Source organism: Quercus robur, chromosome 3 (genome assembly GCF_932294415.1).
Source record: "Quercus robur chromosome 3, dhQueRobu3.1, whole genome shotgun sequence".
Taxonomy (NCBI): domain Eukaryota; kingdom Viridiplantae; phylum Streptophyta; class Magnoliopsida; order Fagales; family Fagaceae; genus Quercus; species Quercus robur.
In genome coordinates, this window is record NC_065536.1 from 3757443 (window position 1) to 3901621 (window position 144179).

At 35.0% G+C, this 144179-nt stretch overlaps 9 protein-coding genes, 1 long non-coding RNA gene and 1 pseudogene across 27 annotated transcripts in view; 2 read left to right on the plus strand and 9 right to left on the minus strand.

Moving 5' to 3' along the window:
* Positions 1–21657: 21657 nt before the first annotated feature.
* On the minus strand, positions 21658–23997 carry LOC126716742 (cytochrome P450 705A12-like). The gene is made up of 2 exons (XM_050417711.1): positions 23057–23997; positions 21658–22502 (listed from the first exon to the last, which is right to left on the minus strand). The coding sequence occupies exons 1-2, from the start codon at positions 23957–23959 to the stop codon at positions 21849–21851; spliced, it is 1557 nt and encodes a 518-aa protein (XP_050273668.1). The 5' UTR covers positions 23960–23997; the 3' UTR covers positions 21658–21848.
* Positions 23998–50411: 26414 nt separating this feature from the next.
* LOC126716553 (uncharacterized) lies at positions 50412–51059 on the plus strand. The gene has a single exon (XM_050417362.1). The coding sequence runs from the start codon at positions 50412–50414 to the stop codon at positions 51057–51059; it is 648 nt and encodes a 215-aa protein (XP_050273319.1).
* A 4835-nt stretch (positions 51060–55894) lies between these two features.
* On the minus strand, positions 55895–103367 carry LOC126716744 (uncharacterized). 4 transcript variants are annotated; one of them, XR_007652254.1, is made up of 13 exons: positions 103196–103358; positions 102768–102866; positions 101682–101834; positions 101453–101577; positions 101075–101196; positions 100884–100966; positions 99758–99913; positions 98895–99038; positions 97975–98157; positions 97453–97547; positions 97257–97354; positions 96000–96195; positions 55895–56145 (listed from the first exon to the last, which is right to left on the minus strand). XR_007652254.1 is itself a non-coding variant. In XM_050417716.1 (12 exons), exons 1-12 carry the CDS (start codon positions 103235–103237, stop codon positions 96092–96094), a joined length of 1374 nt encoding a protein of 457 aa, XP_050273673.1. In that variant the 5' UTR covers positions 103238–103367; the 3' UTR covers positions 95775–96091. The 4 variants fall into 4 exon arrangements, 3 of the variants coding, with proteins under 3 accessions (XP_050273673.1, XP_050273671.1, XP_050273672.1); XM_050417716.1 differs by lacking the exon at positions 55895–56145 and having other exon boundaries at positions 95775–96195; positions 102768–102836; positions 103196–103367; XM_050417714.1 differs by lacking the exon at positions 55895–56145 and having other exon boundaries at positions 95775–96195.
* On the minus strand, positions 56056–89842 carry LOC126716746 (uncharacterized). Of its 2 annotated transcripts, XM_050417717.1 has the most exons (7): positions 81537–81980; positions 81106–81217; positions 58681–58930; positions 58126–58297; positions 57603–57697; positions 57407–57504; positions 56056–56342 (listed from the first exon to the last, which is right to left on the minus strand). In XM_050417717.1, the coding sequence occupies exons 3-7, from the start codon at positions 58779–58781 to the stop codon at positions 56239–56241; spliced, it is 570 nt and encodes a 189-aa protein (XP_050273674.1). In that variant the 5' UTR covers positions 58782–58930; positions 81106–81217; positions 81537–81980; the 3' UTR covers positions 56056–56238. The 2 variants fall into 2 exon arrangements, 1 of the variants encoding a protein (XP_050273674.1); XR_007652255.1 differs by lacking the exons at positions 56056–56342; positions 57407–57504; positions 57603–57697; ... (1 more) ...; positions 58681–58930; positions 81537–81980 and adding exons at positions 80199–80942; positions 87779–87894; positions 88425–89842.
* On the minus strand, positions 58608–67616 carry LOC126716743 (disease resistance protein RUN1-like). Of its 8 annotated transcripts, none has more exons than XR_007652248.1 (9): positions 66884–67615; positions 65373–66465; positions 64994–65209; positions 63039–64888; positions 62381–62497; positions 61854–62180; positions 59417–59676; positions 59091–59202; positions 58727–58943 (listed from the first exon to the last, which is right to left on the minus strand). XR_007652248.1 is itself a non-coding variant. In XM_050417712.1 (5 exons), exons 1-4 carry the CDS (start codon positions 67402–67404, stop codon positions 63050–63052), a joined length of 3669 nt encoding a protein of 1222 aa, XP_050273669.1. In that variant the 5' UTR covers positions 67405–67616; the 3' UTR covers positions 62590–62946; positions 63039–63049. The 8 variants fall into 8 exon arrangements, 2 of the variants coding, with proteins under 2 accessions (XP_050273669.1, XP_050273670.1); XR_007652249.1 differs by having other exon boundaries at positions 61854–62201; XR_007652250.1 differs by lacking the exon at positions 61854–62180.
* On the plus strand, positions 73734–76524 carry LOC126716747 (uncharacterized; annotated as a pseudogene).
* A 10574-nt stretch (positions 103368–113941) lies between the features above and the next one.
* On the minus strand, positions 113942–114696 carry LOC126716554 (protein BPS1, chloroplastic-like). The gene has a single exon (XM_050417363.1). The coding sequence runs from the start codon at positions 114548–114550 to the stop codon at positions 113942–113944; it is 609 nt and encodes a 202-aa protein (XP_050273320.1). The 5' UTR covers positions 114551–114696.
* An 8136-nt stretch (positions 114697–122832) lies between these two features.
* LOC126716748 (polyubiquitin-like) lies at positions 122833–126469 on the minus strand. Of its 2 annotated transcripts, XM_050417720.1 has the most exons (3): positions 126312–126469; positions 123482–124669; positions 122833–123253 (listed from the first exon to the last, which is right to left on the minus strand). In XM_050417720.1, the coding sequence occupies exons 2-3, from the start codon at positions 124667–124669 to the stop codon at positions 123065–123067; spliced, it is 1377 nt and encodes a 458-aa protein (XP_050273677.1). In that variant the 5' UTR covers positions 126312–126469; the 3' UTR covers positions 122833–123064. The 2 variants fall into 2 exon arrangements, with proteins under 2 accessions (XP_050273677.1, XP_050273676.1); XM_050417719.1 differs by having other exon boundaries at positions 122833–124669.
* Positions 126470–131150: 4681 nt separating this feature from the next.
* Positions 131151–135876, minus strand: LOC126716754 (anaphase-promoting complex subunit 11). Of its 6 annotated transcripts, none has more exons than XM_050417729.1 (5): positions 135728–135876; positions 133045–133072; positions 132878–132896; positions 132498–132616; positions 131151–131661 (listed from the first exon to the last, which is right to left on the minus strand). In XM_050417729.1, the coding sequence occupies exons 2-5, from the start codon at positions 133061–133063 to the stop codon at positions 131546–131548; spliced, it is 273 nt and encodes a 90-aa protein (XP_050273686.1). In that variant the 5' UTR covers positions 133064–133072; positions 135728–135876; the 3' UTR covers positions 131151–131545. The 6 variants fall into 6 exon arrangements, with proteins under 6 accessions (XP_050273686.1, XP_050273684.1, XP_050273688.1 ...); XM_050417727.1 differs by having other exon boundaries at positions 132878–132914; XM_050417731.1 differs by lacking the exon at positions 132878–132896 and adding an exon at positions 132898–132909 and having other exon boundaries at positions 133044–133072.
* On the minus strand, positions 133220–135861 carry LOC126716749 (pentatricopeptide repeat-containing protein At3g24000, mitochondrial). Its single transcript, XM_050417721.1, has 2 exons — positions 135728–135861; positions 133220–135430 (listed from the first exon to the last, which is right to left on the minus strand). Exon 2 carries the CDS (start codon positions 135425–135427, stop codon positions 133403–133405), a length of 2025 nt encoding a protein of 674 aa, XP_050273678.1. The 5' UTR covers positions 135428–135430; positions 135728–135861; the 3' UTR covers positions 133220–133402.
* A 5406-nt stretch (positions 135877–141282) lies between the features above and the next one.
* LOC126716755 (uncharacterized) overlaps positions 141283–144179 on the minus strand; it is a 4742-nt gene continuing 1845 nt past the window's right edge. The window contains exon 2 of the long non-coding RNA XR_007652257.1: positions 141283–144179. This exon is cut by the window's right edge and continues 110 nt beyond it. This is a non-coding gene — a long non-coding RNA (uncharacterized LOC126716755).

Here is a 144179-nt window from a genome sequence, read left to right on the forward strand (position 1 = left end):
TTTTATTTACTTATTTTTTTTGGTGGCTGATTGGGCAAATAAATAGTTCCTTGTTTTGCAAATTAAGTAAGATAAAGAAAACTATTTGTCATTATTATAATCTACTTCATTATGATAAATAAAACTATTTGTCACTCATTATGATAAAGAAAGCTATTTGTTATTATTATAATCTACTTCATTATCATGTTACAAATTAAGGGTTCAGTAAAATTACAAATTAAGGGTTCAGTCTAAGAGGGCATTATGATAAAGAAAGCTATTTGTTATTTTTTTACTAAAATTACTATAGATAAAGGTAAAATTTAGCTGAAATAGTACAGTAAAACTCTTGAATAATACCAAAATATGTAGTAAGACCTAAGAATAATACCAAAAATAAATTGAATAATAAAATAAGTTGACAAAAAATAATTTTTGCCAAACGTACATTAAGTGAATTTTTTATCAATAGTCATGTAGCTCAACATGCATTTTTTGGTGTTTTCAATGAAGATATTAAATGGTCAAGTTCAACCCCTAATTATCAAATTATCAATTAAAAAAAAGTGAAATTTTTAGTTCTCACCGTACAATCAACCTAAAGAAATCAATGGAAAATAAAACATTTTGTGTGTTAAATAAAACCCAACCATAAGAACGTTTTGCATTCGGAAAATGCATCAACCTTCTTGTAATATATGAATTCTACACAATTGTAGGACTAATAATAATAATATATATATGGGATGATTTTCTAAATGTTTTTTTAAGATGTCATTGGGTAATAATTACCTCACGAGTCATGAGCAATGTTACATATACAAAATTTTAAACATTTTTCATAATAATTGAGTTGACAAATTTTTACTATTTCTTAACATGAGCCACTACTAACATCACCTTCTTTTCTTTTCTTTTCTTTTTGTTAATAACACTTGGTTATTTGACCAATTTAGCAATTGTGAGTGAATGAGTATGACATCCAACTAATCTTATATATTAATTAGTACAACTTTTCTTTTTGATTCACGGTGGTAATAACTAGAGCCAAACTTAGACATCACAACCAGGACCATGTCCATGAGAGATACAGGCGAGTGAGAATGACATGATCTCCTTCTTTATCCTTTTGTAATAAAGTATTGAGAACCAGATCTAGGCAAATGCCCATGTTATGAAATCTGAGACCAATGTTTAGAAGTATCTTAATGTTATTGGAATCACCAACAAATGACAAACACAAACGTCCAAGTAGTTCACAACCCATTGGTTACTTTCACAAGGCATTGTTTGGACATTGGAGAAGGTGTTGGACAGCTTATCAAAACAAAAACAAAGTAAATAATTAGAAGAAAGTGGATATAAATCACAAAATAGTTAGAAGTTGGTGGTTGCTTCTCTATGAACAGTACCTAAATGGAACTACTATTATAAATGTCTAGTGGGGTATAGTATTGTGATCTAATGATTAATTGCTCGAGGACACTATATAGGTCATTTTCATAATTCTGTTTACATATACGTACAAATTCTTTATATTTCTTTTTTCTTTATTAAGAATTTATTTCTTTGTCTATAATAAGTCAATATCAATTGTTTTTTTTAACTAAAAGTTTTAAGAACCTTTTGTTTTAATTTAAAATCACAACTTATTTTTATCACCGACTTATAAAGGCTTGTTTATTATATTAATTAAATATAGTTGTATTTGTATATAATTTATCTTTCAAATAAAATAAACTCATTCAAATACACTTTTTTCGCAAATAATTAGCAGCACAATCACAATTTAATATTTCAATTAATGTGGGGTATGTTGTTGTGACCTATGATTAATTGCTCAAGGACATGTATAGGTCTTTTTCATAAAACTTACAAATTCTTTATATTTATTTTTTCTTTGATAATCAATAATCAGTTTCATTTCTATAATAAGTCATGTGGGGCCCGGCCCAAAATGATGGGCTAGTTAAATACAGGCCCGTCCGAGAAGCGTCGCGTCCGAGGAGAAGTCCTAGCCAGAACATTATTCAAGCCCAACTGCGGTAAAAGAAACCTGTCCGAGGAGTAACGTCTCCTCGGACACTACGAAGTCCAGACCAAAAGCTCGCCCAAACCACTGCAACTCATCCTCCAAGCATATAAAAAATAATAAAACCCAAAATATCTCATGAAAAGCTGCTATCGCCACATTAAATGTGTCACAACCACCCTCTTGGCCGCATTAATGAGGAAAAGACCCCTGAACAGTACTATCTTGGCCACTGCAACTCACAAGGGAGTGATAAAGGTGTCTGATAAAACAGGTGCTCAAGTAGGGGCTTAGATGATCAACAAGTGTAAGGTTCAGATAAAAATGAGAGAGCTATATAATGTAAGGGAGTCCCTCAAAGAGAGGGAGGGAAAAAACTGTATTCATCACTAAGGAAATAGAATCTTCTGTGGAGTACCCATTCTGGTGTTTTTATATCTGCAACAAACATTCTCCATACCTCAGTCCGACTAGGCTCACTGAAGCTAAGTTCTTTGACCCATCCTCTACAAGTATTTATTGTGTGTTGCGCCTTGGGCTAGAGCCTGATCAAAAGGGTTTGGGCCAAGAAAATCGTGCAACTACAATTGGCGCTGTCTGTGGGAAGAACTAGAGTATCAGCTAGCACAACGGTTGAGTATGGCAGAACTAGACCCACACCAGGAGAATTCTCACTAGGCAAACTCCCAACAGACACAACCCGCCGAGTCCCAGAGGCAAAATAACCCCACCAACCCAGGCGGCAGGGGGAATCATGAGGGAAGTGTGCATACTATCCGGACGAGCCAGAGTCGCACTCAGACAGGTAGTCACGTGTCCCAGAGGCGAAATAGTCATCAGGCCATGCAGCGGGAGATAGATGACCTGAAAAGGGAGTTACGACGTGTGCGGCAAAAACGATCCCCCTCTGACTCAGATGAGTCTTCTAACGCGGAGGATGCGAGTTACCGACGGAGGTCAAGGACCCCCCCAAGTGAAACATTTTCCTACGAAAGGGAACTACGCCCTGTACGGAAATATGAGAACCCATCCAGCAAGGGTTCAGGGAATGATGTTATGAAGAAGGCGCTGGACCAGGTTTCAAGATCACCCTTCACGTATAGAATTGAAGGGGCTAAGCTGCCACGACGCTTCAACCAACCGGCGTTCGCCATCTATAACGGCCGAGCAGACCCGGTAGAGCATGTGAGCCAGTTTAACCAGAAAATGGCAATCTACTCGTAAAATGAAGCCCTGATGTGCAAAATCTTCCCATCCAGCTTGGGATCAATGGCGATGAGGTGGTTTAACAGCTTGAAAACAAATTCCATAGGCTCCTACAAGCAGCTCACTCAAGCTTTCTGCTCCCGTTTTATCACTAACACCAGAGTCCCTCGACCCCTTAGTTCATTATTGTCCTTATCCATGCACGAAGGAAAAACCCTAAAAGCATACTCAGATAGATATTGGGAGGTGTATAACGACTTAGATGACAACCATGACGACGTTGCTATCAGCACGTTTAAAAGCAGCCTCCCCACCGAGCATGGCTTAAGGAAATCCCTCACTGGTAAACCAGTTGCCAACGTTCATCAGTTGATGGATAGGATCGACAAGTACAAAAGGGTAGAGGAAGATCAGCTGCAAGGAAGGGGAAAGGAGAAGGTCATTCCCCCCAAAGCGAATGACTTTAGGTCGGAACGGTATAACCCTAGCCAGCCGAGGAGAGATTTCTCGCGGCAGGCTGGACAGAGCAACCCACAAACAGTGAATGCCGTGTTCAGGGAGCCAGTACAACAGGTGCTGGAGAAAGTAAGGAACGAGCCCTATTTTAGATGGCCAGGAAAGATGGCCGGAGACCCTTCCAAGCGTAACCAGGGCCTATACTGTCACTACCATCAGGACCATGGGCATACCACCAAGGATTGCAGGAATTTATGGAATCACTTAGATCAGTTGGTCCGAGAAGGGAAGCTACGTCACCTTCTGCACCCATCGAGCGGCCATCCCGGTCAAGCAATACCAGAGTCTCGAAAGGATGTGTCCTTAAGACCCCCTACTGGAACGATACATGTCATCCTCGCTGCGCCAGGAAGAACTAGGCCACCCATCCCCAGGGTACTGGCTATTGATCGGCTCCACTCCGAGGACGGGCATAGGGAACCCAAAAGGTCGAAAAAGCGAAGCTCTTTGATACTGGGATTCTCGGACGAGGATAAGAGGGGAACTATTCAACCTCACGACGATGCCTTGGTGGTTACGTTAAGAATTGGAGGCTTCGATGTGAGAAGGGTGTTAGTAGACTCAGGAAGTGCGATAGAGATAATGTACCCTGATCTATACAAGGGGCTGAACCTGAAGCCGGAAGATTTGGCAGCTTATGATTCCCCCCTTCTCAGCTTCGAAGGAATGATGATTACACCGAAAGGGCAGATCCGGCTACCCGTGCAGACTGGGTCGGAGGTGGTGGAGGTAAATTTTATAGTGGTCGACGCTTACTCCCCCTACACCACAATAGTTGCCAGGCCATGGATCCACGCCCTAGAAGCGGTATCCTCCACACTCCACCAAAAAGTAAAGTACCCATCCAGAGGACAAGTAGAAGAGATCCGAGGAGATCAAGCCGTAGCCAGGAAGTGTATGGTTGCCGCCATCTTACATAAACCCGTTGCCAAGTCCTTGGCCCCACAGAGCTCATAGCAACCAGCCTCCTCGGCCAGGCAAGGGGACGGGCTAGCTGAGGAGATAAGGTGTGAAAGTTTAGATAAGATCGCTGTCGACAACGACCCGGACAAGTTTTTTCAGGTCGGCTCTGAGTTGCCTTCTCAAGAAAAAGAGGAACTGGTCAGATTTCTCAGAGGAAATGTCGACGTGTTTGCATGGGACGCCTACGACGCCCCGGGAGTTGATCCTAGCCTTATTTGTCATCACCTAAACGTTAACCCCTCTTCCACTCTGAAGAAGCAGCCACCCCGACGCCCTTCAAAGGAACATGCTAGTGCCGTAAGAGACGAGGTGGCGAAACTGAAAAAAGCAGGGGCTATTAAAGAAGTCTTTTACCCCGAATGGTTGGCAAACACGGTGGTGGTAAGGAAGAAGACAGGGAAGTGGAGGGTCTGCGTGGATTTCACGGACCTGAACAAGGCGTGCCCAAAGGACCCATTCCCCCTACCCCGAATCGACAGGTTGGTGGATGCAACCGTGGGTCACCCTCGGATGAGCTTCCTGGACGCCTTCCAGGGCTATCATCAGATCCCCCTTGCGCCAGAAGACCAGGAGAAGACGGCTTTCATGACACCCATCGGAAATTATTACTATAAGGTGATGCCGTTTGGGCTGAAGAACGCAGGCTCAACCTACCAAAGGATGATGACCCGGATGTTCGAACCACAACTGGGCAAGATCATTGAGGTTTACATAGAAGATATGGTTGTAAAAAGTAAAAGGGTGTCCGAGCACGTGAAAGACCTCGAAAAAATCTTCGCTATCTTAAGGGAACACCGGTTGCGGTTGAATGCTTCCAAATGTTCATTCGGGGTCGGATCGGGGAGATTTTTAGGGTACATGGTAACCCACAGGGGAATAGAAGTAAGCCCCGATCAAATCAAAGCAATAAACAGCCTACAGGCTCCTCGAAATCCGAAGGAAGTGCAAAAGCTCACTGGCATGATTGCAGCATTAAACCGGTTCATATCGCGGTCAGCGGATCGATGTCGACCCTTTTACCTCCTGATAAATAAGTGGAAAGGGTTTGAATGGTCGGAGGATTGCGTTCGGGCCTTCCAGCAGCTTAAGGAATATCTGTCACGACCCCCCATCATGTCCAGCCCTGAGGCAGACGAGGTGTTGTTTGCGTACATCGCTGTAGCTCCCCATGCTGTAAGCCTGGTACTGATACGGGATGATAATGGGGTGCAGCGACCGGTGTACTACGTGAGCAAATCATTACATAAGGCCGAGGTGCGATACCTACCTCTAGAAAAGGCAATTCTGGCGGTAGTACATGCCACCCGGAAGCTCCCTCACTACTTTCAGGCGCACACAGTCATCGTTCTAACACAGCTTCCCCTCCGAGCAGTACTTCGAAGCGCTGACTACACCGGAAGGATCGCCATGTAGAGTGCGCTTTTGGGAGCTTTTGATATTAAATATATGCCCAGATCCTCCATCAAAGGTCAAGTCCTCGCAGACCTGGTAGCGGAGTTTGCTGAACCCTCTATAGAAACAGTAACCGTGAAGAAAGACATGGATGGAAAATCGGTTAGCGTAATTTCAGCAGGGGGAACCTTGCATTGGAAGGTCTTCATGGATGGCGTGGCCAATCAGAGAGGATCTGGAGTTGGGATAGTTTTAATATCACCAGACGGTGCCGCCATTGAAAAATCACTGAGGCTCGGATTTTCGGCTACGAACAATGAAGCCGAATACAAGGCCTTACTTCAAGGGATGACTATGGTTCAAAGATTGGGCGGAAGAGTAATAGAAGCATTCTCGGACTCCAGGTTGGTCGTCGGACAAGTGATGGGTGAGCTGGAAGCCAGAGATGCTAGGATGCAAGAGTATCTAGGACAAGTCAAACGCCTGCAGGCGAGTTTTGAGTCATTCAATCTGACGCATGTTCCCAGAAGTGTAAACACTCATGCAGACTTGCTGGCCACTCTTGCCACGTCCTCGGCGCATAATCTGCCACGAATGATCCTTGTAGAAGATCTAGTCAGGGCGAGTCCCACCAGCAGAAACCCGGCCCAAGTCCATCAGATCAGACAGAGTCCCAGCTGGATGGACCCCATAAAGAATTTCCTCCAGGACGATATCTTACCAGAAGAAAAACTAGAGGCCGAGAAGATACGTAGAAACGCTCCTCGGTTCTGGCTATCAGAAGACCACAAACTATATCAGCGCTCCTACTCTGGACCGTACCTACTCTGCGTACATCCAGAAGAGTCCGAGTCTCTACTTGAAGAGTTACATGAGGGAACTTGTGGAAGTCACACCGGAGGAAGGTCGCTGGCGCACAGGGCACTCACCCAAGGATACTGGTGGCCAAACATGCAAAGAGAGGCCCAAGAATATGCTAAGTAGTGCGATCAGTGCCAAAGATTTGCCCCGAATATCCACCAACCTGGAGGGGTTCTCAACCCACTCTCTAGCCCATGGCCGTTCGCACAATGGGGTCTTGACATTGTAGGACCTTTCCCCAAAGCTGCGGGGAACAAGCGATACATAATAGTCGGAACCGATTACTTCACTAAATGGGTGGAAGCTGAACCTTTGGCCAACATCAGGGATGTGGATGCCCAGAAATTCATCTGGAAAAACATTATCACCCGCTTCGGAACTCCACGTACACTCATTTCCGACAATGGTCTCCAATTCGATAGTAAGAGCTTCAGGGAGTATTGCCGCGAGTTTGGGATCATTAATCGATATTCCACCCCCGCATACCCCCAAGGAAATGGGCAAGTCGAGGCCGTGAACAAGGTCATAGTGAACGGACTGAAGAAAAGACTGGATGAGGCAAAGGGGAGATGGGTAGAAGAGCTCCCGCACGTCTTATGGACCTATCGGACAACGCCGCGACGTTCAACCAATGAGACCCCCTTTTCGATGACTTATGGGGCGGAGGCCGTGCTCCCAATCGAGAACAACTTCCCCACATTGAGGTTTAACTCGTTTACCCCAAACAGTAACGACGAGTTATTGGGAAAAAGTCTAGACCTAGCCGAGGAAAGAAGGGAAAAAGCCACGATTCATATGGCCTATTATCACCAGAAGCTGAGGCAAGGGTATGATGCCAATGTTAAGCTGCGACCTCTAGGTCCAGGTGATCTCATGATGAGAAAGATTCTCGGCAGTGCAAAAAACCCTTCTTGGGGCAAGTTGGGGCCTAACTGGGAATGACCATACCGTGTCACATCTGTGGCCGGGATAGGCGCTTACTACCTAGAAGATCTGGATGAAAAAACCGTACCTCGACCATGGAATGTAAATAACCTCAGAAGATATTGTTATTAATGAAAATGGCTTCGCCCATGTTTTGTTTCATGATTATCCTCTGCCTGCTGATCTATCTACAACTATTCATAGTTTTAAACAGAACCTAAGTCCTGCATGGCTCCTCGGACCACAGACTTAGGGGAAATTATTACTCATGACAATTATTACAAGTTTTAAACAGAACCTAAGTCCTGCATGGCTTCCCGGACCACAGACTTAGGGGAAATTATTACTTATGGCAACTATTCATAGTTTTAAACAGAACCTAAGTCCTGCATGGCTCCTCGGACCACAGACTTAGGGGAAATTATTACTCATGACAATTATTACAAGTTTTAAACAGAACCTAAGTCCTGCATGGCTCCCCGAACCACAGACTTAGGGGAAATTATTACTTATGGCAACTATTCATAGTTTTAAACAGAACCTAAGTCCTGCATGGCTCCTCGGACCACAGACTTAGGGGAAATTATTACTCATGACAATTATTACAAGTTTTAAACAGAACTTAAGTCATGCATGGCTCCCCGGACCACAGACTTAGGGGAAATTATTACTTATGGCAACTATTCATAGTTTTAAACAGAACCTAAGTCCTGCATGGCTCCTCGGACCACAGACTTAGGGGAAATTATTACTCATGACAATTATTACAAGTTTTAAACAGAACTTAAGTCCTGCATGGCTCCCCGGACCACAAACTTAGGGGAAATTATTACTTATGGCAACTATTCATAGTTTTAAACAAAACCTAAGTCCTGCATGGCTCCTCGAACCACAGACTTAGGGGAAATTATTACTCATGACAATTTATTCATAGTTTTAAACAGAACCTAAGTCCTGCATGGCTCCTCGGACCACAGACTTAGGGGAAATTATTACTCATGACAATTTATACAAGTTTTAAACAGAACCTAAGTCCTGCATGGCTCCCCGGACCACAAACTTAGGGGAAATTATTACTTATAACCATTTGGAAAGCTATTATCTAAGGGAAATCATATCAAGGCGTGCGCGCAGTCTAGCACCATTATAACCCTCATTCAAATTCGTTACATGGCATCCTCTTCACCCTGATCCTTTATATCATTACTAGCGTTAAATAAAGGGATGATACCAGCATAAATCCATAAAAACGAAGGAAACATCCTATATTAATATTCCGAGATCAATACAAAAAGAGAGGTCCTTACAAGAGAGTGCAAAAACAGGACGACTCTCATTCAAAAAAAAAATAATAGTAATAAAAAGAGGAAGGAAATATATATATAAAAAAAAAAAAGAGCCTAAAAGCTAAGCCTTGGCAGGAGGATCTTCTTTCTGCTCTGGCTGAGGAGGAGGAACCTCGACGGTGGGGTCTGTAGCAGGATCCTTCGATGTGTCAGGCACGGGGACGGCGTCAGGCACCGCCAAATCCGGCTCAGAGGCTGCTTGGATGCCGTCAGGATTCTCTCGAATCTCCTGAGGGTAGAAAACGTTCTCAGACAACCTTAGCGCCGAATCCGCGGGAACTCCGGCAGCATCAAGGGCCTGAGCCCACGAGATGCTGCAGTAGTCCCTGCACACCTCGGGGATCTCCTCGGATAGCCTGACCTCCGTTTCTTGGACCCCGAGCTGGCGAGCTGCATTCTTTTCAGCCTCTGTGGCCTCTCGGATCAGCTGAGCCTCCTCTTTGACCCGTCGCAACTCATCCTCGACTTTTTGCAGAGCAGCCTTGAGATCCAGCACTGCCTGCTTCTCGATGGCGAGGTTGATCTGGGTCAAGTATAGCTCTTTGCGCTGGTCCTCCGCCTGGGTCTCGGCACTCTTCAGACCAGCCTCAGCACTTTTGCGCCGTTTCTTCGACTCCTTGAACTTCTCAGTGAGTTCAAGGTGATCGTGCTTGAGGGACCCCAAGGTTTTCTCCATCTCCGTCCGAGATTGAGCCTCAGCCTCAGCCCGACTTCGATTATCACGACAAAATTCCTCAGCCACAAATACCTGCTGAGTAATCTGCAAACGAAACAAAATCGGTTCAGAATTTAACAGGGTTAAATGAATTAATAAAACAGCAAAAGGATTACTTACCATCGCAAGATCCCTTTTAAGGGATAGGAAAAGCTCGGGCTGAGAGAATCGCCTATAGGCCTCCATATCCCGAGGAAGCAGTAGGGGTTGCTCTAAGGCATCAGCCACGTACCCTACTCGGCCCCGGTTGTACTCTCGGATCGACGAGTTATAGGGGATAGCAACCCCATCCAACTCCAACTTAGGACTCCACGTACGCGGGGTAGCGCGCACCTCAGCACGGTTCTCCTCGTCCCTGCTCTCAGAGGAGTTTGCCCTCTTACTCCTCTGTCCCTTTGTAGCCTTTTGCTGCTTAGCAGGTCGGGTAACCAGCTCACCCTCCTCAGGAATGTCAGCCTGCCTCTTCTTTTTTAGGTCAGGGATAGTCTTGAGGCCAGGATCAGTAGGGACCGGAGGGGCGATCGGAGGTGGGTCCTGGGTTTGTGCCTTGGCAGGCGCCTTCGAGGACTGACCCTTGCCTCGGTTGGACATCAACTCTCGCAGAGACTTTCCCATATCACCTCCTTCTTCGTCCGAGGAGTCGTCCGAGCAGGTTATTATGATTGGACCACCAGCCACGGAGTTGCGGTCCTGCTCTCCTTCAGGATCAGAAAGCTCAACCACGGGGTCTTGCTGAACTTCTTCCTCAAAATAAAACTCGTCTATTTCTTCCTCAAAGGAAAGACGAGACGATTCGGTTTGCCCCTCAACTGGAACAGCAACACCAGGCTCTTCTGGCGGAGGTAGTTGCTCTGCTATGTAGGGATGCCGAACGCCGGGTAGTACGACTGGTGGAAGATCACGTTGAGCTAGGAACCCGGTCTTGGACACGTCAATCCTAGCCAACCTCGGACTGCCAGCCCTTATGGCGTGACCAATAGCTTGGAAAGAACGGCTTAGAGGTTGATAGCCCAGAACCAGATGAGCCGCACGTAGCTGTTCGTCCTCAGCAACGTAAATTTCCGAACTCAGAAGGTAGTTCAGCGCCGGCACATTCACGAAGTTTAGCCGAGGAGCGACGTGAACTTTATCTGCAAACATCAAAAAAAAAAAAAATGGGATTAGTTCTTGAAATTCTCCAAGTGTAAGGCAAGCAAGAAAAATAACCCCCCAATGCTAAACCCTTTTCCCAAAAGGATTGGCCCTAAAGACGCCGCACCTGGGATTCCTGCTCGAGTCGGACAATGAATACCATCGAACCACTCCCCCGAAGCAATAAGAAAATCATTCTTCACGGTCTTATTGGATACTGGAAGACAAGAGATCAATCTAACAACCTCGGATCGGGATTTAAGATAATACCCTCCACTCTCGAGGCGGTGACACTCATACAGATAAGCCACGTCGTGCCATGTAAGGCCTAGATTCATCCGCTCGTCTAAGACATCTACACAGCCTAGTATCTTGAACATATTTGGGGCACACTGATGCGGCGTCAACCTATGGTTGAACAGATACTCTCTTGTAATCCTACGCATAGGAAGTGTCATCCCTCCCTCTATGAAAGCAATCATGGGGATAACAACTTCTCCCTCGCCTCTATCTGTCAATACTCCTTCAAGAGGACAGTACTGCAGCCCCACCCCCGGGGGAATGTGGTATTTTGCCCTAAAGGCCTCCATAGCGGCCGGAGTATTTACTAATTTTTCGAATCTACCCATCTGAGCTGTACTGGAAGAATGAAAATAAAGACCAAGGGAAAAACAAAGTCCGAGGAGGAAGTCGAAGCGACAAAGCGAACGGAACTTACAGGTATCTTCTCAAATGGCCAATGAGGAAATCGGAAAGCTCTTCTATGGAGGGTGCTTCGCAGAAATGACTATGAGGATCTGAAGGAAGGATGTGCTCAAGGATTTCTGGGCGCTGAAGTTCTCTGGAGGTCTCTATTCTGATGTGCGGATAAAAAAAGAGAGAAAGGGAGCCTGTCTGACGTCTTATATAGCTGGGAGGAGAGAGAAAAGATCGACCTCGCCTAAAAAGTCGAGAAATAATGATGGCCGTTCGATCCCCGCCTCACCGTTGGATGAAGGGGACAAGAAGCCTCCGGAAGTAAATGGCCGCGCCTCGTAAATTGTAGCGCGTCCAAAGTAACTGCCCGCACGCGCGCCCCAATCCCTCCTTACTTCCATCCTCTCACTGACACCAAAACCCCGCTTTTCTCCTCGGAAGGAGATAAAAACCAGAGTTTTGAGGGGCTAATGTGGAGCCCGGCCCAAAATGATGGGTTAGTTAAATACAGGCCCGTCCGAGAAGCGTCGCGTCCGAGGAGAAGTCCTAGCCAGAACATTATTCAAGCCCAACTGCGGTAAAAGAAACCTGTCAAAGGAGTAACGTCTCCTCGGACACTACGAAGTCCAGACCAAAAGCTCGCCCAAACCACTGCAACTCATCCTCCAAGCATATAAAAAAGAATAAAACCCAAAATATCTCATGGAAAGCTACTACCGCCACATTAAATGTGTCACAACCACCCTCTTGGCAACATTAATGAGGAAAAAACTCCTGAACAGTACTATCTTGGCCACTGCAACTCACAAGGGAGTGATAAAGGTGTCTGATAAGACAGGTGCTCAAGTGGGGGCTTAGATGATCAACAAGTGTAAGGTTCAGATAAGAATGAGAGAGTTATATAATGTAAGGGAGTCCCTCAAAGAGAGGGAGGGAAAAAACTGTATTCATCACTAAGGAAATAGAATCTTCTGTGGAGTACCCATTCTGGTGTTTTTATATCTGCAACAAACATTCTCCATACCTCAGTCCGACTAGGCTCACTGAAGCTAAGTTCTTTGACCCATCCTCTACAAGTATTTATTGTGTGTTGCGTCTTGGGCTAGAGCCTGATCAAAAGGGTTTGTGCCAAGAAAATCGTGCAACTACAAGTCAATATCAATTGGTTATCGTTTTAAGGTCTTTTTTTATTTGTTTATTTATCGTTATCCAAAGAGAGGGTCTTTTTTATTTTATTTTTTTAACTAAACGGTTTAAGAACCTTTTATTAGTTTAAAATCACAACTTATTTTTGTCACCGACTTAAAAACAATTTTTAAAGGCTCGTTTGTTATTGTTATTTTATTCTAAATATAGTTTTATTTGCATACAATTTTTCTTCCAAACAAAATAAACCCATCCAAAAAATTATTTTATCACAATGATTAGCAATCTCTATGTAATGTTGCCAATAATAAGTTGATATAAAAATAATTGTATCAATCACAATTTAATATTTCAATTAATTTTAAAAAAAATGATTTTTTTTTATATATCTAATATTGCATTTTCCCCCCCAATCCTCTAAAAATTTTAATAAGTAACTGTGGTGGGCAAAAAGTAAGTCAGGTTTATGTCAGGCACAAACTTGCTACTTTTACTCACATAATTAATTTTTTAAGAGATGGGATGCTCAATCAACCTTAAATACCCTTAACAAGTTGAAAAGATTTAAATGGATGTGTTTGAATTAATTCTAAGTGTAAGCTAGTTGGCATAGATAGAAACACAACCTTGAAAGGCTTATATTGAGTTCCTCGGGTTTAGTTCGAAATAGAGATTACAAATGATTTTCAAGTCTCAAAAAGTCCATCCCTTCCTCCAGGGGCTTCTTCACTTTATATACTCAACCAAGATGTATCTGAGCCCTTCATTTGGAAGTTTAGGGTTAGACTTCTCTGATACTTGTTTCATCAAGACCTTACTACACAGCCTTGAAAGGCTTATATTGAGTTCCTCGGGTTTAGTCTGAAATAGAGATTACAAATGATTTTCAAGTCTTAAAAAGTCCATCCCTTCCTCCAGGGGCTTCTTAGCTTTATATAATCAACCAAGATGTATCTGAACCCTACATTTGGAAGGTCAATGTTAGATTTCTCTGATACTTGTCCTATCAAGACCTTACTAGAAGGCTTTCACACTGGGGTATAAGATGGGTTGAAACCGTTCATAGGTCATTTTCTCATTCATGCGGCCATCAAAGTGGGTGTAGATCATTGAATGTGGAGGTGATGGGTGTTTTATCCATCCTCTTTCCTTTCTTCCCAGCTTTGTGACAAATCTTCCTCCTTGCCCTCAGTTTGCACAAGAAGACCCTTATCCTTGGTTCTCAATTTCCCGAGGGCATGTTGGCATCCTCGGAGTCCTTGGGAGTTGCAGTCTCTCTGCACTTACATAAGGTCGCTTGTATTTTTTCGAGGACATTCTACTGGTACTTTCCGAGGTTTGTACTCCTGGCATTGTCCTTAATCTATATCTATCTATATTCTCGGATCCTCGTCCCTCCACAGTAACTAACTTGGTTCCGTAATTGATTTTTTCCTAAGTAATTAAGGATAATGAGGAAGTAAAATAAAGCCTTATTGGTATTAGGTATTAGGTATCAGCCCCAAGCCAATTGTGGTTCCCCAATTGAATCCAATCACATGATTTTATCTTTCAATAAAAAAAAAAAAAATGTTACATTTTTTTAGGATAATTAAATTAAATTTTTTTTTCTTTTCTAAAATCATGTTGTTCAATAGTCAATGTAGTTACGTAATTGAATTTAAAGCCTATTTGTTACCCCTCTTTAAAAACAAAAATTAATTGATCAAAACTATTTGGCAACATGAACAAAACCGTTTTCAAAAAAAATGCTCTCAAAATTACTTTGCAAAGTTTTTTTTATTTTTTTTATTTGCTATTGTTCACATTATAATAAAGGGCAATAATTTGCTACAAACTAAGTTGCAACAACTCCGGCAAAATGTACACGTGTCAATGCCTCAAATAAACCCTATTTAGTGAAAAATTCAATCTTGACATAGAAAAATATAAGCCTAGACAGGTTTCTATTTGAGGCATTGATACATATACATTTTTTAGAAATTGCTACAACTTAATTTACGGCAAATCATTGCCTTATAATAATAGGGTTTTGCTCTTTGCAACAGGTTTGGGTTATTAGATTGGATTTGGCTATTCAATTGACAGGGGGCTAGGCAGCCTAGGTTGCAGTGAGCTTGTGGGCTTTTTGTTTGGGTTCGGTTTTTGGATTGGGTCGGGGTGTTCAACTAGCAAGGCTAGGCTTAATATTTTTTTGAAGATAGTATAAAAATAGAAAACATATGTCAAAATAGATTTTCAGAGTAAGAAAGTCAGAAAACACTTAAAAACTGTTTTTGAAACAATTTCTCCAAACAAGAAAAAAAAAAGTGTTGAAATCACATGATTGGAAACACAACCTAAATCCGCATTAGTTTGTACAAAAAAATTTGTTTATTTTATCATAAAATTCTTTTTTTTTTCTACTTTACGCATTCACTTTTAAAAAACACTCATATAATATTATTTATTATATATTCTATTTTATTTAAATAATCATCTTCCATTCTTTTTTATTATTATTATCTTCAAGAGAGAGAATCTGATGAGACATGAGAGCAAGAGGAGAAATAAAATAAAATAAAATATTGAAATCCAATATGAATAATGCTCAAGTATATATCCATGGTTAACCATGTAAATTTACATGATACTATTCATTTTTTATTTAATTATTTATTATTTCTTTGCGTATCTTAATAATGAAGGAAGATATGATGTATAATAATGGTTGTGTATGAGAAAATAGAAATAATTAAAAAAAATTGATATTTTAATGAAATAAAAGTTTAGAATAGATAACATGATGTAAGTATTTTTGAAAACTGGCTATGTAAAATAGAAAAGGTAAAATTTTATGCTAAAATAAACATGAATTTGTGCATGAGTTGATATGAATGCTAATCATGTATTTTTACATAACTTTGCATGGTCTGATATGCGTGCATTTTGAGCTTGGCTGGTTAAAATGTGATCCTTATTCTATTTTAAAAAAACACTAATGTGAATGCTTAGTATAGCAACAATGTAAAATAACATACTTTTAGACTGATTGATGTGGGTGATTTTTGAGCTTAAATATGTAAAATTACTTCCTTATGCCATTTTACGAGAGCTCATTAACGATTCTAAGAGTGTTTGCATTAGCTAGTACAAAAATTTATGTTTATTTTAGCATAAAAACTTACTTTTTATATTTTATATACTCACTTTTCAAAACACTCTACATCAGATTATCTATTTTACACTACATTTCATTAAAATATCAAATTTTCTTGATTTTTAAAATTTGTTCTCTTTTTTCACAAAAACAATCAACATCTTTTATTTCCTTTTATCCTTAGGAATGTAAAGAAAGAATGTAAATGAACAATATCAGTATAAATTTACATGATTACTATAGTAACCATTTATTTTTAAACAATTTTGTATGACATGATTGTAGGGACACGATTTTGGAATCCAAGCCCAAGATGTATGGGATCTTGGCCCAATGAGCTCGATACAATAAATTTGTAAATAGTGGGTTAAAGAACTAAGCCCTAATGAGTTAGACAACGACTAGTACTAAATTAAATGACAATCAAACACACATAAGAGGTTCTGATACAATGGATCTTCAGTCCGAGGAGGTCAGACTTGTATGAGTCAATCATAATTAGGTACAATGACAATTTAGATTGCTACAACGTTCTCTCTCTATTTTTTTGGATTCCCTTTCTCATGAAAGGTCTCTCACATTATATAGCTTCTCATGGATCATCTTGATCCTCTACTTGTTGATCATCTAAGCTCTTACTTGAGTATTTGTCCCATCAGACACCTTCTTTGGTTTTCTGTTAGTTGTGGTAGCCAAGACAGCATTGTTCAGAGGTTTTCTCCACATAAATGCGACCAGAAAAGTAGCTGCAGTGTATTTAATGTGATGGTAGCAGCTTTCCTTAGATATTTTCGTGTTTCCTTCTTTCTCATATATTCGTGAGGCACGTCCCTATCATTGGAACTTCTGGGAGGGCCATTTTAATTGTTAGGACACATACTTAAGTTGCGTTCACCATATCCGAGGAGGAGTTCCTCCTTGGACCACTTTCATTCGTTACTTACACATGAAATTTTAAATTGGAATCCTTGATAATTATCTGTCTCTCCTTGGACCAGTTGACGTTCTCAGATAAGGCCCAAGACCCAATATATGATTTTGGGCCTTATCCCTACAACATGATGTGAGTGAATTTTGAGTTAGTTTGCTAAAATGTGATTTTTTTTTTTTCTATTATACAAGTTCTTATGAGTGCTCTAATAATTTCTAAAACTTCTAAATAAACTTTTTTATTTTAGAGATAGATCCAAATTTTTTTGAAAAAGTTTAGAACGACAAAATTTTTCACAACTGTAACTCTGTAAGTGTGATTAGTAAAAGAAATAAATCTATATATAAATGATGGTTAACCACTTATATTATGGCAAAAATATTTGTGTTACTAGATAACTCAAATTTTTTTTAAGAGATATAAATAAAGTAATAAACTAATCCACCCATATTGGAAATAAGGCAATATTTTAGTTTTTGGCTTTTTGCACACACAGTCGCCCTCCTCAGTTCACTCAGCTCTCCGAAGTCCGAACCATACTCAAAAGGAAAAATCGAAGCTTTTATTCCTCAAGAATGGCTCTCTCTCTCACCAGAGCTCCCATTTTCTCTAAGCTCCATGTCCACACTACCGCCACCTTCTACTCTCTCACCAAACCTTTACCCATCACCATCTCTCGCTCCTTCTTCTTTGCCACCAACAAAGAGGACAAGAAGGACCCAAAAAGAGAGCCTACTGAGAAGGAACTAAAAGAGGTAGTGGGGTTCCTTGCTTGGGCAAAGACACCTGAGTCACTAGCATCCATGGAAGCTATAGCAGAAGGAAATAGAAACAATGGGTTGCAGATGCGTGAGATGAGAGAAATGTTGAAGGAGGCGAAGATACGCATGGAAACAATAATTGAACAGTCAGATGCAACAAAACGCAATGCTATGGAGGTTGTGGAAAAGCTTCGAGCTATTCGAGATGGAAGGCCTAGTGCAGGTAGCCCATAGAGGAAGGAACATTGTTAAGAGACACAAAAGTTTCAAACTTTCTTCATAATTTGATGTGGGTACCAAAAAAAAAGTTTCAAACTTTAAAATTTGCTATTACCATGAAACAATGTCATCGATTGTGAAAAAAGTTGTGAAATTTTTTATGTGTTTTCTCCGTGTTTAATATGTTTTTTTTTAAGGGTTTAATGGTTGGCTAACTTGGCTTGGAATGGAAATGTGGGACCTATTTAGTTGCTTATGTAGTCTAATCTTTTGATGAGACTACGTCTTATAAAGTGGAGGTCATTGGTTCGAACGTAGGATTTTATAATCATGTGTTTGAAGATGTTTTATTTAGTATGTTGTTGCTTTGTTGGAAAGGTTACGATCAAAGTTCTTCTAATGCTTATTAGTCCTTATTGGATGACATATGGCTTGGACTTGTTTGTGTTGGAAAATTCCATGTGGACTGGCTTGGTTCTTATTTTGAGCTGAGAATTATTTTTTAACTGTTTTTACGACATGATTGGGTGATTGGTTCATACAAAGTGATGGATCCATACAAAAGTAATATTGCTCCAATCAGGACAATGGCAATGAAAATTTTTATCTCTATCCTTTCCATTTTATGATTGGCTTCAAATAGAAAAATGGGACGCATTAAATTACACATCTAGTACAATTTATCGGTGACAATGCCTAATGAAAGGGAGGCAACTAATTTGAATTGCTAGAATGGATGTTTAGGATTTTAGAATGATGTGCTCATAATGATTACGATCAAAGTTCTTGTAGTACTTATAGGTACTTATTAGATGATATATGGCTTGTAATTGTTTGAGTTTGAAATTCTATGTGGATTGTGGACTGCCTTAATTCTTATTTTGAAATCAAATGTGAAATTCTATGTGGATTGGAATGGCTTTTCCAATCCTGGAAGAGTATTTGTCTTTGTTCCCCCACTCTCATTCTTGGCTAATATACCTTAATCCCAAGGATTTGTCTCAGATACATAAGTTTCAGCATAGAATCTTCAGTTCAACTCTGGTTACTAACATCTAGCTTCTTTGTGATCACACTCAAGTTCTCAAAATGCCATGTACACACACGCACACACAAACACAATTTTTCGCAGTAGACCCTTTAGTTTAACTCTCATTACTAACAATTAGCTTCTTCAGGATTTTACTCAAGTTCTCCAAATTCTAACTCTCTCTCTCTCTCTCTCTCTCTCTCTCTCTCTCTCTCTCTCTCTCTCTCTCTCTCTCTCTATATATATATATATATTCACAAACACACGTATATGTACCCTACAACAAAAGAGGAAAAAGAAATAGGAAGGAGATGCTGGTTGGTAATTGAAGGAATGATCAAAGTTCAATGCTTTGGTTGGACTTAGAAGGATTCTAAAGCTAGTGGTGTTAAAGTGGCTAGGAAATATGTTTGTTTTCCTAAAAATGAGGGTGCCTTGGATGTGGTAAACTTATCTGTCCAGGATGGGGTGGGTGTGGTAATTCGAGACCATGAAGGTAGGGTGATAGCAGCTTTAAGCAAACAAGTTCAACAACCACTAGGACCTTTGGAAATTGAGGCCAAAACTATGGAGGTTGGGGTTTCATTTGCTTGGGATGTTGGTACAAGGGAAGTGATCCTTGAATGTGACTCTAGGATCATGTCTGTTGCTCTTTTGGGTTTATGCACATCACCTATGATTATCTCAAATATCTTAGTTAGGGTATATCATCAACTCTAGGATTTTAGAGTAGCTCCAGTATCCCATGAGAGGCGTCAAGGTAATAAGCTAGCACATATTTTGGAATGTTGTAAAAAGCTAGCACATATTTTGGCTAAACATGCCAAAAATATAGTCAATAGTGATAATTTTGTAACCTAGATAGAAGAAAATCCATCACTGATTGACCAACTATTACTCATGATGTACTGAATTTATCTTCGTCGTAATAAAGTTACAAGTTTCTAATAAATAAAAAAAGATAGAAATGAAATCTAGTGTATGTTTGGATCCACGGTTTCCTGCGTTTGCTGCGTTTTCCTTTTTTTTTTTTTTTTTTTTTTTCACGCGTTTTGAGTATTGCGGTTACTGTTCAATGAACAGTAACCGCAAAAGTGGACTTTCTGCCGTGAACAGTGCACATATGCACTGTTCACGGACCCACAAATTTCATTTTTTATCAATTTTTTCATTAAAAATGGGTCCCACAGCACTATTCACATATTTAAAAATTATTTTGCTACAGTGTTTTCAGTTTTCAGTTTCAGCAAAATAAGTTCTATCCAAACACACCCCTAATTTCCTAGTCACACACAACTGAAGGAATCCTTTATTGAAATAAACTCTTGGAGGCAATCTTCTTAGCAGATCCACTGGAACTACTTGGTTGGTAACAATAATCTAGATATGAGGCTCTGGGACACAACACAATACATGTGCTAAGGTTTTTTTTTTTTTTTTTTTAGTTCATATTTTGTTGCAGTTTGTTATGAATTAGAAGATATTCATTTAAATTTGAATTGTAGTTGTACTATTCCAATTTATTTATCTTTTTTTCAAGCGTGAAATCCTCTGTTTTACCATTACGACAAGAAGTAAGTGGGTGGATACATATATCTGGTTTTGAAAAGTTTCAGGATTTTTTTTTTTTTTTTAGTTTGGTTGATTACATAATCTTTTCTCCCAATATTGTTTTGGGTTTTTGAACGAAAGTTTCCGCCACTGGTCATTAGCTTTATTGTCTGTTGTAAGAAACTGAGAATAAAACTTTAATTGCAATATAAATATGAAAACTCTATACATTACTAATGTAATAGTTAAAAGTTCATATTCAAATATAAGATAATTTTTTTTATTCGATTAATTTTTTCATAATTATATCCATAAGTTAGTTTTTTATTTTTATTTTTATTTTTATTTTTATTTTATCCATTTTGGAATAGAATCTTTTTTAATTAGGTCTAGTTCATATTTTAGTTTATAGAGCATGAGGCTTATATTCTAGTCAAAACATTTTTTGATATAACTTTAAATAGACAACCCCAACCATACATTGTCATGTGTTTCAAGGATGAGTTTCTCTCATTGTTTAAGGGGGAAAAACACCTTAAAGTAAGAGTTCTAAATCTTTCTTGATTTATTTTACTAATTCTTATTTATGTCCACATATTGTTATATATAATATTTATTTATTTCTTATACATGAAGTGTTTGTAATTTTGATTTAACATATGATATATATTTTTTGTTTTTTGTTTTTCGATAAACAAGGGTATATTTTTGTTTTGTTTTTGTTTTTTGATAAATAAGGGTATTCAAACCTCTTCGAGTATTTGACTATTTCTTTGAACATGTGTAGTCAACCTTCCCACACACACCAGATTATTACAGGGAGGAATCCCTTGGAGGTGGCGCTAAGGTGCGGCAAGAGGTTTCGAACCCAGGATCTTATGGATATCTTGAGGTCTTAGGAATCACTAAACCAACTTCTTGAGGTTACATATGATAATTTCTTATGTAAACAAAAATGTTTACATCAAATAAGTCTTTACATCTTTGCAAAAAAAAAAAAAAAAGCCTTGACATGTCTAAAAATATACAAATCAATTTAATAAAAATAAAATATAATTAAATTACGTATGGTTTACATTAAATACACTTTAATTTAATGAGTTATGTAAAACATAAGAATAATTAGAGTGAATAAAAAGTGCATTAATTAACTATATAAATACATTACATGTTTTTAGAAAAAATCTAGAGGGGCTATTATTGAAATTTATGTCTAAATTATACTTTCAATCCCACGTCAAAGTTCTTATTTAAACACAAAATTAAACAGTCAATCACACTTACTGAGTCAAGCCATTCTTCAGAAATTATCTCGAAGAAACAAATGGGTTGAAGTGAATAACAGGAAGACACATAAGTGGATTAGCCATGGGTAAAGAAAAGCCTCCTCCAAGTTGCATATTGATCTTAGCATTGTCTCCTTCTCCAGCAAACTTCCAGTCAAAACATTGAACCATGGTTGCAATTGTAGTATGCATCATGTTGAGTGCCAACGTTGACCCTGGGCACGATTTCCTTCCGCCCCCAAAAGGAATAAAACTAAAATTTTGTTCCTCAGTTTTATTTTGATTAAAATCCAAATTATCTTGTTCCTTAGAGGAAACTAAGAACCTTTCTGGCCGAAACTCATTTGGATTATCCCATAAAGCAGGGTCTCTCATTATGGCATACAAGTTGACAATCACCATAGTTTTTTGGGCCACATCAAATCCTTTTATTATACAACTTTGACAACATTCTCTTGGTACAATAGGGCCTGGTGGGTACAATCTTAGTGTTTCCTTCACAACAGCTCGCAAGTAAGGGAGGCTTGGGATATCTGACTCCTCAACAGGTCTAGCACCAGCTACAGATTTTATCTCCTCTCTGACTTTATTGAATTCCTTGGGATGGTTGATGAGCTCGGCTATTGTCCATTGCATGCCCTCTGCTGCCGTACCGGTGCCCGCAGCAAAAAGGTCCTGAAAAAAGGGCAATTTATTTCAATCTGGTTTTGTCATGCTTTCCGTCCATTCTTACTATACTTCTCTAAGCCTCAAGTTTCCTATTAGTATAATTATACTCTTAACATATAGAGATGTACAAATCTCAACGATTCAAGAAATTATTTCTTACTTTTGTATATAAAAATCTAATATCATGATTTCCAGTATTAATCAGATGCCATATGACATTTCTAAGATTTCTATTGTCCAGTTAAATCAATACGCCATCTAAATTAAATCAATGGCCAAATCATCCTCTTCCTATATGATGTCATATTTTCAAAGTGACTAATGTGAAAACAATCTGTTTGTACACAAAAATTTCTCTCAATTTTGTTCACAAATGTTGATGTGTTCTGTTGTAATTAGTGCGAAATAAAAGTGATATTAGCGATGGTTAATATAAAAGTAGTATTACAGCAATTTCAACTGTATCACCTTAAGAGCTTGTGAAAAATGTTTGAGCAAATGAAATGTTAGAGAATTTAAGAAAAGGAAAACTGAGGTTGGGAGGGAAAAACCTAACTTACAAGCAACAAAGCCTTGATATGGTTCCTGGTGATCTTGATCTCAGCCTTGTCATCTTGATACACCTTTAATAGTACATCCATCAAATCCTTATTCTCATCCCTCTTCCCACCCTCTTCACGTTGCTTCAACATCCTTTCCAAAATCTCATCATATCTCATGTTTAAATCCATGGCCTGCTTCCCATACAGCCAGAAAGCTAACCTCTTTAGAGGTCCCAAGGCATCCCCAAAACACATCTTTGAGGAAACCTTAAAGGACTCCTTCACCAACTCCGTAATCCTATCAGCTTCATCACCCTTCTCTGAACACCTAGTGCTCATTAACATCCTGCTTAAAATGTTGTTTGTCAGTCTCATAAGCTCATCACCCACATCAAACACCTCTTTTTTATTAGCATTCTCCAGCACCACATGCACAAATTGGACTATTTCTTCACGTCGAATGGCATGTGACCGCTCAAGCTGCTTAGGTGAGAGCATTTCTGTCATGCAAAGCTTCTTCATGAACTTCCAATAATCCCCATAAGGGGAAGTGAAAAGTCCAAGGTTTGCAAGTGGTAATTCTTTGGCAAAAGCCAAACTTGTGCGACTTGCAAAAGCAAAGTCGTGGGTTTTGAATATCTCGGCGGCCATGGAAGCTGATGAAACAACCAGGCATCGTACCGCGGCCAGCCGGAGATATAGAAGAGGGCCATATTGGGTGGAGAGGCTTTGCAAGGATTTGCACAAGGGTGCACCATAGAGGTGATGAAGGTGGCCAATGACAGGAAGGCTTGGTGGACTTGGAGGGAGACGTAGATGGGTTGTTACTGGCTTGGAAGTTTTGTTGACAAAGGATATAATTAGAAAGGTTAAAGAAATAAAGGAGAGGAAGCCAAGGAGGTAGAATTGGGTATCAATCATGGTGGCTATGGCTGGTAGTAGTTTGTCTCCTACCAAGTTATATAACATTGGCTGTACGTGGATCCGAGTAGGTCCTGTCACGTTGTGCCCTCGAATTCAAATTGAGAAGGATTTAATTCTTTAGTAAATGATGTTTGTTTGCCTTTCTAAAATGGTTTTTTTTTTTTAATGATATATGCAGTTGTACACAATCATTTTTCACCATTGTTGACATAATAAATTGTAATTGTAGTAACGTTATTGTCATAATATAAGTCAACTACTATTAACTCACCATACATAAATATTAAGAAAAACACCGTATCACCTTGAGGTTGTGAAGGCATATGTACTTAATCTTTTTGAAAACACATTCTATACCCTAATTAAATAAAGACTCACACATTTCAACACCAGCATTCACAGTCAAACGTTAAACAAACCATCAAATCAGTCTCAGACTCTCAGTATTATACCAAAGAAAGAAGGAGTGTACGTTAAGTATATATAAGGTGACTGAGCTGCCTCTTAAATTACTAACGTAGATAAGGGACAAGTACATCATTAGAGGAGATTATGGGACTTTTCTAGCTTACATGATCCTAATTTAGCGTCCACATGACCATTAAATATTGAGGCTTACTCTGTTAGCTCAAAGTCAGCATCTACATTATTAACTAATTAAATTTGACGTGTTTTCTGCGCCCTCCCCTTCTCTTCCTCTGGACAAACACTCATTCATAAAAAAATAAATATTATTATTTGGACAAGAAAACCTGGTCCATATATGCCAAAGCTCCAACCAATATTTAGCCCATGAGCATATAAACTCATATATTATCTCTTCAAGTGACTTATAAAGAAGAGTTGGCGTAGAAGCTACCACACAAAAAAAAAAAAAAAAAAAAAAAAAAAAAAAACCCACACACACACACTAGACTAGAGCTCTGAACCATAATTAAATAAAGTCTCACTATACTTTTCAACACTAGCAACATGACCTTATAATTTTGCTGCATTCACAATCAAACGTGAAACACGCCTTCAAGTCAGTCTCAGACTCTCAGTATTATATACCAAAGTAAGGAGTGTACTCTATGTATATATAACGTGAGTGAGTTGCCTTTTAAATCACTAATGAAGATAAGGGACAAGTAGATCATTAGAGGAGATTATGGGACTTTTCTAGCTTACATGATCCTAATTTAGCGTCCACATGACCATTAAATATTGAGGCTTACTCTGTTAGCTCAAAGTCAGCATCTACATTATTAAATAATTAAATTTCATGTGTTTTCTGCGCCCTCCCCTCCTCTTCCTCTCGAAAAACACTCATTCATACAAAAATAAAATATTATTATTTGGACAAGAAGACCCAGTCCATATATGCCAAAGCTCCAACCAATATTCAGCCCATGAGCTTTTAACTTATATATTATCTCTCCAAGTGACTTATAAAGAAGAGTTGGCGCATAAGCTACAGCAAAAAAAAAAAAAAAAAACACTAGACTAGAGCTTTGAAGCTGGAATGCCTTTATAGAGAAGGCTCCCCGGGGAATCAAATCGAAAAGTCTTTCCTTTTTTATGTGGGTCTCAAGGATCATACTATATTTAAGTGGACACATTAGGAGTCAATTTTTTATTCACTCTATACTATATTTCCAACATTTTGTAACAATGGATCTAAACTAAAACATTTCATTATTATGTGTGAAGGACAATGAATAGTCACCTCTTTCTTTCAAATTATTGAAATTCTTTGAATAAGTCGAAAGAGTAACGATAGGATGAGATTCCATCTTTTCCATTTTCTTCTGAGTGGGATGTAATGAAATACGAAACTGTAATCATATATATATATATATATATATTTGTGCACCTTTCAAAGAAAATTTTATAATTTCTCAAAAAAAAAAAAAAAAAAAACTTTTTATAAGGCATTGTGGATTTAAACTAATCCACGAGGGGTTCTTTGAATCCACAAGGTGATAAACTAAAATCCACCACAAAAAGATTTTGACTAAACATCTGAATTTTTATTGAAAATAATCTATGAAAAACATTTACAGACTTAGAGGCCTATTTAAGGGTTCCGTAAAACTTGACAGACAAGAAAATATATTCTAAAATAAGTCATAATTAATACATAACCATAACAGGAACCAAATTTGACCTAAAAAGTATTAAAAGTACCTAAAAACAAGAAAATAAATACCCTAAACCTAAAATAACGAAAATTACATAAAAATACCGAAAATAATAAATTTCAATTATTAAATAGTAAATTTTGTCCTACATCAATAATGTTATGAACAACAAAAAAAACTATAACAGTTTAATTTAGAAATATTTTGGAGATTGTGGTGAACCAATGTTTGGCTTACTAATTTAGGAATGTGCTGGAAATGTTATAATTTTTTGTTGTGTCCCTAACATTATTCTAGTAAAATATTGTTAGGTTCTAAAAGCTTGGAATATTTGGCAAATCGTGAACATAAACTTGTCTAGATATAGTTCTTAGAGTCTATAAAGTCATATTAGACAATGCTCAAAGTGTTGCAAGTCAAAATTCAAAGAACATACAAGCTGTAGGTTCAGAAAGTCAAAATCAGACTGGCTCAATCGATCAGGCTCGATCGATCGGAAGGGTTCGATCGATCAGGCTTGATTGATCGCAAGTCGCAGATCAACAAAAATTAGCAAATGTAAAAAACCCATAACTTGTCCATTTAAAACCCAAATCGTGATCCCTTTTTTGCAGTACTTAAAGGAAATTATAAGCTAACCCTAGTGGGAGGGTTTTAGAGGTTTTTAGAGAGAAAATAGTGCATCTTGTGTCTCCAATTGTAGATCTAGGGTTTTTGTACCAAAGCTCTCTAAATTCTTCTAACGACAATATTCTTTGAAGAAATTCAAGATCCGGTATTGTAGAAGTTGCTGCTACAAGATCAACTACTAATGGTGATCTGAAACCTTTGAATAGGATCTCAAAGTCACAAATGTGGGTGTTTGTGTGCAACAAATTTAAGATAGAAGAGTCCGTGGATTTGGAGCTACACGTGGTCGTGTAAGTAAGTACTTCAAAAGGTAGCAGTAAATTTAGGGTTAAGTCTATTGTAAAAACTTCTGTTCTATCATAGTGAATCTTTTTCCTTGAGGATAGCTAGGTCAAATCTTCCCTAGGTTTTTTTACCATGAAATTGTTGGTTTCATTGGTTTTCCTGGGTAATTATATCATTATCTTATTTTTTTTCCGCACTGCATGATATGATTTATTACTGTTTAACTTAGATTTGAATAATAAACTTAAGTGTTAACTTGGTTAATTAATTAGGTTAAACAATCGGTGTGTTCAGGGGTTTAAACAAACAAACAAATACGAAACACTAAGTTACAAGGGATGCACATGTGATGCTAACTTGAAATTATATCATTTTCACATTTATTTTTTATATTTTTTTATGAGATCAAGTCCACCTTTCAAGGGAGCTTTTTTTTATTATTATAATTTTTTTACTATGCAAATGTAATATTCGCTGGAAATTTTTCAATGTTTGTCCACCTTTCAAGAGAGAATTTTGTAAGGCATTGTGGATCTGAATCTCATTATTTTGCTGATTTTTGAATTTGACTTTCACAGAACAGTCAACAACGACATTATTGTATACAGTACTATTGATCATATCTTATCATTTGTATGGCATTATCATGATTATATATGGGCATTCTTTTTATATTTTAAGTGGTTAGAGATACTTAACATAATATATATGCTATTGCTACGGCCTTGGTAGCTTCAACTGACTCCCCCCTCTCTCCTAAAGAACTAAAGGCTCGGGATGGTACCAGCTCATCCAACTATTTAACTATTTAATATTTTGACTTTCTGTAATCTTTAATGTTTACAAATCTTATCATGTATGTTTACTTATATAAATACAAAATATACTGGCACATTTTAATATTTTCAACAAAGATATCTCCATAATACCTATCTAATAAAATGTACGAACAAAAAGTATGTGAGAGTTAATAAAATCAAAACACTTTTAGTTTCAATTTGGTACATAGACTTTTCAACCCTCATATATAGTCATAGCTTCCAAGTCCTGCCCTTGATCTTCTTCACCTTCCTTTCTTGGACTCCACAAGACCAACTTCTAATGAGCCTCCTTGTTCCTTCTCCAACTGATATTTATCAAACCTCTTGTTGTCGACCTCACTTCTTCTCATGAAATATGGCCCTTTCTTGAGTTCTCTCACTTGCCTCTGCCTCCAATAGCTGAATATTTCAAATTCACATGCAACTTCAGAGCCTCTAATAGGATGGCCTATCTGTCACACACAGTTTCTGCATATGGCAAAATCACTATTCGATACTATAACAGGAAAACCTCTTTGACCTTAAAACTTCAACATCTATATTTTTAAGGGACTCAAATACGAGTTTAGCGACTTGGTCACCACTTGGCCTCTCATTCTTGTCCAATTTCTTTTTCTGGACTCCACAACCTTTTACTCAATCAAAAGTATAAAATAGTGAAACATTATTGATAAAATATGGTCAATTAAGTCCTAATAGGTTCTTAAAGGAAGCAGAGGATGGTTCTCACAGGGAGGCTCGGCCTGATCATGAAAAAGGCCTATGGAAGAAAATCTGGGCTCTGGCATGTCCGAATAAGGTGAAGAATCTAGTTTGGAGAGCTTGCCGTAACTCCCTTCCATCAAAGAGCAATCTTCTGCGTAGAACTATTATCACGGATCAGACCTGTGACCGCTGTCGAGGTGAAGCGGAAGACATGATTCATGCAGTGTGGACTTGTAAAAACCTGGATTGTGTGTGGGATAAGGATACCGCATGGAGTTTTCGGAACCAGATTTCTTTTTCCAACTTCAGTGAATTGATGGCTTGGGTATTTGAGCATCAACGGAAGCCAGCTCTCTTTGCTTTCACGGTGCGGTCCATCTGGACTCAAAGAAACCAGATGCGCTCTCAACAACCATGTTGCTCCCTGAACCTTCTTTCTCAATTTGCAGCTGAGAGATATTCAGAATATCAAGCTATCTTACCGCCATCTTCACCTAGTAGACCACGCATGAGGACACGTTGGAAGCCACCTCCATTGGACATCTTCAAAATTAATTTTGATGGAGCCGTTTTTGCCGAAGAAAATTGTTCAGGGGTGGGAGTTGTTATCCGTAACAGAGAAGGCTTGGTGCTTGCAGCCATGACAGAAAAAATTCCCTAGCTCCTAAAGCCGATTGAAATTGAGGCCAGGGCAGCCACAAGGGCTCTTGAGTTTGCTAGAGAGGTGGGCATCTCAGCAGCTGTTCTTGAGGGAGATTCTTTGCTGGTGATTAAGGCGTTAGAAACCAAGGCCGTTGGACTTGCTCCATTTGGTCTTTTGATTCAGGACACTTACAATTTTATTCCAGCTTTTTCTTTATTGTCTTACTCTCATACAAAGAGAGAGGGCAACCTAGTAGCGCATGATTTGGCGAAGTTAGCTGTTACTATCCCAAATTATGTAGTATGGATGGAAGATGTTCCTCCGAAAGTTGTTGATTCGTATCAGGCTGATTTGGCCGGGTTTTCTTAATAAAAGTTCGTAGCATTCATTCTCAAAAAAAAGGAGGAGATGTAATTTCGTCTATAATTTTCCAAAAATTAAATTAGTTTAATAGTACTTTTTGTGTGATTTTGGAACAATTATTTTTTTTATGAAATTGAAGTTAAAAGAGATAGGAAGTTCAAAACTTAACGAGACATTAATGACGTCTATAAGTTCCAACTTCCGACTAGTAAATGAGATTTGCCTCTTTATTTTCTTTCTTTTTTTATTTACTTATTTTTTTGGTGGCTGACTGGGCAAATAAATAGTTCCTTGTTTTGCAAATTAAGTAGGATAAAGAAAACTATTTGTCATTATTATAATCTACTTCATTATGATAAAGAAAACTATTTGTCACTCATTATGATAAAGAAAGCTATTTGTTATTATTATAATCTACTTCATTATCATGTTACAAATTAAGGGTTCATTTGGGATCTATATATTTTGTTAAAATTGAAATTTTTTTACTAAAATTACTGTAGATAAAAGTAAAATTTAGCTGAAATAGTACAATAGGACTCATGAATAATACCAAAATGTGCAGTAAGACTCAAGAATAGTAGCAAAAATAAATTGAATAATAAAATAAGTTGACAAAAATAATTTTTGCCAAACGCACATTAAGTGAATTTTTTATCAATAGTCATGTAGCTCAACATGCATTTTTTTAGTGCTTTCAATGAAGATATTAAATGTTCAAGTTCAGCCCCTAATTATCAATTAAAAAAAAGTGAAATTTTCAGTTTTCACCATACAATCAACCTAAAGAAATCAATGGAAAATAAAACATTTTGTGTGTTAAATAAAACCCAACCATAAGAAGGTTTTGCATTCGGAAAATGCATCAACCTTCTTGTAATATATAAATTCTACACAATTGTAGGACTAATAATAATATATATATGGGGGATGATTTTCTAAATGTTTTTTTAAGATGTCATTGGGTAATAATTACCTCATGAGTCATGAGCAATGTTACATATATAAAATTTTAAACATTTTTCACAATAATTAAGTTGACAAATTTTTACTATTTCTTAATATGAGCCACTACTAACATCACTTTTTTGTTGTTGTTGTTAATAACACTTGGTTATTTGACCAATTTAGCAATTGTGAGTGAATGAGTATGACATCCAACTAATCTTATATATTAATTAGTACAACTTTTCTTTTTGATTCACGGTGGTAATAACTAGAGCCAAACTTAGACATCACAACCAGGACCATGTCCATGAGAGATACAGGCGAGTGAGAATGACATGATCTCCTTCTTTATCCTTTTGTAATAAAGTATTGAGAACCAGATCTAGGCAAATGCCCATGTTATGAAATCTGAGACCAATGTTTAGAAGTATCTTAATGTTGTTGGAATCACCAACAAATGACAAACACAAACGTCCAAGTAGTTTACAACCCATTGGTTACTTTCACAAGGCATTTAATGTTTGGACATTGGAGAAGGTGTTGGACAGCTTATCAAAACAAAAACAAAGTAAATAATTAGAAGAAAGTGGATATAAATCACAAAATAGTTAGAAGTTGGTGGTTGCTTCTCTATGAACAGTACCTAAATGGAACTACTATTATAAATGTCTAGTGGGGTATAATATAGGTCATTTTCATAATTCTGTTTACATCTACGTACAAATTCTTTATATTTCTTTTTTCTTTATTAAGAATTTATTTCTTTGTCTATAATAAGTCTATATCAGTTGTTTTTATTTTAACTAAAAGTTTTAAGAACCTTTTGTTTTAATTTAAAATCACAACTTATTTTTATCACCGACTTATAAAGGCTTGTTTATTATATTAAATATAGTTGTATTTGTATATAATTTATCTTTCAAATAAAATAAACTCATTCAAATACACTTTTTTCGCAAATAATTAGCATCACAATCACAATTTAATATTTCAATTAATGTGGGGTATGTTGTTGTGACCAATGATTAATTGCTCAAGGACATGAATAGGTCTTTTTCATAAAACTTACAAATTCTTTATATTTATTTTTTCTTTGATAATCAATAATCAGTTTCATTTCTATAATAAGTCAATATCAATTGGTTATCGTTTTAAGGTCTTTTTTTATTTGTTTATTTATCGTTATCCAAAGAGAGGGTCTTTTTTATTTTATTTTTTTAACTAAACGGTTTAAGAACATTTTATTAGTTTAAAATCACAACTTATTTTTGTCACCGACTTATAAACAATTTTTAAAGGCTCGTTTGTTATTATTTTTTTTATTTTAAATATAGTTTTATTTGCATACAATTTTTCTTCCAAACAAAATAAACCCATCCAAAAATTTATTTTATCACAATGATTAGCAATCTCTATGTAATGTTGCCAATTATAAGTTGATATAAAAATAATTGTATCAGTCACGATTTAATATTTCAATTAATTTTAAAAAAATTATGATTTTTTTTATATATCTAATATTGCATTCCCCCCCCCCCCCCCCAATCCTCTAAAATTCTTAATAAGTAACTGTGGTGGGCAAAAAGTAAGTCAGGTTTATGTCAGGCACAAACTTGCTACTTTTACTCACATAATTAATTTTTTAAGAGATGGGATGCTCAATCAATGTTAAATACCCTTAACAAGTTGAAAAGATTTAAATGGATGTGTTTGAATTAATTCTAAGTGTAAGCTAGTTGGCACAGATAGAAACACAGCCTTGAAAGGCTTATATTGAGTTCCTCAGGTTTAGTTCGAAATAGAGATTACAAATGATTTTCAAGTCTCAAAAAGTCCATCCCTTCCTCCAAGGGCTTCTTCGCTTTATATACTCAGCCAAGATGTATCTGAGCCCTACATTTGGAAGTTTAGGGTTAGACTTCTCTGATACTTGTTCCATCAAGACCTTACTACACAGCCTTGAAAGGCTTATATTGAGTTCCTCGGGTTTAGTTTGAAATAGAGATTACAAATGATTTTCAAGTCTTAAAAAGTCCATCCCTTCCTCCAGGGGCTTCTTAACTTTATATAATCAACCAAGATGTATCTGAACCCTACATTTGGAAGGTCAATGTTAGATTTCTCTGATACTTGTCCTATTAAGACCTTATTAGAAGGCTTTCACACTGGGGTATGAGATGGGTTGAAACTGTTCATAGGTCATTTTCTCATTCATGCGGCCATCAAAGTGGGTGTACATCATTGAATGTGGAGGTGATGGGTGTTTTATCCATCCTCTTTCCTTTCTTCCCAGCTTGGTGACAAATCTTCCTCCTTGCCCTCAGTTTGCACAAGACGACCCTTATCCTTGGTTCTCAGTTTCCCGAGGGCATGTTGGCATCCTCGGAGTCCTTGGGAGTTGTAGTCTCTCTGCACTTACATAAGTTCGCTTATATTTTTTCGAGGACATTCTACTGGTACTTTCCGAGGTTTGTACTCCTAGCATTGTCCTTAATCTATATTTATCTATATTCTCGGATCCTCGTCCCTCCACAGTAACTAACTTGGTTCCCTAATTGATTTTTTCCTAAGTAATTAAGGAGAATGAGGAAGTAAAAGAAAGCCTTATTGGTATTAGGTATTAGGTATAAGCCCCAAGCCAATTGTGGTTCCCCAATTGAATCCAATCACATGATTTTATCATTCAATAAAAAAAAAAAAAAGTGTTACATTTTTTTAGGATAATTAAATTCAATTTTTTTTTTTTAATTTTCTAAAATCGTGTTGTTCAATAGTCAATGTAGTTACGTAATTGAATTTAAAGCCTATTTGTTACCCCTCTTTAAAAACAAAAATTAATTGATCAAAACTATTTGGCAACATGAACAAAACCGTTTTCAAAAAAATGCTCTCAAAATTACTTTGCAAAGTTTTTTTTTTTTATTTGCTATTGTTCACATTATAATAAGGGCAATAATTTGCTACAAACTAAGTTGCAACAACTCCGACAAAATATACACGTGTCAATGCCTCAAATAAACCCTATTTAGTGAAAAATTCAATCTTGACATAGAAAAATATAAGCCTAGACAGGTTTCTATTTGAGGCATTGATACATATACATTTTTTAGAAATTGCTACAACTTAATTTACGGCAAATCATTGCCTTATAATAATAGGGTTTTGCTCTTTGCAACAGGTTTGGGTTATTAGATTGGATTTGGCTGTTCAATTGACAGGGGGCTAGGCAGCCTAGGTTGCAGTGAGCTTGTGGGCTTTTTGTTTGGGTTCGGTTTTTGGATTGGGTCGGGGTGTTCAACTGGCAAGGCTAGGCTTAATATTTTTTTGAAGATAGTATAAAAATAGAAAACATATGTCAAAATAGATTTTCAGAGTAAGAAAGTCAGAAAACACTTAAAAACTGTTTTTGAAACAATTTCTCCAAACAAGAAAAAAAAAAGTGTTGAAATCACAAGATTGGAAACACAACCTAAATCCGCATTAGTTTGTACAAAAAAATTTGTTTATTTTATCATAAAATTCTTTTTTTTTTCCTACTTTACGCATTCACTTTTAAAAAACACTCATATAATATTATTTATTATATATTCTATTTTATTTAAATAATCATCTTCCATTCTTTTTTATTATTATTATCTTCAAGAGAGAGAATCCGATGAGACATGAGAGCAAGAGGAGAAATAAAATAAAATAAAATATTGAAATCCAATATGAATAGTGCTCAAGTATATATCCATGGTTAACCATGTAAATTTACATGATACTATTCATTTTTTATTTAATTATTTATTATTTCTTTGCGTATCTTAATAATGAAGGAAGATATGATGTATAATAATGGTTGTGTATGAGAAAATAGAAATAATTAAAAAAAAATTGATATTTTAATGAAATAAAAGTTTAGAATAGATAACATGATGTAAGTATTTTTGAAAACTGGCTATGTAAAATAGAAAAGGTAAAATTTTATGCTAAAATAAACATGAATTTGTGCATGAGTTGATATGAATGCTAATCATGTATTTTTACATAACTTTGCATAGTCTGATATGTGTGCATTTTGAGCTTGGCTGGTTAAAATGTGATCCTTATTATATTTAAAAAAAACACTAATGTGAATGCTTAGTATAGCAACAATGTAAAATAACATACTTTTAGACTGATTGATGTGGGTGATTTTTGAGCTTAAATATGTAAAATTACTTCCTCATGCCATTTTACGAGAGCTCATTAACGATTCTAAGAGTGTTTGCATTAGCTAGTACAAAAATTTATGTTTATTTTAGCATAAAAACTTACTTTTTATATTTTATATACTCACTTTTCAAAACACTCTACATCAGATTATCTATTTTACACTACATTTCATTAAAATATCAAATTTTATTGATTTTTAAAATTTGTTCTCTTTTTTCACAAAAACAATCAACATCTTTTATTTCCTTTTATCCTTAGGAATGTTAAGAAAGAATGTAAATGAACAATATCAGTATAAATTTACATGATTACTATAGTAACCATTTATTTTTAAACAATTTTGTATGACATGATTGTAGGGACACGGTTTTGGAATCCAAGCCCAAGATGTATGGGATCTTAGCCCAATGAGCCCGGTACAATAAATTTGTAAATAGTGGGTTAAAGAACTAAACCCTAATGAGTTAGACAACGGCTAGTACTAAATTAAATAACAATCAAATACACATAAGAGGTTCTGATACAATGGACCTTCAGTCCGAGGAGGTCAGACTTGTATGAGTCAATCCTAATTAGGTACAATGACAATTTAGATTGCTACAATGTTCTCTCTCTATTTTTTTGGATCCCCTTTCTCATGAAAGGTCTCTCACATTATATAGCTTCTCATGGATCATCTTGATCCTCTACTTGTTGATCATATGAGCTCTTACTTGAGTACTTGTCCCATCAGACACCTTCTTTGGCTTTCTGTGAGTTGTGGTAGCTAAGACAGCATTGCTCAGAGGTTTTCTCCACATAAATGCGGTCAGAAAAGTAGCTGCAGTGCATTTAATGCGGTGATAGCAACTTTCCCTTAGATATTTTCGTGTTTTCTTCCTTCTCATATATTCGTGAGGCACGTCCCTATCATTGGAACTTCTGGGAGGGCCATTTTAATTGTCAGGACACATACTTAAGTTGCGTTCACCATATCCGAGGAGGAGTTCCTCCTTGGACCACTTTCATTCGTTACTTACACATGAAATTTTAAATTGGAATCCTTGATAATTATCTGTCTCTCCTTGGACCAGTTGACGTTCTCAGATAAGGCCCAAGACCCAATATATGATTTTGGGCCTTATCCCTACAACATGATGTGAGTGAATTTTGAGTTAGTTTGCTAAAATGTGATTTTTTTTTTTCTATTATACAAGTTCTTATGAGTGCTCTAATAATTTCTAAAACTTCTAAATAAACTTTTTTATTTTAGAGATAGATCCAATTTTTTTTGAAAAAATTTAGGATAGACAAAATTTTTCACAACTGTAACTCTGTAAGTGTGATTGGAAAAAAAAATAAATCTATATATAAATGATGGTTAATCACTTATATAATGGCAAAAATATTTGTGTTACTAGATAACTCAATTTTTTTTTAAGAGATATAAATAAAGTAATAAACTAATCCACCCATATTGGAAATAAGACAATATATTAGTTTTTGGCTTTTTGCGCACACAGTCACCCTCCTCAGTTCACTCAGCTCTCTGAAGTCCGAACCATACTCAAAAGGAAAAATCGAAGCTTTTATTCCTCAAGAATGGCTCTCTCTCTCACCAGAGCTCCCATTTTCTCTAAGCTCCATGTCCACACTACCGCCACCTTCTACTCTCTCACCAAACCTTTACCCATCACCATCTCTCGCTCCTTCTTCTTTGCCACCAACAAAGAGGACAAGAAGGACCCAAAAAGAGAGCCTACTGAGAAGGAACTAAAAGAGGTAGTGGGGTTCCTTGCTTGGGCAAAGACACCTGAGTCACTAGCATCCATGGAAGCTATAGCAGAAGGAAATAGAAACAATGGGTTGCAGATGCGTGAGATGAGAGAAATGTTGAAGGAGGCGAAGATACGCATGGAAGCAATAATTGAACAGTCAGATGCAACAAAACGCAATGCTATGGAGGTTGTGGAAAAAAGCTTCGAGCTATTCGAGATGGAAGGCCTAGTGCAGGTAGCTCATAGAGGAAGAAACATTGTTAAGAGACACAAAAGTTTCAAACTTTCTTCATAATTTGATGTGGGTACCAAAAAAAAAGTTTCAAACTTTAAAATTTGCTATTACCATGAAACAATGTCATCGATTGTGAAAAAAGTTGTGAAATTTTTTATGTGTTTTCTCCGTGTTTAATATGTTTTTTTTAAGGGTTTAATGGTTGGCTAACTTGGCTTGGAATGGAAATGTGGGACCTATTTAGTTGCTTATGTAGTCTAATCTTTTGATGAGACTACTTCTTATAAAGTGGAGGTCACTGGTTCGAACGTAGGATTTTATAATCATGTGTTTGAAGATGTTTTATTTAATATGTTGTTGCTTTGTTGGAAAGGTTACGATCAAAGTTCTTCTAATGCTTATTAGTCCTTATTGGATGACATATGGCTTGGACTTGTTTGTGTTGGAAAATTCCATGTGGACTGGCTTGGTTCTTATTTTGAGCTGAGAATTATTTTTTAACCGTTTTTACGACATGATTGGGTCAGGGTTCATACAAAGTGATGGATCCATACAAAAGTAATATTGCTCCAATCAGGACAATGGCGGTGAAAATTTTATCTCTAGCATTTTCATTTTATGATTGGCTTCAAATATAAAAATGGGACGCATTAAATTACACATCTAGTACAATTTATCGGTGACAATGCCTAATGAAAGGGAGGCAACTAATTTGAATTGCTAGAATGGATGTTTAGGATTTTAGAATGATGTGCTCATAATGATTACGATCAAAGTTCTTGTAGTACTTATAGGTACTTATTAGATGATATATAGCTTGTAATTGTTTGAGTTTGAAATTCTATGTGGATTGTGGACTGCCTTAATTCTTATTTTGAAATCAAATGTGAAATTCTATGTGGATTGGAATGGTTTTTCCAATCCTGGAAGAGTATTTGTCTTTGTTCCCCCACTCTCATTCTTGGCTAATATACCTTAATCCCAAGGATTTGTCTCAGATACATAAGTTTCAGCATAGAATCTTCAGTTCAACTCTGGTTACTAACATCTAGCTTCTTTGTGATCACACTCAAGTTCTCAAAATGCTATGTACACACACGCACACACAAACACAATTTTTCGCAGTAGACCCTTTAGTTTAACTCTCATTACTAACAACTAGCTTCTTCAGGATTTTACTCAAGTTCTCCAAATTCTAACTCTCTCTCTCTCTCTCTCTCTCTATATATATATATATATATATATATTCACAAACACACGTATATATACCCTACAACAAAAGAGGAAAAAGAAATAGGAAGGAGATGCTGGTTGGTAATGGAAGGAATGATCAAAGTTCAATGCTTTGGTTGGACTTAGAAGGATTCTAAAGCTAGTGGTGTTAAAGTGGCTAGGAAATATGTTTGTTTTCCTAAAAATGAGGGTGCCTTGGATGTGGTAAACTTATCTAATTGGAATAAGGCTGCTGTCATGAGGTGTTTTCAGTATCTGTTTGTTAAGGCAAGTTCACTTTGGTTAGCTTGGGTTAATAAGTTTTTTCCATTCCTCAGTCTTATTCTTGGAGTTGGGAGGAAAATCCTTCAATTGAGAGAAATGGTAAGGCATATGATTCATTTCACAATTGGATCAGGTGACTCTATATTTCTGTTAGGATTCCAGCTTGAGCGTTGTAGCTGCTGTGATATCTTGAAGAGCTGTGCAATTGCAGGATGTGTGGTGATGTGTAGAAGTAGTTGTTGATTGTAGTTGGTATGCTAAGCTGAGCTCTCATGATAAGCAGAATAGCTTTTTTGATAAGAGCAAGTGCTGAATATTGTGCAACATAGAAGATAAGCTGAGATCACACATTCTTGTATTCCAGCATGTGCAGATTTTAATTCAGCATGTGAGAGATTAGAGTTAGTTAGCCGTTAGGATACTTTTAGTAGTTTGAAGGAGTTAGTTAGTTACTTGTTAGTAATGCAATGTATAAAGGTCCTGTATAGTAAATCAGAATAAATATATATTTTTGGATAATTAATAGGATTTTATTGCAAACGAAAAGGATTACTTTATGTTCATGATGATGAACATAAAGCACCTTGTAGAAATACAAACATATCAAATAGAAGATCTAAGAGAGTGTTGAAAATAGAAAATGGAAGAAAATACATTTTTCTTTTAGAATATACTTTTTTTTTAATATGGATAATGTAAATCAGAATATGAATGAAATAAGCCAAGTTTTACTTTCTAGTTTATTCTAAAAGACTTCCATCCTTTCTTCTCATTATTCCATCTTCTAAAGAGGTTGGTTCCCTCAAAGAACCATTGCTTTTTCATTAAGAACCAAGCAAGTTCTTAACAATTTATTTGGCAAAACTCTTGGCATCCTTTGGGGCCCATTTATGAGAAGTTTGGGCAAAGGCTTTATATGATTTGGTTATTGGTATTAATTTTACGAGTTTCAGAGTTAAAGTAGAATGGCTCATGTAAGGATACTTGGGAGATGCTAGGAGTCTGATGCTCTCATCCGAATTCTGAATTGCTTGTTCATAGGGATGTCTGCTATATTTGCAGAAGCAAGATTGAACATAGGATTCACCTCCTCTTTGAGTGCACCTTCCCTAGTCAAGTGTGGAGGAAGATTTCAGGTGATTGCCTAGCTGATACTTGTATCAAATGTAGGGATGGGATGTTGGTTTGGATTATTGGTTTGAATGGTGAGGGTTTCAGAATTATTCTCAGTTTTTTAGCTAGGGATGTCTCTATCTATTATCTTTGGTTGGAGAGGAATGCTAGTGTTTGGCAAAGTGAAAGGAATGAGGAAGCACTGATCCACACGATTAAAAAGGCTGTGAGGTTTAAGTTGGCTGTCTAGCTCAAAGAAAGTCCCCTGTTCTGCTTTGAATAGAAACCTGTGCTGCTTGTAGAGGCTTCCTAACTTTGTTCATGAGGGGCTTAGTTAAAAAAAAAAAGTGTTTTTTTTTTGGCTGGGAAATAAACATTTTAGGACTGAATCCAAACTTACTAGGCTACATCTTTCCGTAAGGGCATAAGGCATTTAACAAACCTGAAAGGCTGGTTATATATAGACAAATTATCAGCAAACTTTGACAAAATTGACCACATTTCAAGCTCATTGGCTGCATTATTTGCGACTCTTCTTGCCGACTAAAATTGGAAGTTCAAACTCTGATTTTAGCACTTTGATATCTTCAATAATAGTTGCAATCTCCCATTCAGGCTCATGGTTTAGTTCTGTCAAAAGCACCTACGCAATATTTCAGATATCCTTCAATAATTGCCTGCTTATAACCTTCCTGTTTTGTAATGAGGACTGCTAGCCTCACTGCCATTGCCTCCAGCAACTTTAGGCTTCCCTGCTTGATCCAAGCTTGACCAAGCAACAACAATAACAGTCTTAGTCCCAATCTTTTTGGGATTGGCTTAGAGTCAGTCACATGTATTCTTTTCTTCCATCCTATCATTTTTAAACATTGCATTGCCATTCAATTTAATCTGGTTGACTGGTGGTTTGCGCCATCTTTCTTACTGTTGGTTTCTGTTTACAATCAGTGTATGCGTTAAACCTTCTGCGTATATTTTAGTCATCTGCATCGCTTTATGTAGAAGGCTGTCCTAGTGTCCCTGCCTTTTGTTAAAGCAAAATTGATTCATCAACTTCCTTAATTAGGAGGTCTACAACTATCACAACACTTCTTGAGAACTCTTCTTTTTCCAGTATATCGTCAACAAGCTCTACGTGGGGTTCAGTAACATGCACATTATAAATGTCATAGTGGGGTATAGTATTATGACGTCTGAATGGTTAAAGAAAGACTGGTCTTTTTCATAAAATTTGTTTATACTTTACATCTAGAATGTTTGAAGTTAATATTGTTGAAGGTCTTTTTCATATACTATTATGTTTAAGGTTAATGCCGCTATTTCCTGCTTTAAGTCTGAAGCATTTGTGGGTTTGGTTATCTTATCTTAATCCGCAATTCCAAAGGAGAAATAATAGTTGTTTCCCGTGAAAGAAAGCATAAAAGAGAACTTTTTTGTGGTCCGCTGCTACGGTGATGAGGAAAACTGTACTTTTCTGTCAATTTATGGGATATTCTGAACTCATAAAATGGAGTGCATTTGGGCTGAAATTGGGGTCTCCTCTCTCCAAATCACCTTCAAATATGAAATTTCACTCTTAAAAAAAAAAAAAAAAAAAGTTATTGCAACCAAGGAAGACATTCGGCCATGTCAGCTTCTCTGAAGAAAGAATTCTCAGAGAAAACCTTAAAACTGCTAGATCAAATGACAACACAAATAACAAATAGAGACTGGTAAGTAGTGTTAAGCAATAAACCCAACTTATCCAAAGATTTTAGACAAGAAATTAAAAAGAAGCTGGAAAAACCAAAACAAAGTTGAAGGAGCAAACTCTTAAAAAGTAAATATAATATTTCCTGCGAGGCCAAGAATAATTGTATGAACAATCTACTAGTAGTCTCTAGTGGCCTTCCATGCTCTCTCTCTCTCTCTTAATAGTTAATAAGATAGTATTATAGGTATAAGTCCCAAGGCAATTTTGATTTCCCAATTGAATTCAACTCATGACCGTTTGATCAATAACCAAAAAGAGTTGTATATTTTTCAAGGATAAATAAATAAATAAAACTATATGGCTAATTACTATTTTTAGAATAATGTAATTCATGTCAAGAGTCTTGTAACTCAATTAGCAGCTCATGGTGATCTAATGAAAAAGTCCAATATTCAAACCCCCTCCCTTGATGTTATTGAATAATAAAAAATACAAACAAAAAATAAAAAAAGAAGAAGAAGAAGCAACTTAAAGTTTTTAACTTTTAGGTTTAACCTCATAGGAGTATAGGACACGCAAGTCGTGGGCTCTCTAAGTCTAGGATGTGATAGCAATTAGGAAATCCCAATTTCAATTCACCACATTATTTATCTTTGGTATTTTATAGGAAGGTACCATAAAAATTTAGCTAAATGCCAAAATAATACTTCTTTATATATATATATTTTTTTTTTAAAAAAAAAAATTTTTTTTTTCAAAATAAATGAATGAGATTTTAGAAAGGTTTATTTTATTTTGTTTTTTTTATTATAGAGATTTTATAAAGGTTAATGAATTTAAAACTTACTGACTATTGACACCAATTTATTATGACTTATTGTTAGTTATTTTTTGTTCGTTGGTAGAGACTAAAGTCCTTATATACTTTGAAGTCTAAAGAATGAAAGAAAAAAAAAATTAAGGATTTTTTAGAAGAAAAAATTGAGGTTAAAAAAAAAAATACAGGTTATAAAAATTGATGCATGTAAGCTTAACTTAAAAAAATAATAATAAAAAATTAAATAAAACTGTACATAAATAAATCAAAGAAAACCATTTGACACGGGCACGCAAAAATTGATAGCTTGGTCCTCAAGAATGGCTCTCTCTCTCACCAAAGCTTCCATCTTCTCCAAGCTCCATGTCCGTACTACCCACTACTCTCTCATCAAACCCATGCCCACCACCATCTCTCGCTCCTTCTTTTTCAACTTCTTCAAAAGCAACAACAATGAAAAGCCACTGGAAAACCAAGATGACTCAAAAAAAGAACTTTCAAAACCAAAAGGCAGAGAGCTTACTGAGGAGGAAGAAGAAGAGCTGAGAGCCATGGAAGCTGTAGTAGAAGAGCAGGAAGAATTTGGGCTAGAATGTGTTAAAGTCAGAGAAATGATGAAGGAAACATTAGTACTTATGGATGAATACATAGAGGGGACAGATGTAGTACAACGCAATGTTGAAAAGGCTGTGGAATGGCTTCGAGCATTTCATGATGATGGGTTTAAAGCAGGTAGCCCATAGAGGAAGAAACAACATGTTAGAGACACTAAAAAGTTCCAAGCTTTTTTCATTATTCTCATATGGGTCTACTGTCACTTTGATTAGTGTGCCATTCTATGGGGTGATGAAAAAAGTTGTGCAGTTTTTTGTGTGTTACTCTATATGTTTTATTTTGGGGGGTTTTGATGGTTGGCTAATAACTTAGTTTGGAATATAAACGTGGAACTTACTTAGATGCATGTGTTATGTGTAGTCTAATCTTTTGATGAGACCATGCCTTATAAAGCGGAGGTCATTAATTTGAATTGTTGAATTTTAGAATCTTTTGTTTAATGGAGTTTATTTAGATGATGTTGCATTGTTGGAATGGTTATGATCTAGGTTCTTGTGATGCTTATTAGTACTTATTGAATGACATATGGCTTGGAATTGTTTGAGCTTAAAATTTATATGTGGATTGATTTAGTTCTTAGTTTGAACTGTGACTCAAAATAATGTCTTTTTGTAACCCTCTTCATGACATAATTGTTGCAATTTAAAAATGATGTTATCAGAGGGTTCATACAAAAGTGACATTGCCTCAATCACAACTAGCTAGGTGGTAAGTTGTGAAAATGGTTGTGCAATTTTTATCTCTAAGGTAACTCTTTGATGGTTGGCTTGGAATATAAACATCGGACACATTTAACTACATGGCTAGTACAATCTATTGACAACCACACCTCATGAAAGGGAGGTCCCTTTGAATTGTTTGAATAAAAGTTTGGGATTTTAGAATGATGTGTTTGAACTCTACTGGAGTTTTATTTAGATGTTGTTGCTTTATTGGAATGAGTATAATCAAAATTCTTGTAATGCTTATAAGTTCTTAGTAGATGACATTGCTTAAAATTGTTTGAATTTGAATACTCTATGTAGAGTGGCTTGATTCTTGTTATGAAATCAAATATGAAATCATGGCACTTTGAGTTGAGTTCAATATGGTATGTTTTTGTACAATTGTGGAAGACTTGTCTTTGTTACCTCACTCTCACTCTTGGCAAATATACATCTGAGATAATTCCATGGAATTGTTTCAAACACATAATTTCTCACCAAAAAACCCTTTAGTTGAAGTGTTCAACTCTCATTACTAACATCAAGCTTCTTTGGGGTGACACTCAAGTTTTCAAAATGGTCTAGACATGCACACACACACACACCTTTTTTAAAATGGTATATAGTTTGTAAGATCAAGATGAGAAGTTGGACTTTGGAGAAGGAGCCCTACAGCAAAAGAAGAAAAAGAAATAGGAAGGCGAAGCTGGTCAGTAATTAAAGGAATTGAACAAAAGCTCAAAGCCCTTGGTAGGACTGGAAAGGATTCTAAAGTTAGTGGAGTTAAGTGGCTTGGAAATCTATATGTTTCCTAAAACTGAGGGTGGCTTGGATGTGGTGAACTTAGATAATTGGAATAAGGCTGCTGTCTTGAGGCGTTTCTGATATCTGTTTGTTAAGAGCGGTTCACTTTTGTTAGTTTGGGTTAATAAGTTTTGATCAATGAGAGGATTGTATGGGTTGTTCCCATCCCTCAGTCCTGTTCCTGGAATTGGAGGCAAATCCTTCAATTGAGAGTGGTGGAAGGGCGTAAGATTCATTTCAAATTAGGATCAGGTGACTCTATATTTCTATGGCATCCATTAGGGCCCATGTTTGAGAAGTTTGGGCCGAGGGCGTTATATGATTTAGCCAGTGGTATTAGAAGTTTCAGAGTTAATATAGAGTGGCTCATGGAAGCTGCTCCTCGCAAAATATAATGCTCTCATTAAAATACAGAATTGCTGGCTCATTCTTAATCTGGTTGAAGCTGACGACCTGTGTATTCCTTTCAATAATGGTATTTATTCATGGGTCATGGAAGGATACTTGGGAGATGATAAGAGTAAAGAAGCCTTAGGCTGTATGGTGGAAAGCAGAGTGGTTCAAAAGAGAAGTTCATAAGTTTTCTTTTATTTGCTAATCAGCAATCAGAAACAGGCTTGCTACTTAGGATAGATTGTTATCTTGGGGTTGGACTGGAGACTTCCTCATCCATTCTCGCATAAGCATAAGCAAGATTGAGGATAGGAGTCACCTCTTTTTTGAGTGCAGGTGCTGCTTCGCTAGTCAAGTGTGGAGGGAGATTTCAGGTGATTGCCTGACTGATGCTTTTTATCAATGGTTTAGGGTGGGGTGTTGGACTGGATTATTAGACGTATTTGTGTAAAGGGTGAAAATTTCAGAGTTATTCTCAGTTGTTTAGCTTGGAATGCCTCTGTCTATTATCTTTGGTTGGAGAAGAATGCTATAATGTTTGGCAAAAATGCAAGGAAGCACTGATATAGATACCTGATTAAAAAGGCTGACGATTAAGTTGGCTAGCTACTTTGCTAGCTCAAAGAAAGCCCCTTCTGCTTTGAGTAGAAAATTATTCATGAGGGGCTTAGTTTAAATTTTTTTTTTTTTTTTTTGGAATAGAAACATTTCAGAACAGTAACCAAATTCACAAGGCTACATCTTTTCATAAGGCATTTGACAACCTCAAAGGCAGGCTAGATATAGATAAAATACCAGCAGTGTTTGGCAAAATTGACCACTTTGCAAGCTCATGAGCTGCGCTGTTTGCAGCTCTTCTTGTCCACTAAAAGTACAAAGTTCAAACTCTGATTTTAGCTCTTTGATATCCTCAATATTTGGTGCAATCTCCCATCCAGGTTCATGGTTTAGTTTTGTCAACGCATCCATGCAATGTTTCGATTCTCCTGCATTAATTACCTGCTTATAACCTTCCTGCTTTGCAATGAGGACTACAATCCTCACTGCCTTTGCCTAAGCAACTTCAGGCTTCTCTGCCTCTCTCTCTCTCTCTCTCTCTCTCTCTCTCTCTCTCTCTCTCTCTCTCTCTCTATATATATATATATATATATTCTTTTGGTGGATTTTTAGTTCTTTATTGCACCTCTAATTTAGGTTGATGAATTTTTATGTTTAACTCTATTTTGGATTGATACGATTTGGTTGTATTTTAATTTGTTATCTTTTTAATTTTATTTTCTTTGATTATTAGATGTTATCCTATGACATTATATAATGATATAATGTTATTTTATTATGTAGCATGACTTGGATAATTTAATTTTTACAACTATATATATATATTTTTGAATATTCTTCTACTCATATTCTTTTATATAATTTTGCTATTTCTCTCACATTCTCTCTCTTGTGGTGTGTTTTTTGAGTTCCTTATCACATGTACTTTCTCTTCCTCTTATCGTTTTGGTTTGAATTAATTCTTAGATATTTTGAAAATGAGAATTTGAGTTTATATTAAAATACAATTTACATGACTATGCAATTGAATGTATCTATCATTTATTTGAGTAATATCAATTGTAAATTTGTGGTGAAGTTTGATTATTATGATAATCTCTTTAAAAGAATGAGAAATTTAAATAATTAATTTAAAACATAAAAAAGTTTTAGTTGTAGGGGAAAAAAAACATAACACACTCTACAAAAGTTTGAAGAATATAGATCACTTGAAAAAAGAATAATATCAAACAAACACACCTAAATTTTTTCCAAAAAAAAAAAAATCTTAAAATAATAGAATGATATATTTGTAGAGATAGAGAGATGAAAAATAATTTTAGATAGGTCAATCTTTAGGGAGAACAAATTATCTCCAGTACATTTTAGAGAATAAATCATACATTATATACACTAACAAAATTTGCATTTGTTTATTGTGCTACAAACTTTGACAATAATACTTGTGTTGGGGAACTAAAAAATACAATACCAAAACGTATTAACCCAAATAGAGTTATAAAAAAACACAATGATATCAATTTAAAGTATTTACGCAAGAAATAAAATAAAATAAAAAATCAAGAGAAAAAAAAACTTTTTTTACAAGAGAATGTGAGAGATAATAACAAATTTATTGAAAATTAGATGAGAAGAAAAAGAGTTAAAAGGTATAGTCATACTCATGCTATGTAATAGAATATAACTATATTCGTATATACTATATTTATAATGCAATAGGATAATGTATGATTTATTCTCTAGAAACCTAGTCATTACGAGGGAGCACGCAATGAGAAATGCAAGATGGACTAGACCAGAGCAAAGAGTCATCAAGATAAATTGTGATGCTGCAGTCAATCAAAACAAGTCTTATGTGGCTATTGTGGCGAGAGAGTGGGGAGGGACATTGGTTTTTCCTACGACCAAAAGGGTGGAAATCATTATCCCACTTCAAGCCAAAGCTGAAGCCATCAATTGGGCAACTCAACAAGCCTTGAAGTTGGACGCTTACTCTGTTATTGTGGAAAGTGTTCATAGTGATGCCAAAGTTTGTGCGGAGGCTATTCAGAAGCAAAACAGAGATGATACAATTAGGCTAGCGCATCTCTCACAAAATATAAATTTTAACTAGGTTCCAAGAGAAGCAAATAATGCGGCCCACTACTTAGCAACCTGGTCTTTATCAAACATGCTGGCTGGTTCTTTTGTTTTGGGCTCTACCCCTCAAGTGTTCTCTGACGTAGTTATAGATGAGCATGTTTAATTGGATATTTAGTGTAGTTTGTATAGTTTCTGCTTCAATAAAATCTTCTTGATTTTCATCCAAAAAAAAAAAAGAGTAACGAAAAGTCAAAAACGAAAACAAAAGGAAGCTACAAGCTAGAAGGACCAGAGGCGAAGAAGAAGATCCGTGTCTGCAATGAAGAAAGAAGAAGATCTGCGATGGGCTGGGGTTGTTCTTCAGGTGACCATACTGGGTTCATTAGTTTATTTACTACGAGTATTGTTTTATTAACGTTAGAGTTTGTTATTTGCTATTGTTGTTATTATCTTAACGTTAGAGATTGTTTTTACTTTTTAGTTGTTAAGAGTCCTAATAAATTGGGTAGTTAAGTCATTGTAGCTCACGTTATGGGCAGTTCCTTGTTTTTAGATTGTAAACTACGTGGGAGTCCTAAATTTTTTATATATGTATACGACTATTACACATTAGTATATTACTGAGTTTCAGCTAGCCGAGCCAAAGAAGAAAAAAATATGATTCTCTCCCATATGAAATCATCCTCCATATACTCTCACTGCTTCCACTGGATTGTGTGTTCAGATTGAAGTGCGTGTGCAAAGCATGGTCTGTGTTAATCAGTGAATTTGGAGCTTTACACTTAAAGCGCTTAAGGGAAACATCTCATGGGATCATCTGCTTGCACACCCATCGTAATTCTCGTGACTGCAAGATTTCCTTTGAAATACGTTCTTTACAAGTAGGAGGTGGCTTTAAGACTTTATTGGAAAAAGACTTATATACATCTAACATCTATCCACAGTTCCGGAGAATAGGCCATGTATATTCCTTGGATGGTTTGATCTGCTTGAGCGATGGCCAAGGTTTTGATGTATTTAATCCCACCACAGGAGAGTTTGTTAGTCTCCCAGTACTATATAATGATTGTACTTTTTCAGATTCGCAAAGGAGGTCTATTATAGTATTTGGATTTGGATATTTTCCTCTAACAAAGCAATACAATGTTTTGAGAATCTATTCTGAATTCATGGCTGCAATAATAACCGTGGGTCATTCAAATTCATCGTGGAGGATTATCTTTATCGACATCCCAACGTCCTACCATTTTTCTAATAACGAAACATTCTGTATTAATGGCAATCTATACTGGTTAGATTATCATCACATTGCAGCATTTAATGTCAGTGAAGAAACATTCCAAGAAATCAGTCTACCTCCACAAGTTGACACGCACGACCTTTCGAAGATTTTGTATTTGGCAGAACATGATGAAGGGAGGTTGTGTTTAGTTGACTTCGTCCAACACAATGAGGAATATTATTTGGATTTAGAGATATATATATATATATATATATATATATCATGCTGGAGAATCATCAATGGGAATTTCGATTTAGAGTCTTTTTTGAGGATTTCCAACAATATGGTGTTTATGACTCATATCCAAAATGTGTATCATGCCTCAAGATAGGGAAAATACTAGTATATTCACACACTGCAAAAAAATGGTATTTATATGATATCAAAAGCAAAGCTCTTGAATTTGTTGATCTCAAAAGCTCTTCTCTTGATATTATAGATGTTAGTCTGTTTGAGGAAAAGTTCACCCCTATATGTAGGAGCTAAGCATGTATACATCCTCTCAAGTCCCCAAAACCAAACTATTTTGTCATTCAATATTTATATATAAAACAATAAGGTAGAATACCCAATGTGAGAAAATGAATCCATATTTGCTTCCCCCAATATTTCAGTAAATTGTGCTGAATAATCATGATAGAAAATAATTTTTATTTATTTATTTATTTGTTTATTATTTTTGGGTGTGCTTATGGTCTCAAAAAAGTAACACTCGAAAAGAATCTTTGTAGTTTCAAAACAATTTGAGACATGCTCTTTTCGAGATTACAAGATGAGAGATAGAAAATTAAGAATATTTCAATCTGGTACAAATAAGTAAAAGGCATTGGTTTTCCCATTATTTTATATGAAATCAAAATGTCTTGATTTGGTTTTCAATTATATCAAAGTGAATACCAAATATATATATTGATAAATGAAAGCGAATTATACTTTCTGACATAAACAAGAAGTCCTCTTGTATTCTTTTTATCTTTATTCTTTGTTGCTAATTTGATATTTTAGCACAAGAAGGGTGGGGGATTTTATCCTCTCATATTCAAGAACAGCTCCTAATGGTGAACTAAAAGTTAATTTAGTATAATAATAAAAAAATCCATAGTTTTTTCATTGGGACACATAAAACTTAAAACCTCATACTTTTAAATGAGATACCTTAAAACCACATATTTTTATAAATGTACATCTCATGTGTGAGGGTCGAGTTTGTTTATGTATATTTAAGAAAGTCTAAGGTTTAAAACATCCCATTTTAGAAATATATGATTTTTTTTTTGTTTGAGAAAATAAAAATATAAGATTAAATGTATACCAATGATAAACTATATATATATATATATATATATTATCCAAAAGATTTGGTTATTGGCGCAGAAGGAAATTGAATTGTATTGGAATAATTAATTTGTGACTTATGAAACAACCAGCAATGAAGGGGATGTTATGGGCAAACATGGCAGAAGAAACGGTGCTGGTGCGATTGGAGATAGAGATCATCAGAGATTGGGTAGGTCTGATTCGGATTTGGGGCTGGGTCGCCAACAGGAAGCGGAGAGCATGGATGATGATCTTTCCGAGAATCATCGTAAGTGTTTTGATCCTTATGTGGATGGGTATGATTTTACTATGGGAGGAGTGGCTATTGGAACTGTGGAGGCTGAAAGAGGTTCGGCACCTGGTGTGGTCAGCCATACCGAAAATTTATGCGATGCAGAGGGTAGCCTTGAAGCGGCTGGAATGGACTTTGAGGGTGGAGGTAAAGCCGCAACCTCATGTTGATTTGTGTCCCTGAAAAATAAAAATTTTCCCATGAATATTATTGCTTGGAATTGTAGAGGTGCGCGGAAAGCCGCGTTTAGAAGTCATGGTAGAGAATTAGTTCGCATCCATGATCCAGCTATTTTAATAGTGATGGAGACTCGTGTTGGTGGAGATAGGGCGAAGGCGATTACGGATGATCTGCCGTTTGATGGAGCTATCCACACCGATACCATGGGTTATGCGGGTGGGTTATGACTGCTGTGGAATGGAGATAGAGTGGAGATCAACCAATTAGTAATTACTGAACAAGAAATTCATGTGGCTGTTAAGGTACTCTCTTCTAATCTTAACTGGCTATTATCTGCAATCTATGCTAGCCTTAAGTGTGCTGAAAGGCAGGTGTTATGGGGTAATCTTAAAATTATGGCTGACCTTCATGATTTGCCATGGGTAATGGCGGGCGACTTTAATGAACCTCTGTCAGAGAGTGATAAATTTGGAGGAAGGGGGGTGAGTGTTAATAGAACTCTCCAGTTCAAGGAATGTCTAGATGCTTGTAGTATGATTGATTTAGGTTTTTCGGGTCCTTGGTTTACCTGGACTAATAGGAGGGATATTCAAGCTCTTATTCATGAGAGGATAGACAGATTCTTTGTCAATCCCCAATGGTGTCTGATGTACCCAGAGGCCCGTGTGGCCCATCTCACTAGGTGCCATTCCGATCATTGTCCTATTTTGTTGGAATTGCAGCCAAGAAGTCAGGAGAATAGGAGGAAATTATTTAAGTTTCAAACATGTTGGTTGTCTAATTCCAACTTTCCTTTCGTTGTTACTCAGGCCTGGAGTCATAGCTCGGGACTAGCTCAGGCTATTGAGCTTTTCACTAATAAGGCTATCAGGTGGAATAAGGAGCATTTCGGTAATATCTTCTTTAGGAAAAAGACTATTATGGCAAGATTAAATGGTATTCAGAGAGCTATGTTAGTTAATCCTTCAGCTTTTCTCCTTAACCTTGAAAATGAACTTCTAAAGGATCTTGATGCTGTGTTGAACCAGGAAGAGGAGTTATAGGCATTAAAATCGAGAGTTAATTGGATAATTCAAGGGGATAGGAATACGGCTTTCTATCATGTGTCTACCTTGGTGAGAAGGAAGAGGAACAAGATTTTGGCTATCAAAAACACAGTGGGTGAGTGGTTATATAAGGAGGAGGAGGTCAAAGATTTTGTGATGAATGAGTATAAGGATATATATATTACTTCTTTCTGCTGTGATTCTTTTCTTCATCCTCGAATTACTCCCTGGCAGGCAAGGCTGCCAGAGGAGGAAAAATGTAGTATTAGTAGGGAGGTGTCAGAGGAGGAAATAAAAGCTGCTTTATGGTCTCTGAAAGCTTTTAAGGCTCCCGGCCCGGATGGGCTGCATGCTGGGTTTTTCCAAAGGTTCTGGCTCACTGTGGGCAGCTCAGTTATTTCTGAAGTTAAAAAAGTTTTTGCTGAGAGGAGAGTCCCGGAGTACCTCAACACAACTCTTATCGCTCTTATTCCGAATATCCAAGGTCCGGAGACACTCAGTAATTATAGACCTATCAGCTTGTGTAATACAGTGTATAAAATAGTGTCGAAGATTATTGTCGCTAGATTGAGACCGTATTTGGACAAGCTTATCTCTCCTTGTCAATTAGCCTTCGTGCCGGGTAGAAAGGGTATTGATAATGCTATTATAGCGCAAGAGGTTATCCATTCCCTTAGCAAAAAGAAGGGGAAAGTGGGTTACATGGCTTTGAAGATTGATCTTGAGAAGGCGTATGATAAATTGGAGTGGAGTTTCATCCGAGATATGCTTATTAGGATCAATTTGCCTACTGATCTGATTGAAACTATTATGAGTTGTGTAACGACGGTCTCCACGTCAATTGTTTTTAATGGGGAAGCTCTGGATCCGATTCTCCCGTCAAGAGGGATAAGGCAAGGGGACCCCCTTTCTCCCTACCTCTTCATCCTGTGTATTGATTTCCTTGGTCAACTTATTGAGGAAAAATGTAGTGCGAATCTTTGGAAGCTGATTAAGGTCTCCCAAAGTGGGCCTTCAGTTTCCCATTTGATGTTCGTGGATGATTTGGTTTTATTTGCCAAAGCAGATAATATTAATTGCTGTGCCATTAGAGATGTGCTGGATGAGTTTTGCAAGATGTCAGGGCAAACAGTTAGTGAATCTAAGTCGAGGGTGTTCTTCTCTCCCAATGTTGATATGGATGATAGGGAAGCCTTTTGTGATATCCTTGGTTTTTCCTCCACGCCATGCTTAGGAAAATACTTGGGTATTCCCATTAGGCAGCCGGGTAGGTCTTCTTGTGAGTACAACTTCATTCTTGATAGAGTGAAACAGAAGTTAGCGGGTTGGAAAGCAAATTTGCTCTCTCTGGCGGGGCGTGCGGTTCTCATCCAAGCTTCCTCAGCAGCTATTCCCTCCTATGTAATGCAGTGTGCTTCTCTTCCGGGTAGAGTGTTGGATGGTATAGATCGGGTCAACTGTAATTTTCTGTGGGGTACTACGAAAAATCAGAGGAAGATGCACTGGGTTGGGTGGCAAAAAGTGACTAAGACGAAGGAGGAAGGAGGTTTGGGCCTTCAAACGGCTAAATGAAGAAACACTGCTCTCCTGGCCAAATTGAACTGGAGATTTCACTCTGAGAAGGATTCCCTCTGGGCCAAGGTTTTAAAGTAGAAATATTGCTCTGGGAGGAGAGCTAATGCTATAAATGCGGATCGGCTTCCGTGTTCTCAGGTCTGGTCTGCTATGAAAAGAGGTAGGGAGGTCTTCAATAAAGGTAGTATGTGGCTGGTAGGCAGGGACAGTACTCAGAATTTTTGGTTTGGGAGTTGGATCAAAGGGGGGCCCATTCGTCACTTGATTTAGGGGCCTTTGCCTTGTGAAGCTGATCAATTAATGGTGAAGGATGTGTTGACTGATATGGGTTGGGATTGGAGTTGTATTCCTTTTGTGCTGCCTACAGATGTTAAAGATTTGATTCTAGCCACGCCGGTGCCGTTCACGAATAGAGGGGCTGATAGATTAGTTTGGGCAGGCAGTGCTAGAGGCGGATTTGATGTCAAAAGTGCGTACATGCTAGCTGTAGATTCAAACAAAATTCCCCCCTTGCCGATGGGGTGGATCTGGAAAATTAATACGCTTCCTAGGATTAAAACGTTTATTTGGAGATGTGTCCATGATAGTATTGGGGTGAAGGGCTGCCTGGTTAGGAAGGGAGTTGGGACGGATGATTTATGCCCAATTTGCCGAGAAGAAAAGGAAACGGTGTTACATGCTCTTCGTGATTGTCCCCGGGCTAGGGCGCTTTGGTTGCAGCTGGGAGTTAGGAATATGAACCAAGACTTTTGGAGGAGTGAGCCTCAAGAATGGTTTGCTTCGAATGGGAGTTTGGGCAGTAGGACCATGCACGATAAATCCCAGTGGAGCATGTTATTCTCCTTTGCCATTTGGATGTTATGGAAAAGTAGGAACCAGGTGGTCTTTATGGGTAAAGCTCAGAATCCAAATCTTTTGACTGAAATTGAGAATCATGTAACTGAATTCATGTATTGTGTTAGCTCTCCGAGGTGTTCTGTGCCTAGAGTAGTTGTTGCGTGTCGTTGGGAGAAGCCTCCAGAGGGCTGGATGAAGCTAAATTCTGATGGGTGCGCTGCTGGTAGTCCTTGTCTTGTTGGTTGTGGTGGTGTAGTGCGAGATAGCCATGGGAATTGGGTCACTGGGTTTTCAAGGCACATAGGGATCACTAACAGCTTTGTGGATGAGCTATGGGGTTTAAGGGATGGGTTATTGTTGTGCAGCAATTTGAACATTCCTGCTCTTATAGTCGAAATGGATGTCAAATCCATAGTGGATATTTTCTGCAGAAATGGCTATGTTAATGAAGTGATTTCTCCTCTCTTGGATGACTGCAGAATGCTTATTAACAACTTCCAGCAGATTCAAGTCAGTCATGTGTTCCGGCAATCGAATCGTTGTGCGGATGCTCTTGCTAGAGTAGGGGCTGACCAAGCTTTAGATTTTAGATCCTTTGAAAGTCCGCCTGTGGACGTTTCTGTCATTGTTGAGCAAGATAAATCTGGGCTGTTTTTCAACAGGCGTTGCCCTGTTCATGGTTAGTTTGTTTTAATGAAGTCTTCTTTTCACCAAAAAAAAAAAAAAAAAACAACCAATTCCACCGTTGATATAAATACCATTCATCATTCAGCAATAAATCAATCAATAAGGTGTAGATTTTTTTTTTTTTTTTACAAGATAGAAATTCTACTCTAACATAATCTAAGTGTATATGTGTGTAAAAGCTCTCTCATGGAGACTTTAACCTCGACCTTTACCCCCCACACCCCACAAGCACTTATACTTGTGGAGTGCCCATCGCACCAAGGGTGTGCGGTGGTAATAAGGTGTGGTGGTAATAAGGTGTAGATATATACTAGAATAACTACAACATCTTTTCTTTCTTTTATTAAGTCAACAATATGTCTTTTCTTTTAATAAAACTACTCGAGGAATTGTGAGTCTTAGTTCATTATATTTGGTTTAGCGTTTCTATTTAATAAAATTTATCTTTTTATCTTTCCTTCTTTCTCAAGTTAGATTAGGATTTCTTCTTAATAAATTTCGTCTATATTTTATGATTCTTCTTTTAAAATGAAAATAACTCTATTAAAAAAAATAATACTTACCTAATCACAAAGAAAAAAAATCCTTGACAATATAAGATCTTTTCTTCCCTCCCTATATGTATACGTAGCTTCTCTTCTTGTAGACAAGTCCAAAACCTAAACCCTAATAAGAAAAACAAAGAAAACCCTTTTGACACTTCAATGGCGCTAGCTTCCTTCTCCTCTAAGCTCCATGTCCTCCAAAATAGCTCCTATGCTCGCACTATGGCCATGCCCACCACTTGATTAATCTTGAACTCTTTCTCCATCACCACCACCACTATTACCACCACAAGTGAGGTCTCCAATATAAATAAAGATGAAAAACACATTGTACATGACCAAACTTCCATAGAATTATTATGAAATCATCCCAGTAGATGATAATACATAATCAGATACTGTAGAGACAATGTTGAACCCAAAAAAAAAAAAAAAAAAAAAAAACCGGTTTGAAGATGCAAAGTAGGCTGATGTGTAGATGTAGTAAAAAAAAAGTAATTAATGGTGATTTGAAAGATACCATGAGAGTAGTAATTAATGACGATTTGAAGGTAAATTGATGTATTTGAAAAGAGAGTAAAAAGAAAGTAATTAATGATGATTTGAAAGAAACCACATTTCTCCCTGTTTACCAATAAATTTTTTTTATCTTGAAAAGAGATTGCAAATTTGTATTTATGTAAAATTATAAATTTGTGCATGATTATATTCTTTTAAGGTCAGTGTTTTTACCAACTTTATTTGAAACTTTTCACCAAGATTGGCTGCATACAGTTTGAGGGGAAAATATGTATTTATTTTTTTTGTTGAATATCATTCAAATAATATTTATTTAATTTTCTACATTATAATTTTTTTTTTAATTGAAACCATTTATCATATTTTTTGAAGTACAAAATTACTAGTTAATATTTTTTTTTTTGGGGGAAACCAATTAATATTTTATATTTAAGTTTTGTTAACATCTACTTTTCAATTGATAATATAATTAAGGTCACCGTTCATAGATTATTAAAAAATTATTTTAGGATGTCATTTTCATTTTTTTTTCATAATTATAGCCTTTTTCTCTGATCTTTAATGTGGCACTAGAGGGTGTTTCAATTTTCTTTTCAAAAAGTGTACCATGACAGAATTTCCTACTATATTGATTGATTGAATATGTCTTTAAAGTCAATATTCTCAAAATTTGGATCCCAATGATAATTCTTGTAATAATGGATAAGATAATGGAGATTGTAATATCAAGGCTTAATATATCATCAAAATCAATTACCTATGTACAAATGCACAAACTCGGAACAAAGGATCATAGCCGTGACCTGAAGGGATCATGTAAACAAACCAGATGAAAAAGAACATATTTCAGACCTTCATGGATTGTTTTTATGAAGGTCCACAAAGTAGACCAAATAGTGGTGGAGCATTTCAACATTTAAGTTAAGTGATTTAGGATTACGATGGCTGAGGACAAAAAATGAAAATGTGATAGCACAAAGACCATCCCTAAGATCTCTTTTAGAACACGCCTGTCACTGGTTGAGGCAGTATCTTGAACGAAGTTTATCAAGCATCTCTGCATACTCAATTGGCGTTGCCTCGGTACAAAATACTTCATCCCAAATCTTGTGGAGATCTATTCAGAAAATGATTCAGTATTAACAAAAGAACTAAACTTAATCCAAGGAAAATTTAAACACCAGAATGCAGATCAGAAATTTACTTTAGTTTCTCTCTTTTGCAACAAGGAGTATAATTTTGTAGAGAACCAACAACAATGTGTATTTGATTATCCTATTAAGCACAATAGCCTTTAAATCCTCAGAAACTTTAGCTGCACAGACTCACTTGTCGATGAAAATCTCAGAGATTCTTAACCATAGAAACTTCTCACCATATGTGTCCATTCTATTTATATTTCCACATAGAACACATACACATCTAAATATCTAATCAGATCCAGAATACGAGTACATTTATGCATTCATAGTTCAACAAAGATCAACACCCTAGATGAATAGATTTTGAGATTTCCTAATATACCCAGTGGATGCTAACTCCTGCCTTCTCAATAAGGTCAGAATCATTTTTTTTTACTGGACAAATTTAGAAGACCACCCCCCCTTTCCCCCTTCTCTCCTTATTCGCATGCAGGGCAAAAAAAGGAGCTCAAGCTTTCGAGGAATTTGTATCCTAAAGGTTAATGATCAGAAAGGCAGTGACTTATTATTACCCATCCATGGTCTAAGATATATCCTGCAAGATTTTACCTTTTTTTAGTCCTAGACTATGGCATAATTTGTATGCATTAATATAGACTTTGCCCCTTAGCTGGAAGCCTGGAACCGACATAATTTCAGATATACCAACTCGTTTCTTGTACCTGCTGTTTCTACCGTACATTGGGGGCGGTCCAACCATGCAGGCTAACACAATGAAAATCACTCAACCAAACCCACGTCCCCATTGTGACTCCAACAGTTTGAAGTGAGGCTCAAGATGCCTTTATAAATTTGCATCCAAATAACATGTAAATCTTAACAACTTGCAATGCCTTTATACAAGACAACTTGCACTCAAATAACATGAAAGCTAAAAAGCACTGTAGGATAAAACTTGATATGCTAAAAACATAAAATAAATGACACATAATCACAGTAAATTTAGTAAAAACTGTGAAAGCTTGCCTGTGTATATTACCATCTCTATCTGTAGATGAAAGGCACATGATGAGCAAGTCAAATCTTGAGACATTAGTTAAATTTTCTATGTATCTGATAGCCAGATCCATTTCTTCACTGCCAAAAGTATAAAGCACAAGGGCATCAAGCACTATACAGAGCACAAACAAGAAATTACACAATCTGGAAAAAGACATTCATAGATATGTACTTACGTGAAAAAGGTGGCGACACATTTAATAATGTCAACTAGTAGGGAAGCAGACAATGCATTTTTGAATATCTGTGGCAATGCAGTTGGAGATACAGCCTAATAAAGCAAAAGTAACAACTATTAGTGGCAACATCATCGAAATAACTGAAACAGGAAAAATAGCATAAAAGAAAGCATGAGTATTGTAACTAGGACAAACAGGCCAGGATAATTTCCCTGTTGTTTTACTACATATGAAAGTGAAAACCTCTTGGAATAGTCCCTAGAATTAAAAGATCAGGTCAGCAGATGCTAACAATCAATTAATTAGTTTACTTATTGGGGACCATCCAAAGAGGAAGTTTAGGTCTATCAGGCATTGTGTACATCAAGCAACAATTATTTCCATAGAAAGGGACTATGCCCATAAATACATATCAATCTTTCATGCTTAGCAATCTATATTGCTATTAGTGTATTTAAATGTGATAAGAGAAACATGAATCTCTCTAGTACTAAATCACATAAAAACCACTATTGCTTACCTTCAATAAACGAGCCTGTAGAGCACGGTCATCAGAGAGTCCCTGCCAAGAAGCCTCAAATTGATAAGCCGACTTTGGTGGTGTGATGCTTTTTGCAGCTTCAGCCTTGGCTCGAGAAGCTGCTTGAGAAGCAAGCTCTTGCACTGACTTCATCAGCTCTTGCTTTCCTGTTCTGTGATTTTTCAAAAGTTAATCTTCCAAAATAAAGCAAGTTTAGGAGAGCTAATGCCTGCCTAGTAAGCAATGAAAGTGGGCTGAGAAAGGGACAGGGAGGCAAGGATTAAAAGGAAATGTAGTTTAAGATTAGTTAAATACTATCACGACTCACGAGCAAATGGTAACCATTATGGCCTCTTTAGCCGACCAATCCCCCAAACCAGTAATAAAAATCCTAGTCAGAAATACCAATAAAAAAAAATCCTACCCAGAAACAAAAGTGTTTGTCTCAAGTAACGGGAATTTTAAAATGGTTTGTTCTTCAATCAACATAGCAAGTTGCCAAGGAACCTTCTTCTTTTCCACAGGTTCTCCAATCTTCCACTAACCAAAACAAACCTGGAAAATATGCTTCTCAAACAGTAAGCTTCCACTCGTTTGCATACGGCATTACTGGAACAGCCTGAAAAATTATCTGCCAGCCCATGATTTAGCTTCATAGGCAAAACAACACCATTTGCATCTGCTCTGCCAGTGCCCCTCAACTGTCAGCAACACTTGCCATCCCTCCACAACTGGACACACTCGCCTTGGTACTCTCCAGTAGTTACTCTAATCAACATGTTGTGCATCATAGGCTTGTGCATACCTACAAAACAAAGCTTTACTGAGCATTAGCTGATAAGTACACTTTTTTGCACCCTCAAACATCACTGTGTTGAGGTTATACAGCCCAAGCAAGACTGTGCTTCAGGAATAAATGATCCAAGTTGTCTTCCTCATTGCATAAGACACTTGGTTTCACTCACTATGTTGTGTTGTATAAGGCCATAGCAGCTTATCAGTAACTCCACAGCTTGAGATAGAGATAGCTAAAATTTGAGCAGCCACTTCTGGTGAGTACAGCTCTCTATTCAGGTCCTGTTTTCAAGCCAAAGTATGGTTTTTATAACCTAGAAAAATATATTTTTTGTACTATTGAAAAACATTGACACCCACATACATGACTAAACTTAAATTCTGGACAAAACACATCAAAATAAAACTGCAGGATCTTTCCACTACAAAATACAAACATCAGACTAAAAAGACAAAACCAAGCCAAAAACAAAGATACATCTAGAGCAGGGCTTACCAATCAAAGCAGGATACCTTAAGTATTTTTCAACCTTTTCTGCACAGTTGCTTGCCGAATTGAATATGCACCAGAGAATTAGGTTAGTAATTTATGGCTAAGTTTGTCGTACGCTCAGGTTTAACTTCTGTTATCCTTTGATTCTAATTCTAGTTGAGTCACTTTGATAGGGTAGCCAAGCTAAGTTACCCATGGAGATAAGTCTTCTGCTTTGTTTTATCCTGTGAAATGAGCATGAACAGTTTTGCCCTGGTCACGATCTGAAATGGGAAAGTACAAATTTCAGTCAATAATTTCATTCAGAGTTAAAGGTATTAAAGTTAGAAAACTTCAAGAACATCAAGAGGAAATAGCGAAAAATTCATTTGGTAAAAGCTTAAACAATTAAAGAGCAGTACTACGTATGAAAAGAATTTTAAACTATTACTATTAAAAAGTAACGGGGCACTTACATGTGGTCATACCTGTCTACTAAATTATATATGTAAGAAAGCACAATAGAGAAAATAAGTCACAGGGCACCTATTAAACTCCTAAATCTCTGGAGTTAAAAGAGGAAGGAGAAGAAAGAATGAACGAAAGAATTATCTAAAGAAGAAATCAAAGGAAGAAAGATATGACACTTTAAAAATGAAATTCATATATTATAAAGGTCTCACCAATTCTTCTTCACAAGCATTACATGCGAAGATGAAGTCTTTGATAGTTTCCCAACATTGTAAAATAAAGGCATCAGATGGCTAAGGCCATTTAATAATAGATCCAAACACACTTCTCTTATGGTAAATCACAGATCTGACAAGACAGATCTAACAATTGAGTAATATGCAGTCATTCAAAACATTGTTTTAGTGACACATAAAATTGGACTAAATGCTTTTAACTTTGAAGATTGTCTCCTGTGAGAGCATCTCAATTAGTTGGTGATGGAAAATCTATTAACATATAGTTACAAGCTTAGGTTCCCAATGCTGATAGTTTAAGCAGTTCACCAAGAATATTACTGCTGATTAATTGTCAACAACATGACAATATTTGGATATATTGAGAACATGGTAATGATTTGGTCATTGAATAAATTTTGCATATCAAAATTAATTCCCCATTAAGGTAAGTTATGATCAAGCTCCTCATGGTTGAAAATTTTGAACAATCACTAACCATGATTTGATTCTAAAGTTTGTTGCATTATGAGAATTGCAATAACAATGTCCTCAAACTTGCTAATAAAAATCATTTTAGTAACTTTATGATTGTTGTCCTACTTTTAAATAATAAAAAATTCAGAGAAAAGCAAAAGCAAAAAATAAAAAGAAAAGAATAGAAAAAGCAGTTATTCTCTTAATCAAAAAAAGAGCATCTGCTTTGGTTTCAGGTTAGTTAGCAACCCTAAAAAACCATCAACAAGGGAGGAAGCTAAACACAACCTCTAGGAAGACTTAATTATTCTGAAGCGATCAATTGTCAGTAATGTTGATATTTGGATGTATCAAGAACTTGTTTTAATGATTTGTTCTTTACAGAAATTTTAAATATCCAAATTAATTCCTCATAAAAGTTATTATCAAGTTCCTCATTGCTGAAGATTTTAAATTTTATAACTACATTTGATTTTAAAGTTTGTACATTTTAGAATTGGAATCCTGACTATCTTAGCTATATAGCAAGTGGGGTGGGGAAAAGTTATATAATTGTTGTCATACTTTAAAATAATAAGATTTTTTAGAGCAAAACAAAAATAAAAGGAACAACAACTAGAACAAAAAACTCAGCTATTCTCTTAGACAGAAAGAAAAAAAAAAAAAGAAAAAAAAAAGAAAAAAAAAGAAAAAGAAAAAAAGAAGGCATTATCTTTGATTGAAGGTTCGTACACAACTCTAGAGGACTTTCAACTAGGGAGGCAGCTAGATGCTACCCCTAGCTAGACTAATCATTCTGATTGCGATCTATGCATGACTTCACATATATAATATGTATCGAGATAAAATTAATTTTGATTGTAATGTTTGTAGTGGCATGCATATATTGTTTTTGCACCTTGAAATTTTTTATAACAATGACGAGAGAGTAAAAAGCATACAAAAGACTGCACTTATCTTTTTGTCTCTTAGCCATGTGACAGTTTCACCTCATGAAATAGTCCAATAATCCAACATCGAGGGGGCAACCAACACAAACAAGTAACACAATCACTAAACCAAGATGACCCTAATCATTGTTTATTTCATAAGAATATGTTTTTTATATGCATATTAAATTAGCTAGGAGTATTGCTTCAAGTTTTTTGATTAAGGAAACAAGCCAGATGGGAGTTTGAATAAGTCCCAATAATTAACTAAGGTACAGCTAGCAAGAAACTATTTTGCAGTTAAAATTAACCCAAAAAGTGATGATGCATCAATCAACAAAACTCAAATTAAGAAGGATGGTGACTTACTGGTGATAGAGAGAAAAAAGTTGATTAACCTTTTGGGTCACATCGCAAAATTCCTTCCAATGAAAAAATCTCAGGTCACTAATCACTCACTTGACTGCTCACAAGCAGCTATGAACATGCACATTCTCTATTTTAAAAAAAGAAATTGGATCCCCACTATTTCCATCCCCTATCCTTGCAGCTCTCCTTCAATAGGATTGGTTGCAGTTGAACCCTCTCTAAAGGTCTAGATTTGCTTATCTTGGCTGTTTAGGCTTTTGTTTGTTTTTTGAATTGTTAGTTACCCTGCACATCCATCTGGGCTAAAAGTATCTTTGACTAGCACATCTGCCACAACATTAACAGAGCCTAAACAATTTCATAAGACACCCCTTTGTTGACATGCAAAAAAATTGGAACCATATGTACATACTTGGATGTCTATAAAGGTATATTATCAATTTACTATAAAGGTATATAATTGTAGGCGTAATGCATCAAAACGAAAATAACAAGTAAAGTAGGGTTTACAAATCTAAGCATACTACCTTATCCCATTTTCAATCTTGTTAAATACTTGCTTGCCTGCATGGGTCTGATTACTATAAATATGAACATGTGAAATGGGCATGGGTGGTTGGCCTTGGTCATGATTTGAAATGGGCCTGGAAAATTTCAAGAACATCAAGAGCCAAAGAACAATAATCATATGTCAAATACTTCCATAAGTAAAGAGCAATTATAAAATGAGTTTTAAAGTATTAATATCATAGATCAATGAGGTAATTATATTATAGATGAAGGAGGCAATGCATGTGATAGGCTATAGCACCCTTTCCATTCGAACTTGACATTATATATATTCTGTTAAGCTCCTAAATGTCTGGGGAGGAAAAAATAGAATAGGGAAAAAGAAAAGAAAAGTAAAGAAAAAGTCTAGCTAAGAAAATGCAAAGGAAAAAGATGACTTTTAAGATGAGATTTGGCAGCAAAAACTTCTAGTTTTGATGTTTACTCACTTTAATCACATTATTTCTTCTGCTTTTAAAACACCAACAGAAGCATTTTCTTGCCATTCTTTGTTGTCAAATAGCTAGGAGTCTCATTGACAACTCTAGTCAAACATGTGGTGGGCAATCCATTAAAAACTGTACACTAAAAGAAAAAGAAAATGCAGAAACCAACAGAGGAAAGATAGTGACTTACTGAAACGTTGATTAAGCATCACAGTCGCTTAACTCTTCATCACAGTCCTTGTACTCACTTGACTCCTCACAATCAGAGTTACCATGGGTTTCTGTGTGCCTTTTAATCCTTTTTGGGTTTGGTATCTCATTAGAGCTTCCTTCTCCACTGGCTCCAGCCCCGTCACAATCATCATGACTGCGCTTGACTTTGTGACATTCCACTACCATTGCTGAATTGTTGAAATTATGATGGAAAACATCCAAGTCCCCATAAGGAGTGATGCTGCTGTTGCTACACTGGACCATTGTTTGGTCAAGATCTTCTATGTCTTTCTTGTAAATCACACGCAACCCGCATTTTTTTACCTCCCAGATTGAGTCATAGGTTTCAAATTCAATTCCAATCTGACTGAATCCATTCGCATCACCTTCCGACAATAATTTATTAAAGTTCTCGTCTAAGAATTGAGGAGTCACATAGCCTAGCCAAAGGTGATCTGATAAAACCTTATCAATTAAGGAACAGCTACTAGCAAGCAGTGTTTTTCCTTTGACTGTCAATGAACAGGGAAGAGAGTAGATTAGATCTGGAACAACATAATGCGTACTAAACGCAGCGCAAATAGCAATTCCCACCTTCTTATACAAATGAGAAGGTAGTTTTATTTTCACTTCATTCCCCACTCTTTGGTGGCTGAACCACTCAGGAATTTCACTTCCGGGAATAACAATGTCATATTTCTTTTCTAGGAATGAGAGAGGGAGAGAGGGAGAGAGCTTGAGGGACTTTTTTATCCCTGAGATAAACCAGTCTATGCAGCTTTGATTGTCAGCCAATTTAAAGCAATTATGAAGATAGAGAGATGGCTCCAATGAATCACTTTGTTTTAATGGATCTGCTAACATTTCCAGTGAGATACAACCTTCTGCCTCAACTTCGGCAATATTCAATGGAAGCTTTGGCAATGATCGAAGACTTGTGCAATTATTCAACCTCATCCGTTTCAATTTCGAAAGTCGAATGACGCTTTCCGGAAGGCAAACAAAATCATTTCCACTTAGTTCCAACCCATATAAAGAGAATAAGGAACCAATATCATTGGAGATTGCCTTGAGATTGCAGCCACTTAAATTCAATTCGATCAAACAAGATGCAGGTGATAGAGATAGAGAAGAGAATAGCAAGTCCATGGGATGAGGACTTGTTGGCATTGAATAAAACGGGAGGACCTCATACCACAATTTATTAGATGATGATAACCCCTTACATCCACAGATAGATAGCCATTTAAGTTTTTTTAAGAGACCAATGGAAGAGGGGACCTGTCTTATAGCAGTTCCTCTCAAATCCAACCGTTGTAGACTTTCGGCATTCCCTAGGTTCTCTGGCAATCTATCTAGTTTTGAGCATCTCGCAAGAATGATGAATCTAATAAACTTAAAATTAAAAATTGTATGAGGTAAACACACAAGATTTTTGCTCTCACTTAGATTCAAACTAACAAGGTCAGTCAAATGCTCAATTGACTTAGGTAGTGCTGTAATTGCAGTAGCACTCAATAGAAGACTTTGTACACGTTTCATGTTTCTCCCAAATTCTGGAATTCTTGTTATTTTTGAGCAACCATGAAGATTAAGGTCTGTAAGACACTCCATTTCAAACTTGCTTGGAAGACTTGTGAGATTCTTGCATCCTTGTAAATTAAGAATGGTAAGCTTTTTATGAATTCCAATTGATGGGTGAATCTTAGGTAAATTTATACAACCTTCAAGAACCAAACTCTCAAGATTTGGGACTTTAATGATGTCTGGGGCTTCAATAAGTTTTTGAGATTCACTTAGCTCAATGAATTTCAAATTCTCAAAACTCTGTTAAAAGCCAAAAAAGAAAAAGAAAAAGAAAAAAGAGTAAAATAATTAGCTTCTACAAACAAGCTTATTATAAAAAAAGTAGTATAAGGGTACCTAAATTACCTTTGATTGGAAACTTGATGTCAACGATTTTGAAGGGTACCCTCTCCAATCAAGAATTTTTAAACTATTAGGAAGATGTCTGAGACCATGCATAAGTTGAACACCACAAATTTCAAGCAATTTTAGATCTTGCATCTTTGAAAAGGCTTCAGGATTCCAATATACATTTTTTGGTTCATGCAACTTTAGTACTATGCCTTGAATTACCTCTGTTCCCTATTAATAAGAATAAGAGGGATTAGTATAAAATGTATTATATTATTACTAGACTAATATAATTTAAACTCCATATCATTCTTTATAAAAAAAAAAAAAAAAAAAATATTATGTTGAATAATAAAATAAGATATATGCTTAGTTTCTTTCAATAACCCATTACCGTATTTTTTGTCAACACATTGTCAATATCTTCAAACAACCACAATCTACTACGTTTCCCGGGGTCTTTAGGGCACTGTTGATGAACTATATCTCGCCCCATTTCTTGTAGTAAATCATGCATCCACAATTGATTATTATGCAATTTAACTAGAGATTTATCAATGAGAACCTTTAATCCAATTTTAGGATAATGCCCAAGATAGTCTAGTCTTTTTATGACAAAATCTGGATACATGTGATTAAAAAAACATGCAATATTTAAGAAAATTTCCTTTTCTGTTGATCGTAATCCATCAAAACTTATTTGAAGCACATCGAGAATTCTTCTTTCAGGAAATTCATTGAGCCTATCCAATCCATTTTTCCATTCATCAATGTTTTTTCCGAACAAGAAAGAACCCAAAACTTCAAGGGCCAAAGGAAGACCCTTAGAATAATTTACAAAAGCTTGAGATAGGTTTCCATAATCTGCAGGTGGATGGTCCATTTTCAAAGCTTTCAAACTAAAAAGTTGAAGAGCTTCCTCATGATTCAAGACTTCAGCCTCATATATTTCTTTTACTTCATGCGACACCAACAAATGCTTATCTCTTGTTGTTATCATAACTCTACTACCTGAACCAAACCAACAATTCTCCCCAGCTAACTTCTTCAATTGGTCTAATTCAGTTACATCATCAAGAACAAGAAGGATCTTTTTGTTACGTAACCTACTTTTTATCATGAGAACTCCATTATGATCATTGTGTACCTTCAAATCTCTATCATTCAAAAGTTCCCTCAAAAGTATTTGTTGTATCTTATGTAAACCACATTTTTTAGATTCTTCCCTAATATTAGCAATAAAACTACAAGCTTCAAATTTATTGGAAATCATACCATAAACAACTCTAGCAAGAGTTGTCTTACCCATTCCTCCTGTCCCCCAAATTCCTATAATGCGAACATCATTTGACTCCATAGCTAAGTGTGACTTCAATTTCTCAACTCGGGTTTTTATTCCTACTAGTCCAACAGTGTCTGCTGAGAATGTATTACTCAATTTATTTAATATCTCTTTCACAATGACTTTGATACATTTTGCCTCAGACCTACAAAAAAGAGAGAATAATAAGCTGTGAATCTGAATCTACCAGTGCAGGATATATCCACAATATAAATTTAGTATATATAGCATTAAGTTTAGTTTGTTAAAACTGAAATTGGGACGAATAGATGTAACAATGGAATCTTTCTCTTTGTTTATTTGAATTGTACATCGAATCATTAACTGTTTTAAATTTTTAATTGTTTCAATTGTCGCCCTTAATAAGTTACTGTTAACTACAAATAACATAAATTGTGTCTTAGGCCTGCCTAAAAATATTATTCCTTGCAAAATTACAATATATTTGGTACAATATATGAGAGTTTTAGAATTATATAACAATTGGTCATTTAGTTATTGTCACCAAAACATTCACATTAAAATTAGCTATTATTAAAAAAAAAAAAAAACCACGATCTTACCTTTGATGTGGCAGCAAATGCTCGCCGGATAAATTCCCCACATCTCTCATAGCATCCTTCCATTTCTGGATCTTCTCTCTATCGATTTTGTCATTTTTCTGATGTTCGTCAAAGGCTTTTTCAAATGGCCCAGTCTGCTTCCGTACGTCGGAGGGATCTACGTGGTAAAAGACGGGCACCACTTTAAGTCCCTTCTTTTTTTTGCATTCAACAATTTCAGCAAGTTCATCCAAGCACCACCTTGAATCGGCATATTTTTCTGAGAAAACAACGATTGCATAGTAGGATTTTTCTATTGCTTGTATGAGCTCAGAAGCAATCTCTTGTCCTAGTTGGAGTTTTTCGCTGTCTCTAAAGGCTTCAATTCCTCTCAATCTAAATGCCTCGTATAAGTGGTCTGTAAAGCTATGGCGGGTGTCCTCACCCCGAAAACTGAGAAAAACATCGTAGTTTGAACCAGGAATTGAAGAAGAAGATGATGACAATGATAAAGAAGGTGTTTCGGAGCTAGTGGAAGCCATTGGAAACTTAGTAACTAGCTTTTTTGTGGAAAAGTTACAAAGAAAGTTGCAGAACAAAGAAAATGGAAACCTGGAAAGCGAGTTATCAGAGCTTTATGAAATCTTACTTTCTGTAAGTAGAATGCCCTATGGCAAGGAACGTAAAGCTAGCTCTATTAGAGATAATGAGAAGCAGAAAGAAGATGAGAAGCAGAGAAAGAAGATAAGGATGGGAGAATAAATAAAGGTGGAAAAAAAAAAAAAAGTAAAACAATAAATAAAAGTAAAAGGTATAGTGGGATACGTGTCCATACAAGGAAATTTACAAAATGAAAATTACAACTAAATTAGGACACAATAAATTATCACAAAAATTTCAAAACAGTTGAGGTATCAGATCTTTTATTAGACTAAGATTGAACACAACTAGAAACAAATAGTATTGTGAAAATATTGTCACATTTTATTGTATGTCTGAACTTTTTAAATTAATTAGTGCTATTTTCTTAAAAAAAATATAGGGAAAAATGACAAAAGACCCCCTAAACTTTGGAGTAGTGGTCAAGAGACCCCTGAACTTTTATTTTGGCCAATATACTCCTTAAACTTTACTTAAAAGCCAAATTAATACAATTGTTCACTTTTTGTTTAAACTGACTAACGTTGATTCAAAAAAAATAAATAAACTGACTAACGTTGATCACGTGACATGCACGTGCAACTTGCCAAACACCGAGAGAAAAGCTAGGCTAGGTTCAACATTGACAGAGTGCAGTTGAGAGGAGAGAGAGGATGTAGCTTGCCGGACTTCGTGGTCCCGCCGTCACTGGTCTTGTCCACCGCCAATCTTGACATTCTTGGCTTCCGCCGAAAACCCATTACTAATTAAATCGCAACATGAATTGATATCTTTTGATGTTGAACTTGGATGATTCTCCTTATTGTGGATGAGTGGCCCGTGGGAATAATCGCAAGCCAAATCAAGCCCACACATTTTTATTTTTTTTGTTCAAGTGGTTTTGCTTTTCTTTTTTCACCGCTAGAATGGCTAGCCATTCCTAGTGCTAGGACAAGCATCAATATTCCATATGATGTTAATCTTTCATTCCTATATTTACTTAATATTTAGGATAAAATGCAAAACTGACCCTCTAAGTTTCAGCTTTTGTCGTTTCAGTCCTCCAAGTTTCAGTTTTGTCATTTCAGTCCTTTAAGTTTCAAATTTTGTCAATTCAGTCATCCGTTACTTTTCAGTTAAGTGCTGCCATTAATTAAACCAAAACGACGTCGTTTTGGTTTTTTTTTTTTTTTAATTTCTTAATTTTACTAAAATACTTTAATTACAAAAAAAAAAAAAAAAAAAATTTAAAGGGAATGATGATGTTCCCCTGCCTCTGAAAATCAAAAACATCACCAATACATGTACGGATAAGAAGAGAAGGTTGAGAATTGGTCTCACGTACATCCATACATTAAGGGTTTTGTTGTGCCAGGAGAAGATGTTGAGGAACGCATCTTTGAACGGCCGCTCACACCGGTAATAGTCCAATATGTACTCATTGTCTCTCAGATATTCCGACAACTCCTCGTACTTCACCAATCGCCGCTTGAATCTCTGCCTCTTCTTCTCCAAGTATATTGAATGAATGCCTCATGGTAGAATATAAAGTTCTCTGCACGTACAAACATAATCATAATAAATGTCTATTAATAACTACAATAATTATCAAATTTCAAATTAAAAAAAAAATATTATGTTATATTTCTTGTGTATTGCGTGTGTTGCTGAATAATTTAGAATATTTTAGTAACTATAATGATTAGTCTTTCCTAAATCCTTCCCAAGTATTTTCTATTGTTTTCTTTTTAATTTTTAGGTCATGTAAGGGATATCCTTAGGGCAATTGTTAACAAACTATTTTAGGAAAGGTTTGACACCACTTTTATGAGAAATATAAAAAGCTATCAAAAAAATTAATTGTTTTTTTTTCTTAAAAAAAACTTTCCTAAAATGATTCACTAACCAATACCCTTAGAGAATCTGTTATCATTTCTCTTTATTTTTTAATTTTTATGTTGGTAAAGTAGTGAGGTAAAGTGAAATGAAAAATATTGAAAAAGTGAGAAATTGGTGGGAGATACAATATGAAAGAGAGGGAAATTTTTGTCTCATTAAAAATTGTGAGTGGAATTCAGCGATTTTGGTTAAGCTAGAGTAAGCAATCATGGTAGTTAGCCATTTAAAACAAAAAATGTCTCCATGTAAAAGTCAAGAACTTTATAATTCAGTAGCATAATGCGTGCTCTCCTTTATTATATCAAATTAGTGATAATTTCGAAATGATACACCAGTATTAATTGGTACCAAAATATTTCGCTTTTTTACCAAACTAAAATGACCTTGGGTACGATATTGAGTCCCTTCTTCCCAATTCCTTTTGTCCTTTACAACCTTTCTTTTTTCCTTTGAGAGGTAATTGGTAATTAGTGGTAATTGGGGTCTAAAACTGGTGTTTTTTTGTAATAATTTTTCACTATGCATGCCTTGTAAAACTATAGCTTATAAGCGCACACTAGAATCATGTAAAGTATGCTTTGATTTTTCAATTAATTAAGCGTCCGTTTGGAAACAGTTTATTTAGTTGAAATTGAAATTTTTTTGCTAAAAGTATTGTAAATAAAGTTAAAAGGTAGTTAAAATAGTACAGTGTAATCCATAAATGGTACAAAAAAGTGCAATAAGACCAATAAAAAGTAGAAAAAATAAACTAAATAGTAACAAAAATAAGTTATATAATAAAAAAAACTAAATGCCAAACGCAACCTTAATATTCTTAAACCGTTGATAACAATCATTTTTAAATATGAATAGGATAATAATTAATATTTATTATTAAAAATTAGTCAAATAATCATGGAAAGCCCTTAGATATTTTCTCCTGGAAAAACTCAACACCTTTAACGACAATTCAATGTCGTAGTCAAGCCTAGCCAACTTTCCATGCAAGTTCCAGAGAAGAGCATAGCTTTAACTTCAGACCAGTGTTTAGTCAATTGTCATTGGCTGATTGCTTTATCTGCGTCAAATGAAGTGTGAACTGTGAACCAGCTTTATCCAGTCTACACCTTTCTTTTTTTTAGTTTGTTGTGGTTTTTTAATGTGAAATGTGTGGCTATAAAAGCTAGGTTACTATCGTACGTACAAGTCCAAGCCAATTTGTTAATATATACAGGTCTGAAATTCGTTTATTTTATTAAAATTGAATTTTTTTTGTTAAAAATAATATAAATAGTACTAAAAAATATAATAAGACCTATAGATAATAACAAAAATAAATTAAATAATAAAATAAGTTAATTTTTTAATTTGAAGCTAAACATACAAAAAAAAAAAAAAAAAACAAGAAAGTAAGATGAAAGTTTTATACACAGCTGAAGTGTACGACATAGAATGGGACTTGATCATGTTTGATGCACCTACAAGGTACCATGATAATGCCCCGGAAGAATGACTGAATGAGTGCTATATACACAGCTGGATTGATGGCTAGGAATAGAGAGGAGGGTGAGACTGATGTGTTTGTGCATGATGTTGATAGAGTTGTAGAGGACAAGTTCTCTAAGGCTTTTCTCTGTGAAGGGTATTTGACAGAACAAGAAGGGAGAATAAGGCACTTCACTATCCCAAGTCACAGGGCTCGCCTTGGTAGACCCTTTTGTCCATAGAGGTTTCATTCTCTGTCCTTTCTTTTTTTGCCACAATTCTTGTTTTGTCATAGATTTATTATGTAGTACTTGAGAGAATTGGAGCTGGGACTTTCCTTTCATATATATATATATATATTTTTTTTTTCAGTTGTTACAAATTTTTTATTGGATGAATTATACTACTGAGAATTACTAAATAAACATAATGTGGGGTGACCATCTTTGGTCCTTGATGCTACCAATTTGGGCAGAAAAAGTTTACTATCCAACTAATTGCATTGCTGGGAAATGGGAATTGTGTCTCTGTGTTCAATGTAGTAGTTATAACTACTTATAACTACTTCATTTTCTTAGCAATAAATGTAGTAGGTATAATTTATCTGTGGGGTTAGTAGATCCACCACAGTTCTATGCACATGAAACTTCAAAAGATGGCAACTGATAGTGGGGTCCTAATTAAATTCAAAAGTTGCTATATGAAAGAAAAACCAGAAGGCATTTCCAATTAAAACTGTTCTACCAATGGATAAATTATCATTTTTTATGTACATAACCTTATGTTTGGATGGGGAATTGATGAGAACATAGAATGGGAGTAGGAAAAAGTGATCAGAATATAGTCCCCCTGCTTTTCAATAAGAAATACAATGTGTTGTACTATAAAAACAACAGTGCGTTTTTATTTTTTAAATTTAATTGTTACTAAAAAGTGGTGTACGAGGATTTCAAGTTCTGGTTCTCCTAAATAAGATTAGATAATGCAATTGAGTTACAAAAAGTTCTTAACAAAACAATAATGTCATATTCCCTTCAAAAAAAATAATGCCTTATTATGTTAAAATAAGAAGAGAAAAAAACTAATCAGTAGGACTAAAGAAAAGTGGTCTGTCATATTGAGAAATAAATAGGCAACAAATGTCAATAAATCTTAGAGCAAAATACATTTTAAACCCTATCCTTCAGAGGTTGTTCAAATTAAACCCTAAAAATTAGAAATTATAACAAACTAAACCTTAAAGTTTGGTAACTATATAAACTCTATATGTTTTTTTTGATAACTATATAAACTCTATATTGAATTCATTATAACACGAATAAGTCATATAGAAAGAATGTAGCTCTTAAGGGTTATACTATACATTTACCTTGAATATTTACAATATAAATTCAAATATTTTTTACATTGGTTCATTAATATTTTCTCTCCAATTTTTTTATTATTTTTAACTTAAAAAATACTTTTTATGGGAATATTATCATGGAAATAAAGAAAAAAAGTTATTAAATACTAAAACTGAAAGTTCTCAGTCTTAATTTTCAAAAACAAAAATTATTCTTCTGGTGATCGCAAATCATGGGTTCCTTTTTAAATCATCAACAGCTTGGCAAATAACACGACCAACAATAGCATAGAAAAAGGCAAAAAAAAGTGACATGCATAGTTGATCAATTATCAAATCAAATTAACAACCACCATAGTTTGTCATCCAACATTGTATATTGGAAATTTTTTACCATTCTATCATCATTATGGTAAAAAAAAATTCACAAAGGAGACAAGGATTGAGAAAGATCAAGTTTTCATGGTCCTTTCTTGGGATAAGAACTCAGCCATTCCATTTGTAATGCACCCTATGTTCATGCTGAAACTTTCAAGAAATTTTCTTGAATTAACTTGCACAACTCCTTCATTTGTCTATCCTGGATTTAGTCATAGATCATATTAAATTTTACAAATTTTACCGTTCTATCATCACAAAATAAGCTAAGTATCAATGGGCCAAAACCAATGTTCACATATGGCTATAAAAAGCCCAATAGCAAAAAGTCTAGAAAATGAGGAAAGATAAATGGGTCAAAGCAAAACGGAATGGTTTGAAACAAATTCACATTTGTGAGACAAGATAGGATGCACATCAGCACATGTATGGTATAGATACCATAAGCCAAAGTTAGGTCTCTTGTCTAAAAGATACCAAGAGAATTGCATAATAGTGCATCTAAACTCAAATATGGGTACACTTCTAATCAACATGGAACTCCAAGAATTGGACACACCACAGGAGCTAACATGTGAAAATAACTAGATCTCCATTCTCTATTTTTGCACCATCAACTTTGAGTTGCACAAGCAATTTCCACTTACTAATTGACAAATCATTTGATTTAAATAAACATTTACAATTACAGTAATTTTGAAAAAATACATTCCCATATTTTATTGCAAATAGCTTAAGGGGAATTTAAGTACTAAAGTGCATCTAGATTCCCCCAAAATCTGATTACACCAAAACCAATTTGGTGACTTGACCTAAGCAATCATTATTAACTCACATTTTGGAGAACTTATAGATTATAATTTTTTTAGGAACTCATAGATTTAAAGGTATACTTATAGTTACATATGCATGCATTAAAGTTCCAAATCATCATATTCATGAAAAACAAGAAGTCCAAATGTACAAAATTTTTTGCAATCGTCAAAGTAACTAGATAAGTAAATAAAAATAGGACTCATGTAAGAATCAATAAAAACCTGACAAGTCTACTATTTTGAAAATTGTTAAATTTGTAACATTAAATCATTAATTTTCATCAATTAGATGCCTCTAAGGCCCTAACCAAACATGAAGCTTAAGACTATAACTGTTCCCTCTTATTTAAAGGTTACACTAAACAGGAATGGGCTTTAACCAAACGTAGAATGCAAGCAATAATAACCCACAAAGCCAATACAAACCTTATCACCTATACAAACAACACTACACCACTCTCTCTCTCTGTAAACTCCGATTGAATAAAAATGGCAATTGGGAAGAAGAAGTTGATGTCATCAGCGCCATGGAGGGTCGAAGAGGAAGCCACCGAAGAGTTCCAAGACACAAAGCTCAAAGTCACAGAGTAGTAGCCTGGAGCCGAGTCAGTGATGCACGTGCCTCGCAAGAAGAAAGACAAGTCCAAACGCCACGACCATGACGATTACGATGATGATTCGCTCATCGAGATTGACCCCCAGCTTCGCTACAACTTTCAACGTAACTACCGGGTCTCTATTTTCTTGATTTTCATTTTTGTTTCTTGGTTTTTGGTTTTTTGCTTACCCAGTTGAGAGAATTCTTTATTTCTTGCTTTAACTTTTGTTTCTTTGGTTGCCCAATTCTTAGTTTCTTGGTTACTTGCTCTAAATTGTGTTTCTTTGGTTACCCAATTCTTAGTTTCTTGATTACTTGCTTTAAATTGTGTTTCTTTGGTTACCCAGTTGAGAAAATTCTAGATTACTTGGTTTAATTTGTGTATCTTTGGTTACCCAATTCTTAGTTTCCTGATTACTTGCTATTGGTTGTTTAAAGTTCATGTCTTTGTCATTAGTAGTGTACCCTTTTGCAGTGTTGGGGATTCCTGGTTGTTCTCAATTGTGTTTTAATAGATTTGAGATATGTGTTATATGAGAGATTGTTAATTTGTTTAAGGATAATTTGGGAATGTGAGCTCCTACCAGTTGGCCAATGTGTTGCAACTCTATGATATCTCTGGGTTAAACTACTCAAAACCTCAGTATTACTATAATACGCCAAATTAGAAATACAACTGGGGATAACCCATTGTAGTAGTGGTTGATAACTTCTACCCAGCAGAGAAAACTGAAAGCAGAAGGAAAGAAAGAAGAAATTTATTCTTGTAGCGGATGAGAACTTTTACCCAATATAGAGTTTCAAGTTGATAGACCATGGCAAGTCATTTTGTTTCAAACAATTAGAGTAATGGTTAAATGATTAAGCTCACTATTTTCTAACAGTTTAAGCTTTTGGGACATCTGATAGTTTATTATAGTATCAAATTAGGTGGTCTTGAGTTAACCCTATCTTTGTTCTACCCTCTCAATTAAAAAAAGTTCAAAATCAAATCTGTTGGGCTCTACTTATTAAAGGGGAGTATTGACCCACTCAAGAGAGAGTATTGTAATAATAGTTAGATGATTAAATCTACTATTTCTTAATCGTTTAAGCTTTTGTTATAAGTGGTAAGGCAATTAACATGAGGTTGAAGCTTCTTATTATTGAGGCTTCATATGGTTGATTCTTAATATGGTTGAAGCCTCAGTTTTGTGAAGTGAGGTTACATATTTGTGCCTTCTATGATGTAGATCACTGAAATTGATTGAGGCTTTTTTGTGTGTGTGTGTGTGTGAATGCCATCAATATCAACATTGTTATTATGGGCAAGGGCATCTCTGTAGGATGTATAACAATTAATTGATATAGTCTTTATTGTCATGTTCTGTTTTTCTATTGATTTGAGACTTTTATAGCCTATCCATCACTCACTGCTTGGAATTATTCAGTTTACATCTATGTTTGTTTGGCTCTCAATAATATCTTTACTCCTCTTTTCTTCTTCCATCTGCTTACTTTGTATAATTTTGCATCTAAATCCGTTCATAATTGAGTTTGTGATATGATACTTCTTTTGAGTTTTGTGTATGCAGTTTCTTCAATGAGTATTTAGCATTGACACCATTGTGAAACCTCTTCCGCCTGCTATGGCCTACAATGTTTCCCACAACTTGAACTTCTTCACTCACATTTTCACGCAGTTCTTTGGTGAGTATTGATTACTTTGTGCCATTTATGGGTAGCAGAGAAGATGGTATATATTAGAAATTCTATAGAACAAGATAATGATGTCACTCTTAATTACTTTTAAGGGTTCTTTTTCCTAGTCTTCCTCTACAGCTTCTGTTTTTGCTCCTCCTGGCTCTTTTATTTCTCATTTTCTAGTAATCTATTTGTTTCACTGAACCTAGAGTTGTGCAATTTCTGCAGCATAATGAGTATGCTTGTGGAGTGTCTGAACCTTTTTTCAATGCATATGCTATCAAGTCTATAACTTCACTGGAAGTTACAATGGGCTTGACTCCTACATCTTTTAGAAGGACTAAGAAATATAAATTCAAGGAATACAACTGGTTTAGAGAGTTTTTCAATGTCCAATCAAGTATTTTACCTTGCAAAACTTTTAAACTCAGAATTGGTAGAGACATTTCACCTAATTCTATATTTTGGTTTGATCTTTTCAAACAATAGCTAACTTGGTCTCATGCTTATAATATATTATATATAAAAAACCTAATCTTGGTCTCATGCTTATTATATATATTAAAAAACCTAATCTTGGTCTCATGATTGCACCCAAGTTCTTTGAAAGTGAAAAAAAAAAAAAAAAAATTGTTTCATGTGATCAAACCTTTGACATGTTTCCCTTCCATTAATGCATTGATGATTGTTACAGAATAGCTGATTTTTTGATTTGTAATGAAGTTTATGTGATTTGTTGTATTGCAGATCCAGAAGGTATAGCAAATGCCCAAAAATCATTAGGGATAGGACTGGAAGAGAAAGATCGTCGCGGTTGTTGAAAAGAGATTAAAAAAAAAAAAAAAAGTAAAAGGAAGGGAGGGGGGGGGGGGTGGGTGGTGGATTTAGAAGGCAGTTAAAGGCTTATTGCTGATTTTAGATGTAACTGTTTAAAATTATTTTTAATATCTGAATATTTCTTTTTTGGAGAATCTATAATATCTGAAGATTGAAAATGTAATCTAAAAATTCAGTGGAACCCCTTCATAAAAAATTTTGACTTGGCAAATGGAATTACATCATGAGCTATATGAGAGTTTCAATAAGTTCACTGGTGATTTTTATTGAAAAAAAAGAACAAGTACTAATGAGATTTCTTAATATGTTTTGCCTAACCTTGGATGAAACCAAATGCTCATGTTTTTGCAGCATGGCAGAAATTAACCATTTTTTTGCTTGAAAAGACTAGGTGATTTTGCTTAGATCCTTTTAAATTGGAAATCAATTAAGCAAATTTCAACCTTCCATTAACGAACAAAATGTATGTCATTCTAAACTTCATTTATCTTCTTATCATTACCCTCTAGCCAATTTGAGCCAAGGTTTTATGTAAAAAAATTATTTAATGTGACTTTGGCTGGAGCCAAATTTCTGTTAAAAAATTATTTTAATGTGACCCAAAAGACAGATGAAATATTTTGCATTATCGTGGGGAAAAATAAAAACAATCGAAGTATATAACAACCTTTACATAAGGAAGAGAAATTTCAATTTCTGTATTTGATAGAAGTTTGTCAGAACAATCCATTTGCAGGGCACCAAAAAAATAAAGCATGCTACTCGGTCAGAGCCATTAGATAGTTAATTCAATTGCTCTTATTTGAATTTAAAGGAGAGTTGAATATGATTTCCACGCAAGGACATGAATCTCTTATATGATGTCTTACAATATTAATGATTGCATGTAATTGCATGCCATAGCTTTAGTCCAGAAAAGGTGTTAATTTAATTTCTTTCTTTTCGTCTTCTCCTTTCTTTTTGGGTATGGTTTATTAATACAAAATAATGTCTGAAGCGTTGGCTGGTAGTAGAGTCCAAAAATGTTCAAAAGACTTTGAAGCAACAGCAAGGCCCCAACATCGGTAGCAACTCTCTTATGCACAAAATATACAACCACTAGTGTTCTCCAACTTCCATGCACTTGTGGTCTTCAATCAACACAGCAAGTTGCCAAGGAAACCTACTTCTCAATAGGAGTTCCACTCTTAGAAATTATGGAAACAAGTCTACAAAAACCAAGCTGTATAGCCTTAGTTAATGCTTTCCGAACAGGGGCATCTAGCTGCATGCCATTTGGTTGCATATGGAAGAACTGCAACAGCCTGCCAGCACTTGATTTGGCTACAAAGCCAAAACCACCCTGTTCACACCATCTCTGCTAGCGTCCCTAAATTGTCAGCAACACCTACAACCCTCCACAACTTGATACACCTGCCTTGGTACTTTCCTGCAATTACTCTGATCTGCTTGTTTTGCATTAGAGACTTGTGCAGACCTGCAAAACAAAGCATTAGCACTTCTCTAGAAGCTATTTTGCACCCTTAAACATCAATCTAGAGAACATAATATATTCCTGTTTTTGAAAATTTGGATCCTCCATCCACTGAGCCAACCGCTGCTTCAAAGAGCAAGGAGAAATGAACTCAGTTCTAAGGCTCAAATCTATCCAAACAATACAGCCCAAGCAAGATTGCAGTTCAAGAATAAATGAACCAAATTTTCCTCTTTCTCACACAATTACTATCACTCATTGTGTTTCATTTCACTGTTCTATATTAATCAATAAGTCCTCATGCCAAACTTCCACTTAACAATTATTAACTTCAAAGGAAGCTTCAATTTTCATAGATATCTTCATCTAAAGAGGTATGAACCTCCAATGAGAATCCATTACCTGAGTTCCCCCTACTTTCAACAGTAGCTTAATTTTGATATCAACACGTGTTACATTGAGGCGATATATGTTTATTAGTAGCTCCTCACCTTGAGAGAGGGGTGGCTAAAATTTGAGCAGCCACTGCACTACTTCAGGAGAGTATAGCTCCCTAACCAGGTCCTGTGTTCCAAGTCAAAGTGTAAACTTTTGTGTTGACCTTGCATTGACCCATTTTTCAAAAAGATTAACTAATGGGGCAAAACTATTTTCAAACATGTGAGAGAGTGAGACACATGCATGAGTAGATTCTAATGAATCAAAATCTTTTACTGGTGGTGGTGGTGATAAGATGAATATGCTTTATCATGCTTTTCTGAAAACTTTTTTTTTTTTTTTTTTTCATTTTTTGGGATTAGTATTGTCGAAATTTGATGACAATTACTCCTACACATTTTGCGTAATTTCCTAGTGCCCAGCTATATAAAGTCCTACTCATTTTACTTTTTTGAAAAGCTATAAACTTATTTTATTTGTATGGCTTTCTTTCTATCTATTCACAATCAAGGTTCCATCATGATGTATCACACATAAATGCTTTAGTAGAATCTGGAAACTTTATGACTAATAGTCTAATACATCCACTAATTAATTTAGTATTAGCAGTGTAAATTAGTTGAAGAAAGTGTTCAAGCAGGTCATATTACTTTAGTTTTCTTTTATCATACATTCGAAACTGATAGGGTGACTTAGTCAGTTAAAAACTGAAAATGAAGACAGTAAAATATAATTTGGGGAAAAAAAAAGTAAGAGCTAGGAGCAAGCAAAGTTTGTAATCGACATCAAAATCATTGACATTAGAGCTGTTTTGATATCAATTGAAGAATCTTTACCCTTTCAAACTAAAGACTATGCCTCTTTAAAATGAATAATGGGATCACTCTACAAATAACGTCATTGTTCTTTAAAAAACTGAACATGCCAATTAATGAAAGGGTATCCAATAAATCTAGTAATAGTAACTTAATCTATTTCATGCCTTCTTATGATGTGACTTCATTGGTTCCATTTCTTTTCATTGAATAGTTGGTTGATTTTTCATATTTTAGAGCAAAACATTTACATTTATATGAGGTAAAAAGTAAAAATGTCACCAAATAGGATTTATACATAACAGCATTGTTTGTCAATTTTTGATCTTTTTGAGCAATTTGCCATTAATCTTTGCCCTTTTGTACATAGTTCAGACCTTTCACTATGACAAAATGTATGATGAAGATGCTGAGAGAAATGTGAGCTTATTTTTTATCTGCTTTAAATGCAAGCCTGCAAGGCAATGCTTCTTCCTTAGCTAGATTTGTTTATAATCTAGTGATTTTCTACTTTGCTATAGATATCTCTTGAGTTGCAACTTGCAACTATATTGACATTTTTCTCTTGTAAATGTTTGATAAATTACTAATTAAGTAATTATTATGTTTTGGGGTGAATATGTAATTTATCATGGTATAAGAGCACGAGATCCTTAGTTCAATCCTATCTCCACTCTATCTTTAATTTAAAATGTTAAAAATCCCACAAGTTGAGCCCTACTTTTTAGGAAGGGATTTAGGCCCACATGTGAGGAGAAGTGTTAAATTATGGTTAAATGATTAGATTTACAATTTTCTAACAGTTTAAACTTTTGGGAGAATCAGTATTTACCAATACTATCCAAATTTGGCAAGCCTTTTTGATTGACATTCCAAGCCAACTCTCAGGCTCATGAGCCTTGTGATTACCTGTTGGTATAAAATTTGGGGGGGGGGGGGGGGGGGTAGAAAATACCATTTGAGCTACCCAGCTCATTGGCAATTTTGACTATCTATTAACATGTGGAGAATATCAACTAAACATGAACAGTTTTTGCTGAAAGTAACTCTAAAGTCCCACTATTGAAGCAAATTGGCTATATATTATCTAGACTGCTAAAGTTAACTCTCTAGTAATAGAGTTACAAGCCCAAAAAATGTTCATAAAAGAATTACAAGCAAAAGTAACCAAGACTCTAGCCTCATTAGTGAAACCTGTGCACAGCAAATGTACACCACTGGCGTTCTCCAACTTCCTTGCACTTGTGTTCTTCAATCAACGCAGCAAGTTGCCAAGGAACCTTCTTCTTTTCCACAGGTCCTCCAATCTTCCACTAACCAAAACAAGCCTGGAAAATATGCTTCTCAAACAGTAAGCTTCCACTTTTTTTCATACGGCATTACTGCCAAAGAACCTTCTTCTTTTCCACAGGTCCTCCAATCTTCCACTAACCAAAACAAGCCCCAGAAAATATGCTTCTCAACAGTAAGCTTCCACTGTTTTGCAAACGGCATTACTTGAGCAAGCTGAAAAATTATCTGCTAGCCCATGATTTAGCAACATAGGCAAAACAACCCCATTTGCATCTGCTCTGCTAGTGCCCCTCAACTGTCAGTAACACTTGCCATCCCTCCACAACTGGACACACTCCACTTGGAACTCTCCAGTAGTTACTCTAATCAACATGTTTTGCATCATAGACTTGTGCATACCTACAAAACAAAGCTTTACTGAGCATTAGCACATGATAAGAACACTTTTTTGCACCCTCAAACATCACTGTGTTGAGGTTATACAGCCCAAGCAAGACTGTGCTTCAGGAATAAATGATCAAAGTTGTCTTCCTCATTGCATAAGACATTTGGTTTCACTCACTATGTTGTGTTGTATGAGGCCATAGCAGCTTATCAGTAACTCCACAACTTGAGATAGGGATAGCTAAAATTTGAGCAGCCACTTCTGGAGAGTACAGCTCTCCAATCAGGTCCTATTTTCAAGCCAAAGTGTAAAGATAAGTTTAAATACCTATTATAGTAGTAGCTTATTTTGACTTAATTGAGGGATTACTACAGTATGGTTTCTATAACCTAGCAAAATAATATTTTTTTATTATTGAAAAAGATTGACACACACATAGATGACTAAACTTAAATTCTGGACAAAACACATCAAAATAAAACTGTAGGATCTTTCCACTACAAAATACAATACATCAGGCTAAAAAGCCAACCAAGCAGAAAAATATGAAAACTTATATTCTGGATGTAATGCATCAAAACAACGATAACAATTAGAGCAGGGCTTACCAATCAAAGCAGGATACCTTCTGTATTTTTCAACCTTTTCTGCACAGTTGCTTGCTTGATTGAATATGCACCAGAGAATTAGGTTAGTAATTTATGGCTAAGTTTGTTGTAGGCTCAGGTTTAACTTCCGTTATCCTTTGATTCTAATTCTAGTTGAGTCACTTTGATAGGGTAGCCAAGCTAAGTTACCTATGGAGATCAAGTCTTTTGGTTTGTTTTATCCTGTGAAATGAGCATGAACAGTTTTGCCCTGCTCATGATTTGATATGGGTAAGTACAAATTTCAGTCAATAATTTCATTTAGAGTTAAAGGTATAAAAGTTAGAAAACTTCAAGAACATCAGGAGGAAATAGCACAAAATTTATTTGGTAAAGCTTAAACAATTAAAGAGCAGTACTACATATAAAAATAGTTTTAAACTATTACTATTAAAAAGTAAAAGGACACTTACATGTGGTCGTACCTGTCTACTAAATTATATATGTAAGAAAGCACAAGAGAAAAAAGATATGTCGCACGGCACCTATTAAACTCCTAAATCTCTGAAGTAAAAGAGGAAGGAGATGAAAGAACGAACGAAAGAAATATCTAAATAAGAAATCAAAGGAAGAAAAATATGACACTTTAAAAATGAAATTCATATATTATAAAGGTCTCACCAATTCATCTTCACAAGCATTACATGGGAAGATGAAGTCTTTGATGATTTCCCAACATTGAATAAAGGCATCATATGGCTAAGGTCATTTAGTAATAATTCCAAACGCACTTCTCTTATGGTAAATCATAGATCTGACAAGACAGGTCTAACAATTGAGTAATATGCAGTCATTCACAACATTTTTTTGGTGACACATAAAATTGAACTAAATGCTTTTAACTTTGAAGATTGTCTCCTGTGAGAGCTTCTCAATTAGTTGGTGATGGCAAATCTATTAACATATAGGTACAAGCTTAGGTTCCCAACGCTGATAGTTTAAGCAGTTCACCAAGAATATTACTGCTGCTGATGCAGACCTTCTCTGTTGATCAATGAACTGATCAATTGTCAACAACATGACAATATTTGGATATATTGAGAACATGGTAATGACTTGGTCATTGAAGAAAATTTTCATATCAAAATTAATTCCCCATTAAGTTAAGTTATGATCAAGCTAGTCATGGTTGGAAATTTTGAACAATCACTAACCACGATTTGATTCTAAAGATTGTTGCATTGTGAGAATTGCAATAACAATGTCCTCAAACATGCTAATACAAGTAATTTTAGTAACTTTATGATTGTTGTCCTACTTTTAAATAATACAAATTCAAAGAAAAGCAAAAGTAAAAAATAAAAAGAAAAGAATAGAAAAATCAGTTATTCTCTTAATCAGAAAAAGAGCATCTGCTTTGGTTTCAGGTTAGTAAACAACCCTAAAAAACCTTCAACAAGGGCAGAAGCTAGACACAACCTCCAAGAAGACTAATTATTCCGATACGATCAATTGTCAATAATGTTGATATTTGGATGTATCAAGAACTTGTTTAATGATTTGTTCTTTACAGAAATTTTAAAATCCAAATTAATTCCTCATAAAAGTTATTATCAAGTTCCTCATTGCTGAAGATTTTAACTTTTATAACTACATTTGATTGTAAAGTTTGTACATTTTAGAATTGGAATCCTGATTGTCTTAGCTATATAGCAAGTGGAGTGGGGAAAAGCTATGTAACTGTTGTCATACTTTAAATTAATAAGAATTTTCGGAGCAAAACAAAAATAAAAGGAACAAGAACTAGAACAAAAAACGCAGCTGTTCTCTTAAACAGGAAAAAAAAAAAAGAAAGAAAAAAAGAAGAAGCATTTTCTTTGGTTGAAGGTTAGTAAACAACTTTAGAGAACTTTCAACTAGGGAGGAAGCTAGATGCTACCCCTAGCTAGACTAATCATTCTGACTGCGATCTATGCATGACTTCACATATATAATATGTAACGAGATAAAAATTAATTTCGATTGTAACATTTGCAGTGGCATGCATATATTGTTTTTGCACCTTGAAAAATTTTAAAACAATGATGAGAGAGTAAAAAGCATACAATGGACTGCACTTATCTTTTTGTCTCTTGGCCATGTGAAAGTTTCACCTCATGAAATAGTCCAATAATCCAACATCAATGGGGCAACCAGCACAAACAAGTAACACAATCACTAAACCAAGATGATCCTAATCATTGTTTATTTCATAAGACTATGGTTTTTATATGCATATTAAATTAGCTAGGAGTATTGCTTTGTGTTTTTTGATTAAGGTAACAAACCAGATGGGAGTTTGAATAAGTACCAATAATCAAGTAAGGTACAACTGGCAAGAAACTATTTTGAAGTTAAAATTAACCCAAAAAAGTACAAGTATATGCCAAAGGTAAAGGAAAGCGATGATGCATTAACCATCAAAACTCAAATTAAGAAGAAGGATGGTGACTTACTGATGATAGAGAGAAAAAAATTGATTAACCTTCTGGATCACATCACAAAATTCCTTCCAATGAAAAAATCTTAGGTTACTAATCACTGACTTGACTCCTCACAAGCAGCCATGGACATGCACATTCTCTGTTTTAAAAAAAGAAATTGGATCCCCACTATTTCCATCCTGATGCGGGAGATGAAAGAGAATTATTATTTCATATTATTTATGTTTGCAAGTCAATTGTATTTTTATGTTTTAGGTCTTAGTAGTTTATTGGGCTTTTAGTATTTTAATTTAGAAGTAAGGTTATTTTTGTAATAAGGCAATTAGGGTTTCCTAGCCAGCAAGGGTATTTTTGTAATAAGGCAATTAGGGTTTCCTAGCCAATTAGAACTAGGGTTTAGTAATCCTTTATAAGCAACCTATTGTACTCCTTGAGGAGATAGTTGATATTTTGATGAATGAAAACAATGGCCGTTTGGTCTTTCTTTAGTCTGGTGCTGACTCCAGGTCTACCCTAAGTGCTGACTCCTAGTGGTTTCCCCGCTTGGTGCTGACTCCAAGCAAGGCCTAGGTGCTGACTCCTAGGTCATATCTTTTATTTTTCCGTTATTTCAGTTTTGTTCTGGTTGTCCTACGTCAGTTTTGGTATCAGAGCCAACACCGATCTGTTGAAGCAGCACCGCAGGAAAGAGCCAGAAAATATCACCCAAAAAAAAAAAAAAAAACCCAGATTTTGAAGCCAACCAGAAACCTCTAGTTCAGAACCCACAATCAAGTTTCCAAATCCCTTGCAACCACAAAGAGAGAAAAAAACCTCGTCAAGACCCATCGGCAACCTCGACTCACCACCGTTGAGATTGACCCACCAGCCGCTGAAACCCACAGACCAGCACTTAGCCGCCACTGAGGACGTCGACCACCACCGATGCCAAGACCCAAGACATCGCGCCGCCACTCCTCTACGATTCAAGCCGCCGCTGTCTTCCCTGTCTTCGCGCCGCTACAGCCGTCGATCCCTAGCACCGCGTCCATCACCGAGCCTCTTTTCGGTTTAGAGAATGTTGTCTCTTTTAGTTTCTATGGTTTCCTTTTTTTTAAAAAAAATCTGTCCTGTAGTTTGCATTCTTTTCAAGTCTATTGTTTGCTTTCTTTAAGTCTGTAGTTTCTTAAGTCCAGTAGTGTATTTTATTATTTTGCAAAAAAAAAAAAAAAAAAAAGACCAAGCAGAGTCCAGGCCCGTGACAGACCAGTCCAAGGCCAGTTCCAGCACTACCTGTCCAGAGAACATCATAGCAGCCCAGGTTCTTGTTCCAACTCCAACCTATTTTTTGACACTATTTTAGAGAATCATGGAAATATTAGAAGCACCTTGTTTTGATGGTTATGAAACTTATCCACGAGATTTTGTCAACTGGTTGAATGGGATGGAGCGATTCTTTGAGCAAACAAATTTTGCAGATAACATAAAGGTTAGGTATGCCAAGTCGAAGTTAATAGGTAAAGCACAAAGGTTTTGGGAGAATCTTGAACGTTTCCGCTATATGGATTATGAACCTGCCATTACTGTGTGGGAAGATATGAAAGAAAAGCTTTGTGATGAGTATTTGTCACCATACTATCGAGCTAAGTATCTGCCCCAATCTCAGTGTGGTACTTTTCAAGTTGAAGCAAATGCGATGACTCATCATCCTCATCTCATATCATGTCCTCAGCGCACTTTTGAACAATCTACCAAGGAATTATCTACCAGGAAAGTAACGGAATTAACTGTAAAGCTCATGAAAGAGATTCAAGACAGGACTGCTCAGATGAAGCAAATGAAGACTCAACCCGATTCAATTGGGAAACCAAGGATAATTGATCATAATGAACTTATTGCTACCCCCATAGAAGACAACATTGTTGGTGATATCTTGGTCGTGGAGAATCCTCCAGTAACACCAAAGCCTAATGTTGACATAGACGTACATGCCTCGACAAGTGTTGCTTTAACAAGCGTGCAAGGAAATGAATCTATTGAAGAACAGCAAGGTGAAAAGATGGCGCCTAAAGAGAGTATTATATTAGAGGGTGCACATGATGTGAAAGTTGAAGTTGTTAAATGTGCTTCTGATCAACCCTCCACAGTCCTTCAAGATCTACATCTTGGTGAAGTCGAAAAGGTTGAAACCAAAGTGCTTCCTATGGCTCATAAGGTTCAAGAAGAGATTATACTGATTCCACATATTGATTTTGTTATTCCAAATGAGTTTGATGCGGTGGAATTCAAGGTTTTTCTTTTCCCTATGCTCCCTAAGGTGATTTCAAACTTAAAGCAAGTGTTGTTTGTCAGCATCCTAATCCTTCAATGCTTTAAAACTCGAGGTCGAGTTTTCTCCAACCAGAGGAGAATGATGCGGGAGATGAAAGAGAATTATTATTTCATATTATTTATGTTTGCAAGTCAATTGTATTTTTATGTTTTAGGTCTTAGTAGTTTATTGGGCTTTTAGTATTTTAATTTAGAAGTAAGGTTATTTTTGTAATAAGGCAATTAGGGTTTCCTAGCCAGCAAGGGTATTTTTGTAATAAGGCAATTAGGGTTTCCTAGCCAATTAGAACTAGGGTTTAGTAATCCTTTATAAGCAACCTATTGTACTCCTTGAGGAGATAGTTGATATTTTGATGAATGAAAACAATGGCCGTTTGGTCTTTCTTTAGTCTGGTGCTGACTCCAGGTCTACCCTAGGTGCTGACTCCTAGTGGTTTCCCCGCTTGGTGCTGACTCCAAGCAAGGCCTAGGTGCTGACTCCTAGGTCATATCTTTTATTTTTCCGTTATTTCAGTTTTGTTCTGGTTGTCCTGCGTCACATCCCCTACCCTTGCAGCTCTCCTCCAACTGGATTGGTTGCAGTTGAACCCTTTCTAAAGTTCTGGATTTGCTTATCCTGGCTATTTAGGCTTTTGTTTGTTTTTTGAACTGTTAGTTACCATGCACATTGAAATCAAACAAACTTTTAAAATACATGGCCACATTATAGGCAGAGAAAGGCTCCTTCTTCACGGTTGCCTTGTTCCTATAAGTCCAAATAGACCATAAGATACAGATAAAAGACAACAAGAAGTACTTTAAGGGGGGGAAAAAAAAAAAAAAAAAAGGTCTAAGGTTTCTATATCTTTGACACAGGAAAAAATTCCTCACAAGTCTTCCCAGTTCTGCCCTTCCAAGAAGAAAATTCAATAAAATCCTCCAAAGAACGACAATAATTTTAGAAGGTGATTGTAACCTACAAAATGGCTCCAATGCTCAAGGTCTTCACTTATGGTTGTGCTAGTGAGATCAAAAAAGGACCTGCCAGCATGGTTTCTACAATTTCTGCTCATCGACAACCATTATCATTTTCAACCAAATAAGCAGTAGATTTAAAATGAGAAATTATGTGCTTGTTAGCAACACAAACATGAATTTGTAAAATTCAGAATCATTTTGGCTATAGAGTTTTCAAACGAATCCAGAATTCCACTTGGGCTAAAAGTATCTTTGACTAGCACATCTGCCAGAGCATTTACAGAACCTAAATAGTTTCATAGGACACCCCTTTGTTGACAAGCAAAAAAATTGGAACCATATGTATATACTTGGATGTCTATAAAGGTATATTATCAATTTACTATGAGATGTAATAAATCAAGCTAAAATGACAAAACAATGATGAAAATGTGACAAAACTTAAATTGTAGGCGTAATGCATCAAAACGACAATAACAAGTAAAGAAGGGTTTACAAATCTAAGCATACTACCTTCTCCCATTTTCAATCTTGTTAAATACTTGCTTGCTTGCTTGGGTCTAATTACTATAAAGATGAACATGTGAAATGGGCATGGGTGGTTAACCTTGGTCATGATCTGAAAAAACCTGGAAAATTTCAAGAATATCAAGAGCCAAAGAACAATAATCATATGTCAAACACTTCCATAATTAAAGAGCAATTATAAAATGAGTTTTAAAGTATTAATATCACAGATAAATGAGGTAATTATATTGTAGATGGAGGCAATACATGTGATAGGCTATAGCACCCTTTCCATTCAAACTTGACATTATATATATTCTGTTAAGCTCCTAAATGACTGGGGAGGAAAAAATAGAATAGGAAAAAAAAAGTCTAGCTAAGAAAATGCAAAGGAAAAAGATATGTCTATTTAAGATGAGATTTGGCAGCAAAAACTTCCAGTTTTGATGTTTACTCACTTTTAATCACATTAAAAGCATGCGTTTAAAACACCAACAAAAGCATTTTATTGCCATTCTTTGTTGTCAAATCGCTAGGAGTCTCATTGACAACTCTAGTCAAACATGTGGTGGGCAATCCATTAATAAATGTGCACTAAAAGAACAAAGAAAAAGAAAATGCAGAAACCAACAGAGGAAAGACAGTGACTTACTGAAAAGTTGATTAAGCATCGGGGTTACTGTCATTAGAGTCGTCCCAATCGCTTAACTCCTCATCACAGGCCTTGTACCCACTTGACTCCTTACAATCAGATTTACCATGGGCTTCTGTGTGCCTTTTAATCCTTTTTGGGTTTGGTATGTCATTAGAGCTTCCTTCTCCACTGGGTCCAGCCCCATTGTAATCATCACGACTGCGCTTGACTTTGTGACATTCCACTACCACTGACGAATGGTTGAAATTATGATGGAAAACATCCATGCCATCATAAGGAGTGATGCTGCTGTTGCTATACTGGACCATTGTTCTGTCAAGATCTTCTATGTCTTTCTTGTATATCATACGAATCCCCCATTTTTTTACCTTGACATGGCTGCTTTCAATTTTAATTCTAATCTGACTGAATCCATTCACGTCACCTTCCCACAATAATTTATTTGATTCCTCGTCCAAGAATTGAGGAACCACATAGATTAGCAAAATGTGATCTAATGAAACCTTATCAATTGAGGGACAGTAATCAATATTAATTCTTTTTCCATTGGCTATCAACGAATATCCAAGAGTGGGATATGGATAAAAATCATTCGTACAAAACACAACGCAAAAAGCAATTCCCACCTTCTTACACAAATGAGAAGGTTGTTTTATTTTCACTTCATTCCCCATGCTTTGGTGGCTAAACCACTCAGGAATTTCACTTCCAGGAATAACAATGGCATATGGATGATATGGATAATCAGGCTTGGTTTTTAGGACTGAGAGAGGGAGAGAGGGAGTGAGCTTGAGGTACTTTTTTATCCCTGAGATAAACCAGTCTATGCAGCTTTGATTGTCAGCCAATTGAAAGCAATTTTGAAGACCGAGAGATGGTTCCAATGAATCGCTTGGTTTTAATGGATTTGGTAACATTTCCAGTGAGATACAACCTTCTGCCTCAACGCGTTTAATATTCAATGGAAGCTTTGGCAATGATCGAAGACTTGTGCAATTATTCAAGTACATCCATTTCAATTTTGAAAGTCGAATGATGCTTTCCGGAAGGCAAACAAAATCATTTCCACTTAGATCCAAATCATATAAATTGAATAAGGAACCAATATCATTGGAGATTGCCTTGAGATTGCAGTCTTTTAAATACAAGCTGAACAAAGAAGACTCAGGTGATAGAGATAGAGAAGAGAATAGCGAGTCCATGGGATGAGGACTTGTTGGCATTGAATAAAACGGGAGGAGCTCATACCACGATTTATTAGATGATAACCCCTTACATCCATCCAATATTAGGCAATGAAGATGTTTTAAGAGACCAATGGAAGAAGGGACTTTTCTTATAGTAGTTTCACTCAATCCCAAATACCCTAGACTTTCGGCATTCCCTAGGTTCTCTGGCAGTCTATCCAGTTTTGAGCAGCCCTCAAGCATGGCTAGTCTAACAAACTTTAAATTAAAAATGGTATCAAGTAAATGCACAAGATTTTTGCAATTATGTAAATCCAACTCAAAAAGGTCAGTCAAATGCTCAATTGACGTGGGTAGTGTTGTAATTGCAGTACCACTCAAATAAAGGCAGCGTACACGTTTCATGTTTCTCCCGAATTCTGGAATTTTTGTTATTTTTGAGCAACCATAAAGTTTAAGTTCTGTGAGACACTCCATTTCAAACTTGCTTGGAAGACTTGTGAGGTTCTTGCACCCGTATAAATTAAGAATAGTAAGCTTTTTATGAATTCCAATTGATGGGTGAATCCTACGTAAATTTATACAATCTTTAAGAACCAAACTCTCAAGATTTGGGATTTCAATGATGTCTGGGCTTCAATAAGTTTTAGAGATTCACTCAGCTCAATGAATTTCAAGTTCTCAAAACTCTATTAAAAGCCAAAAAGGAAAAAGAAAAAAGAGTGTAAAACAATTAGCTTCTACAAACAAACTTATTATATAAAAAAAGTAGTATAAGGGTACCTAAATTACCTTTAATCGGAAACTTGAGGTCAACGATTTTGAAGGGTACCCTCTCCAATCAAGAAATCTTAAGCTATTAGGAAGATGTTTGAGATCATGCATAAGTTGAACACCACAAATTTTAAGCAATCTTAGATCTTGCATCTTTGAAAAGGCTTCAGGATTCCAATATACCTTTTCTGGTTCATATAACTCTAGTACTATGCTTTGAATTGCCTCTATTCCCTATTAGTAAGAATAAGAGGGATTAGTATAAAATGTATTATTACTAGACTAATATAATTTAAACTCCATCATTCTTTATAAAAAAAATTATGTTGAATAACAAAATAAGATATATTCTTAGTTTCTTTCAATAATCCCTTACCGTATTTTTTGTCAGCACATTATCAATATCTTTAAACGACCACAATCTACTTCGTTTTCCCGGGTCTTTAGAACACTCTTGACAAACTATATCTCAGCCCATTTCTTGTAGTAAATCATGCATCCACAATCGATTTTCATGCAATTCCAATTTAATGAGAGACTTATCAATAAGAACCCTCAATCCAATTATAGCATGAAGCCCAAGATAGTCTAGTATTTTTATGACGTCATCTCGATTCTTGTGATTAAAAAAGCATGCAATATTTAAGAAAATATCCTTCTCTGTTGGTCGTAATCCATCAAAACTTGTTTGAAACACATTGAGAATTCCTCTATCACAAAATTCGGTGAGCCTATTCAATTCACTTTCCCATTCATCAATGTTTTTTTTGCACAAGAAAGAACCCAAAACTTCAAGGGCCAAAGGAAGCCCCTAGAATAATCTACAAAAGCTTGAGATAGCTTTTCATAATCTTCAGCTAGATGGTCCTTTTTAAAAGCTTTCAAACTAAAAAGTTTAAGAGCTTCATCACGATTCAATACTTCAGCCTCATATATTTCATTTACTTCATGATTCACCAACAAATGCCTATCTGTTGTTGTTATCATAATTCTACTACCTAAACCAAACCAACAATGCTCCACAGCTAACTTCTTCAATTGGTCTAATTCATTTACGACATCAAGAACAAGAAGAATCTTTTTGTTATGTAACCTATTCTTGATCATTTGAACTCCATCATCGACATCTTGTAGATTCAAATTTTCTAGCATCAAAAGTTTTTTCAAAAGTATTTTTTGTAACTTACATAAACCACATTTTTTAGATTCTTCCCTAACATTAGCAATAAAACAGCAAGCTTCAAAATGATTGGAAACCATACTATAGACAACTCTTGCAAGAGTTGTCTTACCCATTCCTCCTGTCCCCCAAATTCCTATAATGCAAACATCATTTGACTCTATAGCTAAGTATGACTTCAATTTCTCCACTCGGGATTCTATTCCTATTAGTCCCATTGTATGTGCTAAGAATGTATTTCTCAATTTATTTATTATCACTTGCACAATGTCTTGGATACATTCTGCCTCAGACCTACATAGAAGAGAGAACAATAAGCTGTGAATCTGAATTTACAAGGACAGGATATATCCAACAAAAAAATTATGTAGACATGTAGCATTAAGTTTAGTTGGTTAAATCTGAAATTGGGTTGAATTTATGTAATTGAATGCCTCTTTTTTTTATTTTTTTTTTATAATAATGTAATTGAATGCTTCAAGCCAAAATCAAATAACTACCCGTATTTTAACTATACAATTAACGAAACGTTTCCCTACTATCCAGTTTCCAAATTAATGCTTTAATTTACAGGGAGTAAGGAAGAAGAAGAAAGCCTACAAAAGAGAGGGAAAAGAGCAGCTGCAAAATATTTAGAAATGAGGAAATTTAATGTCATCATCCAATCCTATTTCTTATGATAGCAATGGTCATTATCTTTGTTGGCCATTGAACAGTGGAATCCAACTTAAAATTACACCTACTAGAACGTGTGATCTAATAGCGGAATTATTTTGATTGTCAGAATATTAATCTAATTAGGAGTTGTGTTAGAATTATAAATTACATAATTCCCATAAGGCTTGGATTGGTTTCAAATTAACCTTCAATTTCTAAAATTTTCAACTAGAACCATTAACCTTTTTAATTGTTTCGATTTGTGCCCTTAATATAATGTTGTGCAAAAGATGAAGATTATAATATAAATAAACCATCAAAAACTTAATAAAGAAAGGATAAAAAAGAGAGAGTAAAAAATGTCTAAGCCTTAAACTAGGTATAATTTAAATCCATACATGTGTGTAATGAATATATATATATATATATATATATTAAAAGCCAAAGTTTAGAGAAAATCCAATTAGATTCTCAATTTTGCGCCATGTGTCTTATCTAATTTTTAATTTTTGTGTCAAATGAATTATTGAGTGTAAATATCAAAGAGGCCAAATCCAATTGAAGTCCAATATTGTGTCGCGTGTCCATCTAATTTTTTAAATTTGGTAGCAAGGGAATTATTGGGTTTAAAAACCAAAAATTCTAAATCCAATTAAATTCTAAATTTTACACACACACACACGCATATATATATATATATATATATAGAGAGAGAGAGAGAGAGAGAGAGAGACACACACACACACACACATAATGAGAAACCATTACATATTTTAAAAATGTATGGTTTAAAAAAGGTGTAAGCTAATATCATGTATAATTTGAATTGAACCATGTAATTGCGATTGTTTTTCAATGTACCCGTGCATATGCACGGGGCTATACACTAGTTAATACTAGTGTGTAACCCATGCTTACGCACGGAAATTGTCAATTGCAATGGTGCTACTGGTTATTAAACATATAAAATATTAGTTAATGTAATTTAATTATGACATTGATATGTTCAAGATTTTATCATTTTAGAACTACTTAAACATATTTTGCTTTCCAAATTGATTTAGATTGTTGCAAGAGGGAACAAGGAAAACGATCTAAGTAGCAAAACTTGGATGACCAAGCAACTAGTCCCAACACAAAGAATCAAAATGCTGCCACTAAGTAGATTCAACTGGAACAGTCTTAACATCAAGTCCTACAACACGCCTCGGCAAAGCCTTCAATGAAGATCGTAACTCATTTATCTTAGCATCAACAACACTTGCCTTAACCTTTTCACCCTGCAATTCAATTTCACACTTACCAATTTTTGGCAGGAGAGACCTTGGTATGCAGTTTAGCATGTTGAAATAATTCTAACTAGTACTACTTTGTTCTTAATATATATATATATATATAAAATAAAATAAAATAAACTATAAGAAAAACATTTTCATGGGGATGATTATATATATAAGTAGAGTCAAGGTGAATCTTCTAAGAATAAACCTAATATGTGGGCTAAAATAGTGGGAATGATAAAAATTTGGAGTAACCTCAAATCCCATGACTCATGTAATGACCAAAGGTAAATATCCAAAGTTTTTTATTATAAACTTATAGAATATATAGTTTTATTGATAAAAAGTTAAACATTATAAATATAAATTTTACGGTTTCTACTTTTTTTTTTTGTTTGTGATAATCTTATAGTATTACTTATCATGATCATCTTCCTCCCTCTCACTTTTATCTTTTGATGAATTATTGTTTATCTCTTTAATTAAATAATACTATCTCTTTATTTATTTTTAATTATTTATTTATATAAGATAAAATCTTCTAAAAATTTGTATGATTGTTTAAACTTATATTTATTTACAATACATTTAATAAGAAAATATCTTCTTCTTTTTTAAAGAATCAAACATAGAAAAGATCTAATGGTAAAAGAAGTACATATATGGTACTAGCCGTTTAAACTTTAAAGATCAAAAGGCTTATAATGAAAGAAGTACTAATAAAAAAGTTTTAAACAAAAAAGAAAATTATAAATCGAGTAATTATTCTGAATATGATTTTAGGATCCTCTAACTTTTTATTTTTCTTCTCCTTTTTATTTTTCTTTTCGAAATTTACAAAAGTTTTCCAACTTTTTCTATTTTAGGAGTTCTCTCTCCTTATAGAGCAAAGAGATAATGTTTTGATGGACAATAGATAAATTTGATTACAAAAAATAATGTACCTTAAAGATATGTGTTATAGATAATTAAGTTGTGTTTATTTTGTGATTCTTTCACAAAATAAAATGTTCTGTTTATTATCCAATGCCTTTTTTTTAATCAATTATCCAATACTTTTTTTTTATAAGTCTAATTGTTTTCAATTGAAAATTATCTTATATAATGTAATTAATAACTCATATGATAAAAGCCAACTAAATAACATGCAACACACATATAGAAACATTTTTTGTAAGGACCCAACTTTCGTTATAACTCTCTTAAAAAAAAAAAAAAAAGTATAAGGACCCAACTTTCGTTATAACTCTCTTAAAAAAAAAAAAAAAGTATATGATTTAATTTAATTTATTTTTTAAATAATTGATTTGGCCTTATATAAAGTCACCCAAAGGTAAATATTTTTTAATTATCAAAGGAGGAAGGCTAGTTCTAGCAACTAGAAGTCTCATTTAGGCTCATGTAAGGTATATATATTGCCCCACTTCATTATTATCAAAAAGACGAATATTTTATAATTAATTTGTTTGGTGTGTTTACTATCATGTTCACTGACCACTTTATCCAGAAAATATAATAGTAAGACATATTAATAAGTTGAAACTTGAAACTTGTGAATTGGTATATGTTTTAAGTACTAAGTTGTACGAAGGAGGTTGTGTTCAAGTGATAAGTTTAATTGTAATGGTATCTTTTGTGGTATTTTATGTTTTTTGTTCAAACCACATTTCTTCCTATTCACTATTTACCAATAAATTTTTTTTATCTTGAAAAGAGACTGCAAATTTGTATTTATGTAAAATTATAAATTCTTGCATGATTATATTCTTTTATGGTCAATGTTTTTACCAACTTTAATTGAAACTTTTCACCAAGATTGGCTGCATACAGTTTAAGGGAAAAATATGTACTTTTTTTTTTTTTTGTTGAATATCATTCAAATAATATTTATTTAATTTTCTATATTATAATTTTTTTAATTGAAGCCATTTTTCATATTTTTTGAAGTACATAATTACTAGTTAATATTTTCTTTTTGGGAAACCAATTAATATTTTATATTTAAGTTTTGTTAACATCTACTTTTCAATTGATAATATAATTAAGGTCACCATTCATAGATTATTAAAAAATTATTTTAGGATGTCATTTTCATTTTTTTCATAATTATAGGCTTTTTCTCTGATCTTTAATGTGGCGCTAGAGAGTGTTTTCAAATTTCTTTTCAAAAAGTTTACCACATGACAGAATTTTCTACCATATTGATTGATTGAATATGTCTTTAAAGTCAATATTCTCAAAATTTGGATCCCAATGATAATTCTTGTAATAATGGATAAGATAATGGAGATTGTAATATCAAGGCTTAATATGTCATCAAAATCAATTACCTATGTACAAATGCACAAACTCGGAACAAAGGATCATAGCCGTGACCTGAAGGGATCATGTAAACAAACGAGATGAAAAAGAACATATTTCAGACCTTCATGGATTGTTTTTATGAAGGTCCACAAAGTAGACCAAATAGTGGTGGAGCATTTCAACATTTAAGTTAAGTGATTTAGGATTATGATGGCTGAGGACAAAAAATGAAAATGTGATAGCACAAAGACCATCCCTAAGATCTCTTTTAGAACACGCCTGTCACCGGTTGAGGCAGTATCTTGAACGAAGTTTATCAAGCATCTCCGCATACTCAATTGGCGTTGCCTCACTACAAAATACTTCATCCCAAATCTTGTGGAGATCTGTTCAGAAAATGATTCAGTATTAACAAAAGAACTAAACTTAATCCATGGAAAATTTAAACACCAGAATGCAGATCAGAAATTTACTTTAGTTTCACTCTTTTGCAACAAGGAATATAATTTTGTAGAGAACCAACAACAATGTGTATCTAATTATCCTATTAAGCACAATAGCCTTTAAATCCTCACAAACTTTAGCTGCACAGACTCACTTGTCGATGAAAATCACAGAGATTCTTAACCATATAAACTTCTCACTATATGTGTCCATTCTATTTATATTTCCACATAGAACACATACACATCTAAATATCTAATCAGATCCAGAATATGAGTACATTTATGCATTCATAGCTCAACAAAGATCAGCACCCTAGATGAATAGATTTTGAGATTTCCTAATATACCCAGTGGATGCTAACTCTTGCCTTCGCAATAAGGTCAAAATCATATTTTTTTACTGGACAAATTTAGAAGAGCACCCCCCTTTCTCCCTTCTCTCCTTATTTGCATGCAGGGCAAAAAAAGGAGCTCAAGCTTTCGAGGAATTTGTATCCTAAAGGTTAATGATCAGAAAGGCAGTGACTTATTATTACCCATCCATGGTCTAAGATATATCCTGCAAGATTTTACCTTTTGTTAGTCCTAGACTATGGCATAATTTGTATACATTAATATAGACTTTGGCCCTAAGCTGGAAGCCTGGAACTCACATAATTTCAGATATACCAACTCGTTTCTTGTACCTGCTGTTTCTACCATACATTGGGGGTGGTCCAACCATGCAGGCTAACACAATGAAAAGCACTCAACCAAACCCATGTCCCCATGGTGACTCCACCAGTTCGAAGTGAGGCTCGAGATGCCTTTATAAATTTGCATTCAAATAACATGAAAATCTTAACAACTTGCAATGCCTTTATACAAGACAACTTGCACTCAAATAACATGAAAGCTAAAAAACACTGTAGTATAAAACTTGATATGCTAAAAACATAAAATAAATGACACAATCACAGTATATTTATTAAAAACTGTAAAAGCTTGCTCATGTATATTACCATCTCTATCTGTAGATGAAAGGCACATGATGAGCAAGTCAAATCTTGAGACATTGGTTAAGTTTTCTATGTATCTGATAGCCAGATCCATTTCTTCACTGCCAAAAGTATAAAGCACAAGGGCATTAAGCACTATATGGAGCACAAACAAGAAATTACACAATCTGGAAAAAGACATTCATAGATATATACTTACGTGAAAAAGGTGGCAACACATTTAATAATGTCAACTAGTAGGGAAGCAGACAAAGCATTTTTGAATATCTGTGGCAATGCAGTTGGAGATACAGCCTAATAAAGCAAAAATAACAACTATAAGTGGCAACATCATCGAAATAACTGAAACAGGAAAAATAGCATAAAAGAAAGCACGAGTATTGTAACTCGGACAAACAGGCCAGGAAAATTTCCCGGCTGTTTTACTACGTATGAATGTGAAAACCTCTTGGAATAGTCTCTAGCACTAAAAGATCAGGTCAGCAGATGCTAACAATCAATTAATTAGTTTACTTATGGGGGCTATCCAAAGAGGAAGTTTAGGTCTATCAGGCATTTTGTACATCAACCAACAATTATGTCCATAGAAAGGGACCATGCCTATAAATATAAATCAATCTTTCATGCTTAGCAATCTATATTGCTATTAGTGTATTTAAATGTGATAACAGAAACATGAATCTCTCTAGTACTAAAAATCACAAAAAACACTGTTGCTTACCTTCAATAAACGAGCCTGGAGAGCACGGTCATCAGAGAGTTCCCGCCAAGAAGCCTCAAATTGATAAGCCGACTTTGGTGGTGTGATGTTTTTTGCAGCTTCAGCCTTGGCTCGAGAAGCTGCTTGAGAAGCAAGCTCTTGCACTGACTTCATCAGCTCTTGCTTTCCTGTTCTGTGATTTTTCTGAGAAAAGAAAATGATAGAGAGAACAGGTTAAAAGTTAATCTTCCAAAATAAAGCAAGTTTAGGAGAGCTAATGCCTGCCTAGTAAGCAATGAAAGTGGGCTGAGAAACAGACAGGGATGCAAGGATTAAAAGGAAATGTAGTTTAAGATTAGTTAAATACTGTCACAACTCACGAGCAAATGGTAACACATTATGGCCTCTTTAGCTGACCAATCCTCCAAACCAGTAATAAAAATCCTAGTCAGAAATACCAATAATAATAAAAAAATCCTACCCAGAAATAAGAAAGTGTCTCAAGAATTTTAAAATGGTTTCCAAATTACAGTTTGTCGATGATGCAAGAATGGAAGAGATGGTCGACCCTTGAAGTAAATAAGGAAAAGAAAGATGGGGGGGGGGGGGGGTGTGGTTAAGTGACAATCCAGTGATAATGACATCTTTTATGATGCCCTATATCTGTGGTTTGAATCCCACCTCCCCCTCCCATTTTATCTACCTATCACAAAAAAAAAAAAAAAAAAAAAAAAAAAAAAAAAAAAAAGGGGAAAAGATGCTCAAGGTGGTTTTCGTTCAGACCGTTTAGCACTTTACTAATTAATAGGAAAATTGTCTAACTAGAATAAGAAAACTTGCACCCTCAAAGACCAAAATAAGCAGAACTGACACACAAAGTTGATCATCTAATTAAAAAGTGGTGAGGAAGCTTATATTTGAGCAAGGATTTCATAATTAACCTTAATGCTGTTCACTTTTGAACTCTGAATTGCAACTAGACGAGAGCCATCAACTTCTTGTTCTTCTATTCTACTAACAGAATTCACACTTTTGTTATCTCTTTCCTCCACAGATGCCCTCCCAGGAAACTGTTCAACATTGTCCTGTCAATGTAGTTTAAAAGTGACATAAAATGAGATCATACTACAAATATTATGTATCAAAACAATGTCACACACTCTTCGGAAAAACAAAATCAAGCTATAAATCAAATATATAAGAAATAAAAGACACACCAAAACACACATCAAGGACCAACAAATCCTATTTTGATTATTGTCCCATTTGTTTGATAGAAAAATATAATAAAATAAGAGAAACAGTTAAGTTTAAGCCAGATAGGCTTTGTAACTTCTTTTCCTAGGGTTTCCTTTTTTATTTTGGTTTTGGGGGGGGGGGGGGGGGGGGGAGGGGTTAAGAATCACTCCAATGGTCTACATATCCTTAAGCAATGTTTCCATCTGAAATAATCATTTGTTTACCTTATGTCTTTCAATCATGTGTGGAGCTTAATCTACAGTGCTATGACAAGAACAAAAGATAATAAATATACCAAGTTACATTTATTTTATGATAGCCAACAAAAAGCCAAGCAAGGAGGCAGCAATATATTAGTTTTAAAGTTATATAACCATGAAATAATTCCATTGTGTGCTTAATGGTGTTCCTCAGAGTAAGTTTCAATTAATTTGTACATAAACGTGCTATCAAACGCAGGAAACAATCAAGTTGTGCTGGCTTCCCATTTTGCCTTGTTAAATGAAACTTTTCATTCACATATTACGGCAGTCCAAAGGATGAGTAAAGCTCTAATGGCTAATACCTTGGTGTGATCTTGAACGGTAGACACTCCTGACCTTTGAATATTATTTGGTCCTGGATGAACACTATGTCCATTAACCTTGCTCCCCGAACTTACTACTTTCTGCATTCCTTGCCCAGAACTTCTTGGTGGTCCAGACACCTTCTGAAGAATCTCCTGGAAAAAGAATTAAGTTATTTTAAGAACAATAATAGAATATCATAAAAACAAGGAGTCAAAAACTAAAAGAAAATAAATATCTAGCTGAGGATACTATTTTAGTGGAAACTATACACCATCAGCTCAGAGAACATGAGAGCAGAATAAAACATCAACTTTCATTAATAATTCTAATCCCACTTCCCTTTTCCCTATCATCTCTAGATTCCATCAACATCTACTCTGCAAACAGAAGTCATTATACTGCCCAATATATCCAACTGTCCAACTCATTAAAAATATCTGAGACATTCATGGCAACATACAAATTCCATAGCACGTACAACTTTAGCTCATTACTAAAGAGCTGTTTCACTGCTGCTCTGCCAGTATGGCAATTGCAAAAAAGGTATGCAAAAATGTCTATAAGAGCTCTACAATAAATATAAAAACAATTTTAAGTTGTGAAAAGGAAATTGCAGTGAAATCAGCTTTATACCAAGGGTCACTCACCTGGAAAATGAAAATACTCTCCTCTTGTTATAAAAAATGAACTCAAATGATTGTAATCTGACATTCAAAAACTTAATCCACTAAGATTTCAATTGTGACTTGACTATGTCCCCTACTTGTGATGTTGTTATTGCTACATTATTTGCTATTTAAAAGTGTGATCTTTTACTGTCACATCAATATTTAATGATAATGGATGCGTGAACAGATTACAACTCAAGAATGCTGAAGCATAGGACCTGTTGAGCTAAACAAACACAAAAGCCATTTAGTATTTAAACAGATTTCAGGATACTGATTATAAACAATCCTATCTCATATTCATAATGTCCAATCTAGCAAAATGACTCAGTGTGATAATATCATCGCATCATATAATTATAACTCATAGTTCCCATCGTGCAACACATCACATTGCATAAAGATTACGAGCTCTACAAGCAACTGAATAGGACATAGATGGCAACATGCTTACTTTGTCATACAATGATCTGGCCTCAGTGTACTGCTTCTTAATTTCTTGGTTGTCAGGCTCCAACCTCAGGGCAAACTCAGCATCTGCAAGTAACTATATTCATTATATCAGCCAGATCAGACACAAAAATATATCAGAAGAAAACATACACTTCATAATCTTGATGACAATATATTGTTATGGATGCATACCCTCAAAGCATTCTTTATATTTCCCAAGTTCTTTTCTAGCTGTAGCTCGACGTGAGTATGCTTTTATGTAGCGATCATCTAAGTTCAGGGCCTCTGTACAATCATCCTCAGCCTCTTGGAATCTAATGAACAGGAAAATAAAAATAAAGAGAAGGAAACATATTTGTTAAGATTCATGAAGGTTTGACCATTAAGAGCATTACTCAGGCATGAGAGCAACTTAAAGCACAAGATAATAGACATATGAACACATTCAGGGTACCAAAAGTTCAAAATGTACATAATGTACACAAAAAAACAGATTGATTTATCAACACCTTAGGCAAGTTAACCTGACATGTTAGTTAAGCAAAATAATGTGTTCTGCATATTACTTGCCTTCTGATTTTGAGATAGGCCATCGCCCTATTTGCATAAGCCACTGCTGTTGGTGAAAAGGCAATGCTTCTTGAATAGCATTCGATAGCTTCCTTAAACTTCTTCTGTTTAAAATACTCATTGCCCTGTAAGATTGAAATAGATTTGATACTTAACATCATTTACAATAACATAGTTGCATGCACATCCTGAATCATCAAAATTATTCTGAAAGGAGAATAAATTGTACCAGTTCTTTCTCTGAAGTAGCATCAGGAAAACTCTCTTCAGTCATGAGGCTAGTTGACGTAGAATCAACTCCATAGTTCCTCATGTAATCAAATTGTCCTGAATTACTCGAATAATCGACTGAGGGAGTTTTTCCAATGTTCCGAGAAGAAACCTATAAAAATTCCCATAAAAAAATTACGCATGATATTTTTGCTATATAGCTATACATATATCCACAAACACATGTATGTCATAATATAATACAGAAATTAAAGTTTAAACTAGACCATTCAACCACATTTTCCATATTCTTAAAATTTACCGCATCTACCAAAGAATTGAGAATCACCAAAGAGTTGTCTTCGTTGTCTAAATTTTTTATCTTTACACAGAAAATCCAATCATTACATTACATTTAAACACCAATATCAACAGTTTTTCAAGAATTTATTTTATCTGTGATAAGTAGAAGAATAAATTTTCAACAATACACGGAGCACATTGTCAACCTAAATAAACCATTTCTCATTAAATACCCATAAACTTCCCAAGAACATAAGATAATTAAAAAAAAAAAAATCCATACACCTAATTTAACTCTTAATACTCCACAAATCACAACCTTAACATTGTCACCCTACAGTTCCCATTCTACACTAAACCTAAACACTAATTAAGAAAGTTGCACTTTACTCTTGAATGATCATCTTTAAATTAAAAAAAAAAAAATTTATTGATACTGACTTTTATTTTCACATATTTTAAAATCACATAACCCATTGAAAAGTTCCTATTCTTTTTTTTTCTTTTTTTCTTTTTTCTTTTTTTAAGATAAATAAATTACACAAACATAGTGAGTTTTGAACCAAAGACCTCACCCTAGGGAAGGAGGTGGAATTTGAGATAAAACTAATTGGCAACACAACGAAAAGTTTCCATTCTACATTAAACCTATAAACTAGGTAACAAAATCACACTTTGCTCTTGAATGATCATCTTCTAAGTGAAAAAACAGCAAATTTATTGATACCCAATTCTGGTTTACACATTTTAAAGTGAAAACACTAATTGAAAACTCAATTGAGTGAGAAATTAGAATAGTTACCGATTTTTCCTTCTGAGGAGCTTGAGGCTTCATCTTCTTGTCTTTGTCCTTGAGAGAAAGCTCCCAATCCTGCAAGTCATTCAAAAACCCCTGGAAATCCTGGCCCAACAAGACCATTAGACAATCCATAACTCTCTAAGAATACCCATTATGGAAAAAAAAATAAAATTAATTACCATTCAATAATTTAAGCACACATTAGCTTCTTCCCCTTCAAAGTTGAAAACTTTCAAAACCCATTTTCAGAAGGAAAAAAAGAATTCAAAACCCATTTTACAAAAGATAGAAACACAAAGCATTAGCTGATTCCCATATTGAAAGAGCAAAAAAACTTCAAAGTTTAAAACTTTCAAATTAGTTTACCCTTAAAGGGAAACAAAGAGAGAGACTTGTGAGGTTTGGATGTGAATAAAGGTGAAAGTGTGTACCATAGCTTGATCACGGCCATGCTTGCTGGGATTCCTAGACATGGGCGCTTCAGAAGAATCAGATAGAGAGAGAGATGGTTTCGGAGCTAGTGAGCACGCGTCGCTTTGTTGTTGTGTTGAAGGTTCTGGAAGTGGAGGAACTTGTTTGTACTTTGAATTTTGTAATTGTTTCTTGGGATCAAAAATTAAATTTTGGGAAAGTTTCAGGGTCTATATTTGATTTAAAAAAAAATTATGGTCGAAATGTAATTTAGGAAAATTTTTGGGGTGAAAGTGGAGAAATTATTAGGTACATTAGAGGACTACTGATGTGATTCTCCAAATAACAAAAGTTTATAGTAAATAAAATGGGGGAAAGAAGAGTTAAAAAAAAAAAAAAAAGATGAATAGATTAAAGAATTCTAAATTTGTAATGTTAAAGCATTCTCATCAAATGAGGAATAAATGCTAAAAGCTATTTTTAGCAACAAAACCACTAAAAAACCCCTTACATCAATGGTGCTAAATTTTAAATTTTTTTAGCACCTTGCTATAGTAAGATGTTATTTCTAACACCCTACCGTAGCAAGTTGCTACTCATTTTACATCTCCCACTTAAGAAAGTCTAGAGACACAATAAAATTTCACAATATTTTCACAACACTCTTATTTTTAGTTAGGATGAATCCTAGAATAATTTATTTTATTTTATTTTGACCTATTATGTACTAACACCTTAATTTATTATAGTACCTGTTTGGATTCAAATTAATTTGGCGTTTACGTTTTGCATTTACATTTAATGCTGGGACTCGCGTGCACGGTGAAGCTGAGGAAACGCAAGTTTTCTCTCTACACACCTTTTCATTTAATCCAAACGCGTGTTTCTACACTATTCATGGACATCGTTTCATTTAAGTTCTCTACGCACCGTTTCATTCCAAAAGCTGAAACAATAATCTCATATTAAACGCACAAGCCTCTTACGCGTACTGTTCATGGCTTTGGAGTGTGCTGAGGAAAACGATGCGCTCAACTCTGATGAAAACCTTGCGTGTACTGTTCATTGCACAAGAAGCTTGGAGAATCATCTGATCAAAACGGTGCGCAGCTCTCAACGGCTATTTCCATTCTCTTCACCTTTCTGCTTTTTCTCTCAACTATTGTGGTAGAATGCCTTCAATCCCCTTCAACGCTTTGTCCGAATCCTCTTCAATGTCTTGCACCTACCCACCAACCATAAAGCTATTAAAACAGAGCACATCAGTTGATGAAAGCAAACCCATTACGCGGAACCAAAAGAAAAGATCCCCTCTATTCAACAAATGCTCGAGCTCACCTTCTCTCCGCTTGGGACATCGTTGCCGCCACTATGGGTCTCTGCATTCACGGGTAAGTTGTTTTCCATGAGGCTTCATCAATCTGTGGTTTTTTTTTATTTTCAACGTTTGTGTGTCGTTTTTGTGTTCAACGTCTGTGTTTAGTTCTCTGTTATGTTTTTCATGACACTAGTATGTGGGTTTCTTGATCCTTCGTGTAATACCATTGTTTCTCTTACTACCTCTGTTGTATTTGGATATATGTGAGTTAACTTTGCATTTTTCATGTGTGCATGCCTAACTGATTATGATATGCACCCGAACTGTTTGTTGAAATGCCTCAATGAGTATAGAAGGAAGTTGTAGCAAAAATGGTTAAGCAGAAGAAATCGATGAATGGTGGTAGTAATAATGAAAGAGCTGACTGGAAAGACCTTGAGGAACTAGAAGCTTTTTGTCAGTTCTGTGTTGTTCAAGTCATGGAGGGCTAGAGGAAGTCGACCGGATTTTTGTCCAAAATTGGGGTTCATGAAGTGATTCGGCAGTTGGGTGAGATGGGAAAAGTGGTGACTTGGCTGCAGATTAAAAACAAATGGGATCATCTAAAAAAAGGTGGAAGAATTATAACAAGTGTTTGGACAATGAGACTGGGTTGGGTTATGATGCTGGAACTAGGATGTTTGACGCACCTGATGAGTGGTGGAATCGAAAGATTGCGGTTAGTTCTAATCAATACATAATTGTGAAAAACTTTACTGTCTAAAACTATATTCTTGTGTTCTAACTACTGGTTGTCCACATGTAGGCATGTCCCAATGCAAAAACCTTTAAAACGCATGGTTTGCCAAATCGTGAGCTCTTGAACATCATGTTTGGAGGCATGGTTGCAACGGGGAAAAATGAATTATGCACGAGTGGTCCAATGCCAACAGAAACCACCAAAGGGTTTGGGGACTCCGCTGATAGCATAGAATTTGTTGACCCCTAATGTGAACCCATTATGAATATTGACGCAATGGAGGTTGAAGGTCCATCATCGTTGAGGGCAGGACCGACAGTGAATAAGGGGAAAGGCTTGGCAACCAGTGTCCACATCTTCAAGCCAATTTGCAAGAAACCAAAAAAAAAGCGTTCAGCTGCGCAAGAGATGTCCGACTCTTTGAAGAGCATCTCAAATGTTATTGTTGAAAGATCTAGTCTAAATGCCCGTACACCATCTGCTCCCATAACAACTGCTCAGGTAAAGCAATTTTGGACATGGTGTTGAGTCTTCCCGGAGTGTACTCGGGTCATTACCTTCATATCTTCAGCACCATCTACTTCATGGAAAAAGAGCCAGATAGGCATATGTTTGCAGCACTTTTCGATGACAAGGACGTCCAGGTGAAGTGCCTAGAAAAAGAATACCAAAGGCACCCTGATTATCATTTTTAGTGAAGGAACAATAGATTGTCTCGATAGGGTTGTGTAGGCTTGGTGTAGTAATCGAACTTTCAGTGTTGTACCTGTTGCACTATTATTATTATTATTTTTTTATTGGTAGAAACTAATGCTTGTTATGGGTGTGTATGTAAGACAATGCTCATCATTCCTATGTGTTTGAGCTATATTTATATATGTTTGTCCAATGCTTCTTTTATTTGACTTTTTTGTATTTTTTATGGTTATGCACTGTTATTTGTGGTAAAATTTGATGATGGTTGTTTATGATTGGAAAGAAGAAGTGATGGGATATAATTCTTGAAGCATGTTCTGAGCTCTGGTTTAGTGTGTTTTGGTTCTTTTTTGGTTCTGCCAATGAGTCTGCTGCAAAATTACTGGTTATGATTAGACAAGAGTGTTAGATGTCTTTTGGAGGCCACCATTAAGGGTGTATAACAGTTGCTAAATGAGAATACTTTCCATGAATATTCTTATATGCCCCAGCTTTTGGGAATTTCTATACCTGTTTCTTTAATTACTTTGACATTAATAATAGGTGTTAGCTTCTGTCTATGTTGCTCCCCACCCCTGCATTTTTTTTTTTTTTTTTAAAGTTCAAACATTAGATTCCTTCCTTTTTAAAGGGATTTGATTGTTTTTTCCTTGCTTTGCGGCCAATGGTGTTTTCTACCAAGTAGTGTGTTATGAAAAAAAAAAAAAAAAAAAAAAAAAAAAAAAAAAGAACTCACTTGCTTCTTTGTGTGCCTACGTATCTTTTTTCATAATTTGTGCAAATATAAATCTTAATGGTCTTACACTAGAAAGTGTCATATCAACAAGTGTCTGACATGATTACCACTTATGCCCCATATTCAAAGCTCAATTGTTTAATTCAACTGCAGGATTCCTACATTTTAGATACTTTTCTAAGTGCAAGCTTTGAGGGAAACAATGGTCTTTGTCATGCGGAGTACTGTACCTGTCAGTCTGAACAGACTCCTATTCATTCTCCCAGGGAGAAAAAGAGAATAATTATTGGTCTACCATTTGAAATTGGAGTTGCAACAGGTTTTGTTCTTACTGTAATATACTGCTTCATGTCCGGATTGTCATTCCCATAACAGAACAAGCAGGCAGAACATAAAAATTGAAATTGGAAGATAACTGTATTTCAAAGAAAAAAATAATATGTATTACCTCTTATTTGATAGCGTGCTAGATTTCCTTGAAATCATATGAGAATCTGATTGGTGCAGTTATGTTAATTTAATTTAGGTGAAAAGCACATTTTGGTCCCTACATTTTCACACGATTCCCACTTTGGTTCCTAAATTTTATTTTTACCGCTTTTAGTCCCTGTTTAGAAAAATGCCTTCTGTTTTAGTCCTTTTCGTCAGTGCCGTTAGGGCACTGACCTACATGGCAAACGGAATTATTAAAATAATAATAAAAAATTTTATTTTGTCATTAAAAAATGCCAAGTCAGCATTTAAATTTAAAAAAATAATTTATTAAATTTAACTAAATAAAAAAAAATAGAAAAAAAAAATCACATTAATTAAGATTGAAGTGTGTCTTGAGCAAGAACAACAAGAACACAAACAATCTTGAGCAAGAACAACAAGAACACAAACACAGATCTAAGAACACAAAATTAAAATCAAAAAATCACAAACCCAAAAAATAAGAACATCAAATTAAACCTGAACAAGGAATTAAACATGAAAACAAACACAAAACACAAACCCAAAAAATTAAAATAAAACCAGCACAACACTCCCACTCTTATTTTATACTTCTTTTTCTTCGTTCTTTCCAGATCCATTACTCTCTCTATTTGAATAAAAAAAAGTTTTTATTCTCACAACTCTCTCTCCGAACTCAGTTCTCTCCTTTTTCCTCTCTCTCTTCTCTCTCCCGATGGATGTGATCCGGCGATGGTTCTGGTCTGACGATGGTTCTGGTTCGGCAATGGTGGTCCGATAGTCATGCGTCCGATGTGGTCTGATGGTCTCCCTCTGTTCTCTGTTCTTTGTTCTCTCTTCATGGGTTTGCGTGGATCGAAGGAGTCGTGGGTCGGAGTGTGGGTTTTTGGTTTGGGGCGTGGATCGAAGCAGTCGTGAGCATGGATCGAAGGGTGGGTCTGATTGTTCGTGGGTCATCCTCTGCCGGGTTCCACTCCTTTAATCGAATTTGGGTCAAGGTGGTGGTGGTTGGTGGTTCCGATCTGGGTTTGGTTTGTGGCTTGCTTTGTGGTTTGGTTCTTCATTTGTGGTTTGGTTTGTGATTTATTGGTGGGTTTTTCTGAGTTTGAGTTTTTCTGAGTTTTTCTGAGTTCCGATCTGACTAATGCTTGATTCATTTGTGGTTTGGTTGATGGGTTTTTCTGAGTTTGAGATTTTTTTGTTTGGATTGGTTGTGATGTATTTTTAGATTGATTTGGTAGTTTGGAGTTTTAGGATTTGATGATTTTGCTGGGTTGAGAAAATGGTGATTTTGAAATTTTTAATTTTTGAATTTTAATTTCTGGGTTCGTTTACTTAAATATGGGTTTGTGTTCTTGCTCAAGACACACTTCAATCTTAATTAATGTGATTTTTTTTTCTGTTATTTATTTATTTTTTATTTAGTTAAATTTAATAAATTATTATTTTTTAAATTTAAATGCTGACTTGGCATTTTTTAATGACAAAATAAAATTTTATTATTATTATTTTAATAATTTCGTTTGCCACGTAGGTTAGTGCCCTAACGGCACTGACGGAAAGGACTAAAACAGAAGGCGTTTTTCTAAACAGGGACTAAAAGCGGTAAAAATAAAATTTAGGGACCAAAGTGGGAATCGTGTGAAAATGTAGGGACCAAAATGTGCTTTTCGCCTTTAATTTAAATATTCTGTTTAGTATCAAACAAATTATTACATGTACTCTTGAATATGAAGGTTCCGACAAGTGTAGGTTGGATAAACTGTACACAATTTTCCCTATTAATGGGTCTTGGTCTTGCAGAAGTAAGAGAGAGAGTTTTGTAGGGAGTGTTTTAGAAAGTGGGGCTGTCAACACTCAATACCCAGTGGGATTAATGGCAAATAATAGTAATGAATATTTGAATAAGATGTGTAACTTAGTTGAAAATTGGATAAACACCTATTTCTTTATGTTGCTAAATTTTTCTCTCTTTTTTAGTCATCGAATTTAAGCTAAGACATTACTTTGAAATTGTTACATAAAACTGTAATCTCTCTCTATTTTTTATTTTACTTTAATCTTTGGTATACAGATTTCTTAAAGGGCAGGATCTTGCTGAAATTGTTCTTAATTATAACACATGCAGTATAAACCCAGTAAAGAGTATGATGTGTTAGTTGTGGCTGGTATGTTGAAATTGTATTGTATTGGTTGTGGCTGACTTCTCAGCTTTTGGTAAAGAGTGGCTGGTTTTTTCAGCTTGTTTTCACATTCTAAGCTTTTTCAACCTTAGATGTTGCTTTGATAGTGAACCATGGGCATTTTGAATGCCATTGCAAGAACTTTTTTTTTTCTTTTTTCTTTTAGGTAGCATTTGAATTTAAAATCATGGCCCGAGGGCCTGAGATAACAAGAAATATTCGAGTGCAAAAGGTTGTTTCATTTTCAATTGTTTTTAGAAAGCAATAAGTGACATTATTATTAGCTGCCATTGTGTGGCTTTGCATAGTCTGTGCTTTCCCTGTATTACTTGCATTGTTTCTTTGAAGCAATTACTTCCTACACACTGCAAAACTACAGGCCTACACACCAAGTCACCAACACCCCTCCACATGAAGCAATTCTAAAAGGGACCCATGCCTGCAAATGCAATTACCATGTTCTTTGTTTCATCCTCACTTTGCTTAACCATGTTCAGCATAATTATCAACTTGTCTTTTCTGATGTAATAAGTTCTCATTTTTGTAACATGTGGTTCTTGTTTTCTTTAAGAACATATGATCCATGACAGTATGATTTGAAGTTTTGTGGATTCTGTCATTTATTGTCTTTCTTTGTTGTTATCTTCTCTCTCTATAGAATCATTTTCAATGGTTGCAGGAAATTCAAAATTTGCTCAAGGTCTTGAGACTTATTTGCTATCTGTGAGCTTGTTTAGTGGACTTCATAACTACTGTCCAAATAGCTGAAAAACTTGAAAAGGCCACAGGTAATACAACTCATTTAGTATAGAAATACCTTCTTGGTGTGCTGTCGCAGGCAACCAAAAATAAAACCTATACTCCTAAAAATATATGTAGTAGTGCGAGTAAAGATCGTTCCCACGGAGAGTATCTAGCCTAGTTTTATGCTATGTGAACAAGGAGGAGGGGTATAATGAAAACAATTTTAGGAAAAAAGAACAACTAAGGAACAATTCAAATTAAAGTATCGAAATTAATCAAAAGAACAAACCTTGGTCTAAGTCAACATCCACCATTGGAATTTTACAACTGATCATCGATGCAAGTATATATCAATTCACACTTTGAATATTCACTGTTGGAACTATTTTCCTATCTCTCCTTAGTTGTAGTTAATTAGAAAACAAGCGATCTAATAAACCCTAACTATTAAACAACCCAAGACAAGCACTAAAGGTTTAATCTAGTAGCAGCCTTAAGAATTAGAGAGATCGATGAAACTAAACAACACAAACACAAGTGGTTGTATTTAATTTAGTCGAGCGTTCTTCCTAAGATCTAATAATTTCTAACGCAACAAATCATTAAATCTTGGCTGCTTCACAAGTTAGAGAGATCAAACAATTACGGATTTGATATCTAACCTAGCAGTAGATTGCAATGAACAATAAACTAGTAGGCCTCCTAGTAATTAAATGAGACAATCATGAAAATAGGCACAGAAGAACATCCAATATTCAAAGCATAAATTGAACAATAAAAACAAATTAGATCTCATAGTTTTATTGATTCCCAGGCTTCAGTTTCCTTCGACCAAGTATAAAAGTTTAGCCAAGTAGGGCCATGATGAAAACTCAAAGGAAAAAATCAGAGAAGAGGGGAGAGAGAGGTGTGTATGTGTCCAATTCTGATTTCTCCTCCCCCTTTTACACGTTAATTCCCTGTTTCCCAAGCTTACAAAATCTCCTAAAAATATTCTCATTAATAATATCCAAATCTAACTAATTAAGGAAAAATATTAAAAATAAAACAAAGTCCTAATATAACCAGGAAAGTAGTGTTTTCAAGCTGGAATTTTCGTGCACCAGATCTGGAAACTTCTGAAAATAAATCCCATCAGATCCGCATATTAGAATTGCAGGCAAAAGAACATTCCAGAATGTTAGCAATGCAGGTGCAACAACTTCAAGCCCGATTTCGACTTTGATGCATCCCGTATCTCTCAAAACTTAAAACATGAAAGTTGTAGAGCTTTGTCTTGGTGTTCCATAGTATCTTGAATCATCTCAATCGGATCTCGGATGAGGGAGTCATGCCTAGATTATGAAGCGATGTCGAAATTGTCCAAAATCGCCCAATTAGCTACGCTTTACACTTAATGCCTCCATTTGCATCCTAAATCAAAATATAAGAATAATGAGTACATTTAGGCACCAAATAAGTATAAAAGACTAAACATTAAGGGAGAAAAATATGACATTTTGCATTCTCATTACTTCTGCTCGTGGTTTGGCTGTCTAATGAACTAGTTGTAATGTCTACCTTGAATGTTTTATAATAATTGCTTATACTATTTTCTGATTATTATTTTTTCTTGGTTTTGTAGCATTAGATATCTTCCGTATTTCAAGGCTCTGAATTTTAAGCTTGATATCTTTTAGATCATTTTTCAATAGCTGTAAAGCAGTCTCAAGGTATACAAAAAGATGGATTTGCTAAACGACTCATCTGATTCCCAACACCAGTGAATTTCTATACTTTCCCCTCTAGATGTGAATCTACAATTTTGAGAAATCTTGGATGAAATCATGAAAGCATATGCTTAGGATTGTTAATTTATTGGTATGACCATAGTTTGAGCCTAGTACTAATAAAAGTTCAATAAAATTTAACAACTTGTTTTTAGCCTACATATTATAGTATCACATGAATAAATGTACATGTAATTAAAGTCAGTAACATATGTAGGGACGTAGACTTCGACCTGAGTGACGACATTGTACTCGCAGCATATCTAGCCGGGTGTGCATGTCTAGCTTACGTGGAGACCTATATGACCAAAGTACCATTGCATACGAATATACAAACAGGCTTAGAATGGGTACAGTATATATTAACTGGAAATGAGAAGAAATGTAGAAGAAATTTTAGAATGTCAAGCTATGTGTTTAGACAATTGTGTAATACACTGCGCCAGTATGGATATTACGGTACCAGAAGTGTTTGCTTTTGTGTGGAAGAGTCTCTGGCAATGACATTGATGGTACTTGGTCATGCTAAGGGTAACAGAATGGTGCAGGAAAGCTTTCAGCACACAGTGCATCGACACGTGGCCATGGTAGTTACATTGTTAGCCACCGTTATGGCACCAGACATTATCCAGCCTGCTGATCGTACATTTTGGGATGTGCCAGAACATATTCAGCATTTAGATTGATATTGGCCACATTTCAAGGTACTTTGTGAATTTGGTATCTTGACTTGATTTTATTCAAATTATTTTTATGGTTATACCACGTATTTCATTTCACATGGTATTTTTGTGGCAATGGTTAGGGTTGCATTGGTGCGATTGATGGGGTCCACGTCCCAATGGTCGTACCAGTTGATGAGCAGCTCCCGTACTATGGCAGGAAAGGGACCACCACAACAAATTGCATGTGCACATGTGACTTTGACATGAAGTTCACATTCGCATGTGTTGGATGGGAAGGGTCAGCACATGACACGAGGATTTTTTTAAGCTCCCTCAATAATAAGAGTTGCAACTTCCCAAAAGCTCTAGCTAGTTTGTAAATATTCAGTTTAATTACAGTATTAAAGTATGTATTAATGAAGTGAAAATGCTAATGTAATAAACGTGTTCATTTGCAGAAAAGTATTATCTGGTTGATTCAGGATACCCTATGAGGAAAGGGTTCCTTGCACCATATAAGGGGGAGAGGTACCACATTGGAGAATTTCAGCCTTCTGAAGTATTGCATCATCCAGAGGAGAGATTTAATTATCTCCATTCATCACTCTGTTCAGTCATAGAACGAGCTTTTGGAGTTTGGAAGAATAAATGGAAAATTTTGAGAAATATGCCACCCTTTCATATACACACTCAAAACTTGATCATTGTTGCTACAATGGTTCTTCACAATTTCGTTAGAACACATGAGATAAACAATGACGTTGAATGTTCCAGATCTAGGGGGCACATCATTTGGTAGTGAGAGAGGTCATTACGATGCCGTGGTAGAAGCAATCTCAATCTTGGACGAACCTAAGATAAAACAGGTTTGTATTGATATCACAGCATCGATATGTGCGAATGATAACTAATTTTTGTGGGGACCATAACTGATGGTTCACAAACTTCAATAATGTAAATGCATTTGTTGTTGTATTGTTGGTAAGCAGAATTGAGGGCTCACAAAACTTGATACATCTCACATTAACTTGTGGATTTGTTCTGTTTTGAAGCATAAGGTTCAAGTGTTAAATCTGTATCTTAAAAACTTTTAGGACACTTGATAGGCATATCCAAATTCACACAAAAGAGTGTTTTGTTGTTGGCATAGAGTGTTTATTTTCACAAGTAGAATTAAGGTCAATTATCACTTTCATGCTAGACTGCTCTTAAGAAAATTTATGATACTTTAGTGTTAAAAGATTTATTGAACACTCAAAATAGATTTCCAATGACTTGTAAAATAAATTTGCATAATAAAGGCAAAAACAAATAGTTTTTCTTCAAATAGATTGTAAAATAATCCAAATAAATGACATAATTCACAAATGTGATTTATTTAAGTGCCATTTAGCCAGAATAATATCAAATACAAAAGAATCTACATCAAACCCCAAACAAATTTTAGCCACCCCCTATAATTAAGATTGTACTCTTTCTACTACTTTGCAACCTAGCTTTGGGTCAGAGACAGTACCACTCTCTCTAACATTACAAAGCAAAGCATCACGCCCAGTTAAAACTACATGAAAGAAGCCATCATATTGGTTTGTAAGAAGATCTAGTCCTTGTGAAAGTCCTTCTGCTCTCCTTGCCAAATCTGAAATGGAATTCTGGAATGCTTCCACTTCAATAGGGTCCCCACCATCTTGGATCATGGGATACAATTTCTTTACATTTGTATCAATTGCTTCGAGCTCTTTCGAAACTGTAAATCTTCCAGTTGAATATAAATTTCTAATTTCGCTATTAATGCTAGTTTGCAAACCGGTCAAAGCTTGAGCCCACATATATTTGTTATCAACATTCAAATCAAACAACTTTCTTGCAGAATCAGAGATGGCTGAAGCAAAGACACTGCAGATAAATACTGTCTCCACCTTAACCCCATACATAGTACACATTAAAACCTTCCCTTTGCCTGAGTTCTTAACCTTGGGAAGATCTAGTGATTCCACAAGATTGTTCAAAATGGGTGGAACAGTTTTCAACTCTAGGGTTCTTTGAACCAATATGCTATCTCCATGCATCAAGTGAAGATCGAGCCTTGATAAACTGCTTTAAAGAGCTGGAATCCAAATTGTGCAGCACACACTGAAGCAAGAGATGGCCCTAGTTCACCCTTGAGATTTCAGAGCTAAAAGCGTTGCATATATCGAGCAAATTCACACTGATGTCCAAGAAAGTTAAAACGGGCTGGGATGACATTAGAAAAACCATCAGGAAAACCATAAGACAAAGCACCAATTTCCTGCACCTATTTGAACACCTGATTAACTAATTTATGCACATGGACTAAGTAACTAACTGACTGCAAGCTTTGCTTATCTCAATAAAATTCAAGCCCATACACTTCAATCAGTAACACCCTAATGAATGCGTGCAAGTATACCTAGTACTCAATCTTAACAACAACTAACATTGTTGGATGGGCTTTGATAAGACTACATAACCAACAGCATAGCCACAGATACAAAGCACATAATAACAAACTACTTATCAAATAACTAGTAAATTAAAAATAGATGATTTAAATATTGGGTCACTTATTAGTTTTTCACAGACCAGCAACAATCATTGGGTAGTAACAAAACTACACAAAGCACATAATAACATAAGCTTAATAGACCAAATGCTTGGAAAAGGATGAAAATTATATTTTCACCTAAAAATCTTAGTTTTAGAATTTTAGTCAATTTTTTTAATAAGTAATGTTGAATGTGCTCCTGCATCTGAACATCATAAACACATTCAATTGTAACATATAAAGAAAGCTATAGGATGTATCATTTTTGTCAAAGGAAACAGAGAGATTCAAAGAAACATTACATTTTTTGAGCAACCATTGTCAGCCCTGTGAACACTTTCAATGGTTAACTGAAACTAGGAAAAGTGTGGGCACTACAAAAAACAAAACCAATGGATATTATCACTGGGAAAAAAAATTAAAAAAAAAAAAAAACCGAACAACATTTATGGAATTTTAAAAATCGATTGGAAAGGGGAAAAAATACCTTGAGTACTGGGTAATATGACATCCATTTGCAGATAAAACCAAAAAGACATTAATATAAGTATTTTAATAAAAAAAAAAATAGAAAAGACAAGCATATTATACAAGACTGAAGTCAAGAGAACTCACATGAAATGAAAAGTCGAACAATTTACAAGAACATATATTTATGGGAAGAGAGGTGTCATGGGTCGGAACTCGAGGGACGGTGGGGAAGAGGGTGAAATGGGTTTATGGAAGGAAGAGTAGACGCCGGCATCGGACTCGGGTTGTCTTCCTCATGGATTTCTCACCTGGACTCTTCGCGGGCGTCGAACCGATGTAGGTCTTCCTTCATCAATCTCTGGTGGGCGTGGAACTCTCCGAAGGCACAGGCTTAGCTAGGGTACGGTGAGGAGTGGAAAAAAAAATTGAGTAAAACTTTGGTATTTATTTGCTACAATACTTTCAGCTGAGCTACAATACTTTCAGCCAAATAATATCATTCATGTTTTTCACTTATTTGCTACAGTGTTTTTAGTTTTTAGTTTTCAGTTTCAGCAAAAATAAGTTCAATCCAAACGGAGCCATAATCATATTGTGATATTTTTTGGTGTACGTTACTAAAATAACTCCTCCCACTTCTATCAATTAGCCTGACACCGAAATAAATGGCCACCAAACTCTTATCTTTATTTTTAAGTTAAAGCATGTGTCCACTTTGACCAATATTCATCCTTCCCCCCCCCCCCCCCCCCAAAAAATCCAAATTCCGTTACAGCCCGTGAAACTCAAACTTCACCCCAAAAAAAAAAAAAAAGTCTTGTATGGTACTAAAGTAGTAAAGCATCCATTATTTTTTCACCTCTATCTCTTATTTTTTTTCATAGTTTCAGAGTTTAGTATATAGATTAATCTCTTACTTTAATCATTAGTAACTATGAATTGGTTGTTTTGCAATTTTTTATTTATTTTAAAATTGCCTAAATTTTAATAAATTTTTTATGACAATTACCATTGTTTATAATTTTACTAGTTGCCAATCCCGCACGTTGCATGTGATAATATTTTTATGATGATCTCATTAATTGTTTTTAAAAACAAATTTGGACTAATTTAATAAATAACAATGTAATTCATAATCATAGTTTTATTTATTATAGGAACAATCACAAATGTAATATATATAATTTCTACTGTACCAAAATAAAAACAATACAATAAAAAACACCGAGAAACATAATTAAGAAATAATAAAACTAAAAAAAAACTACAATTAAAAATAAAAAAAGAAAGGGAAAAATAAAAGATTGTAACTCTTTTTCCTTAAAAAAAAAAAAAAAAAAAAAACAAAGAGTACAGTTCCTATGGGGAAAAAATAAAGAATTTGTTTTTTGAAAAAAATGAATTATTGTGTTTATGTTGTCATAATCAAATGTAATATCTAATTTAACATATAAAAAATGATTAGTTGAATAAATAATTTAAAACAAAAAATTGAATTTAAAATCATGATACTTTCATTTAGGCTAATATCCACTATTGGTCCCTAAAATTTATTTATTTGTTTGTGTTTATTATCTTTTTTTTCTTTTTCTTTTTTTTTTTGTTGAAAAACTAATTCTAGCAGAATTTTGTACGAATGAAATAAAATTTATCATGTATAAACATAAGGAACATAAAATATTTTACTGATATATTTTGAAAAACAAATCAATAATAAACGTAACAATTATTATGTATTAGTTTGTAACCTCGTGCATATGCACGGTTATAATTAAAAACAATCATAATTATACAATTTAAATTATACCATTTTTTGAGAAGATGTTCAAAGTATACATGGTATTGCTTACACATTTTTAAACCATACACACACACACACACACATATATATATATATATATGATAAATACTATTTGAATATAAATATAAGTAGTAGCTCCTAAAACATTCTCAAGGAAGCAAAACCAAAACACACACACAAAAAAAAAAAAAAAAAAAAAAAAAAAAAAAAAAAAATCCTATCAATAACAATGTTAAAGGAGGGAGAGAGCAAATGTGAAATTGAAGAAACAAAATTTAGAGTTGAATTAATATTTACATAAAATAAAGATTGTTGCTTATATGTTTCTAAACATATGTTTATAATTTGTATGTTTATATAAATGTTTAATTTATCTTTTTAAAAGATGGGTTTCAGTTAGCTCAACTGGTAAAATTTTTATGGTTGAATAAAAAATTGAATTACACTTTTAACCCTTAAAGTTTTTGTAATTTTAATCATGATCTCTTAAGTTTTGAGATTTTTCATTTTGGTTCACTAGATTGATTTCATTTTCAAAATGGTCATTTTTCCCATCTTCATGGTTGATCTAGACATTTCATACCAAGAAAACAACATAATTTCTTTTGTTGTGTTTCTCCTCTCTTAATGGCAAGATTAGTCACAAGCATTGAGCAACATGTCCACTTTGTAATTCTATTACCTAATTAACTTTTAAAAAATTTGAGGTCAGCAATATATTAGATGTTTGCTTGGAAAATGGAGCGATATCCCACTTATTATTTGAGGTAGTTCATATTTCAAGGAATCCCGATCCATATTCAGAACTCACAATTCGACAGCCATAGAATGGTTTCCACTATTGGTGCATATATAAATAGCAATGCAAAGAAAACATCAACTTTTGAAGCTACTCCATGTTGAATATGATATTAAAACCCCCTAGTCACATTAGATTTTTCCCATCAAACAAAAGGTAATCAAAACTAGTTTTTTCCTTTTTCATCTTACGTAGAAGTGAATTCACTTTTTAATGTTTGTGACAAATTTGGCCGTTAAGAGATGAGAAACAAGACAGAAGAATTGATGTCATTTTGTTGGTACTTAATGGCTAGATCAATTATGAAGACATGCAAAAGGAGCATTTTGAAAATGAAATCAATCTTTTGTGAACCAAAATGAAAAATCTAAAACTTAAGAGAATATGTTGAAAATAACACAAACTTTAAGGGTCATTGTAATTTAGTCTTTTGTTTTATTTTTGAAAAATAACTTAAATATATTTTATAAACATATAAATATTAAACATATATTTATAAACATATAAGCAACAATAATTATATTATGTTAATATTATTTCAAATCTAAATTTTGTTTCTTCAATTTCACCTTTTTTGATCAAGTGGGGGTGATGTGTTGTTGCTTATGAGAAAAATGGTCATACTTCTTTTCTTCCTTTCGAGAACTATACCATATGGAAGCATTATTCAATTGGTATTTTAAATTCTTTCTTGATTTCTTTTTGGTAATTTTGATAGTTATAATAGGGAGAAGAGATTTGAACCTTGGATATTTTGGACACACCAGGAATGTACCAACCAATTGAGTTACAAGTCTCTTTAAGAAATATCATAATAATTTAAATTCTTCAATACATTGACATCATTGTGAGATGTGCAAAGTCAACATATTTTACTCAAGGGACTATAATATAATATGAAAACAATACGAAATTATATATAGACACATCCAGACAAATATTTATACATACAATACACCCGTATTTGTAAATTTATGCATACATGTATATGTATGTATTTGCTTGGAAAATATAATGGACAGTTGTTGTTGTTTTTTTTTTTTAATTTCTCATTTGAATTTTTAACTATAAGTTTTAATTAAATCTTTTTCTTCCATATAAGATCTTGTAAAACTTAACAAAATTTGTTATACATTATATATATTGAATATATAAAAAAGAAATTTAATTCCAAATTTGAATTCTGATTGCACATTTGCATTTTTTTAAGTGACATTTTTATACATTTATTCTAATTTTATGTAATAAGTTTTTGTTTTTGGTGAGAGTTTTAACCTCATGATTAATTTTTTTCTACTTGTACACTTATTATTTTTATTTTGTTTCTATAAAAGTTTTAACATCATTATTTGTAATAAGTTTGCTTCTGTGATTTTTTTTTTTAGTAAAGTTTAAACCTTTTTTTTTAAACCTTGATTATGTGCATTTAGGGTTACATCCATAGTTGGCCTCTGTACGCCTTAATTCACAAATTTCAATTGCAATGTTTTGACTTTAAAAAGATGAATAATGATAGAGATACAAACTATTTTACAAAAAATTTTACAAACTCCTGATGTGGTGAGTGATTATTGGTAAATAAAAAAGTGATATTAATGGTGGGTTTAAATAAATAATAATAAGAGCTAGCCACATCAACATTTTGTAAAAATGTTGTAAAATAGTTTGTGTCTATAGCATTACTCTAAAAAGATTGCACTAAAACAAATTGATTAGACATTAGAGTTTTGTCCAAAAATAGGGTTTAGGTTTTTATTGTAGTCAAAACTTTAGGGGACAAAATGTAGAAAGTGAAAATTTTGTGAGACAAAATTGTGACACAAGCCAATTGCTAAGAGGCAAATACTTTGTCCCCATAAATTCTGAAGCATCTTAAAGATATTTTTTTTCATTTGTTCTAAGTTGAGTTTGAATGGCTTATGGCTGCAAGCAAGGGCAATCATGATTCAAATAGCAACAACAAAGGGCAGTTAGTTATATTAGTAGAAGTTGTACTTGATAGGAGTTGGACACTTGGCAATGATCTAGAAGGCTGCAAGGTCTAAACAGTTAGTATAAGTACTTGAATATCAATCATTGTAATTTGTTTTGCTGATTGAATAAGAAATTAGCCTTTTGTGTGCTTTCTTGGAACTATGTGTTCTTGTAGAGGTATGTCTATCCACCCATTAGTTATTTTAAACAGCTCACCATTCCCTAATTCAATTCCAAACCAGATTCCACAACTCAACATATTCACTGCATCAGTTTGGGGTCAACTTAAACTCAAGAGAGCTAGTGACCATGACGAAGTCGTTTGGTTGTTTGGGTGGCCGTGGGTTGCTAGGTTTGAGTGATCGGTTTTGGTGGTCGTGGGTTGGCTAGTATTGGCCATGAGTTGAGTTTGACGCAGTCTTCAGATTCAAGGCTTCAAGCATAAGGGTTTGACCGTTAAATGTGATTTGACACCGTTAAGAGATGTTTTAACGCTAGTTGGGCTGACGTGGGTATGTTAAACACGTAGAATGATTTAATTGGGGGGAACCTAAGGGTCTGTTTGGATACTGCTTATTACTAAAAATTGAAAACTGAAAACACTGTAGCAAAATAATTTTTAAATATGTGAATAGTTCCATGGGACCCAAGTTAGAAGTTATATTTGCTGAAAGAGGTACTTGTGGGTCCCGTGAATAGTGCACGGGACCCACCCAAGGAAATGCAGACGCAGATTGTAACGCAAACGCGTTGCTATCCAAATCCACTCTAAAGGTCCGTTTGGATACAACTGAAAACTGAAAACTGAAACTGAAAACTGAAAAACACTGTAGCGAAATAATTTTTAAATGTGTGAATAGTATCGTGGGACCCATTTTTAATGAAAAAGTTGTTGAAAAGTGAAATTTATGGGTCCATGAACAGTACATAATGTGCTGTGATTGGTCCAAAAAAATTTGAAAAGTCAAAGTTTGCAGCTACTGTTTATTGAACAGTGCATGAACAGTAGCCGCAACACCCAAAACGCTCCAAAACGCGTGAAAAAAAAAAAAAAAAAAAAAAAAAAAAAAACAGACAAAACGCAAACGCAAGGAACTTTCAGCCGAATCCAAACGCACTCTAAGTAATTGAATCTAAGTTTTGCTCTTTTAATTAACTTTTTTCTTAATTTTGAAACTAATAAATTTTGGTTGAATTTAAAGAGTGTGTTTTATATTTTAGCCAAAAATGAAACATGCTTCTCTTTTTGGACTTTGAATCCTGCCAAAATGAAAATGATATTGATTTCTTAGTGGGGCTACCAAACCCAAATCAAGCCCGCCACTCACTTTAATTGTTTTTTTTAATAAAAAAAATTCAACTAAATCAATTTGAAACTATATTCATTTTCCAATTTGAAAATTTTATTTGAGTTCTTTAAAAATGGATTTACAAAATGAAAGTCGTTTCAAGTTAAATAATATACATAGATAGTCTTATAAATAAAATTATCATGTAGTAAGTTGAAGAGGATTCCTCCAAATCAATTTGAAGCCAAACTTTATCGTTATAAATTTCATTTTCATCCTTAAAATTTCAATCTTTTAACTTGTATCTGTTTTCAATATGATGTATATATAGGTATATAAAGATAGGTTGTAATAGTGTATAAGTTTAGAGAATATATAATTTGGATAAAATGATAAGTGAAAATTAAAGTCAGAGTTTTTCTATCGATCAAAAATCTTGTTCATTCGATCGAATTGACGATGGAATTATTTATACACAATCTGCCTCTCTCGATTCCTGTTCGATCAATTGAAAAACGGGAAAAAAAAAAAGTTTTCTACAGAATTTTCTTGTAACTGTTTTAAACTTCTTAAAAAGGTTTTAATACCTTGTGGACGTTTTATGAAACATTGTAACTCTCCATTGATACCTATTGAAAGGTAATAACTTTTTAGGTATAAATAGTGATTCGTATTCACTTGGTAACTAACTTCTTATTCTCTCTCAAATTTGTAGTAGCCCTCTAGCAACTCTCAGAACAAATATTATCTAAAGATAGCATTTAATTGTGCCTCCAAGTCAATCATATTTTCTATTTGCTTGTTATGTTCATTTTGTTCTTTCCCTGTTACTCCTTGAGTTTATAATCCCCAACACAATATAGTACCATCCATGGAAGGTGCTAATAAAGGATCTAACTGCAATTATGAATTTCATTCCATGTTTAAACGTATGCCGAAAGACGAGATCCTGTGTATAGGTCCAATTTATTCCCTCGGATGAAATTATCTTTATAATATGATTAAGCATAAATAGAGAAGTGAAAGGGGTTACTAAAATGAAACAAGAAAGAAGTACTTATTCATGGGTTCATGGGGCTAGGTGCAGATGACTACCAAATTTTCATCTCGTCATTTGCGGATAATATAATTCTAAACCAGTGAATGTGCATAAAAACAAAACACTCTTATAGCAAGGACTCAGTGGAAGTGCTAAGTAAAATATTTCTTGAAACTGAAACTAAGCAAGACTACCGACTAGACATCTATCTAAATCATAATATGGAGCAACCTACAAAACCATTATCACTGAAAAACCAAAAAGTGAACAACTTGAAGAAGCTAAAGCAACATCTGAGAACTTAAATCCACTAACAACGTGAAACTGGCAGCAATGAAGGTCACATTTCAAACAATAATATTGAAACAACGAATATTCCTTTGAGAAAATCATAAAAACACAAGCTCAAATCTGACTAAATCACAGAGCACATTTATTTATGGAAAACACTGTTCATAACCAAATAGCATTGGCAGATAATTCAAAACCATGACAGGAGTACCAAAACAACCATTAAAAATCAACCTGAGAATTAAAGGGTTTATCATCCCCAAACATCAAACTGATAAACATACAGAGAATATAACACTGTTTATTAAATCTTCAGATTGAAACCCGACTTGATTGTACCAATGTTGAACCAACTAAACATGACCACCACGGAGGCGGAGAACAAGATGCAGGGTGCTCTCTTTCTGGATATTGTAGTCTGCGAGTGTTCGACCATCCTCAAGCTGCTTTCCCGCAAAGATGAGCCTCTGCTGATCAGGTGGGATCCCCTCCTTGTCCTGAATCTTTGCCTTCACATTGTCGATGGTATCAGAACTCTCCACCTCAAGTGTGATTGTCTTGCCTGTCAGTGTCTTCACAAAGATCTGCATACCACCACGAAGGCGAAGAACAAGATGGAGGGTTGATTCCTTCTGAATATTGTAGTCAGCAAGTGTGCGACCATCCTCAAGCTGCTTTCCTGCAAAGATGAGCCTCTGCTGATCAGGTGGGATCCCCTCCTTGTCCTGAATCTTTGCCTTCACATTATCAATGGTATCGGAACTCTCCACCTCAAGTGTGATTGTCTTGCCCGTCAGTGTCTTCACAAAGATCTGCATACCACCACGAAGGCGGAGAACAAGATGGAGTGTTGATTCCTTCTGAATATTGTAATCAGCCAGAGTGCGACCATCCTCAAGTTGTTTTCCAGCAAAGATGAGCCTCTGCTGATCCGGAGGAATCCCTTCCTTATCTTGAATCTTTGCTTTAACATTATCTATGGTATCAGAGCTCTCCACCTCAAGGGTGATGGTCTTCCCAGTCAGAGTCTTAACAAAAATCTGCATTCCTCCGCGAAGCCTGAGAACCAAATGAAGAGTAGACTCTTTCTGAATGTTATAGTCAGCCAAAGTCCTGCCATCTTCAAGCTGTTTTCCAGCGAATATCAGCCTCTGTTGGTCTGGTGGAATACCTTCTTTATCCTGAATTTTTGCCTTAACATTGTCAATAGTATCAGAGCTCTCGACCTCAAGAGTAATAGTCTTGCCAGTAAGGGTCTTTACAAAGATTTGCATTCCACCACGGAGGCGGAGGACCAAATGCAAGGTGGACTCTTTCTGGATGTTGTAGTCAGCCAATGTCCGACCATCCTCAAGCTGCTTTCCAGCAAAGATCAGCCTCTGCTGATCTGGAGGGATACCCTCCTTGTCTTGTATCTTCGCTTTGACATTATCAATTGTGTCCGAGCTTTCAACTTCCAAAGTGATTGTCTTTCCTGTAAGAGTTTTAACAAAGATCTGCATACCACCCCTGAGGCGGAGAACAAGGTGGAGTGTAGATTCCTTCTGAATGTTGTAATCGGCCAAAGTTCGGCCATCCTCAAGCTGCTTTCCAGCGAAAATCAGCCTCTGCTGATCTGGGGGAATTCCTTCTTTGTCCTGAATTTTAGCCTTCACATTATCTATTGTATCAGAACTCTCAACTTCAAGAGTAATGGTCTTTCCGGTGAGTGTCTTGACGAAAATCTGCATCCCACCTCTCAAACGAAGAACTAAGTGGAGGGTGGATTCTTTCTGGATGTTGTAATCAGCCAAAGTACGACCATCCTCCAACTGTTTGCCAGCAAAGATCAGCCTCTGCTGGTCTGGTGGGATTCCCTCCTTGTCCTGAATTTTTGCTTTGACATTATCGATTGTATCAGAGCTCTCAACCTCGAGAGTTATGGTCTTTCCAGTGAGAGTTTTGACAAAGATTTGCATCTGCAGATAATTACAGATACAAAGAACCATCAGAATCCACTAGAAAATAAAATAAACCAACATAAAGAATATAATAACAGGTATACATTGACATGCTCAAGCATTAAAAAAAAAGGCAAAAAGAAGCAAGAAATCTCATAAGATACTAACACAGCCAGAAGCTAATGACTAAATTAACATAATGAATGTCCACTGCAGGTAATAAATGAATTGACTGTATAAAAAAATTTATTGAAACAAAACAATTCATCAATTGAGTTAACAAAAACAACAATTCATGGCACCATATCAATCATCAAATTCAAGACAGTCAAAATACTCAAATTAATTGGTAACATTTACCTAGCAAAGAATTAGACCTTTGGGGCAAAAGAACATTATTTAACCCACAAGAAAAACTTAGTGGGAAGATAAATACACTAGCCTAAACCTCAAATTATTTGTTGATTAGGGGTATGAACTTTCTTCATTACTTAGTTTTCTGGATCATTCTGGAATTTTAAGTATGACAGAAAATCAGAGCAATTGATCAGTAAATTATTTAATTCATAGAAAAAAAAAATACAAACAAGGAGATTATTAAAAACTGTCATCTAAACTCTAAAAACACATAAAATTAGGCAAATCTGATTGAAAATTAGAGCCATCATACAGTAAATCTTGGAATTCATACAAAATAACACAGAAACCAAATGAACAGGTAATGCACAAGCTTGGAGTAAAAGCCCACAATCAAATAATATGCAAAATCTAACCGAGAGAATCAGAGAACATATGCAGTAAAAATAGTGAAAGAATTATACACCTATAAAAACATGAGCTGAACACAAGAATGACATAGAATTACACTAACCCAATTGAAAATCAGAGCCATCAAGCAGTATATCATGAAGATCAGAACCCACCCGAAAAGATATAATCTTTAAAATCACACAGAATTTTTTAATTATTTTTTATAAATTTTTTACAAGTAAAATTATTTGGATTTGATATAAATATTGAAAATAGATATAGTTGCATCAGTGTTCTCCCAAAGCAAAAAGAGGAGTTTTGAGAGATAGCTTTATGAAAAATCAACACGATCAATATTGCTTCAAGGGAACGAGTCATGAGGGAATGGGTAAATCCACAATAACCAGTGAATGAAGCATCTTAGAATTACACAGAATTACACAGATCCGATTGAAAATTAGAACAATCAAACAGTATATCATCAAAATACATGCTGGAAATACGAATACCACATAAGCCAAACAAAAAAAGATCACAGAACCATAAAAAGAGTGATATAAACCCTAAAATCAAATAGAAATACGCGAATCCAATCCAAAATCAGAGCAATCAAAGAGTGAATCACCAAAATTCATACAAGAAACCAGCATAAATATCATCAATCCATAAAAGGCGCGATCTTAACCCTAAAAATACATGGAAATAAAGCAGATCCGATCGAAAATCAGAGCAAACAAACAGTAAATCACCGAAATTCAAACGAAAACGGACCACATAAAGGCGTGAGATTAACCCTAAATAAATGAGATTCATACAAAAAACACATAGAATTACAGGAATTCCGATCAAGAATCAGAGCAATTGAGAGAACGAAAATAGTTTAGAGAGAGAGAGAGAAAGAGAGAGTTACCTTGAAGATCAGAGAAGCGAGAAACGAATTCCGAAGAAGAGCTGAGAGAGGAAATTGAAAACCCTAGCTGAGTTCTGACAGAGAGAGAGAGAGAGAGATAGAGAGAGTTGAGAGAGAACGAAATATATTGGAGAGATTGATGGGGGCTATTTATATGTGAAAGAAATACTATTATATGAGTGGTGGATTGGGGTTAGGATGGGATCCAGTTGGATAGCTAGTTTGAGTTCGATCCAATCTTGTTACAGTCTAAATTTTCAACCAACCCACTATTTTCGGAGGTTGATGAGTTAGCATTGGTTTGGAAATTTTCCGACTTGCCTATAATAGATTGAGAAATGATATGTCTATAACATTTTAAGATTAACTAGTCTAATTCGATATGCTTACACTCTTATTAATTGTGGTGTGTATCTAATCCATCAATTCAACAAAATCAACCTAAGGCATCAATCGGATGGTGGGTTAGGGTTAGGTTAGGTTTGATTTTTTATTTTTATTTTTTAGTCTTGGTTTATAACCCGTCTAATCCAACCTAAAATATATATTGGGTTTAAGTTATATATGGTTTTGGTGTAAATTTTACCTTATTAAAAAGTTAGAATATCGATTAGGTTTAATAGGTGAATTGTAATAATTTATTATATTATAAAAAAAAAAATGGTCTAAATCCCCTCCCCCTAAATTTTATCCTATTAAAAATTTAGAATATTATTTAGGCATATTAAGATGAATTGTAATAATTTATTATTAAAAAAATGATCTAATAGTTTATGCACCCCCCCTCCCCCAACCCTCACATTTTTCTTACAAGAGATGAAACATTTGATCTGAACCTGACCCAACACAATTCATATAGGTTGTGTTAGGTTAGATTCTTGTAGTGGGCCTTTTTGTTATATCGGGCGGCGTTGCCTCTTGTGGTACTTGGCCCAAATATTCTGAGTAAGAGAGTTGAGCCTAGTCTAACTGCAACTCAATTTGGTCCCGCTTGTGCGCAAACTATGCCTTATTTGCCAGGAGCATGCTTACGGCAGACAGGGCTATTCTAGATGAGTTGTGGCAGGCAAACATGATAATAATAAAACAAAAAGAAAGTACTTCGGCTTCTTAATTAAAGTGAACAAATAATCCCTAATTAAGAAAAATAATCACAATAACAACAATTACTTTTATAAAGAAAGCAAGGGAATAAGTGGGTAGCATATGAGTTAATCAAAAGAAGAAAGAAATCAGATCAAATCTAATCCGCAGGACCAAAACCAGAGAGGGAAGAACGTTTCTTCTCAACGCGAATAATCTCCCGAGGAAATTCTGCCGTGTAAATTAATCACTTTGAGGGAAGCGGACCTGAATGGTTGGTGCCCAAGAGAATTTCTTGCTTCTAGTAGAGAGTAGGACTTTGAGAGGGAGAGAGAGAATCAACCTATTGGTGCATGCCTGCCAGTCTAACTCTCTATTTTTTATTTTCTTCCTTTTTTAATTTCCTTCTTTATCTTTCCTTTCTTTCCTCCACGCTTGTTTTCTATTTCATGGTTTTCCTTAGAGATTCTTGTTACCGTGATTGTGTTGTCCCCCATGCACGGCAAGGGCCTCCTTTTATAGTGCCTACCGCGATCGGGTTTTACTATTTTAGCCCTTAACCACCTTTGTCTGGTTTAGGTGTACTTGCCGACCACCACTGGTCCGTCTATGTGACACTCACTATAACCAGACAAAGAAAGCTATTTTGTTTGTTAGTCTACCGTGGCACCCTTTCCTGCTACGGTGTGGATGCTCTCTCTCCCTATCCCTCATGGCATGCACCTAGTGGTTCCAACTCAGCCTTACTTCTTTTGGGTGGTATGTCATCCCAACAAGACACTTCCCCCAAAAGAGCCTGAGTAGGAACCTTAGAATAGGTTTTTCCCCTCTCCCTACCGCCAAACCACGTCCTCTAACCTCTGACCCATGACCTCACCATGTCCCGTATTGGCTGGGTACAAGCTGGTGATGTCTGGACCTTGTGCGTGCCTCATTTCCATGTGTGTCCAAAATCTACCTGCTGCTCATGCGTTCGCCGTGGTCTAGAGGCTTGCCTGCACATTCTGCCGTCCGTTCTTGATCTTTTATGTGAGTTGCTTTCTGATTTCCCACTCCCCTTTGGGGCTGGACTTTACTTGACGTTGGGCTTTGCCTTTTTTTCAGTCTACCCTTTGACTGTTATCATTTCCTGCCACATCACTTTGTCATTCTTGCTATGACATTTATTTGACACAATCCTGCTGGACTCCTTTGGGCCTGCTGTTTATTCTTTCCTTAGTGGCTCAGTATGGCCATTGGTTTTTTATTACATTATTTGTGGGCTCCTGTGTCCCATTTGTTTTCTCTTGGTCATCATTGGCCCATTTGCTTTTCTTGGGATTGCTTGGCCATTTTCCTAACTCTGTATTCCCATGGGCTTTTACTAACTTCATTGGGCTTCCCCAGCTCAATTACCTTATCCTCATCCTTGGGGTTCATGGGCTTGCCATCAACCCTTTACTTTTTTTGTTTTCATTACTTAGGCCCTACTGTGACCCATTCTCACTTTTCCACATCATATACTGCCCATGAGTTTGCTATTTCTCTCTTTCCAGGCTCCTTTAAGCCCATTTGCCTTCTCAAGGCCCATTTGTTTATTTCATGAGCTTGTGATCCATTATTCCTGTCGCTTGAGCTTAATGGTTTTTCTATCTATTTGCCAACTCCTTTCTGCCCATGTTGTTGGGCTTCTTCTTTCCTTTTGACTTCCAAAATGACCATTAACAATTCTAAACTTGACAAAGTTGGGTTAGATTGAAAATATTTTCTAATCCAACCCATGCACACTCCAAGCAGTGGAAAGTTGAGACAACTTTTTACATGGAAGTGGAGCCACTACTATTTTTACTACCATTCACAATCAACCAATAATAATTTAAAAAAAAAATCATTGAGTATTGCTAAATACATAACAATTTTTCACGAGCGTTGAATTTACATGTTTTTAATGTTTCTTGTCTTAACCCACCACTTATATCACTTTATTATTTATTAATCACTACTTATCACATTGGTAATTAGGAAAATATTTTGTCAAAAATGTCGTAACTCTAAACTTATTGTAGAAGGTGAGGCAAGGAATATGACCGTTACTTTACTCTGGACATAAGAAAAGAGGGAAAAATCCGAAACAATGTCCTATAATTTTAAATCTATGATAAATAAACTCTTATGCTTTTAATTGTGTCAATTTAAACCTTGTACTTTCATTATCCAGATAATTAAAACCCTTTTTTTCACTTTGTTAAATTTTGAGAGAGAAATCAAACATCAATATACTCCAAAGAGAAGCACTAATATTTCATCATAAAAAACAAAACAAAACAAAAACAAAACTTTGGCATTCTATTTATCTTTCAATGAATTCAACATAAAACAACATTGTTGTCTTTATAATTCAAAAAAAATGTGTCATTTTTTTTATGTATATTGGTGCCAAATTTCGTGTTATTAAGAACGTTTAAGAGTGGGATTGTCACAAGTATAGGGTTTAATTAAGGGTTTTGATTGTCATACTCACACTGATAGAAGTGTAGTTTTAAATTAGGACAATTATAAATTATAGGGTTCAATTTGACACAAGCATAAAACTATATGACTTTTTTTCAAGAACATATATGTGGGAGACGAGTCTTCCCCAAGAAGGTACTGTTCGCTTTGGGATGGACAAGGTCAACCCTTACTTCCACCCGCACGAATTTGCTCAATCCCACATTGTGTGGAAGCAAGGGTTGACCTTGTCCATCCCAAAGCGAACAATACCTTCTTGGGAAAGACTTGTCTCCCACAATATATTATAATTTTTTTTTTGAGAAGACAATATATTATAATTTATTGTGTAATAATTCAAACTAAAGTAGTGTTAACAAAAAAAAGTTATATTTTTAAATAACAATAATGACAAATATTTAAATAACACTAAATTAAATTTGGTAAAGAAAATTTCTTAATTTGTTTAGTGTTGGTAAAGGAGGTAATGTTTGACATGACCAACAAACACAGGCCACATGACACTATTTTTTGTGAGTTAATGTTTGGTATAAATGAATTTAGGATAAAATACTATTTTAGTCCCTAAATATTAGCAAAAGTTTGTTTTTCATCACTAAATTTTAAAAAATTCATTTTATTCTTTACAAACTTTGTAAATAGTATTTTTAATAGTATAGAGAAAAATATATAGATGAAAAAAGAATATTTCTCAACAATTTAGAAATGAAAAACAAACTTCGATAAAGTTTAAGGACAAAAGGTAAAACATTTTCAATAGTTTAGAGATAAAAAATAAACTTTTCAATAATTTTATGACGAAAAAAAAAAAAAAAAAAACCTTTTAAAATTTAGGGATAAAAACAAACTTTTAGTAAAGTTTAGGGATCAAAATAATATTTTGTCCATGAATTATATCAAAATGGGTCAACATACTTTAACATGATTAATAATAAATATATTAATTTCTTGTTGACCTACTTGACTCGCATCAATGTGAAATGACTCTTTATTATTTGTATCAAGATAGATTGACCCATTTTTTAAAAACTCTTTTAGACACTTATTTTTAAGACAATAAATCTAATCCTATTTTGCTTTCAATACAAATGAAGCTCATTAAGCAAATATAATTTCTATCAAATTTGACAAAATAAAAATAAAAATTAGTTTCTATGAGAAATTAATAAAGTCTGGTTTGTTAAAGGAACAGATATCATATTAGACAAGGACAAATATCATATCCTACAACAAAAATAATGAAGACAAAACGGGAAGAAAGGAGGATAAAATCAAGCAAAATAGTTTTTACTTCTAGATAATTGGGCTGTTACTAAGCAAACCACAACAGCTCCTAGTACAAGAAATTGATTTGATTGACAGATCTGCATTAAACAAATATATAATCCACAGTAACACAAACTTCTAGTAGTAATGGAGGTTTAGCCACAAAATTATATAAGCCAAGTTCACCATCTTAACAGGTTGCTACAAGTGGCATCCCTTAATTAAATTGCCTGTAGTATTGGAGGCTGCACAAGAGGAGCTTCAACACTAGATGGGGTAATGTTCTTGAGAGGTCCATGAAGAGTAGCAAGCACGCAAACAGATACACACAGAGGGAGAGAGAGGGAGAAGATCTGGTATTCATTCATTTAACTTGGAATTCATTTATTTTTCTCTCATTCTTTGAACTGCCATTCCCTACGGCACATTGGGCAATGTGCTTGCGAGGTCTGTGAATTCACCCATTTCAAGATGCAATGAAGATGGAACGCATGGTTGCATGCACCCCAAACTGCAAGATAATACTAAACATCAATACTTACTCTCATAAAATTTCCCAAACTACTACCGAAGGCAGAAGTCAATTCTTTCTTCTTCTTCTTTTTAATTGTGATCGGTAAAAAGAATTTATTCAAAAAGGTACGCAACCTTTTTTTCTTTCCCCCTTTTTTGGGGAGGGGAGAAGGGGAGTTGTGTTTGGGGCACTGAATGTTAAAAATACTATAAACTGTTGGGAGAAGGAGTATAAGATTTAACTTTCTGAGATGACATATTTTCAGAGATCCAGCAACAAAAGCATGTGGAGAAAAGGCATGGAAAGAAACAACCTCAGTGTAAAATGCTTTTTTAAACTACAATATATGCAAATCTAAATAAACAAAGATACTACAATCACATGGCTAGTTTATACATATAAGAAGATGTCAATTTCTATATGCAATTGTCTCATCCCTTAGATGCAATTCAAAATGATTCAATTAATACTGTCAGCTACGGTTTTTTTTCTTTCTTTCTCCCCCTACCTTTGTTCCTCCCTCTCTGTTAGTACACAACAGTAGCACTGCTCTTGTACTGGTCAAACATCCCAGAACCATAGGTAAAAAAATAAGGCATTGCAGCAATCAGCATAGGATTTAAGCTACATTAAGGGCATGCCATAAAAGGAAAAAAATAAAAGGTTGACATGTTGAAAGTATAAACTGATTTTACTTAGAGAGAGAGAGAGAGAGAGAGAGAGAGAGAGTCATTTGAGGAATTCCTTAAGTTAGGAAATTAAAAAACGGAAGACAAAATGGCAAAACATGTAAACAAACTGAAATTGCATCAAAGATAATGTATGTTACTTACTTAATGGGCAATCATCCCCAGGAAGCTTACAATCAGGACAACAACCATCAAATGCCATCCTACAGATGCCACATGTTTCATCCTGGGCATCCCAAGTCCATGAAGCAACACCATGCCACCTATTATTAACACAAGGGAAAAAATTATGGCTCTGCAGCAACACATTATAAACAATATCTACAGTACTATATGTGCTAAGGAGTTCCAATCATGACTTATCAAAAAAAAAAAAAAAGGAGTTCCAATCATGAGAATGTCTTGATAAAAAATAAATCTTCATCCAATCTGAGAAATTTTAAAGTACACTAATCAAATATACACATAAAGGTCATATATCACATGATTAATTATAAGTTCATCAGTGAAAATAAAAGACATACAAGAGATAAAGAGAACATACTCTGTTTGAAAGCCCGGAAAATATTCACAAAGAGAATTGAATCAAGGAAAAACTGTTTCCATAAATGGCCCAAACAAGAATTTACAACTAACTTAAGAACAAAATCAATTTGTAAGAGGAAAAGGCACAATATCATGGCAAGGATACGTAAGAGCTTGACTTTCATCCTCCTCTCCTGCAAAACCAGAAACCAATTTTTTCAGAACAGTTAATATGAACAATATAATCACATACAGCCAGACACTTTAAAAATACATAAAACCCTCTCAAAAAAAAAGATATGAAAAATATCTACCACATATGTGGCAGAGGAATACTAGGATTCGTGATGGTCAAGTCAAAATAAAGGAGAGCCTTCATTGAATGATTAGAGAAAATGTTAGAACCAGGGATGGTTTAGTACTTCAGATGCTGACATAACTCCACTTTCAACTGGGAAATAGCCTGTTAAACTTAGGAGGCTTCCTTTACACAATCATTTTCATAGATGATTGGGTAGCAAGCACTACCAGTAGTCCCTGCAAGAACATGAACCATCATGGAAATGATGGAACCGATTGGTATCTCTCACAATGATTTCTCTGTCCACCAACTTCGACACAAACTTGATTGCTGAATGACAATCACCACAAACTCTAATATTTTTCTTGATTCGTATAGGAGAGCCTGGAGGAGTTTTGAGAAGGGCAAATGCTAGAGCAAGCTTCTCACTATGGTACTGCAACTTTACTTCCCTCTCGTGCTGATCCACAAACAAAAGCACATGGCTAGTGTCTGGGACATATCCAATCTCCTTGATCTTCCCACTGATCTCTTCCCATTTCCTATAGATATCCTCTCTTTGTGGGTGGGCATCATCATTTGCCACAAACAAATGGACTGCATTCTCAATCTCCACCCAACTACAAGCAGGCTCCTTCTTCACCCCACTATCTTTCATCATCCTTCTCACTTTCGCAACATCACCCCATCTTCCAGCAGAGGCATAGATATTAGAGAGCAACACATGGGGCCCTGAATCATATGGATCAAGCTCAAAAACATGTTCAGCAGCATAAGCACCTAACTCCATATTTTTATGCATCCTACAAGCACCAAGTAAGGCTTTCCAAACTGCTGCTGTGGGTTCAATAGGCATTTCTCTTATGAATTTCAAGGCTCGATCAAGAAGACCAGCTCGACCAAGAAGATCAACAATTGTCACGTAATGTGAAACACGTGGTTCAATCATGTGCTTCTTCATCAATTCAAAATAATATAGTCCTTCATCTAAAAGCCCGGCATGGCTACAAGCAGAAAGAACACAAAGGAAGGTTACGTGATTAGGTTCAATTCCTATCCTTAACATTTCTTCAAACCATTGCACACTTTCCTTCCCTAGCCCATGTTGTGCATATCCAGTGAGCATTGAATTCCAAGAAACCAACTCTTGTTTCACCAATCTATCAAACACCTTTTTTGCATCCTCAATGCTTCCTGATTTTGCGTACATGTAAAGAAGAGTGTTTCCTACAAAAGAAACAAGCTTACCCCCTGATTTTATCACATGTGCATGAATCCATTTGCCTTGCTCTAGAGATCCAGTGCTTGCACAAACGCTAAACACACTCGAATAGGTGAAATGAGTTGGTTTAAAATCTGCTCTCTGCATCTCCTGAAACATACTTAAAGCATGCTCTCCTTCACCCTTCCTAGCATGCCCAGCAATCAAAGCATTCCACGATACCTCGTTCTTGCTTACCAACCCATCAAAGACTACTCGGGCTTCATTTATTAGATTAAATCTAGCATACATGTCCACAAGAGAACTCCCCACATAAACATTGGAATCATAACCATACTTTAAACAAAAGGCATGAACTTGTCGACCATGTTTATCATTAGGCCTGGCCCCAGAAGCCTTTAACAAGCTAGACAAAGTGAATTGATTTGGTTGCAAACCAAAGTGAAGCATCTGAGGAAACAAAACAAGTGCATCCTCAGCATGATCATTCTGAGAATAGCCAGAAATCAAGGCAGTCCAAGTGACCATGTCTTTACTAGGCATTTCGTCAAACAGTTTACGAGCATCATCCAAAGCACCACACTTGGCATACATGTTGAGAATGGTATTATGAATAACGAGGTCATCCTTGAACTGGGAATGTACAATGTGGGAGTGCACAGCTCTTCCTTCTTTAAACTTCCCAAAATGGGTGCATTTCTTTAGCAAATTATTGTATAGAGCACGATTGGCTTCCAATGATCCACGATCGATTAAATCAAGTACATGAAGCCCCGTAGGGGAATTACGGATCTGGCTCCTGCGGAGAAGGTCCTTGTCTTGTATGATGCAAGAACTAGAGCCACAACAATCTTCTTCTTCTCCTTCTGAGGCCTCGAAATCAGTGAAGCCAGCTAGAGTTGCATATGACCCAAACCGCGTAGATATTGACGTTTTGTTTGGAATTCCAAAACAGCTTTTACCATGTAAAATTGCATTGTACAAGGTATATTTACTAGTACACAATATAACTATATGCTTGTTCATGATCTGAGCTAGGTAGGCATCAAACAAAGACAATAGAAAAAAAGGAAAAAAAAAAAAAATAGTATTAGGGTCTTGTTATTTCAATTTACCTTAAAATCATAGAATTAAGGGATAGCAATTTGAAGCCATACAAGTTACAATAATCCAGGACATGGGTTCTATGATTTTAGATTCATTTTTTCATCAAGAAATTTACATTCCCAGCAGAATTGTTTGAATTTGACTAACACCCAATTGAAAATTTACCAAGAATCCACAAATCAAAACAAATAAATCCACTCAAAACCCTAAAAATTTTACCTTTCTCTCTAGTCTCTGCTCTCCGCCTCTCTCTAGTCTCTAGTCTCCACTGCTCAGTCTGTTCTCATCTCAGCCTCTCTCTGATTCTCTGCTCTCCGCCTCTCTCAAGTCTCAACTGCTCACCTCACCGTATCAGGTTTTGAGGTTCAGGAATCAGGTATAAATATTTGGGCTTTTATTTGTTAAGTACTTAAGGTAACTTTGTTTATTTGGGCCCTCCCTGGCTAGTTTTGTAACTTTGTTTATCACTTATCAGTTTATCATTATGGCTGCCTGGACCCTCCCTGGACTGGGCGTTAAGTTTGGGCCTTCAAGTTTTTTTTTTTTTTTTTTTTTTTGGGTGGGTGGGACTTATTAATAAGTCTTGTGTCAGTGTTATGACTGTGCTTAAATTTTTGTTATACTTGTGCTTAAATTTTTTTTTTTTTTAATTTATGCAGGTTGAGATTGCTAAAAACTTGTTATTATTCAGTGAAACTACAACAATACTTTTATATAAATCAGATTCTATTTTTTATTTGCTCTACACTTGAAAGTTATTTTTTATTTTAGTCTTTATAAATATATTGTTTGATTAGAAATGCCTACTAGAAAATATGCATCTGGATATGAAAAACTTAAAAAAAGGAAAAAAGAAGAAAAATTAATTAAGTCTCAAAAAGGATCAATGGATAAATTTGTTATTAGTATTAAACAAAATATAACACAAAATTTAGATGAAAATATCACAAATAAGCAAGAAATTCACCAAAATAATTTAGAAGAAAATGAAAATAATGATGAAAAATATTATATAAAAATATTAAATAAACATTAATTTAATTAATATATAAGTATAAAAAATGCTCAATTTTTAGTTCTCGCCTTAGGTCCCAAAATGTCTAGGGTCGCCCTTACATGAGTATTAAACTACATGGTGTTTTTTTTTTTTTTTTTTTTTTTTTTTTTTTTTTTTTTTTTAAATTTAAGGATCGCATAGGGATTTAATAAGAGATGGACCTGATAATGAGTCATGTGACTTACTTAAATAATTTATGAGAATTGTTTTTTTAACCGCTATGTAGTGGTTTGCAATCTATATTTATATATATCTAAAAACTGAAACGTAACATTTATCGTTGCTACGCTCCAGTTGAGCTACATCAGCGTCCATGTCATTATCTTTTTTATTAGTTCAGGTAAACGGCACATCATGGGTATTAAACTACGTGGCGGTTTTTATTATTTATTTATTTATTTTTAATTTAAGGATCGCATAGGGATTTAATAAGAGATGGACCTTGTAGGGTCACGGGTTGGGGCCCAAGCTCAAAATGTATAAAATCTTGGTTTAATGAGCCCAATACAATGAATTTGTAGAGAATGGGTTGGAAACTTGGATCTTAGTGAATCAGACTTGATGATAAAGAAAGAAAGATGATGTAGATTTACTAGGAAGAGATGTCCTCGGATAATCCGAGGACATTGATTCTTCTCATATATCATTCATCCCCCCTACCCCGGTTACCAGTCTTTCCCCCATATTTTATACTGTCTTCTTCCCATTTCCACCATCCATGTGTAAATTTAAATTGATAGTGCTGATACTTGTCCAATCAGCCCCTCCCCAAAGTTGTTGGGAGTGGTTGTAAAGGCTGAAAAATAGGGTTCAGTTAGTTGCAGAGCACTTAATGCAATAGTAGCATCTTTCTCTTAGATATTTCCATGTCTTTTTTTGTTCTTTTCTTTCTTAATACTTATCCTCTTCTGTGGAGTGGTCCAGTGTGTCACTCTCAAATGGCAGATCGTCCCTTTTGACTTCGGCTTGGCTTGGTCGATGAGGAGTTCTTCCTTAGGCTGAGCTCCCGACCCAACATATACATTGGTATGGGTTCCCTGGTTTGTCACCCCCACAAAGCTGATAATGAGTCATGTGACTTATTTAAATAATTTATGAGAATTGTTTTTTTAATTGCTATGTAATGGTTTGCAATCTATATCTATATCTATATATGTCTAAAAGCTGAAGTGTAATATTTATTGTTGCTATATTTCAGTTGAGCCACATCAGCGTCCATGTCATTATCTTTTTTATTTTCAATTTCCCTATAATTTTTTTAACATTACTCATTCACTTTTTTTTTTTTTTAATATTTACACTTTCTCAAACCTTTCTCATTCCCTTACCTTTACATCTCCCCACTACCCTCTACTTTAATATCATTATTCATCTTTCTCTTTATCTTCCTTTATTTTGTCTTTTCCTATTCTTACTCTCTTACTATAAAGTTGTCATTTTTTCTTTCATTTTATGCATAGTTTTCTCTAACAAAAAAAAAGGTTATCTCTCTCTCTCAATTATTTGGTAGGTTTTTTTTTTATTTATTTTTTTATTTTTTTAAGTTTTGGTAATTTTGAGCCTTTATGATTATTTAGTGTAATTTATGGTCCAATTTACAAATGGTTTGATACTTTATGCAGGATACAAGCTTAAAATGATAATTTCTATCATCTTTGTTTGTTGCAACATGGTGTCTCCAATGCATAATTGATGAATATTAAAATTTCAGGTCCATGGGAGCTCAAGTGGTGTTGGTACATTTGCAATTCAGATAGCTAATACCATGGAGCAAGTGTGTTTGTTACTGCAAGTCCAATATCACTTTTCTTCTAATGCATAAGTTTGGTTTCCAAGTATTCATATATTTTTAGATTGTGAGTGGCAATGAGTGATGAAAAAATGGCTGTTTGCAAGAATCTTAGGGCTGATGTGTGCATCAATTACAAGATAAAGGACTTTCTTAAAATGGTGAAGGAAGAAACAGGTAGATTTTTTTAATATTGAAACCTCAATTTCCTCAATGTTTATAGAGATTGATGTTTTTCATTATTCTTTTTGCAATGATTATTAGGTGATAACAAAACAACTAACTAAATGTTCAATGGCAGGAGTTTAAGTTATTCTGGTTCTTAGGCTTTAAGGACTTTTCTTGATTTTTTTGTCCATTTTTCTTTTTGCATTCATAATTATGCAATTTTGTTCTATCACCATATTTCATTATCCTTTAATTATTCATTATGTTTTTGTTTTACATTTCATGTGGCATATCTGCTATAGACAGCTCCACATCTGATGGTAAAAATGATTTTGTAGGGATAAAAGTCCTATTGAGAAGTGATTTTTTTTTCCTAAGTAAATAGTTTCTTAGTACATACTTTTTTTATACCATTTTTCAACTTCCCATCTATTACTCCATCAAACCAAATCTATTTCCATTTCTCTCTCTCTCTCTCTCTCTCTCTTAACGTTTCCTAACTTTTCAACTTTCCATTTACTATTCCATCAAACTCAATTTGATAATAGTTCAAGCTCCCTTCAAGTCTATGACTCTCCTTCTTCTCAATCAAGCAGCTATGAAAACTGTTCAATTGCCACCCAATTAGTATTAAAAAAATAAAAAAAAAACTACTGATTTGTTGAGTGTGAATATATATATATATATAGTTAGTTAGTTTTTTTTTTCCCCCTCATATTCTTCAGGTTTTCCCGATTAATTTTATTGGTGATGTGCCATCGAAGATCTTAAGTGCCAACAACATTAGTTCCCATAAACCAACCAAAAAAAATCTCAAAGCTATGGTAAAGAATATAGTAAAAGAATTGTAGTGGGATTTGGCTACTAGGGGTGTCAATTCGTGTTCGCAGGTCGGGTTCGTGTCGTGTCGAGCCATAAGTACTCTACTATATGGGTTGACCCGAACCCGACCTATTTAGTAAACGTGTCAAGAATCCTCAACCCTAACTCGACTTGTTTATTAAACAGGTTGACCCAACTTGACACGTTTAACCTGTTTAATCAATAAGTCATGTAAAAGTTAATACAAATAACCCGTTTAATAACCTTTTTTTATTAAAATGTCATACATGGCCTAAATAATCTATTATCAATTTCTATATTTCTAAAATTAAAATACAATTACAACCATAAATATAGTAATAAACATATAATTACAACAACAAAATTAAGCAATAATAACAAAATTTAATACCTTTATTATCTAAATGGGTCAAACTGGTCAGACGAGTTCACATATTGAACATGAAAACGACCCGTTTATTAAACGGATCAGCCGTGTCGACCTGAATATGACCCGAACCCATTTAGCCTCAATCTATGACCTGTTTACAAACGGGTTGGTCATGTCGGGTTCGCAGGTCATGTCAGATTTTGCCACCCCTATTGGCTACTATAGTTTTATGTGGTCGTTAACCAATGTTTAAAAAGTTGTGTCTTAGATAGAAATGTATATTCAATTTTCAAGTAATTTATAGATGTATTCACCATTATGGATAAAGTATTCCCTTTGTATATGTATAGCATAAATCAATTTTTTTGTACATACATATTAGTTGTAACATGAATATTGATGCATAACTTAGTACAAGATATGTTACTCTTTTTTTTGGTTTTGTATTGTAACAAATTTAAATATTATTATGGGATGCCTTTGTTGGAAGACTTTGCCTCAAAATCCATGAAGATCAATTGGATTTAAGAAAATCCAAGAAGATGTATGCTTGGTTAGCTATCTAAAGAAATTGAATTTGGATAAAATATGAAGAAGACCAATTGAATTGAATTGAGTTCCCTATCATAAATCCTCTCTCTCCCTCTTATTGTTTTGATTTAATTTTTGTTTGAGTTATGACTTAGTCATTTTGAAAGTGAGAATTTGAATTTATATCAAAACACAATCTTGGCTATGTATGAATGTGCCTATTGGTTATTTGAGTAATATTAAGTGTAATTTTATGATGAGTTTTCATTATTATGATAATATCCTTTAAGAGAAAGAGAAATCTGAATAATATATTTGAAACTTAAAAAGTTTAGTTGTAAATAAATTTTTTTTTTTGGGGAAAACATAACTGTTCGCAAAAAATAATCTGCAAACGCACAGAATCGTAACAAGTAGTAAAGTATTTTTAGAAAACGAATGTTGAACTCACAGGGATTAACTATGTTACTGAATACCGAAATTCACTAAATTAATTACTATTTGGAAAATCGAAAATAAATGGAATGTTCTACTATCTGAATTAATTTAAACTATTTAATAAAAATAAATCAACGAATAAAAAGAATTAACAAAGCGTAAAAATCTAACAGTGTAAGAATATAATAAGAATGGATCTAAAGCAGTTGATTTCACCTAACAAATCCCACACAATTTATTCTTTCTAATTATTAAATTCTAATAATCTCCAGTTGATGATTAAAAATTCCTTAAATATTCAATATCTTCTCTCGAATAATATCAAAAATATCTTCAAATAACAATTTCATATCTCTATGTGAATTTAATTAATTGGAGACTCATTACGTACTTTGAATTTTCTAAAAAATCACACTAATCGCGATAAAGTATCTCTACTTTCGCTCAACTAATGGTGTTTAATTTTAGAACTAAAATAACAAATCACCTCTTAGTCTCATTGTCATTCAATTGATCAATCAATAATCCGTAAAAAGAAATATTAAGCATTAAGAATAAGAATTAAACACTTAATCATGGAAATATTAAAAATAAAATAACTCAGAATATAAATTGTGTGTTCATTGCTAGACTACATCAATGCTCTAGATATAAAATTTAGTTCATAATCAAATTGAAAAGAAAACAAATAAAACTTATGTGTTTCATGGGAATTGGTTGATCAACATAAAGCGGCACCCCTTTGTCCTAGAAAGACTCCAAAGAAAATTCTTCAAATGCGGCACTTGCAACCCTAGCACTGGCCTCTCTGAATTTTTCCCTAAAGAGACTTTAAATAGGTCAAGGAATCCTATTACAAGTTGAATTCCCGTTCGGATAAAATCCCAGATTTTTAGGCTTCACTTAACTGACTATTTTGACCCATTTAACTTCAGAATTCGGGCTTTTGGTAAACTACAAAGTTGTAGCCCTTTAAATTAACTTTCCAGCCCAACTTGAATCATCTCGATTGGACATCTGAGCCCAAAGTTATACTGAAAATATTAACTGATGTGCAGGTTGGAATCTTAATCTGAATTGGACTTGGATTTGGTGCAAATTTCCTTTGATTCCTTGCTCCAGTTGGACTTAAATTTAATTGGGTTGGTCTTCTCTTGAATTCATGCCTGGCTGGATGTAAGTTGACTTGATTCAATGGCCTAGCCCCACTTTGCATGTAAAGCTCTTGTAGATTAATCTGAAATCTTCTCATTCCTTCAAAGCACAAATGAATAGATAAATATAAATATAAATCAAATCAAATCAAAAGAAATAAAGGAAAACTAACAATTTTAATAAATAAGAGGATAATAAAAATCATGTAAAAATTACACTTATCAATAACGCACTATAACATAATTTAGAAGAATACGAACCACCTAAAAAATAGATAAATATCAATTGAATAAACCCAAAAATAGTAGAATGATTTATTTGTAGAGATAGAAAGATGGAGAATAATTTTAAAAAATTGTTTAATTTTTATGGAGAACAAATTATCTTCAACAAATTTAGGAGAACAAATTATACATTATTTCATAATTACAAAATACTTATCTATTCCCATGCATTGCATTGGTCTGTGACTAGTAATATTTAATAGGAAAAGCTAATAAAATGTATGCACATGAGAGCATTATCTGCATTTCTACACCTCCCTTAACCCGGCAATGAAAAAGAAATGAATATGTTCACACACAAAGGGATGAATATCACATAACAATCCAAAATAGCAGCAATATCAGGGTACATCCATCCATCCCAACTAGCACCATATAGAAGCTCCATAAATCGAAATAGATGTTACACTTCTAAGGGAATTCACTCACAAACATGAGCAAACAATTTTTAACAAAATGCTGGCTTTCAGAAAAAGAATTGCATGCCATATACGACTCACAGCAGCTTCCATGTAAAATAGGAGTAGAATACAATAACTTTAGCTCAAATGGCCCCTCCTTACCTAACAAGAGTGGCAAAAGATGAGGCTGTGACCGACTGAATACGAGTGTAACTTACAAATAAAAAACAGACAGCCAAATTGAACAAACAATACTTTAATACCAAGACCAATACATCACTGAGCCTCTACAAGAGTAACCACAAAATATTAGTTACAGGTATCATTCAAGATAGCAATAATCAGTTCATCTTGTTAAAATGAAAGATCAATCATGAGAAGAAACAATTGAGGATCCATGATGTAAGCATTTACACTAGCTGGGATCATGCAACACAATCACATAAATTAGAATCGGATGTCTCTAGACAAAACAGAAAAGGATTTAAACTTTGGCCTAAATTAGTTGCACCCTTACACATGACTGAATGAAGTTCAAGAACAATGTGTAAACAACAAGAAAAACACAAAGAACTTACATCCATGATGTAAACAATTATAACAGATGCATCCAAGTCTCTCTCCCTCTTAACAATTGTCTGAATACAAGAAAGCACTTCATTTATTTTAAAACAACTCAGCATGATATATGTCACTTGCTCAAGAACACACGACACTGTTTTTGTATTTGCTAAATTATTTATCACAAATTCATATCTGAACAACTTGTAGTACACCTTTCTTTTTTCACCTAAACAACTCATGTCACACATTGCATTAACAGCAGAAAGTCTTTACTCTAGCCAAAAAATTCCCCGGCTCCTCAACAACCCACCCCACCCCCCTTTGCGCGCGCACTTTCTCTCATAGCTGCACTCAAACTTGGAACAAAGCAAGTTTGAGGATGAAACACGTAACTAACAAATAAAAAATGCAAACAAATTAGGTCACTGTGTGATCATTATGCAATTGCTGCACCATGCACTTCCCTCTTAACCACCTCCCACTTTTGTAACATCCAAGCTTTATCTGTATATATTCTGCAGATGGGAGGGCCTTCTATATGACAGTTCACGAACTTGAACAAGAACGGGTAGTACCAACGCCCTTAAAATGAGTCTCTTCTCTGAGCTGTGGAATCTCGAACACAACCAAAGACCCCAATACTCGTTCATTTCATACAATTTCAGGTAGGTTGGAGCGTTTGAGTTGCATTATGCAGGTCCATTTTCAACTAAAACACAAAATTTGGTTCCAAAGATCTCAATTGTGCACAATTTCCAATTATAATAAAATCTACTTGTATATAAAAGATAGGGTTGAAATAAAGGGCAAATGTCAACTTGCCTAGCCACATAAATCCTGGTAAGAGAGTTAAAATAACAATTGTCCATTCAAAAGTCAAAGTAAGGTGTGATGGTAAAAAATGGCCCAACTAGGCCTCATGATAGATTTAGTGACTTGCAAACACGAATTCAAAACACTCTCCTAACTTACTTTCACCACAAGAAAGCTGATTGCTAGATTTGTCCACTTGGCTGACCTGAATTTGACTCGAACCATTAAGATAAACAGCTTATAAAGCAAGTACTTTTG

What these genes read in the sequence shown, in the direction of transcription:
- LOC126716742 (XM_050417711.1), bottom strand. Translation starts at nt 23,959, where the DNA reads ATGATTGATACCCAATTCTACCTCCTTGGCTTCCTCTCCTTTATTTCT. An exon ending in ATATCAAGGCTTTGTTGCTT is followed by an intron (nt 22,503 to 23,056) that starts GTAAGTTAGGTT and finishes CCCTTTTTTCAG; the next exon opens with GACCTTTTTGCTGCGGGCAC.
- LOC126716553 (XM_050417362.1), top strand. Translation starts at nt 50,412, where the DNA reads ATGGCTGACCTTCATGATTTGCCATGGGTAATGGCGGGCGACTTTAAT.
- LOC126716746 (XM_050417717.1), bottom strand. Translation starts at nt 58,781, where the DNA reads ATGAAGCTAAATCATGGGCTGGCAGATAATTTTTCAGGCTGTTCCAGT. An exon ending in TACAGGCTCGTTTATTGAAG is followed by an intron (nt 57,698 to 58,125) that starts GTAAGCAATAGT and finishes TTGCTTTATTAG; the next exon opens with GCTGTATCTCCAACTGCATT. An exon ending in TTCATCTACAGATAGAGATG is followed by an intron (nt 56,343 to 57,406) that starts GTAATATACACA and finishes TTTTCTGAATAG; the next exon opens with ATCTCCACAAGATTTGGGAT.
- LOC126716743 (XM_050417712.1), bottom strand. Translation starts at nt 67,404, where the DNA reads ATGGCTTCCACTAGCTCCGAAACACCTTCTTTATCATTGTCATCATCT. An exon ending in CATTTGCTGCCACATCAAAG is followed by an intron (nt 66,466 to 66,883) that starts GTAAGATCGTGG and finishes TCTTTTTTGTAG; the next exon opens with GTCTGAGGCAAAATGTATCA. An exon ending in ATGTGTTGACAAAAAATACG is followed by an intron (nt 65,210 to 65,372) that starts GTAATGGGTTAT and finishes TCTTATTAATAG; the next exon opens with GGAACAGAGGTAATTCAAGG.
- LOC126716744 (XM_050417714.1), bottom strand. Translation starts at nt 103,237, where the DNA reads ATGTCTAGGAATCCCAGCAAGCATGGCCGTGATCAAGCTATG. An exon ending in CAAAAGTGAACAGCATTAAG is followed by an intron (nt 98,158 to 98,894) that starts GTTAATTATGAA and finishes TTCTTTTCTCAG; the next exon opens with AAAAATCACAGAACAGGAAA. An exon ending in TCCAGGCTCGTTTATTGAAG is followed by an intron (nt 97,548 to 97,974) that starts GTAAGCAACAGT and finishes TTGCTTTATTAG; the next exon opens with GCTGTATCTCCAACTGCATT.
- LOC126716554 (XM_050417363.1), bottom strand. Translation starts at nt 114,550, where the DNA reads ATGCATGGAGATAGCATATTGGTTCAAAGAACCCTAGAGTTGAAAACT.
- LOC126716748 (XM_050417719.1), bottom strand. Translation starts at nt 124,669, where the DNA reads ATGCAAATCTTTGTCAAAACTCTCACTGGAAAGACCATAACTCTCGAG.
- LOC126716754 (XM_050417727.1), bottom strand. An exon ending in GTATGTTCTCTTTATCTCTT is followed by an intron (nt 132,617 to 132,877) that starts GTATGTCTTTTA and finishes TGTTAATAATAG; the next exon opens with GTGGCATGGTGTTGCTTCAT. An exon ending in TGGGGATGATTGCCCATTAA is followed by an intron (nt 131,662 to 132,497) that starts GTAAGTAACATA and finishes ATTATCTTGCAG; the next exon opens with TTTGGGGTGCATGCAACCAT.
- LOC126716749 (XM_050417721.1), bottom strand. Translation starts at nt 135,427, where the DNA reads ATGAACAAGCATATAGTTATATTGTGTACTAGTAAATATACCTTGTAC.